The sequence below is a fragment of the Diadema antillarum genome, unplaced genomic scaffold, assembly GCF_040938485.1.
Source record: "Diadema antillarum isolate AM-2024a unplaced genomic scaffold, OU_Dant_1.0 seq00000637_RagTag, whole genome shotgun sequence".
In the NCBI taxonomy this organism is placed as follows: domain Eukaryota; kingdom Metazoa; phylum Echinodermata; class Echinoidea; order Diadematoida; family Diadematidae; genus Diadema; species Diadema antillarum.
The window spans coordinates 1691813-1817775 of NW_027271554.1; the positions used below are offsets into that span (position 1 = coordinate 1691813).

Consider the following 125963-nt stretch of genomic DNA (forward strand, 5'->3'; position numbering starts at 1 on the left):
GACTGAACTGAGGGTAGAAATCCTCAATCTACTTGTAAGGGATGCTACCAAGTATGGGTCCCAGTATGAAGATGCCTCAAAGTGTTGATGTCTGGCTCTTACAGCACTTTGCCATGTTGGTAGGGTAGCAGAGCATCGGCAAGTGATGTGCGGAGAGGATGCAACTGGCAAAAGGTCTCAAGTGGCCTTGGCTGAAACGTGGAGTGCGAGGAAGAGCAAAAAGGGGGCACGTCATTATGAGGTCCAAGAATTCATCAAGGCTATCATTAAATGCTTTGGTCTGTTCCCACGATAAATGAAGTCTCCATGGACGCATACGAGGAGTGAAAGAGAGACCACTGCAAAACTATCGTCGCGTGGCAGAATTGACTTCATAGACACCAGGCTTAGCTGCTGCTTTGTACCTGAATATCGAGTTCCTTTCTTGGGGAATTTGCAAAATAAAAGAGTGCCATGTGATATTTAGGAGATTATTCACGAAGGGCAGCAGCTTGGCACGGAATGTTGCGCAAACATTTCCTCTATCGTATTTGAGGTTGTTTGGAATCAATGGCAAATGAAGTGTTATAATGCTGCTAGGCGCAACAAAGAGATTTAGTTTGATGAGTGGAACTCAATTTGAAACACAACAATATTCCTGATTGAAACCACTTGTAAGAACATACATACGCATACTGGGAATGGTTATGCTCTCGTACGGAACTTGGGAGGGTCATGTGACCCCCAAACATAGGCATGCTGGGAGGTATAACACAAGTTTGTTTGGCGTGAGTTTTTTTTCTGATTATCACAATGTGTGTGTTAATCAGTGAAGGGCTTCAGTCTGATGTGGGCTGTAAATTTTGTTGCAGAAAAGTGCTGCATGGCCCTTTGGGTGGCCAGCTAGCTGTGGAGTGAAGGGTTATAGCATGAGTGGTGGTAGGAGTAGGTGGGAGATTGCTTACAAAGTTATTGTATACCTGCGCAGCCTAAGGTGTCTCCGAAAAGCTAAAACTCTATATCCCAGCTATGGGATTGCAGCACAAAGCATGATGTGGCATGCTGTGGTCACCGGAGTTAATCTAGCAAAAAAACCTATTAAATCTACTTGTATGGCAAGTTTGTGATGCTATCGTAATCACATATTTACAATGTACTCCTAAGGATATACAAGGCATGGGAAAACCTACAACATATTTTGAACCTGGGTAGTTGAAAGCTTAAGGGTGATCTGTTTGACAATTCACTCTTCTTTTTTTTTTCCTCCTGTCAAATGTTAGTACCCGTCTCATGTAGAGCTCAGTTCCAATGAGAATGAAATGAGAATGAAATGAGAACGAGCAGATTGCATATGTTTGTCAGGAGCCCCCATGTTTTGTTTTGTTTTGTTTTGTTGGGTTTTTTTTTTTTTTTTTGGGGGGGGGGGAGTTTTAGGGTGAGGGAAGGAGGGGATGGAGGAGGGGAGGGGAAGGGGAAGGGAGGGATAGGGGTGGGCTGGAAGGAAGAGGGTACAAAGATATTTTTGCGGGGGGGGGGGGGGAGGATTGGGAGGAGGGGGGGGGATGGTTAGGGATGGGCTAAAAGGAAGAGGGTATGAAGAAATCCTCAGTGCTTTTGCTCGCAGTTCTGCTATATGATTAACCCCTTACCATGCTTTGATCACCGATTGGCACACAATTACTGGGGTGCTTCCTTCGCCCATGGGCACAGACGTCCAGAAACTAAATTGCCAGTGAGTAGAGATTAATTAATCCCCCTAATCCCTGTTGTGTCACCATGGCCTTCCTGTTGGACTGGGGTGCATTGCTACACCCCAGTGTGCTCTCTAACTTTACAACTAAGTTAAAGTTTGGGTGAGTTGCTGAATGCTGATGAAAAAAGCTTGCTATGTTAAGCTACGTGTGTGGGCACATAAAGGGATAAAAGAATACCCAAGAACAAATCAAGAACAATCAATGCTTTTTCTTTTCTTTTTGCCTTTGTGTTACTGTTTTACTGTTACTGTTTTGTTTTGTATTTAATTTAGGATGAAGACTTATAACTTGAGTTTGATTGAAAAATTTACTTTGGAGGCATTCTTTTCCGGCATACCGCAAAAGAAGATTACAATTTATGCGTTATTCCTGTGGATGTAGGATGTCATGTTGACAACACTGTTCCACCAAACTCTCAGTAACTCAAGTTTCGTTTAACTTTAGACCAATTTTTCTTCTCAAATTTGTGTGCTAAATTAATGATAGGTAAACCCTGTCAAAGAAAGATAGTAAAGAAAGATGTGTGTTTTACATTTGTAATAGCCACGTGATAAATAACCTGGCATCTAACTTCAGACTTTGCTAGCAATACCGGTACTGAACCAGAATTGCAACTGAAAAAAACCCAACAACAAACAAACAAACAATAAAAACAAAACAAGAAACCCTGTTTTGTCACTTTATGTGAATGAGAATGTAATTACTTGTGGTAGTCCATACATGATCATACATTTCTCATTGCAGTTGTGCTTCTTTTTATTCTAAATGCACGCATTACGGCAGATTTCATATATACAACTGTATCTTACTATCCTATTTCTTATGGTGTGAATTACTTCTTAATATCAAGATGACATCAAGTAAACATGTTGGTGATCTTTTGCATCTTAGGCACAGTCCCATTTTTATTGCCACAATTTGTCATTAAAAAAAAAGTTTTTATAATGCTTTACTGTATTATTTGCATGAAGGTCTTCCATTGAGTGGCAAAGGGGATTTCAGTGTAGATATGAGTCTTGTGAGGCTTTCCCAAATTTATACCTTCCTTCTAAAGGGATGGTATAGTTTTGTTTGAGAAGGGGATTCAGGCTTTAACTTTTTGTGAGATAAGTAGAAACCACTTTGATAAATGAAATATTTAAGAGCATACAATAAAAGAGGATTTAAAGTTAGTCTTGATGAAAATTAGTATTGAAATAGCCGAGATAATCTGAAAACAAAGTTGTCCTAACAAAAGGTGGGTCCCACATTTTAGACCCACTAGTTATTTGAACCACTTTGTTTTACTTTGTTTTTTGGATACTTTAACCATTTCAAAACCAATTTTCATCAAATAAACTTCTGATTCCTCCAAAGATTTTATGCTCTTTCATATTTCATAAGTGGTTTATTATTATCTTGCAAAAAGTTTAAATCTGAATCTCCATCTCAACCAGAACTATACCATCCCTTTAAAGGAATTAATATGCCTGGACTCCAAATCAAAACTGGAAACCATGCTTATTGGTCATTTTAAAAAGCATACAATCAAATAAAGCATACAAGCCTAAAAAAGGTGTTTAGATACCAATGTCATATATTTTTTAAAATTTTCTTCTTGCCACATTTTTTTTTTAAATCAAAGTTGTTCACACATTTCAAATTTGTCAGTTTCCAAGTTCCTGTTCAGAAGCAGTAGGGGAAAACTATTGGTTACAGAACAGAACAAAACAAAACAAAACAAAACAAAAATGATGAAGGTCGATTTCTGTAAGTGCCTAAGTACCCCAGTACTGTTCAAAGTAATGATGTCACAGTCTGTTGTTAGAGCTTCGGTTAGAACCAGCTGCGAGCATAAACACTTGGGCCAGGTGAGGTTGTTTAGAACCAGTATCCGTGTCAATGATTGACTGACGTCACACTTTGGTACTCTGTTATGAGCAGTACTACATTTTTGCCACAACTTTGTAGAGTGAATTGTTGTTGAGAAGAAACCAAGAAGAAAAAAAGAGTCTTAGGAGGGATTCTAGAGCCACATTTGTCAACATTGTGATTATGAATATCTGCAATTTATCTTTCCATAGTACATTCTGCATTGTTATTTAAATGGTACAGCTTTACCGAGTGTACTGCACTGCTTAAACCTCTGTTATTTGACATGAACATAGTAGCACTTGCAACCTCGTCATTGTTGATTATTGTGCAAGCATGACATGATAAAGCTCATATCATTCTGTTGTATCATATGAAACCCATTATACCAAATGGGGATATTAGAAGATTTCATTGGACAGAGAGGATATATGTGACAAAGCTGTCATTATTTCCTCTAGGGCCTGTTTGCTTAGTCCATTTTGACGAGATTTTGCTATGCAATGAGAAAATCCTAACTGTCTCGACTAAAGCGCGCTTGAAATGGGGTTCGCCTGTATTAAGCCAATACTTTCTTCATGCATGTCAAATACACTGTATCGAGTTTGATGTAGGGACCATTTGAAGGTAAAAAAAAAAGGGGGGTTAACTGAAGAAATTCGGGTTATACTACCACACATGTATTACTGTATAAGTTGTTATTTTCGCGTACCGATATTTTCTTGAATGAGGAGGTGACAAACATTTCCGCAAGATGTTGTTTTCGCGAACTGACATCAAGGCTATGGTAAATGCACTATTACCCTACCGCATGGCGACATTTTCGCGTGTTGTTAAACTAAACCCTCACGAAAGTAACAGCTTATACAGTAAATGCCATTGAGAAATGCAAGATGATAGTATCATGTCTGCCTGTGAGCTTTACATTTGTGTAAAGTCACTGGTAGTCACTGGTAGCAGATATTCCTAACCAGACTGGACTGGCTGCATATAAAGTCATACATCTCCTTGGTGTAGTACCACAAACAGAAACAAAGGCCCGAATTCACAAAGGTGGTACAATTGAAACCATGGTTTAAACCGTGGACAAAGACCATAGTTTTGTATGGGGCGCCAAATGTCGCATAGCCTATTTCATTACGAAATCGGTCATATCGTCGATTTTGTTGACGAAATGTTTGCACTACGTCGATGAAATGATCATTTCGTCAACGAAATGACTGATTTCGTAACGAAATAGGCCATGCGACACTTGGCGCCTCATACAAGACTACGGTCTTTGTCTGTGGTTTAAACCATGGTTTCAATTGTACCACCTTCGTGAATTTGGGCCAAAATGTTTAGGCTATATAGTGGTAATATACAAACATAGCTTTATGTGGTGCAAAGCAGTAAATTGCACTGTACATCACACTCCCAGAAAAGACTGCGGATGGCAGGCATCCTATTTTCCTAACATCGACATTTCTCCTACATGTATCAGCAAAAACTGTACATTTATTTGGTAGCAATCTGACACGAATAATCTTGTGAAATACTGTCAACCTCACCTGAAATTGAATACAAAGGGACAAAAGAAAAATCCATCCCATTGCGTGAATTTTTTTGACTTACACAATTGAATTAGCACAAGTTTCTTACCTATTTGGAGTAGAATATTTCGATTTGGCAATGTTTTGACTCCTGTAAGGTACCATAGTGCATAAACTAGATAATGCAGGGTGACTTACATTGTACTTGGTATGACAGGACTTGGTAAGAGGTTCCTCTGTTGCTTACTCCATCATTATCTTTGCCATGTATTCTTTAATAAAACGAAAAAGAGACCATGCATACTCACATCCCATGTTCCCTGTATCAATTTGTGTGTACCATCGTGGAATGCCACGATTTCAACCTTCCGTAATATTAACCCGTTGAGGACGAGTCCCGAGCATACTCGGGCAAGTGTCTATGGGAAATGTGTGTTGTAGCAAAATAAGCCCGTCCTCGACGGGTTAATTTTTTTGTCATAGAACTGCAGTTTTACAGAAATGCAGTGTTTCAGTCTACGGATGTTTATAAAATCTAGAAATTTAACAGTCAATAAAAGAGGGATTATGTACAGGGTTATGTAATGAGATAGGGAGAGGGCGGGTGCAATGTATTCTTAAGTCTCGTAGCAGGCAAACTTCCTGTTTAATTGATTTGCATTATGCAAGGAAAATGTTGCGTCATTTGCCCGTGGGTACATAATGCAGAACATTCACTATGAAAGACTGGTTTGCAAAAAAAAAATTTTAAAAAATGCATTTTTTCGAACATCTCTAGCTCCATAGAGCAGAGCCGACCCATTTGACCGAAGGCAGAAGAGGGAATATCTTCCCCATCTCATTTTCATTGGCTTTGCTTTTAAAAGGATCATGGTATAATTTTGCTCGAGATGAGGGATTCAGATTTTAACTTTTTGCGGGATTCCGGTAATTAGAAACCACTTATGAAATATTAAAGAGCATACAATTCTTAGGGGAATTCAAAGTTTATTTGACGAAAATCGCTTTCGAAATGGCCGAGATATCAAAACACACAAAGTAAAATGAAGCGACCCTAATGATAAAAGGTGGGTCCCACCTCTTACGAGGATCGCCTTGTTTTGGATATCTCGGCCATTTCAAAACCAATTTTCAACGAACAAACTTTGAATTCCTCTTAGAATTGTATGCTGTGTCATATATATATTTCATAAGAGATTACTTGTTATCTCACAAAAAAAGTTGGGAACCTGAAGCCCCATCTCAACCAAAACTATACCACCCCATTACAGATTATTTCCTTTTAAAATGCCAAAAGGTCCTGTCCACAACTGGTTTGCCCCATTTCAAGGGAATCCCCATGTACATTACTTTTGAAGGACATATTTTTGTGGTGTGGGAATATTTGCATATTTTGCGCAGTTAGAAACTGGCATGAAATATTCCATACAAATTTGTTTGTGTGTTGTACAATATGTGTATTTATGTTTTGATTCTGTGGGATTAAAAACATGCAAAATCTATTTTACCCAGCCAAGCACACAAAATTACTCATATGAAAGTATCCGCTTTCACAGTATGTACTCCTATCCACTAAGCCAATTGGAGTCTCGTAGAATTTAAATGCACGCAAAGAGTTCTGGTTTTACAGTACACTTGTATCTCCCTATATCCGAATTCATTATAACGAGGTTCCACTGTACAATCAAATTACATGTACAGTGGACTCCCATTGTAATGAAGTCCTCAGGACTGGCAATTTTCTTTCGTTATATCAACATTTCGTTATAACCGAACAAATGAACAATAAAGAGCAAAGAGCGGATAATTTTACAGCCTGAATTTATACTTCATTGCAACCATTAGTTTGTTATAACCGTGTTCGTTATAACGGGAGTGCACTGTATATTGTTGGTAGCATTCTCCTCTCTCTCCTAGCTCTCTCACATATGCTTTCTCCCCCTTTCTCCGAAACAAAGACATCAAGGAATTTTACAAAAAGCCATCTCTTCTTTGTCATCTTTCAATATCTTCACATTTATTAAATATATATAGATATGTATATAATGCATAATAACCATAATTCTTTTACGTTGGGACATTATATATGCACCTACAAATGCCAACCTGGATTGCTCTGCTACGTGCTGACAATTTGCCTACTTGTAGTTCTTCTTTCCTTAACCCCATAATATCTGCTCCGAGGGGAAAGGGGTGTCTAAAATAATGAAGAAGAAAACTGCTGCGTTGTTGAGATCTGTTGCAGTGTGTGCCCACAAAGCCATTATTTGGGCATTTTTCGTGTCGGCGCAGGAAAAATGGTTGCACTGTGATTTTTTGCTAGCAGCACACAAAATTTTGGTAACCAATGACGCCCGACACTCTGTGAGTGAATCCCGTAGATCCGATACAATCATAGCAATGGCGGCAGCTTCCTATCTTAACTGTGCTAACCAAAATATTACCGACGATGAAAAAAAAATGATAGTGACATGTTTATTCTATTACTCACACATATATCACAATATCTTGAATATCTTACATATTTACATGAATCAAATACAAAAATCATAGTACAAATCATTTTTTATAATTTTTTTTTAGCATACTCTATGAGTAGGCTTCCATTATATAAAGTAAATAATGAGAAATAAAACCATCATCAGTAATATCACAATGAATATTGCAAAATGTTCCCTCATGTAAGTATACAAAACAAAATCTCAATCCTGCTAGCTAGCAATGCAAATTTTGCAAGACTGTTATGCAAAAATTGACCAACAGTAATTCCTATGCATAATTTTTTCTTTTTTACTTTTTTTTTTCTGGAAAGAGATGGGAAGGGGGAAAATGGAAAAGAATGTTAGTACGGATTAAAGAGGTGGATCAATTTACAAACGGCCACATAAAACTGACTTAATAATAGGCTGAGCTGCAAATGCGATCCTGTTTTCATCATATTATGGTGTTATTTGATGAGAACACAATCTAGAGAAGATAAGGCCAAGTGTATACACGGTGCAGTGTAGACTTTCGCTATATCAAAACTCTGTTACGACAAAGAAACTTGGCTGATATATCACTATTTTCTTTGACATCAGGGCGGCAAAAACAAAATGAATGCAATTAAATTTCAAACTTTGGGACAAACACAGCTTCTTTGTTATGACAAGATGTTCCTAGAATGGGATTTTTATGATGCAACTATATGGATATGATAAAATGAGAAGTACAATGTATGCTACAGACATAAAACCTGTAAAGTTGCTATCAATTCTTTTTCGCATCAGTTTTTCCTTTTTACTTTTTTGCTTCTCAATGACAGACAGGATCGGTTTATTCAAGCTAAGCTATCATGTAACCAGGATATCTCACATGTACCATATTTCTTTTGCTGGTGTTTGTATCTATTCATGAGCTTCAAGTGGGTGGCTGAAAGGCTAACGCCTGGTCGCTATAAACTGTTATGGGAAGGAAATAGTTTGTGTAAGCTACTCGGAACACGCAGAAGTACCACAGGTTTGCTGCCCGGGATCGGTTGGTTTATAAAGACGATCACACACGACGTGGTGGTAACGAAAATCCCAAAGTTCCCCACATGATATCATCACCGACCATAGCTGTAAGATAACCTGTAACCTCTAACAGATACGCATACAAAGTATAATGTACGTCTGAGTGTAAATTGAGCAAAATAAAATGCAAATATTGTGTAACATAACATGTACTTTATATGCAAAGCCACAGTTTGAGAAAGAAAATATATATACCAGCTAGTTTGCTGGTCTAATATAACAATGTCAGATAGATGGATGGGCATGCGTTAATGAATAACCAGTAATTATTTCTTAATCTATTACAATCCAGCATTTAATCAACACATGAGAACATTGCAACGAGGGCAAACACAGGAGTAATAAGAGCTGCTCTTGGCGTGATAATGTTTGCCGAGTGCTGTCAAAGAGTAGAAATCAATGCATGCAGAGTTTAGAGATTGACAGACTTAAAAACAAATGACTCGCTTGGTGGAGGGATATGATAACAAGGATGACACAAAGAGTGAAAGAGAACTATCAATAGAGCAGAACTGAAAAAACAAAAAAACAAAATCAGAATCAAAAACCAAAAACCAAAAAAAGACAATTGTCATTCCTAACATCAAAGATATTCAATCCAATCCAAGACCAGCTGGGCAGGACTGGTGCAAAATTATGTTTCGTAAATTCCACTTTGGATACAATTTATCAACTGGCCAGTATACATACATATCAACGACTTTCACCTATAAATCTACAACCGATAACAGAACGAAAGACAGACAAATAGTCCAACAGATAGACAGATTAAGAGAAAGAGAGAGAGAGAGAGAGACAGATGGAGTATGTACGAGTGCTCAAAACCGAACTGAAGCAAACTGAACCAAAGCGAACTGTACCATGATTTGCAACATTTGGAGCGTTCAAGTGCTCCGTGGAAAAAGCGTACCTTGTTATTTTAAGAGGGGGTCACGCATTTTGTAGCAACTGGGTCATTCACCTGGTGCGCTTACGCTAATTCGAGATGTCCCAAACAAAGGGAATGAACTCTTTGCATTATGACGTATGCGTGTGTACACGCATTCTTCACACGCAGACTTTTGGAACGGTTGTGGTACGCTTTTGGAGCACATCGGGAAGTGGTGAACTTTTGGCTCTGTACAGTTTGGTTGGCACGCTTTCGGAAAGCGCTCGAATGCACCCATGGGGAGCTAATGAAGGAAGAGGAAAATTTGGAAGGGTATGAGCTATCCTTTCATACAATATTATACCGGTATGCACTGCTGTCGCGGGATAGGCTCACAGGCGAAATGATGAGAACATTCCATTTTTTCACTGATTATACAAGTGCAATGTAGGTATGGTACTCTGAGGTCACTTCCTTTGCGGTAATTTCAATGACAAGAGTGGCTCTTACAAAACCTCTTTACAGAAGGCCCCTATTTCGCAGAGTGAGGTATGTGGAAGGAAAACGACAGGAGAAAAAGATTTCAGGATCGGACAAATGGTGGAAGATATCGAATTCTTGCTTGTACACTGTCCTGTGTTTTCCTGAGTTTATATCAATATCCGCAAATTACTTCTGTGCCTCTTTTTAAAAAACATCTACACAGGGGAACCTTGTTATAGTGTGTGTGGACCTCGAAATCATAGGAATTACCTTGCTATAAGGATTTTTTTTGTAACAAGGTTCAACTGTATATACACTGTGTTCATACAAACTGTGTACTTCATGTTTAAGGACGGTCATGGATTTCCAAGTTTTCACAATTTTGCCACCTTGCATGCGTACTCGCTATCGTTGATTCTGTATCCTATATGCATTCACAGGCCACACAAAATGTGCTGCCACCCAATTCCAAAAGAAGCAACAATTTGCAACGCAAACATCAGTATTTCCATGCGTCAGGTTCTGAAATTCTCACGCATGTTGTCTCATCCGCGATGACAAAGTCCCAGCACAACACATAGCTAATCGCGGGTAAAGCTGTAAATTCCCGAAGTAATGAGGCGTATGCTATGAAAATTTCAGCAACTTGGATGTGGAATTATTTCAATCTCAGATTGCATATACAAATAAAAAGGGGGCCAAATACACACAGACGGAAAACAATTTGTTCGTACACTGTAATCTTTGATTATGGTCCATGAGATCCAAACCATCTACGCAGTGAGAAACCATCCAAACGTACCCTCTTCTACAGGCCCAACTGCAACTACAGCCGTAAACTAACAGACACCTTTTCAACCACCTTACATCCATGGGTTGTTTTTTGATGATTAAACCTGTAAGGACCTCACTAGGGAGAGATATACCTTTTATTACACAAAAAAAGTTCATGCTGATCTAGTCCACGTAGGGTCCCCATGTAAAATCTTGTTTGATCTTGTTTGACACCCCCTTCCACTACAAAGGTGACAGTTTTGTTGAAAAAAAAAAAGAAAAAAAGCAATCAATAACTAGAGTATCAAGAGATAAAACAAATAACTCTGGAGAATTTCCCATTCTAGAACTTCTTTGAACACATAAATATTTCTCAAAGCCAACTATGAAAGCAGTCAAGTCTAGAATTTGAATGAGACACTTTCACATAAATTGTCATTTATGGGAGAGAACTACCATTGTATGCCAAGAAATTTTCTAGAAGGGATGGGGAGAGGGGCTCTAAAGAGGAGTAAATGATTTGTCAAAAGTTCAAATACCCCCATACTACTGCTCCAGCTTGGATTTTATTTTTGATGGGTTAAGCGCAAACTTTAAACAATGTCCAGCGTATCACTTTTGCCAGCAAAGGGTAATGAGATAACAATGAAACATTTCTCTCCATAAATTGTTTCTTCTTCTTTTTTCTTTTCTTTTTTTGCCCTCTTTTGCTCTCTGCATTGTAACACTAACATTTTTTTTTAAATCTCTTTCTCTTTCACAGCATTTGCTGACAGTACACGTCAAAACTTGTGGACAGCTGGCCATCCAGTGGCAAACTTTAACTAGAAATATGAGGTAGAGTTGATGAAAGAGAGTTATTGGTGACATACACATTACAACACTTAGTCATGACAGTGATCGATATTTCCTACAAAAATGCTTCCATTACAATAGATCAATGTCGCAAATCTACTAATTTCTCCATATTCCTCTTGTAAAATGTTTGATTTGCTTTCATGTAGTCAATAATTTTTTTCCCCTGGTATTACAATGTATTTTTGCCCATGTGATCATGAAGGGCTTATTCTTGCATGCTCTGCAAATCTGAGAACAGCACGAGACCCATGGCAGGGGAAAAGCTACAATGATGAAACCAATGAAACAGCTGTCCGACAAGACTGGTTGTCTGGCACATGATTACTTACATGCGACTATTTCATGCATATTCCATCATTAAAAAAGAGTTCTCCTTAGCTCTTTAAGAAGTCTATGAATGTTGCAGGCTACTTCATAAACCTTTCACCTGTGACAATATATATCACTAGGATACGATATCATTGCGGCTGCATTCCAGGAAACCGATTTTCTACATTGTTTCTGTACAGAATTAGTTCAGAGTTGAAGACAACCTCACATCTGTTTCAAATTTCAAATTTTCAAATGTCTCACTACTAAAGTCTTGTTTTGAATGCAATCAATATACTCTCATATAAAACATTCAATTCCTCTACACTACAAGGGGGACCCCCCAAAAAAGTGTATCACATTTCTTCTCCATCCAAAATGCCCTGAATCTTTTCACAAGTAGAAAATACATGTAGCTACGTCAGGACTAGCTAAAACGTGAAGTAATATCACTTGTCTCCTCTCTGTCCTACATAAGACTTCAATTTAAAATGACAATACAATGTGATACAACAGTAGCACAACTCACAGAATGACCCAATTAACCACTAATGCTTAAGTTATTTCTTCCTTCATTTCTTTTCTGTTGCATTATACTAAAATCTTCTAACACCTAATACCAAAAATCTCTCATTCCAGCAGCTACCTCCCTCTAAACCTCTCCTTTGATTCTGCTGCATCAACAATCACTGATAACATTCCCGTGATCTACCAGTAATCACACTTCAAGTTGGAAAAATAAAAAGCCCCCTAAAACATTAAATGCCTCATGTATGTATTCATGAATGAACACTACTGCTCATTCATTACCTGGCAGGATCAACTGCCACACACATTTTTTGGGAGTTACGACTTTGGCACTTTTCTTTACTGGGCTTTTAAATCTACTACAAGAAATTCAGAGCTCGCTATTCTACACACCAAAACACTCTATGCCCGGGTATTTAATACATTCAGTTGGTGAAAATACAAAAGTATACATCTAATGACAGAAATCTATGTAAAAGTCTATGAATATTTTGACACTAAGTAGGCACTAACGAACCCAGTGACATGGTATTAAATGTGTGTACATGTAGGCACTATAAAATTTCGATCCACACGCCTTGTGCTACTGGAATGCATGTAAGCACAAGATAAAATAAAAGAAGGATCATTCAGTCAGCAGCCCCAGCTCAAAATTTCATCATAAGTACGAACATCTAAACTATGCTAGCAGCCACAACAATGTGTACGCTGTGCGAAATGATAATAGAAAATTACGCAGGGCTTTCTTGGATCTTGATCACGTACGTTAGACAAAAAAAAAAAAGAAGTTAATATTGCCATAAACTAACAATTAGTATTACATGCTAATATATATACACACATAAAGATTTTTTTTTTTCCTCTGCCTAGTTTAGAAAGGGCCTGATGACACAATTTTTCACTATTAAAGATAATAAAGACATTTATTTTGTGGAGAGTAAGCATCCCTTTGGACTGGTCAGGGAATAGTTTGAACTGTGCCCCCCAAAATTCCAAGCTTCACCATAACTTTGGAATGATTTTGAAGTGTAATGAAGCCATTAGCATTTTCTTTTTCCACAGAAGAAAAAAACACAGTTACATGAAAAACAGGGAAAAAAGAATGAGTTTACAATTATTATCAGACGTTGTACTTCTAGATAATCTACTATGAAATAGAGAAATATTACCTTCAAATAAGAGATTGGGAGAGGAAAGAAAAAAACTATCAATAATCACGAAATTATTTTTTAGGGCTTAAGTGATATTACACTCCAGTAAGAAATAAAGCAGGGTGCAATCTTATTCTCTACTAAAATGTAGAATACAGACTGACGAAATTGCTGGAATTCTTAATTTTTATCAACTTAAGAAAAAAATATTACACAGAAATTACAAAAATAAACAAACTGCATAAAACACTTGATTACAATTGTGACCTTGGGCACATGTATACTTTGTTTTTAATACTTTTGTATTCATTAAGTCGCTAGCTTTTTTCACAATATGGGTGAAGTATGATTTGAGTATATCATTGCCCTTGAAATGACATCCTTGTCAATTTTCTACACTTCACCCGTTCCCCTCAAATATTTACGCAAAAAAAAGAAAAGAAAAAAAGACATAACAGTGCTGTCCACATACAACTAGGTGTCTTGATGTAAATATATCTCCATGTTTTTGTTGTGACGTCTTTGTTAAAGTTCTCCTCCAATGAACACCACTTTTACCACGGTACATTTACATCTAGCTGGAAGCATGCTGCCCGTACATCACTGCGGTGCATTTTTTTATCTCATGCCGACTCAGCGCCTCTAATGTACGCAGCTGTTCGGTTGCAAAAGAAAGTTGAAACATGTCCCCTTCCCCCTCAAAAAATGATTATAGTAAAAATAACAGACGTGTACTCCCAAGATTGACATCAACACACACTGAGATGCAGCCAGACAACAGGCTAACTTAAGTTGTGAACCGGATCACGACTTCAGTCGTGAATGTAAATGTGGAAATTTCTGCGCATTTCGCGGGACGTAAAACCAGCGCAACATTAAAGTGCACATATATTTTTCTTTGATGTATGTAATTATATTTCATCTCTTTCATCCCATGGAAATAAATGTACGCGACATTCATTTTAGCCAACTGAGCGCGAAAAATTACGTGAAAATTTCCACTTTCACAGTTAATGCTGACAGCTGGCATGTGGGCAAATTAACTGGGCCTATAAAAGAGACAAATAGACATTTACTTGCACCACTTAATCTTTTTGGTTTTTTTAAGCTTTTTTTGATGACAAAAAATGAGCAATAATTAACCAGAAGATAGAGTATTCCACACAATCCTATAATGAAGCACAATGGAAGAAAAATTAATATAGCATGATTAAATGGCTACCGTCAATTGATTACGCCTGCACATGAATGTGGGGAATAGGAAATCTATATAACTTTGAATTCTCTTTTCTAGTATTTGCTATCACCAAAAGCGAAAGCAAGCAAAGAAAGAGAGTACAATCTAGAATGAGTACAAGACCAGATAATCTATGCTGTCTCGTTCGCTCACAAAAAAGGGGAAGCGACGTGCGCCTTTATTTCTGTCTTCCTGTATGCTCTCACAATAAAACAAGTGTGGATGACCGGACAGAGGTGAATGAGTTATTTGTGAGTCTGGTCTCGCATCACGTTTATCCAAGACATGCAGCACTTTTGCCAGGGATTACAACGTAACATCATCACAGTCATGTTCTCGTTGGTTCACTCTTTGAATTTTCTCCACCGCTCATGGTGCAGCACACGAAATGCACGACGTCGGCAGCTTACGGGTCAAGTCTTCCGCATAGAAATGAGACATACGGCGAAAAATGGAGGCCGCACACGGGGAGATTTTCAACGTCTCACACCAAGGTCTCTTAACAAACTAATTTTTAGTTTACAAGAATACATCCACACAGTCTGCGGCCAATCCGGCTGTGTTCCTGCCTCCGCGATTGCACAATCTCTGTCGTCTCTCAAGATTTGATTTTGTCCAATTGATGCCCTCTTGGTGCTCTCTCTCTCTCTCCTCCTCTTGAGTTGATTAAAAAAAAAAAAAAATAAAAAGATCATACGTCAGTGCGCACTTCAAAAATGTAAATCTGGATACTCTTTATCATTCCCAACGCTCGCAGAGGCTAACCTGCCAGGCGACAGAGCAGACATGCCACGTGTTGCCATAGTGACGTGGCAACAGCTCGCAGACGAAGAAGAGAAGCGAAGAGTGTTTGGCGTATGGCACATGTTAAGATTTGGTTTTACTCTCACACGATCACACGGAGCTAATTTCCTGATTTATGCCTGTTGACTCTTCTGTAGGAGATGACCTAAATTGGTACCATCCACCCACCCTCCCCTTCCCCTTTTACCCAAACAACAGGGCGTGGAAACCCTTCATCAAAATATTTCGGGACACATGGAGTAGTTCTGGTCCCAGTAGTTGCCGCGGTAGACCCAGTCGCTCTCCCCCGTCAGGCTGTTGACGTCGGCGCGGAACCAAAGCGGCATCCACGTCTCCTTGTTCTTGTTGCGCAGCTTTCGGCGGGCGCGCTGGTTTTCCTCCAGTCGATGCTTTTCAGAGGATGCACCGTCTGCCCGGAGGAGATTCAAACAAGAAGAAGTAGAAGAAATCATTAGAGATGAAAGAAAACATGCGAAAACATTTGAAGAGTATGAATGCAGAAACAAATAAATGCCATTTTCAAAGTTTCTTAAGTCATCATCAAAACAGAGAAAAAGTGAAACTGCACTTGTCACATAATGAGAAATAATTTTTAAAGATGTTTGTTTTTGGATATCTTTACATATTATGTCAACTGATTCTGCCCATTTCAAAATGACTACATTAATTCAACAACACGAAGGAAAAAAACAACAATAAAAGAAGGTAAATTAAGTTCTCTGCTGCACCAGAGATAGACCCTGAAAGACAAAGAATCCATATCTTCAATTCAGTGTTTGATCAAGTCACATATCCAAACACTAACTTCAAAAGCATTCGGTAAACACTAGAGCGCACACACAGCATGCTGATCAAACATTTATTTTCCTCATTTATTCCTCTCTTCTTTTTTTTTTTTCTTTTTTTTTGGGGGGGGGGGGGGAGGGGAAGGAGGGCCTGGCACGCTTATCATGACTGCTAACAAAAGTCATGACTTCTGTGTATCTACCATACACAGAAGAGTTCACCTATTGAGAAAAGATGTCTGAAAAACTTGGCACTGGAGTCAGTACTTTGTACCTAAATCTAAAACAACAATAGCAATGATAATAATGATACTGCCAAATGGATGGTAATCAACAGTTACCCAGTGTGCAATGCTACCGCTTATATTTTCAATTGGTCTTACTATCATGAATTTTACTTAGTTTACTGAAATTTGCTAGATCTATGGCATGCCAAGGTATTGCCTCCTGTATTTCAGATAGAATGTGGTAAAATTTGTATTCTTTTCTTCTTGAAAAAGAATAATACCAGTTTCGCATGCCACCGCTGTGGTTCCCTCTAGCAAATTCCACCTCTCGCAAAATTGTCTGAGCAGTCCCGATTTGCAAAATCATTATGCTTGCAATATCATTGCTTATTACAGAATGCTGCAAACAGTCATCGTACCCACAGGGCACGCATGGCAGCTCGCTCACATGTGCACAATGAATCTGCGCTATTTGCAACCAAGGGTCACTTGTAATCGCCACTGCAAGAATGCAAAAACGATGCTGTACAAGCCGGTGTCTAGCTGCTGCCGTGGTAACAGCAAATTGATGTAGATGGCTTATATGGACTCTGGCCGGATAAACAGAGTAATCTTGTGACCTCGTGACCTCACAATGTACCAGTCTGATCCCATTCCATCACAGCTCAGGCCATTTCGGACCAGTCCAAAGTCCTCCAATTCCTTTAGTCTCCCTTATCTAATCTCACAAAGCACAACACAGCATGAATCTGTCTATTCACTCAAGGTCTCGGATTAAAAAGTAAGACAAAAAACAACCCACTTGATACTGTTACTGTTGCTCTTTGTATTGCCAAATATTCTGCCAAACTGTCTATACATCTTGCATTTCTTTAGCAAAAGAGGAACAATGCTTAATCTTTTTTTTTTTACATTTCAGTGTGGCAACAAAAAGAGATAAGCACATTCGATTCCACGTCAAGGTTCTATTTTTGCTCGCAGAGAGTCCCTGATAGTTGCTAGCATATCAAAGCTACAAACGACGAAGGCAGCTGGCCATTGCGACAGCTAAAACAAGCGATTGAGGTGAAATGTTATGGATGTTATAACTGGAACTGGCTGCCCACTGACATACAGGGGTTGCTTCCGTGGACCCTTGTTATTTTACGGATATCTGCCCTCCAGTTTCCGTGGCCAATGGTCACTGGGCTACACCTAGATTTCACAACATGCAAAGCCCAGAGTACATGAGGCTCCTTTTCAGTCATGTGAGATATCACTCCCTTCTTCTCCCCTCCCTTCCCCTCTTATCACGCGTTCTCCATTTTCTCTCCAATTTTTTATCTACCGCTGCCTATCACCACCTCAGTACACAGTCTGACCAATTCTAGAACTGACGTAAATGTCAGGGCAGTTCTTGCGGGGAAAGGCAGTGGTCCGATTTTTCAGAGATTTATGTCCTGCAAAACAGCATTTCTTCCCCAAACAAATTTGCTAAGACAATCACTACATCACATGTCAAATTTAACCCGCTGAGGACAAGCTGATTTTGCTATAACATGTTTCCAATAGGCATCTGCCAGAGTATACTAGGGACTACTCTTTAATGGGTTAAGATTCATTTGTCTTTTAGTATGATAGTATGGCAATAAAAGTAAACAATACCTGACTAGCTTTACTGTTCTTTTTTTTTTTAGCAAGGGGGGGGGGAGCAAACTTTTGTCAAACCTATGCTTTAAGATTGAAAAGGTCAATCTAGCCCACAGGACATAATGATGACAAGAGAGGGGAAAATAAAATGAAAGTTGTCGGTAGAGAGACGGAATGGTATGACTATTACATTAAGACTTTACATAAAATATAACTCACTTTACAGTATCTCAAAAGCCGGTATTCATCACTTCAAGCTATGAGGAATCAACTGATGTTTGAGACAGACAAATTACATTGCCTGACAAATGATGGTTGGTCCCTACACTAACCAGCAGGTACCATGGATTCATGTTCGCTACCCTAGTGGCCACACTGGATACAAACATGACACCTTGTGCGCATTTAATACCCCAAGCAATTGGTAAATCACTCAACTTTTATTTTACACCTGTTTTTTATCGGGGATACTACGGATACGTAATAGAAACTTGCAGTAACCGATGCTAAATTCATTTTGACGGGTGCCTCTAGTGACCACTGGGGGTACACTGAACTCACCGATATCCCCATTTTCCAGTAGCCTGATGTCCGGCCTCAGTCTGCTGTCTGTGCAGGGCAGTTTGGTCTTTGTACTCTCGTCCAGTTCATTCAGTTTCATGGCGAAGGATGTGAAGGAGTAGTACTGGACGGTCAATGGTTGATTTGAGGCGTGAGAAAAAGAGAATGAAATATGGTAATAGTGTGTGAGACCTCATGATCTTTTATTCTGATTTTTTGTGTGTGTGTGTGTTTGGTTTGCTTGCTCTTGAAATATATTTTTTTGCATAGAAATTTCTTGCCTATTTCGCTACAGTCATGCTTCATTTAGACGGGAATGAGAAAAAAGTAGGCCTATTGTTACAAATCAGCTAAGCAAGAATGCCTTAATATTATAACACGACAAAGATTCACAGCATGGAGTTTTCACGAATTGGCGCCTCCGGCCTTTTTCACGGCATGAGACTTCCACAAATCGCCACTGGCATTCAATGTATTGTGTAGACAGAAGACTTTCATGTGAATTTTACTTTCGTGCATTTTGACTCAAAAGTTTGAAACACAAGTTTCAAGCACAAAGAAATTTCTGGTTTTGCGGTACTTCCTTTTCAGGAAAGCACATTTCACCAAGTATTACACATGGAATAATTAAACAAGGTGTCTCATCTCATTTTTAATTTTCCATAGAAGAAACAGCAAGTGTGCATAAATCTGACTAAAAAAAGAAAAAAAAGGAAAAAAAAAAAAACTCACTTGCGATGAGTCTGCAGGTCGTGGCAGGTTCTGCCATAGAATCTGAGCATCATTGTCCGGATCGTCATGCGGGAGGCTGTCGGCACCGGGTGAAGTCGGTGGACTTTGCTGTGGGGAAGAACGTCGGAGGAAATTACGGGTGAATCCTCGTGACTGCAAAGGTACATATCAAGAGGGCTCCTACTGTGTCAGGAACCAAGGAAGTTGGGTCTTCAAACATTACACAAATGATGTCTAAACACTCACATGTTCAATTAAATCAGTATATTTAATGATGCGCTTTAGAAAGAGAAGTCAGAAACGTATCTCAACTTATAATATTTGTAGGAGGGATACATATGGCATGATAACAGGGTAGTAAGAATGTTTGAAGAACAGAAGGTGAGACTTATCATACAGTCTGGATTTGTTGCAAGAATCCCTTTGTAAATTTAATGGGCAGATGGATATTTCAACCAATATACACACAATTCATTTCACTTTAAATCAATGCTAGTCCATTCAAGTAGAAATGCCTCATATTCAACACACTCACCCCAATTTCCTCAGTTTTGAATTCGGCATTTGGTTTGACCGTTCACACACCAACGTCCAATATTTAGTGCTTATGGCACGCCACAAATGCAAGTGATGTGCACCATAAATACAAAATCATAAAAGGATATTCCACCAAAACTAAAAGAGCAACAGAAATCAAACACAGCTAGTCGGGTGCATAATTTTTGCTCTCTGCGTGCATGCTGCAACATACTATATTCGTACCTGCTCTTCTCTCTATCCTTGCACCCCTTGCACCCCCCCCCCCCCCATCCTGCCCCATCATGGTGAGAAATACTCACCCTCTCTGATGCATGGACTTTCCCTCTTCTCCTCTTCTCCTCCTTCTTCCCTTCCCGGAAGCCGGTCTCCACTGCACAGATGTACTCCGTCCACTTTCCATACAGGTAGCACAGCTTGTTACCCCTGTGACAGGGAGAACGTTAGAGGCCAATGGAATTGCCATTCACAGGGAAACATTACAGTTTAAATGCTCAATTACTTGGAGTTTGAGAAAAGTGTGGATTTCGTGAACATGCATTGCACACTGCTGAAAAACTGTAAACCCCTATTGTAAAGAGCTGTTCAGCAAACCTGATTTGCATTTATTAGAGAGAACTGGCAATTGTAAATGTGATGTGCATTTATGCTTCCCAAGTATACCAAATTTGTGATTTGAAAAAAAAAAAAGAGTACACTTTCGCGCTTTTCAAATTGACATTTTGAAATGGCGCTTATAATCGAAAGTGAGTCGAGACTTGACCGTTTTTTGCCCTAATCACATTTCAAAATGCTCATTAAGGCCCAAAAATTTAGGCACAAAGGCATCCTTTAAGTAAGCAATGCGTCATTGTAGGTTACATGTTCACTGAACGTCGCATGGAATGACGGGTCCATTTTCATTACGTCGAATCTAATAGATTTACAACAAGGTAATAAATGTAGCTGTTTAACCAAAATTTTCGTCCCTGTCTTTATTTGGCACTCACCTCTTGTCTGTGATGTGACCCTCGATTTTGTGCAGGTCGCGGCCGAACCAGCCCGCCGGCTTGAAGTTGAGCGTGCTCTTGTGTCCCGTTTGTGATTGATGATCTCCAGCGTGCCGTACTGCTCTATCCAGAGCCGCCCCACGATGAGATTATGAACACACATTAGGACGTTGTGGAAGGTGTATGATTCCCCGTGCCTGTATAGTGCAAAACAAAATAATAATGAAAACTAGAGATAAGAGCACAGACCTCCACCAAGCATGCAGCTCATTTCCATCACTGATCTTGTTCTTCCTAGAGATATCAGTGATTTCCACTCATACGTATACTTATAGCATGCTGAAAGTGTTCATAGTGTGCTGAAAGTCGCCCAATTTCCCAATATCGAAGCCTTTGTTACGTCATAAACCCTCAGCTGCACGGCACGCCTCACCCCAGCAGAAACTAGAGCACGCACTTTAGTGCGCGCATGCAAACCTCAAATACATGCAGCCTGAACTCCCAAGTTCATTGACCCTACCTGCCAAAATATAAAAAATCCTTCATAAATTCCCCCAAAATTCTCAGATCACCACCAAAAGTTAATCGTTTGTTACTTGTGTCATTCTCAACCTTTCCTGCAAGTTTCATCCCAATCCGTTAACTACGTTTTGAGTTATTTCGCACACGGACAAACTAACTAACTTACTAACGAACACACAAACCAATGGTAACGAAAACATAACCTCCCCCCTTGGCGGAGGTAACAACTGAATAACTTATAAAAAAAAACAATACAGATACATTGAAAGAGACATGGAGACACCAAGAGACAGAGAGAGAGAGAGATAGAGACAGACAAACACATAGAAAAACAACAAGAGATAGATGGGACTGAGAGAGACACACCTATAGAAAAATAAACATTTATATAGAGAGAGCTAGAGATTACATTGTACACTCGGGGTGTCACTGGGCATGCCTAGCAAGCCTTAGCTTCCTCTGTGCTACTTTTGGAGCCGACTTTTGGTTTCAACAAATTCCTGTAATGCTCAGTTTCTAGTTTCATTGTGGAAACCACAAGGCACCTACAGCCTTGACAGATACAGTATATACATATTTCAATTACACTTCAGACACTGGACTCCAAGATATGCAGGATATAGTGGGTATAATGGAATACAGAGAGTGCTGAGGGGACATCATCCATGCATCTCGGGAATACTTACTTCCCAACTATATTAAGCCAAGATAGAGATAGAAAAAAAGACAGAGAGAGAGAGAGAGAGAGAGTACATACAAAAAGAAACGAGGACTTCTCTTTCTTTTTCTTCCTTCTCTCTTCTTGTTATACACATATAAGGGCAATGTTGCCTATGAAAATGACTAACTAGGTGTGTTTTTATTCAATTGGTGATATATGTGTTATGATGTACTTGGTGGGTAAATATAGGTGGGTAGCTGAGCAAATTCTGCTGAAATTTACCCAAGCAACTTGAGAGTTCATCATAGAGATATTCTAGTGGATTTAAATTCCACGAGGGGCATGTATGAGCAGAACAGTGCAGATAGACGATGACATAGCTTTTCCAATGACTAATTGACTGATGGGAGACAGCCACATACATTGTACTTTTACTTTCTGCATATTTCCATGAAAGGTGTAGGACCAACTACTGATTGTTGTGAGATCAAAACAGAAATGCTGAATACTATTCTTTCTCTTTGGCTAAAGCTTACACAGCTTTACAGTATCATTACCCAACTGAATAATCTGTTCAGTAAAGTGAGGTCTTAGTAGGACTGACCATTGGCATGAGATAACTTTTACACGCCACAAGGTCCACTATTGAAATTCTTCCTGAGCAAAAAATTCATTCAATTGCTGATGAGCAAAGGATTGCAAAGATCGCAGCAACAATGTGTGCTAAATTCTTAATCCTAGATAGCTACATGTATTGCTATGGGATTCCAACTGCCATTAAAGCTGCTATTCAAGGAGGCATTCATAGACTACATAAAGAGATCTTTAATAGAAGGTTTAAAGTGATACACGGCAAAACCGGAGTCTGCGCACAAAATATATCAACCACAGGAAATGCATTCATACTGCACAAACATATGAAGACACAGAAACTCGCTGAGGCCATTTTAACCCGTTGAGGACGGGATGATTTTGCTACAGCATGCATTTCCCATACACACTCTCCCGAGTATACTTGGGACTTGCCCTCAACGAGTTAAAATGGACATCAAGCAGATGAAAGGGGGGGGGGGAGAAAACTCACAGTGATTCTTTCACCAACTATTCTACCCCCCCCCCCCCCCCCCCCCCCGCTTTGCACATTAAATACTGCATAAATGTGACATGCCTTTACAAATCATATTATTCCTAGATGTGAATGAATACAGATTAAATCTTAAATCTTTGTTGGTGATAAGCACTTGATAGGGATCAGCCTGTGGGCAGAGCTCAAAGAAGGTTATGATTGAGGGAGAAAGTCATGTTGGGCACAGACATATTTGCACAAAGTCTCAATGGGTGCACCACTAGGACGGCCCACGGTTACTCATTAACCCAGTAATCCAGCACTAATCTGCTGACTAATTTACTCCACAAATAATGTCCATTCTACCCGACAGAAACATTCCAAATGGCAGAAATGATTTCTGGCATTCTCATGTCGGAGCACCCACAAGTCAAGTGTGCATAAAGTTTGGTATGATTATGACAAAGACATTACCCATGAGAATTCAGAGGGTTAAATGGTCCCACATTCAAATTTATAGTTTTGAAGGAACCAAATATGTGATGAAGATTTGGTGACAGACTAATGTGTATCACTGATTTCTCTTCATACCTGACTTCAATTTCCATTTTAAAAAAAAGAAGAAAAGCTGATGTATCCTTCAACGAAAGAAGGGTATCCCTCAACGTAAGAAGGAAAAAAAAACAAACAAATAAACAAACAAACAAACAGATGCCATGAAGGCAGACTAACTTTAGAAGCTCTTTGTCATATGAAGGACTTGTCCTTTATAGGGTACCACCAGGCCAGGACTTTGCTTTGCTACAATGTATATAAATGACAGATATATCACCCATACTTAGATGTATCACAAATATTGCCATTTAATAAAAAATCGTGCCACCTGCACAGAAGGACATTTGTGCAATCTTATCCAAATTGACACTCTTCAAAGATTCATCATTCGATGCAATCGATGTACCAAAGGAAACATAAAACGATACGTAGCAAAATGTATTGCTGTGTGCCTAAAAAGTGCCTAAAAATAATAAAATAAAATTTTGTGAATTTTGGCTCTCGCAAAATTCACAAAATTCAAGTGCATTACCAAATTTCTAGTTTTACAGTATTTTAGTGGCATTTGTGTTTAAAGCAAAAATAGATGAACAAAAATCTTCCTTAACCTGGCTGTCCCTTTAAATTCAACAAATCTAGTCCTTACTGAAACGCATTTTCCATATCGAAGTAAAAAGGCCTAAACTACTGTTTGCATGGAATCAACATGGAACCATGTTTACATGTTTTCCCTTCTTTCAATATTATATTCTTTAATACAGTAGTTAGTTATGTTTCTTCATTGCCACTGGACAATTGTAATTAATTTCTTCAAGAAGGCATTCCTTGTACTAGCTTAATTTTACACATCTTTCATAACCAGCCAGATGGACATGGAAGCTCATACTGTTTAATAGATTTTGTCAAGATTCCTCATGAGCTTACTTCCAAACAACAAAAATGCTGTGCAATAATAAACAGAGCATGTCCAACTGTAGCCTTCTAAAAAACAGAGAATATTCATTATGCATAGATTCTATAAAATCACCACTGGGAAATGGCCATTATTATTACTCTCTTTTTTTCTTTTGTAACAACACGCATCAGTAGTGGTAAACAATTCCAGCCGCCAATAATGATCAAACCACCAGATAAACAAGAATCCAGACATTTAAAGATGATTTAGATGACAAAATTCAAACAGATGGGAGCCCTCCAGAAATTTGTTTACGACTGTGCATTTCTATAATTGTAGCTATTAAAGCATACCAGAGCGAGCATCGAATAGGACAGAGTTAAAACACACACACATACACACTGTTGACAAAAAACCCACCCCTCTAAATCCACCACTAATATTGATTTACTGCCTGGCTGATATGCTAGGGCTGGGATGGGATACATACTGTAGCACCCCTCACAAGCCAAAATCTGTGTATATGTTGATTTATGACTGGAGAACCAGCATACACGCATAGTTTATTATGAGGACACCTAAAAGAGTCTTTCAGCCCTGGTTTGCCCCCTCATGCTCTTTAACCCTTCGGTGAGGGTGTTTACTTATAGCACACAAATCCTCTATGCACTTTGTCTCGCTTGCTACGTTTCATAGCACTCAAACTCCAAACAACACCAATGTTGTATTCCCACACGCCAAAAGTCAACATTCATAGATTCCACATTCTTGGGGGGAACATTTTTATGCCATTTGTTTGCTTTATTTTGTGCATTTTCCCGTTCGACCCCACCCCCTTCCCCCCCCCAAAAAAAAAAAAAAAAAAAAAAAAAAATTCCATCTTCTGTCAATGATGACGAAGCATATTCACAAGTCCATGTAGAAATTTTGTATAAGGGGATCTCTAGATGTAAACTCCAAGACCAAGTTTAGGGAAGGGCAACCTCACTACTGCCATGTAATACCATAAAAACAAGGAAAAGTAGAAATTACGCGGTGCGTAAAATACGTCCCCGCCGGAAGTAGCATTTAGTAGCAAAATGTACAATATAGGTAAAAAGATCAAGGTCAAAGGTGAAAGAAGTCAAGGGTCAAAATTCTATGTAGAAGTTTTGAAGCCCTCACCTAGTGCCATCACATAAAGCAAACGGAATCGAAATCGGGTTAGAAATGGCGAAGGAGTAGCATTTTGTAGCCAATGTACAATATAGGTAAAAAAAATCAAGGTCAAAGGTCAAAGAAGTCAAAGGTCAAAATTCTGTGTAGAAGTTTTGAAGCCCTCACCTAGTGCCATCACATAAAGCAAACGGAATTGAAATCGGGTTAGAAATGGCGAAGGAGTAGCATTTGGTAGCAAAATGTACAATACAGGTCAAAAATCAAGGTCAAAGGTCAAAGAAGTCAAAGGTCAAAATTCTGTGTGAAATTTTGAAGCCCTCACTTAGTGCCATCACTTAAAGCAAACGGAATTGAAATTGGGTAACAAATGGCAAAGGAGTAGCATTTTGTAGCAAAATGTAAAATATAGGTCAAAAATCAAGGTCAAAGGTCAAAGAAGTCAAAGGTCAAAATTCTGTGTAGAAGTTTTGAAGCCCTCACCTAGTGCCATCACATAAAGCAAACGGAATCGAAATTGGTTTAGAAATGGCGAAGGAGTAGCATTTTGTAGGCAATGTACAATATAGGTCAAAAATCAAGGTCAAAGGTCAAAGAAGTCAAAGGTCAAAATTCTGTGTAGAAGTTTTGAAGCCCTCACCTAGTGCCATCATATAAAGCAAACGGAATTAAAATCGGGTTAGAAATGGCGAAGGAGTAGCATTTTGAAGCAAAATGTACAATATAGGTCAAAGGTCAAGGTCAAAGGTCACAACTGAAATTCTGTATAGAAGTTTCAAAGCTCCCATGTAGTGCTATCATATAAAGCAAACAGAATCAAAATCGGGTTAGAAATGGCGAAGGAGTAGCATTTTGAACATTTTGATCACACACGGACGCACGGACAGACGGACACACGGACACACGGACACACAGACACACACACGTACGGAGCCCGTTTCATAGTCCCCTGCTCGAACTCGTTCGGCGGGGACAATTATATAATTTCTGTATCTTCACAGGTCATACCAAGGAGGTAATAGGCTTGCCTGCAATGTATGGCAGTACCTCCTTGATCATTACGGATCAATATGGTTGGTAGATAGGCTCTGCACACAAACACAAACCAATGCCAATTTTTCCTTCCATTTCATGGTCCTGAGGAACACTGGAATAGTCTATTATAATTGGTGGCTTCATAACTTTGACAAGCAGCATAGCACTCTGAGACCAGGACTGCCAACACACACACAAACAAACAAACAAACAAACGAGGGTGAGCAATTCCAAAAATTGGTTAGGGAGATACTCGAGTATTACACTGTGTTCATACATTTCAATCTATGGGCAAAACATGATACCTAAATCAGGGAGGAATTCATGGATTATATTCGATTGTAAGGATATAAAGAGGAATTTCAGTTTTCAGAGACACTCCCGCAAAATTGGGTGACTTTGTAGCACTGGAGACCCTCCATTAAAGGACTAGTTCACCTTCATAAACATAAGGATTGAGAGAATGCAACAATGTTAGTAGAACACATCAGTGAAAGTTTGAGGAAAATTGGACAATCGATGCAAAAGTTATGAATTTTTAAAATTTTTGTGTTGGAACCGCTGGATGAGGAGACTACTACAGCTTGTGAGTCATATGCGTACAACAGTATAAAGAAAATATAAAGAAAATTCAACATATTTTCACTTTTTTCACATAATAAAAGAGCACTTGACTTGGCTCTTTCTAGAGGCAGGGGGAATAATATTACCCATAACATTTGTCGGTAACGAGTCGGGGGAATGTGAACTTTTTTCATAAGATGAAATTTTGTGAAATTCTCTTTATATTTTCCTTATATTGTTGTACGCATGTGACATCTAAGTTATTCACACACTGCAGTAGTCTTCTCATCCAGCGGTTACTGCACAAAAACTTCAAAAATTCATAACTTTTGAATGGATTGTCCGATTTTCCTCAAACTTTCAATGATGTGTTCTACTAATATTGCTACATTCTCTCAATCCTTATGTATATGAAGGTGAACTTGTCCTTTAATCAATCTTTTACAGGAAGGTAGGAATATATGGATAATTCTAGCGTCGCATTGTTTTTGATATCGCAACTAATTGACTAATTGCCTGCCTGTCTGGCGATCGGGAGGTCGTAGGTTTGAATCCTGCCCGAGTATGTATGCCCATGATTTCTTTTATCAAGATGGCTTCTACTTAACACTGATTAATTTGGAGCGTATTTACGTTGATGTTTAAGGCAATTTGTCTATCAGTTTCAATAAGAATATGATTGCTGACAAATCTCTATCTTTTTCCTTCTTCCTTCATAAAATTAAACGAAGCTAAATTCAGACATAACAATGTCATGACAGCAAAAATTTAGGACAGCTCTCACGTCTAAAGCCTGTGAAGCTACCAGCAAGTTGCAACCCAGTATAAGCAATGCGCGTCAAAAAGAAGGTCCGGATTTTAATGGGGGAGATCTATATCTCAGGCAGCACAGACAGATGTGACAAAGCCAGACGGAACGACTATTAAAGAACGGTACCAGCATATTCTACTCAGCAGCCAATAGCACAGCAGCGAGCTGTGCCAACAGAAAGCACTGCGTCGAGACAAGATAGCGGATGGTGTGTGACATAAAAACAGAAGAGGGAAAGAACTCTAAAGGGTAGTCAACCTCATAGGTATGCCAGTCAACCTGGTTTGAGGGGTAGACAGCCTATTTGCAACCTTAAAGGCGAACGCCGGATGATATTCAGATTTTTGTGTTTGCACAACTACAAATTGGTTATATTGGGTACAGAGTTTCAGAATTTATGGCGATTTGGATGAGGAATAAGAATGTTTTCAAAATTTGTAACAGATCACAATGATATGGCAGCTTCACCATGAGAATGCATGAGAAGGGGGCTCAAGGAAGCAGAATAAAAGACGAAAGCATGCATGAATTCTACACAGGTGAAGTTGATAGGCAAGTGGTACCGGTATTGCAATAGAATTACACTTGTATAACATTGGAATATATGTGAGTCTCCTACATCATCATACTTGTTCACTGTATTAAAAAAAGAATTGTTTGAGGTTTTTAAGAGTATTGGTTTATCGGCTCAAGGACCACAATGAATTCCACACATCTATACATGGCACTATCAGTTTATGTAAGGCTACTACATGATGTGAAATTATGAAAATCATTTGGAGTTCCCCTTTAAAGTGTAGTCGGCCTCACAAGCATGCCAGTCAACGTTATTTGCACCCTCTATGATATAGAGTTCAATGTGGGAGGAAGAAAGGCTGGAGACTTTTTGATTCAAACAACAACAAATGGGCACAGAATAGGATTTACACCTGTACACATCATTGGACCATCCTGGACTCCGCCTACAGTACACATACATTCTGGAGACAGTTTGAATGGTGTGAGGAATGGATATTTGTGCTGCCATCTATTAAGCTGCAGTGTATTCATGTAAATCATCATTAGAAAAGATATGATAAATAAAACATATATGGTGATATATGAATAGATAAAAACAATAAAAAGTTGAGCTTCACAGAAAAAAATTAAATAATCCCACATTTGATGAAATTGGACAGGAACCTTTAAAAAAAGCCCCACTTGAAATGAATTGGAAAAAATGACATGACAATTACACTTTTTTAATGCTTCGGTTATGACTAGTTCTGAAACTGTTGTCACACTCAATAAAAGCCCAATAAGAAGTCTAAATACTGCACAAGACTTGCTCAAAGATACTGGTAGGAGGTTTTCTGTTTTTGCAGGGCATGTTAAGGACATCTTGGAGGAAACCACGTGTCTGGAGATCTCTTCATACACCTGAGTGAAGTGAACACCGCGCTTAAGTTTTACTTCATTTAGTTTTGTCTTGATTCACATGACCCTCTCTGTGCCAGGGACTTTGGACAGCTTGTACAATGCTATGGAGTTTTCTGTGCCAATCGGCAATCACAGCACATAAAGGATTATGCAGCAGGCAATCCCTTCAACAAAATGAAGACGACTTTACAAGATAGATAATCTTCTTTCCAGACCATTTGCCGATTTCTTACACCTGTCAAAATTATTTCACATCCCTTCTCCAACTTAGCACAAGTTTCCTGCTACACACAGGAAATGGACTTCATAGCTCTTGGTCACTCCACACAGTCCAAAATAAGAATACAGCCTTATACTGTAATGTTGCCATCATTCCTTTCCCATGAAGTTTGTTGCACTTTCTATCTCAATCCTCATGGAATCACAACATGGATATGGTGCTGCTGGCTTCAGATACAACTGGTTACAAAAATCTATGAAATCATGGCCCAATATTACGAGGAGTCAGCTTGTACAAGTTTGGTAGAGGAATGCATTTTCCCATAAGCCCCAGGCTTCAGTGAACATTGGACACTCTGATCATTGTGATCTGGTAAGGGCCTGAAAAATTTGAATCAACATAATAAAGGCAGGGGCAACTATCTATGATGGCAAACCTGCAGTTGTGGGAGGAATTTGTAGAGTAGACATGGGAGGAGTTTGCAGAGTAGTTGTGGGAGGAGTTTGCAAAGTGGATGATAAAGTGGGAGAGAGTTTGCATGAGTAGATGTGGGAGGAGTTTAAAGTTGTGGGAGGAGTTTGCAGAGTAGTAGTGGGAAGAGTTTACAGAGTAGTTGTGGGAGGAGTTTACAGAGTAGTTGTGGGAGGTTTGCAAAGGAGATACTAAAGTGGGAGAGGAGTTTGTCAAGTAGATGTGGGAGGAGTTTAAAGTTGTGCGAAGAGTTTGCAGAGTAGTAGTGGGAGGAGTTTGCAAAGTAGTTGTGCGAGGAGTTTGCAGAAGAGTTGTGGGAGGAATTTTACAGAGCAGTTGCGGGAGGAGTTTGCAGAGCAGTTGCTTGAGGAGTTTACAGGGTACATGCAGGAGTTCTAGGAGGAGTTTGCAAAGAAGCTACACGTGGAGTTTTGTACAGAGTTAAAGGTAGACCTTGCAAAGTAGTCGTGGGTGGAGTTTACAAAATAGATGTAGGTGCCCCACATAGTTATGGGACGAGCGTGGCTAAGTATATGGTACATGGGTGAGGGGGAGGGGGGAATCAGGCGGCCAACACCGGTGGCTGCCCAACTTACTTTGGAAGTTTGATTGTGACCACGCCTTTCGGCTGCACCTCCATGCTCTTGCCCCAGAACTTCAGCTTGGGGTGGACGGCCCCGTGGAACTCAAAGTGGGGCGAGGTGGCGTGGAAGGCACTGACCGGTGGGTGGTGCGAGACCTGCTCAAGCAGTATCCTCGTGTCAATGTCATCCCTGTAGACCACATTAGAATCGCACGAAATTAAAATGAGCAACGGGTGAATGGGTAAAAAGAATTGACTCTGATGTATCATCAGAGAGCAAGTATACCACACAGATCAATCACAAGATGATCCAACAATTAATGCATAGATAGACTAGAAAAGCACTCTGAGAGCGCAGACCTCCGCCAAGCATGCAGCTCATTTCCACCACTGATCTTGTTCTTCCATAGAGATATCAGTGATTTCCACCCTAATGTACTTATAGCATTGTGTGCTGAAAGTCGCCCGATTTCCTGATATAGAAGCCTTTGTTACGTCATAAACCCTCAGCTGCACGGCGCGCCTCGCCCTAGCAGAAACTAGAGCACGCAAACCTCGAATACGCGCAGCCTGAACTCCCAAGTTCATTGACCCTACCTGCCAAAATATAAAAAATCCTTCATAAATTCCCCCCAAATTCTCGGATCACTACCAAAAGTTAATCGTTTGTTACTTGTGTCATTCTCAACCTTTCCTGCAAGTTTCATCCCAATCCGTTAACTACTTTTTGAGTTATTTTGCACACGGACAAACTAACTAACTAACGAACAAACAAACGGTAATGAAAACATAACCTCCCCCCTCGGCGGAGGTAATAAATGGAAATTGCACAGCACAAGTAGAGGGGGGTTCCTACAAGTAAAGAGAGCAATGGCCAAGCCATAATACACACACTGCGTCCAATATAATGCATATCATGTCATACCAGTGGTATGGCAACAGAAGTCTTATGCACATAGAGATATCTAGAGGAACATACCTACTGTGTAGATCAATATATCAACATGCTTGGACAGAATTTGCAATGATGAATACACATTATAGACGCAATAGATACAGACATTGACAATATAATAAACATGTTTTAATAGGAAGCAATCTACAACAGAAAACTAGTAGACTGTGCTACATAAACAGGGGTCGCACTTAACTTTTTTTTTAACTAGCCAGGCGGACTACTTAGAATCAATTTTGACACTGAAGCAATATTTTGGCTAGCCAGACGGACTAGTAACTTCAGAATTTTATGATTTTTAGCTAGTCCGACGTGATTTTGGGTGGCCAATGGCCAGCGGACCATTGCCAATTTCGAACCCTGATAAACCATAGGTATGCTCTGCTACAATTTATAAAAGGGTTCTCTTTAATAGCAAATAAGCCACATCTGAACTCATCTATCATAACTGCCATTCTAATTTCTTCCTTTTCTTTTAAAACAAAAACTTCTCAAGAGACTACAAGAAGGGCATACAGTGAGTTATTACCTTTAAAATTCTGAATATCTGACACAAAATTTGAGCTCGAGTTCATTGCATGCATAGATTGAAAAGGGTCAATCACGTCCCATAATTAGTGACATCAGAACAAGTGGAGGTGACTTCTGCATTTTATGTGAAAAGCAATGAGAGAAAAAAAAAATTGACATAGAGCAGTATCTCACCTTTGTAATTCATATGTTTCTCCTAGCAGTGGGTTGAAGGGCTTGCCGAATCTATCTACATTTGACGCTGATGCTGACACAACAAACGCCGTAACCAACTGCAAGTGAAAGATCAAAATCACAAGAAAGCCTGATATTAAAAACATGAAGAAAACAATATTATTATGCTCCTACAAAAAAAAAAAATCCTCTTTTTTTTCCTTTTGATTTAATAGTCTCATGAAAGGCTTCAAACAAATCATGACGACATAGCTTTCAAATCCACAGATTTCTGAGGAAATCTTTTCAGCCTTAATTCCTCCAAAGAAGATGGAGACACATATCACATTATTGCTACAGCTTGTATCTATATCATGTAATAATTTTACAGTTCTGACTTGGGAGGAATGCCTCATGCTATGCTAAAATAACATTATATGCGTCAGTGATCATGCGCAAAATTTGAAGGGATACACTTGTACATCGTGGGAGATACTGGATATAAAGGAACTAAAACATGATTCCACAGCAATATCATCTGGTTCAGTTCAGTTCATGCTTAAAGGGATAGTACAGTATTGGTAGAGATGAAAATTTGGCTTTTAGATTTTTGCAAGATACCAAGAATAGTGCAGAGCATACCATTTTAAGAGGAATTCAAAGTTTATTTGATGAAAATCGGGTTTGGAATGACTGAAACATCCAAAAACAAAGTAAAACAAAGCGATAGTGATAAAGTGTGGGTCCCACACTTTGGTAGAATTACTCTATTTTGGATATCTCAGCCATTTCAAAACCAATTTTCATCAAATTAACGCTGAATTCCTCATAGAATTACATGCTCTTTCATATTTTATAAGAGGTTTCTCATTATCTCACCAAAAAATGTTAGAAACCTGAAATTAGGTCTCAACCAAAACTATACAATCCCTTTAAAAAGTGCTCACGTTTTGTCAGCATCTCTGAGACATGATGTCAGATTTGACAATGAGAAAACTCCGGCTACAATGTGTGTTGTAAAATCATTATGCCTAGGTGTCCACTTTCATTCGACATCATGGGTAATCTGAAGCGCTTCATGGCATAAATGCACACACGCACACACATGTACACTCACACACCCCACACACATATACACATCTTTTTATGAATTCCTTTATTCACCAATAAGGAAGCAACACATTTTGCTATGCCATTGAGGTTCAGGTAGAATTTCAAGATACAGTTTTAGGATTAATTTTCAAAAGAAAGAAACAGAGAGAGATAAGTAAAAAGAGAAGAAAAGAGAGCATTAGGAAAAATAAAACTAAAACATTTTCATTCATAATGACATGAGGATCTGGAAATCTATCAGTTGATTATCAGCCATGACCATACATTGTACTGGCTCAATGCAGTGCTTGGCCACATATACTTGTACACAGGTCTGTAAGATCAAAATAAATACTTGACATTCTTCTTTCAGTTTTCAACTTTGATATTCATATTCACATATCGCAGTGATGTAACTGCAGTTTTCAACTTTGATATCACAATATTTGCCCTCTATCAAACCAGATAAATGCACTATCTGTACTTGAACAAGCTTGGGAGATCGCAGAGAAGCAGGATAGAGTACTGTAGTGTAAACCATTCTACGCTAAGTCACATGACACAGTCAATCATATATATTCAGGACATGTATCTCAATGGTACTTGAACTAATTGACTTTGGACAGCGACTATCCTTTTGCCCTTCAGATATCAGCTTTTGCACTTTTGACACACTCAGAAGTCCAATAAATTGTGTTATTAAGATTATTTACATGAGAAAGTCTTAGAAGGGACTGACCTAGGTATTACAAAAGTGAAAAATTCACTGTAGGCTCAAGGTCACTCGATTATTTGTTTGTTTTTTTCTTCTTCTTTTCAGTGTAATCATACCAAGAGGCATAAACACACACACAAACACTGATAAGAAAAAACAACAACAAAAACACTACAGATGACTAATAGCCCTGAAATATGTCTTGTGTAACCGAAATACATGTTGATGCATTGCTTTAAATAATCTCTATAGGGACAGTTTCACCTGTAACTATGCAGTGCTGTATTTCAGTAACAAGGTACAATATGATTTACCCTAGTGTATATCCTCCACCCCAAAAAAAGAAAAGAAAAGATAAATATGTAAAAGCCTACTTATGTTCCATCTGTGTGGATGCAGAGAGGTTTAATATCAAAAGGTGTTTATATACAGTAGGTATAACTTTACTGCTGGAAAAAAATTTACCTTCATCTGTTAATTTCTGCTGCTGTCTCTTGTTATTTCTATAATTTACTATCATTGTGTCTTTATGTGTATGTGTACGTGCATGGGGGGGGGGGGGGGGTAAGGGATTTACCCAATTTTTTTAATTTATGCAAATCGGGTGACTTTACCGAGAACAGATCTTACATGCTTCATGCACTACGGTACCACTATGTGCGGGGGCCCTGTCTGGCAAGGTCCTGAATGTAAACCCTACAGCCCAGTGCACGTGTTGTGTAGGCCCCACCATTGTGTCGGCCCCACCATTGTGTCCTCAGGTCGTGATGTAACACTGGGCTTGTCCACCGCTAAAACCGCTATTCATGCACCCACTTTATTGGAGCGGTACACACCCACGGACAGGGATATGGGGGGGGGGGCAGAAATGCAGTCAAGGAAACTATGGGGACAAAAGACAGATGGGCCAACTCATTGTTTGACTTGGAAACTTGTTGGTGCTCTACAGGTCAAGGATTAGTCTCGTTTCAAGACAATGTTCCCCAGACACACACACACACCGAAAGGAGTTGTCTGCTGGTACAACATCAGTGTAGTTCTGAAGGGGTAAATGACGTGGGAGTTTTTACTGGAGGCTTGTTCCTACACAGAGGTCATGGATTAGCCTCGCTCTGCGGCAATGTCGCGAGTACCAGACTCATTCATGTATTGTACACCAAGTATTCTTAATGACAGTGTGGGAGTTTTGTTGGAATGCACGGGGGAAAGGGATTTATTATTCACGGCAAACATCTTTTCCATGATCCGTTCTGTGCTGGAATCGCAAGACGAGGTGTGGGTAGATGGTAAAGAAAAAAAAGATTGCAGGGCAATGAGAATACAAAGCTCAAATGCTGCCTTAGGAGGGTTATATAGTTTTGCAGCACAAGATCCTGTCAAGATTACCTCTCCCGCAATGGCAAAACTTTGCTAGTTATATCAAAATAAGGACAAAGATCAAGCCATTCATTTAGAGAGAACCTCCATAAATGCTATGCTTAATGTTTTAGACAGATGTAACGCAGAACAAAATTATGAAAGGATAAACCATCAATTAATGTGATTCATAGCTAGGCAAGTACAATTGTATATCATGATCAGAATAGTGGGGGGGGGGGCACCTTCCATGAATGCCATTAACCCTTTAACAACTAAAGATTCTGTACATAATGGCTTATTGCTCCCCAGAAGGTTGTATAGCAATATCAATTTCAGTAATTTTCCAATATATGTAAAATACACTGTAGCTCACTGCATGTTTATTTTTCAGTTATGTATATCAGAAAGCCTATTAAGACTTTACTAAGAGAATTGTGTGTCAAAGAAGTAATTCTGACATACTTTTGTTGACCTTTAACCCCTTATGAATTACATAATTATTTATTCTATAAGAAAACAATAGAAATGGTAAAGCATGACACTATAAAAAAAAAAAAAAATGGGGCAGTTTGGGGCGTTTTAGGGAGTAATAAGACGGGCGGTTTCTGGTGGTTCAGTTACTAACGGGTTAATCAAAATGTTTAATAGCAAACATCCTCCAGGTGGGAGGAAGTCTACTTCCTCAAGAACAAACCATTTTCTAGCATTTATATTTGTTTTCTGTGCACAAATGCGAAATTCAAGCCGCACGACATTCAAGCCACATGACCAAGACAGGATCTACATTTCATGCCCCAACAGAATGACCTACTCACATTGATTTGAATCAATCTACATAATACAGTAGTCTCTGCTTAAACAGGTACTGCTTTTAAAATCAGGTACTCCGCTTAATTGAAATAAAAAGTGAACACGCACTTCCAATGCGAGTTACTGTATATTTACCAGAAGATTGAGTAGGCATTTTGGTTAAATGAGTACATGGTAAAAAAAATTTCCAAACTTAGCCCCATGTCTTTCCGTTCCTTCCTTGCTGAAAATCTTTGAAATGTGTGTAGAAGAACATAAATTCTGAAGAAATTGTGAGGTGCCAAGAAGTGATAGAATGCTACGGTTTATGTTTTAACTTTGAATGTGCAGTGAACGATCAATTCGCCGTATCGATTCAAAGACAAGGTGTTGTGTGGATGTGCATCTACAAGCTTAGGCAAAAAAAAAATTGTTGTATTGGCGTAACCCGCCCGACCCTAAAAATTCCGCCGACCCCATGTTTTTTATTATTTTTTTTTGCTATCAATATCAAATATCTTGTTGATTGCGATCGCAATCGCACAAACCCGGAAGTGGAAACGGCTCTGGGGATATCGGATGTACGAGGGAGAGATCTAGCGCCTCGCATAAGCCTCGCTTGATCAGTACGTCATCTGTTTCCTACACGGACGCGTACTCTAACAAGATTTATTCAGTGTATACTCAGCATTCAGACTGCGATGTATTGTGCACAGTTTTGCCATAGGTTTCTTGTGTGGAGAACTTACACGAATCTGTATATGTAGGACTGTAATAGAGATCGCCGTGTGCGATGAAAAGATCGTACATATGGGTCAATTTGCATCTACCTTATCTAAGTCAAAATAGTAAAATATGAAGTGAAAACATTCAGGATAGGGATTTCAAGATCTTTAAATTCTGTGAAGGGGTATAATTCCAGTAATATTGGCCTCATAAATGATTTGTAGAATAGATGAACACAGCACATTTGGTGCAGCAGTTGTAACTGTTTACTGAGCTGAGCACGAGTTTTACACGTAAAATGCAGGTAGTAAAAAAATAAAAAATATAAAAATATAAAAATCTGCCCGACCGACCCTGTTTGAAAATCTCATGTTATGCCGATACAACCTTTTTTTTTGGGGGGGGGGGGGGGCCTTATCTTCAATGTTAAAAAATTCACAGTTTCTAAAAATTGTGTGAAGGTAACTCGGGTTGTACTTGTGTGTTCATGCGTGCAGCTCGATGGGCACATGTAATTCCCAAATTGGGAAGATTTCTCCATTATCTTGTCAAGATATCAAGAGATATCAGAGTTTTCACGGAGCCTCCAGTAGAATCAGGGAAGCCTACAGCTCTACACTGCACTAATAAATCATTGCAGTTTATGCCTCTTTACAGAAAGGATGTTAAATTCTCTCAGCTTTGTCACTGTGCAAAAGTAAGACTTAGGCTGCATTTATCATCTTTCCCATGTTTGAAACATCTTTTAATACCCACTATCAAAAAGAGTTTGCAAATGCCTATTAAAAGTTCAGGTCGCGTTTCTCAAGTTGTTGCGTTATCACCTCTAGAGTGAGTCAAGTGGGAGGTCTTGCCACTGCGCAACTCCATTGCATACTTTGACCTGAGGAGCGGAGATGTGAAGTTGGCAGTGGTTGGCAATGGCAGATCCAAGCTTTAAACACGTTTAAAACTGACTTTGCATTGATCATCTCCACAGAAACGTGTTTCTGTTTCAAACATGTTTGCAATCACACTTCCTTTGGCGTTTCAGAAACATGTTTTCTAACCCCATATAAATCGAAAAAGCTTTGCACTTTAAATACCATCTGCCAAAATCTCCCTGAAAGTTGTTTGGAAACCTTAATTCTGTGCCAGAAGTGAGTTGATAAAGCACCCATCATCACACATGATAGCCTCTCATTGCTCTCATGTATATACTTCACTGCAACAAAAAATATTCATACATCACTGACTGCCACTTGCAAAACATGGCACCACTGCCAGCAAATCTTTTGTCGTTCTTGATGTTGTTTTGTCGCCGACTATGACAATGGATTTTCTATTTGTTCGTTTTTTTGGTTGTTGTTTTTATGTTCAATACTTGATGAGACTGTACTTGCTAGAAAAAGGAAAACTTGTACATTAGAAGATAATGAAGTACTACTTCGCTAGCACATCACTTTCAAAGCTCCTACCTATAGAAAAAGCAGTCAAGGCTAATTTGCTGTTTGTTTGTGTTTTTTCTATCAAAACTTGAAATCAGATTGCTCCCTTTTCAAGAAAAATGAACCCCAAATATCTATGCACATTGAATCTACATGCAGAAATGTTATCAGAACATATCAGTGAAGTTTGAGCAAAATCAGGAAAATACAGAAAATTCAACAGATTTGAAGCTTTCTCGCACAATGACAGAGCATTTGACTTTTATACCTCTTTCAGAAAGCAGGGGGAATATAACCCTTAACATCCGTAACAAGTTGATGGAATGTGTACTTTTCATGAAAAATGAAGTTTTGTGGAATTATACTCATATCTTCTTTATACTGTTGTCCAAAATGACATTATGAACTGTAGGAGGCTTCTTTAATATCTAGCAATGATGGCACCAAAACTTTAAAAATTCATCATTTTTTAAGGGAAGGGATATTTATTCTCACTAGCGTTCTACCGCAGGAGGACGCATGGAACGCTCGAGGACGATTTTACGCGTATATAGGCGCATCTGACATGATGTGCGCGCTGGTGATTTTTTTCTGTAAGAGAGAAATCGTCCTACCGCGGTAGGACGACTGGCGTCCCTCCGCGTTCTACCGCCACATACAAACTCTGTACTAGTATTGGTCACGTCTCATGCTTTGTGCATGTGTGCGGGAGGCGCCCGGTTTGGTCGTACGCCGTGTGATCCCAATCAACAGAAGAGAGAATTCGAGCAGCAACGCAACCAACGAGAGCCAGAAGCTGGGTGTACTACGATGCGTATGGCGATTTTTATAACGTAAAGACTAGAATTACACGGCTCGAAATCGTTTGTGGGCCGTATAGATGCCAGTTTAATCACAAATGAGGTGGAAAATTATCGTCGAGCAACCTTCAAGCTGAGACACTATTCTATCGGGATCACTCAAAAAATAAAGTGTAGGCCTAGGCCCTAATTTACATTCAAGGATGAAGTGATTATGATTATATAAAGTAGGTCTACTACACTACTAGACCTAGTAGTACCTGAATCCTGATTTAACGACAGTGAAATGAGCTATATAATGTGACATGACAATTCGCGAGTCTTGTGTTGATATAAATGAACGAAATCACTGAAAAAAAATCTACACTGACTCCTAGGGACCTAGTATCCTTTGTCAGGCAATTGAATAGCGAGAGTGCAACGTTTGACATGTTAAAATGCCAATGGGAAAAGTGATCTTCAAATATCGAAGCTACTTTGTTAAGAAGAAAAAAAAAAACCCGACAAAACAAAACACAAGTCACAAAAAGGACATCGTGAAGCTGCATTTTGACAACTGTTATGATTATTTACATACGGCATTAGACAGAAAGATCCGTCTGTCCGGAGGACTCTTTTGTATTTTGCCATTAACGCCGTCCTCCGTAGACAGAGGGGATCGGTGAAGCCAGACGCAGTCTCCGCGGAACATTCCCCGACGGACAGATACAGACCGATCTTTCGGTCAAATACGGCATGTGCCACGGTCACACACCTTGCTTAGACTCGCCTTTAGACGTAAATTTTGGTGGATGAATTTCACTTCTGTTCTGATGAACGAATGTAATATGTCTTTCTTTTTATAGTTGGTAGATTGTATTTTGTACATTGTTATTACAGCTTGATCGTCACATTGACATTATTTTACCGACACGGCAGTTCTTTTCACTGTCGGGATACTGTTTTACGGAAATTAGTTCTTAATCTGGTATATAATGGTACATACACCTACAGAATATTTACCACGCCTCGACGGGCAACTCATTCCGTGTGTAAGTATAAAGGACGCCCAAGGTTGTATTAAACGATGTGCAATTTCGTTCCTGATCTCCCTATCATTACAGTACAGGAGTATCGGCTGGTGCTAAAATACCGTTGCAATCCCAAGAAAACCGCTGGATTTTACGTTTAATTGGTTAGGCTTTTAGGGGAGATTGCCTGTACATACCACTTTGGAAGACAGGAAAGCAAATTCTTCTCAAATCAGTAGTAACCTGTGATATATTCCCAACAATTCCATTTCAAACACGCTGTTGTTTTCCCTGCAGGCTATTAACAGCATATATTATAACAATATGAAGAGAAACGCGTACACTAACACACTAGTTGATGAGAACAACTGTAATCAAGTCAGTCTGCAAGAATCTGTGAACAGTCTATTGCAGAAGAAGTCTACTCAGTATGTGTCCAATGCGAGGTGCGCAATAACCACGTGCTGTCATTCAACATGTGCGTGCCTGGGAAGAACGCAACTTTCATGTTCAGCTCTCACGGCACGGTGTCATGTAAGATGTTCTTTGAGTGGTGGGAGACCGACGTGCAATCAACAGGTTACGACGCGAAATGTTCAGTTGTTTTCTTCTCTATTTTTTATTATTTTTTTTTTTGAGAAGCACAGCGGGTGTTTTCAAACACACTATGTTAGGTTGGTTTTCGAGGGGTGGGGGTGGTGGAGGGGAGGCGTAGTACAAGACTTTGAGCAAGGAGATGCTACATCTTTCAGTTTTTTTCTCGGGATCCGCAGATTGCTGTAATTATAATTATGGGATATTACACGATGAGAGTTGAATTAAAACACGCAAGTAAACATATGCCCACATACACGCACTGACATAAACACGATATAGTTTTGACGAAATGAAATATACTGGTGATCTGTAATTTTCTTAAAATTCAATGATAAAAAAAATCCTTCCATCTGCCACGTTTCCCTCTCTTCTACATCGCCATTAGGATCAAATTTCAGGATCAAATTTGATCATTTCTTTTTCTGTTGTAATTGTCAAATACTAGTACATGTACATGTATTGCTCTTTATGATAAACTAACTTACAACTTGGATGGAATTGCCGAATAACCAACCGTTTGACCTTTTTTATTTTCGGTTAAATTACGAATGCTATTACCAGCAAAGAATAAGGGGAAAAAAACATTGACGACAGTAAAATAAAAGCGAAGAGCTGATTGTGCATATGCAGTCTCTTCGGATAGAAGAAACTTGACCCCCCCCCCCCCCCACACACACACACACACACACACACACACACACACACACACACACACACTTGTGGGCATTTCCACAAAAACAGTTGCCAGACTCCAGGAGCTAGACGAAAGAATGCGCGCACTTCTGGTAATAAACAGCGTATTACATAGCCTGGAAATATCGATCGAACAACGATCAGCTTGTAATTGGCAAAGATCATGATTCTAAGCAACACATCATGATTGTGTATAGCCTTTCTTTTGGCCCATACTAGACAACATCGAACAGTCGATTATATATACTTGACTACCAGTATTTTTAATGCTCACTGAACTATAAAAGGGATTGATTAATCACTCAATCAAAAATGGAATTACAGAAATATTACTAGTATGAAGGGTCTCGTATGCCGAGACAAATTCTCTACGAGAATGTTATGCAGCCGCATGCTTATTGAGAGCTACATGTACCCGATTAGACAGCAAAATCATGACAATTTCATGCCCCTCAAAACTGCGTATCCTTATTCAAAGTTCGAAGGAACTTCACCTGTGAAAAAAAAAAAAAATATATATATATAATTATATATATATATATATATATACTGTAAATTTCCACTAAATTTTACTTAGATATTTTGGCTAGCAACTTTCGTTCGGGGTTTTTCTTTTCTTCATTCTCATTTTTATTTCTTTGCTCGTAAAAGACTTCTTGATTTCTTCAACTAAGTCATGAGGGGCATTCGATCCATCGAACTTGCAATAACCTCATTCCTTTGAATTGAGTGAAACCACGTGTTTCGTACGGGTACTGTTCGTTATTCCGAAGGTTCGTTATTCCGAAGGTTCGTTAATCCGAAACACGCAAATTCCCTATACCTAGAGGCTCGTTAATCCGAAAATGAAAAAGGGTTCGTTAATCCGAAAATGAAATTCGGAGCAACGAACCTTCGGAATAACGAATCATCGGACTAAAGAGCCTTCGGAATAACGAACCTTCGGAATAACGAGCTGTAAATGTTTCGTACTTCGGCACATCCACGCAAAGCGTGGCGTTTAGCGATCATGCATGCATGTGGCAGACTTTCAGATTATAGTTAGGGGAAAAGAAACTGGAATAATATACTTCGGAAATGGTGATGTTTAAAGTTAAAGCTTGACACGCATGTCTATGTTTTATAGTAAACGATAATTAAAAATACCCAACAAAGTTTTGCATTCGCTCTCACAAAAGCTCGCTTGAGAAGTTCAAAGTATCCCCCTCCCCTGAAAGGCAGTTGGAGTTTCCGCACCCCCCCCCCCCTTCCGAAGCTTTTGGAAATCAGATATTGCGTCCTTGGTATAACATAAAGCAATCAATGAACGCTGAACATGGGAATCTTTATTCTTTAGGGCAAAATACGAATTTTGGAGCTGCTGAGTACGTCCCTACTAATTTCTGCTTACGAGCACATAATTCTGTGAGGAATTCAAAGTTGTATTTGATGAAAATTTGTTTTGAATTACGAACCTTCGGAATAACGAACATCATCCCATTTTGACTGGAAGGGACTGGCATTTGTTTTTACCGTTTGGAACTGCAGATCGGTCTGTAAAGAAAGAGTAAAATATGGCCACCACGTACTAGTATTTTGCGGAATTCTATCCGGACTCTTTGTAGAGTTTTCAGACAGTTCATTATTCCACGGGGAAAGGTTCGATAAAGGGATGGTACAGTTTTGTTTGAGATGGGACTAGATGTTTTTTTTTTCTTTTAGACGAGACATCTCTAATGAAATAATAGAGAACACATAATTCTATGAGGAATTCAAAGTTTATTGATGAAAATTGTTTTTTAAATGGCTGAGATATCAGGGAGGTGGAATAAAGCAGTTCAATAAAAGTTAGACCCACTTTGACGATCGTTTGTTTTACACTGTTTTTATATCAGCCATTTCAAAACAGATTTTCCTAAAATGAATGTTCAATTCCTCTTAGAATTGTATGTTCTTCAACATTTCATAAAGGTTGTTTGTGAGTATATTGCTATGAAAAAAAAATGATGATGAGAAGGGGCTGATATGACAAGGGGAACACGCAGCCCATTATTTCAAAGAGGATGATCAGGATCAGCAGGCCTGTAGCGGGGGTGGAAGTAGGGTGCGTATACATTATACGCCACCCCCCAAAAATAAATACATTGTAAATAAATAAATAAATAGATATGAAATAAAAGTCTGGAAGGTCCACTTTTTCAAAAAAATACCGTAAGACATATTTATAAGCCTCATCTGTATGCACTACTCCAATGTCCAATGTCTCGTTGGATGACCCCGACACTTGACCACTCGGTACCCCTCACCTTACCTTCGCACACAAGTGTGGAATAATGAAGTAACCTATATACAAGAAGCAGAAATTATTTTTTTCTTCATCATCACAGTTTCGTAAGAAGGGAGAGGAAGAGGAAAAAAATGAAAATAATAATGATGAAATCAATTCCACATATTCAGATTACGATTATATTCCAGTTCGTCTCTTGGTGTATATTGTGTATTCGTGTGTGAATTTACGCCTGCCGACTGTATAGTTCGTTATTCCGAAGGTCCGTTATTCAGAAGGTAATTCTTTAGTCCGAAGGTTCGTTATTCCGAAGGTTCGATAATCCGAAAAAGTGATAAGATTTGTTATTCCGAAGGTTCATTAATCCGAAAATGAAATAAGGTTCGTTAATCAGAAAATAAAACAAAGCTCGTTATCCCGAAGGAATTTCGTTTTCGGATAAACGGACATTCAGAACAACGAACCCTATTTCATTTTCGGATTAACGAGCCTTCGGAATAACAAACCTTCGTAATACCGCCACAAATGTTCGGATTAACGAACCCTTTTTCATTTTCATCAATTCCACAAATAGAGATTACGATTGTATTCCAGTTTGTGAATCGTGTGTTCTTGTGTTTGTAATTATGTGTTTACATGCGCCTCAACATAACACCATTTTTTTCAACATATACATATGGTTACAATTCGTTTTCCGAAGGTTCTTTAGTCCGAAGATTCGTTGTTCCGAAGATTCGTTGTTCCGAAGATTAGTTATTCCAAAGGTTCGTTCTTCCGAAGGTTCATTAATCCGAAAATGAAATAAGGTTCGTTAATCCGAAAATGAAATAAAAGCTCGTTATTCCGAAGGTTCGTTACGGACCCTATTTCATTTTCGGATCAACGGACCTTCGGAATAACGAACCCTATTTCATTTTTGGAATACCGAACCTTCGAAATAACGCCACAAATGTTCGGATTAACGAACCTTCGAAATAACGAACAGTACTCTTATATATATATATATATATATATTATTATTATTATTATTATGAACTACCAAACGAACCATCAGAAAATCGAACCTTCATTTCGGATTGGCAAACCTTCGGAGAATTTAATAGGCCATATCATTCATCATTTTCGGATTCACGAACCTTTGGAATAAAGCACTTTCAGAGCAACACGCTCTAAAACCACTCTTTTTATTCGGGCATTGGGAGAAAGTTCAGAAAAGAAAAATCTTTGAAGTATAAGAAATCAGTTTCATTCTTATTCGACACTATCGATGATTTCTAGGCGTGGTGTTCATTTTCCGACAAAAAAAAAAAGAAGAAGAAGAAGGAGGTTCGTTATGCCGATGGTTCGTTATTGCAAATCCGATACACGCAGATTCCCACTGCCGACTATAGAAGTTTGTCAATCCGAAAATAATCAGCAAGGTTCGTTTATCCGACTAGTGGCATTATTCCGAAGTTTCGTTTCTCTGGAAATGAAATAAGATTCGTTGATCAGAGAATGAAAACAAAACTTTTTCTGATAAACGAACTTGCAGTGTACCGAATCAATTTTCGTTATCAAATGAACGAACCTTCGATCCATTCTTCCTCTCATTTTTTTATATATTTATTTCTTTTTTTATTATCGAACCTTCTGGTTATTAGGGATAATCAAGAAAAGACAAAATCAAAGGCAAGATAAGTTAACTACATGGTTCGACATAGTTTACTTTTTATCGAGGAGTATTCATATAGCAGTGAGTGATACCTATAATACAAGGAGGTGTAGAAAACGTGGAGGTATAATAGTAACAAATAAGTACACATATCTTTTGGTTTAGAATGGTTGATTTCTTTCAGGCACGGTATGCATTATTCCGTTGAAAGGAAATTCTGATGTTTCGTTATTTCGGGTGCATGTACGTCACGATACCGACACCCACGAGTCATATTTACATAATATACAGTCCAGGAGTCATATAACCTCACGAGTCATACAGCCCTGAGTTCGACATAGATGATGTCCACTGGCGGGGGAGGGAAAATACCGAATGTTCCATCCAAAGGGTTTGAAATGCTATTGAGGGAGGTTATAAGTGCCGAGACGAAGTCGAGGAACTTACAGCAAAAAAGGCCTACGAGACCGACACATTTATTTAAATCCCGTGTTGTATATCCATCGAACTCGTGGGCTGTTTTTATTTATGTCGAATTCGTGAGCCGTTTTTACCGAGTGTCGAACTCATGAACTTCATTTGCCTAGCGTCGAACTCGTGGGCTCTATGACTCGTGACCTGTATGACTCATGGACCTGTTTTCAATGTCGAACTCGTGGGCTGTATGAGTCGTGGGTGTCGGTCTCGTAGGATGACCCCGTTATTTCGAATCTGAAACACGCAAAATCTCCAGATGTTTGTTAAAGAAAATGTAAGGATTCGTTAATACGAATATCAATGTGGCATTATCCCCAGGGTTTGTAAATCTGAGAAAAAGTTTGTTAATCTTAGAACGAACTCTCATGTATAGGTCTGCGTGGTACGAAACTTATGGCCTATTAGTTTCGGGATTGCGGAATCTTCAGAATTACACATTGTGTTTCGCTTTCGAATCAACAAACCTTCAAAATTACTTAACTTTTCTTCTTCTTTTTTCATATTTGGTAAAGCGAACCTTCGGATACCGAAACTTTTTTTTCTCTCTTTCATTTCTTTTTCTTTATAAAAAAACAAACAAAAACAAAACTAAAAACTTCGGATTGTGAACTGTGAGAAACGAACAGTTACTGTTGTTTTTCCCCGATCAGTGGTGATAATTCAGGTAAGATATAATTTAGTAGAAAAGAAAATAAGGCACACAAAAAAAAAACCAAGTTATTTGAATCCTGACATCAATTACTGTTTTTCTTTTTACCGATAAATGAAAGATCATACAGATAAGAAATGAGAGGAAAAAGAAAAAATAGCCTGTGATAACGAATCGTATTAAATGTTTGACATCCTTGGTCTTCGCCCTCGGTCTTCAACTTGCTTTCCTTACCTGTCCATCCCGGGTCCCCCCAGGCTCCAGACTGTTTATAACCTCCAGGAATGCAACAGTGCGCGCGGTTTCCTTTGTTGAATGCTCTCTATTCTACCGCCCCACCCTTCCCCAAGTCTGGCACCTTGCCATCGTGGGATTTTTCATGTTTTCCTTCTTGGTCAAGTTGGTGTTCACAACTTTGTCTACGTGACTGCGTTCTGTTTTGTTTCTCCGAATTCGCTGCGTGCTCTACAGACACGTGGTGCACAAACAGTGACTGTAGATGGCTGTTTACGAGGGGGGTCACCTATACTCACCTGCAAACAGCTTACGGCGAGCAGAAAACGCCAGTCCTCTGCTGGTGGTTACTTTTACTGCCAAAATATTGGGCTTTGTCACTACGGAATATTATTCACACACAAATTGCAGTGGAATATTCAAGTACATTGTATAACTACTCGTACTTCCGATCATAGCGGTCTCTCGAGTGTTCGTGTTTCATCGAAAAGTAAGTGTTAGAAAGTTGTTGAAACTGCGTAGCAGCGCCTAGACAGTCGTTAGTTTAGGGCTTCCGTATGCTCGATTTTTATGGGTTTATTGATATTGGAGCTCAGGGAAAATGTGGGGGAAAAGGATGACTTCAAAATAATTTGCTTGCCCGATTCGGTCAAGCATATTTTTTTCCTCGTTCCAAAACGCTTGCCCAACTTTACTACTAGTATGAGAAAGTGTGTGATAGATTGCTTCACATGTCATGATCGTACTGTACAAACTCAAAGAAAAAAAAAATACTCGCAATTTTTCTGAAAGTGAGATCGAACAAAAACTTTAAAAAGATAAAATTAGATAAAAAATGTCATGATCGTGCTGGAGAGAGCCCAAAGAATTTGCTAGATTGTATATTTGTAGACAAATCACACGCAGTTTTGCTGAGCATGATTTCGAAAGAATTTGACAAAACTTTGTCATGATCGTGCTGTGACAGAGCTCAAAGAATTCGTAAAGTGCAAACAAGTCAAACGCAGTTTTGCTGACGTTGAGATCGAAAGAAAGTGCATAATGTTTATTAATACGATCGTGAGAACTCAAAAATTGAAACGCACTGTTACTATTAAACCCCGCGTGAAACACACGAGCCGCCCAAATACACTACAACTTGATACATGTAACGAGTGTATCGTGCATGCATCAAACGTTAGAAAGGTTGTGCCACAGAGATATGATCCGATCGACGGGGAAAGGATGTGCGTGCACGTACCACTTCAGTATCTGCTCGTAGTTGCGTGCACACGAAGAATGAATCATGCCCGTCCTACCGCGGCAGGACGATCAGCGTCCTACCGCGTTCCTCCGCACGATTTTTTTCCCCTGCCGCTGCGCGTAGAAAAAAACGTTCAGCGCGTATTACGCGTTCGGCAAATCGTCCTACCGCAAATTTGCGGGATCCCGCGGTAGAACGCTAGTGAGAATAAATATCCCTTCCCTAATCCATTGTCCAATTTTCCTCAATTTTTCACGGATGTTTGCTACTAATGTTGCTGCTTTCACTCAATCCACATTGATATTTTGGCTTTGGTGCCCACCAAGGCAATTTTAAATGAGATGGCCATTTGATCGAATGGTGTATGTATGAGATAATGAACCTGCATTCTTGCTACTGTATCAACGACTGGGAGATATCAATCCTCACATTCGCATTACTCAATAACAATCAAGTTGCGAAATCAATCCTTGTTGCCAGCTGTATGACATTACGAGCTGCCTATAATAAAAGGAATGTCTCGGGGTTCTTTCCTATCAGGTAAATGCACCGCACTGACGCACGCAGTGGGCCGTATACATTTTAATGACACAGTATGCCTCCAAAGTCATCCTCATTTTTTCTTTCTTTTCCTTCTCAAGTCTCCCCTCTTCTCCTATCCCTGTCTACTCTCTTTTCTTTCTCTCTCCTCTCAACTCTTCTTCCTTCTTCTTTCCCTCTCATCTTTTATTCTCTTTTTCTCTCTCTCTTGTTCTACTTTCTTTATTCCCTCTCCCCTCTTTTCATTTTCTCACTTTTCTCTCTTCCCTCTATCCGTCTCTTCTCTTTTATTTTCTTCTTCCTTTCCTCTCCTTTGTTCTTTCTTATTCATCCCTCTCACTCATTTTTCTACCTTATTCTTCTTTTCCCCTTTTCTACTTTTTTCTTCTTTCCAATTCTTTCCCTCTCTTTCCCTCACTCATTTTTCTACTCTCGTTAATATCTTCTCTTCTTTTCTACTTTCTTCTTCTTTTCAATCCTTTCTCTCCATTTCTTCTTCTTTTCCCCTTTTCTTCATTTTTACTTTCATATTTTCCTCTCCTCTCCCCCTTTCCTCATCTCCTCAACTCTGCTCTACTTTTCCTCTTCGCCTCTTCTCCTCCACTCACTCTTCCGCTCCTCAGCCTCACTTTGTCACCTATATCCTCTTCCTCCCTTCCCTCGTTCTCTCTCTCTCACCGTCGTCACCACAGCTGATCCTCTTTCAATATGCATAGAAAAGTCATCCATCATGTCTGCGTCTCATAGTCACTCCAGGCAGAGAGGGGGGCGACGGGGGAAGGCTGAGGAGATTGTTTACGCTCGCATTAAGAAGGCATCCCCCAAGACCCGTGCCTAAACAATCAACAGAGCTAAGACGAGCGCTTCTCTCTGTGGTTGCGCTCCCAGCGGCTAAGGCTAATGGGCTCTCCCATGCAAAAATGAGGCAACAATAGTCAATATTCCCTGAGGAAATTCATCAAAATCATGGAGGACTGTGAGAAATCATGCTGATGTATAATGAATACTATGAGTCTTCAATTTTGAACAATATGGCTTGCATGCAGTTGGATAGAAACGGAAAAACTTTTAAATCACTAAGAACTACTAGAAATATGAGTGCATAATTAGACATGTACACTTCATAGCCTTGAAAAGGATATTGCCTTCTGTAGCCAAATGACTACCTTTTCAGACTCTTGAATGGGCATTTAAAGAATAGGCAGCTATGAAGTGCCAACCTTGGATGAACAATGAGCTTTTGCTATTTGAGTGGATTTCATGGATATATCAATTATAAATGCACGATATGTGCAAGTAGGAAAGATGAATGTTCAATCCTACACACTGTACAGTCATTGTGCCATTCATTCCTCCTGTACCTTTCCATACTCTGTGAACTGAAAGCAACAGGTTACTGTACTACAAACAGCTTGACAGGGCAAAAATGTGATTGAATGTCATGCATTCCAAAAAAAAACAGCATTGGTCATTGGAATGGCATGGCCCACACAAACACAAACACAAACATAAACACACCAAAGAAACGCACAAATACACTCTAAAAGACACACTCACACAGGCACTGACAGACACCCATAGACGCCTTTAAGGCAAGCCTGTACATAATCTCCTCTTCCTGTAATGAGTCCTCAACAGCAGTTTTGAAAAGGTTTTTAAATTAATTATTTATTCAGAACTGCTTTGTCACCCCATCACCATTTCTATGATAGCAATGCACTCAGCAGAGTGGAATATCTTAGTACTCTTTGACTGAACCATGTTCCGTAACAGTTTAACTCACAAGAGACCATTACTCTGCCATACCACTTACTTCTTGTGCAGTATGGTCGGGTTCTGAGTGATAGTCAGAGGATTTAAGTGATGATTTTGCAAAGAATCTGTTGAAGATCCTGTGCACTAAATCCTACCAACTGAAATATGAGCATGCAGAACAAAATATTGTGGGGCTGCCTATTTTTTTTTTCTCACAATGCTTTCATGGGAATAAACAAACAAACAGACAGTAAAAAAAACAAAAAACAGAATATAGAGACAAAGTCAGTAAGCTCCTAAGCAAAAATAATAGTGTTTCAGCGATATTTTCGTCATACATTGCCTCTTCTGGACTAGTGTCTCTTCCATACACTTGAGATGATCATCTTTAAAGGTTTGATTTTAATAGCTAATTGTTTATGGGAGCCAAATTTGCCATGTACAAACTCCAAGAGGAATTATGACATCTCAAAAACAAAGGGCCAAATTCACAAACATACCGGTAGTTCAAACTTAGCCCACTGATTATGCAAATTTTGTTTGCATGTATGACAGATCACGTACAGCAACAGACATCCAATAAAAACCATGTACTGATACGTGTGCATGTGAAAGGCAGACAAATTTGGGGATGGCTTCAGTCCACGGACGAAATTCAAACCATGGATTTGATTTAAATTGTCTTACAGAAATTGCACCAAAGTGTTTATCAACAGGGACGCATACCTTCATCCGGTCAACGGCATCATCCGACATGTTGGCCTTGACGAGGAGGTGCGCGTGCTCGATGTACTCGCAGCACCGCTGCAGAAAGCTGAGGGGCTCGTTGAAGACGACCGGCATCGTGATCTTGGACAGCTCTTTACCGATGCACTGCTTCAGCACTGTCCACAGCGTCACGTGATCTCGTCTGTACATTGGTGCTGGTAGTCGCGCCCTGTTCACGGACAGAGAGAGACACACAAGCGACATACGTTCATGAGAGGGTCTTCGCGCCATCATCCGGTCAACAAATGCCTCCCAACATAGTTAACGCTCAGCATTTCAACAGAGGTACAATGTTATGCAGAAACTATGAACGAGCTTACAATAGAAACGAGATGTTTCTGTGTGGAGTCGCCATCGAGAAAAATTTGCACCTTAACCAGTGTCAGATGCTAAAAAGTGAAAACTAGAAAACAAAATGTCTCTGACAGCTTTCATAGTGGAAACTGAGGATAACTTGGACCGATAACACCGAGGTCACTTTTGAAATGGGACTAGCCTTTAGGTCCCTGTTACATCTTCCATGGTTCATACAATGTTCTTGAACATTTTCAACAGACATACGAGAAAAACATGCTGTAAAAAAACAAACAACAAGCAAGATCCATTTCACTGCCGCATGCAGTTGACTGAAAATGGAAAAACTGGGTACTTACTGGTCCGACAGAGAGGTTGGACCAGTAGAAATGAGTTTAATGTGAAGCCCTGGTTATGCATGCCTTTTCTATGTTATATATTTCCACACCATGTTTTCATAATAGGATTTTTCTGTCACCCTTTACTCTTGAATTTTTTTGATAGTCTGATGAAATTCCCTGAAACTGTTCTGGAGTGTTTAAAGTTTTGTCACAATGAAATCCTGAAATTTACTAGAGTGTGACCTCTGGGCACAAAGACCTTTATAGGCACATAGAGGTCACATGTGTCTTAATCTATTTTAGCCTAGGCATTTTGTTGGCAGCAACAGGGTGTTTCTTACCTTCCAAACTTTTGTACGAGGTTGTAGGGCAACTACCGTGAATTGTTTTGTTAAATCTCTTTTGGTCTCGTCACGCGATACTGAAAGTGCTGCTTATAAAAGTATGCAAATTTGATGATGTAACTCACAATCCAAAATCTTGTCACTTACAGGCAATTGTAACATACTAAATAATTCTATCACAGTGCCATCAATTACAGTATAAAGCTCATTGTGTTGCTTTCAACATGAACTAACCATGGAGGAAGATTTGGCTCTACTAGACAACTATACAGCTCCAGGCATCATGCTGTGAGGGGGCTTCACATCCAAGTTTAATATCAGTTGAGGGTAGGCCCTATGTACATGTACTTGCATCAAGTCATATAAACTGTAGGTTTCCACAAATATGTCATTCATTTCAGCAAGTTTTTAATAGTGTGCAGCCAAGGCAGTTATGACATTAAACAGCATCACACACTTGTAGCGCAATACTGCAAAATCTTGATTCCTATTTCAGTATCAAACCCATGACACAATGACTTCGATCATTTGTCAGATAAGTGTACTGCTGAAGTATACTGCTGATATGTACATTACAGCACTTAGAAGATCCCAAAATAGGCATTGCACTATAAAGTACATTTAATGAAGTAAGGATTGCGGACTTTTGTTTGGCCCAATTTGTACAAGTCGTCTCCTGGTCACTCTGAATCACACACTTAAAGGGAAGATAAACCCCAAGAGCAATGTGGATTGAGTGAAAGCAGCAGCATTAGTAGAACACATCAGTGAAAGTTTGAACAAAATCGGACAATCGATGCAAAAGTTATGAATTTTTAAAGTTTTGGTGTTGGAACCGCTGGATGAGGAGACTACTAGAGGTTATGACGTATGAGTGGACAACAATACCAAGAAAATATAAAGAAAATACTACAAAAATCCATTTTTCATGAAAATTACAAATTCCATCAATTTGATATATGGGCAAGTCCAAGATAAGGTCCCCTCAGAAGGCAAAATTTCATCTTTGCTCAATATTGACATGTTTGGTATCATTTTGAAGCTTATGAGTTGAAGTTTTGATTTCCGTGGAGGAAAAAATGATATTATGTAAATTTATGCAAATTTCAAGGGCTTCATTTGCATAAATGTGAAACACAGCGTTACGTATGGGACATTTATAAAAATTCATATTAATTCAAAGGAAAGCAAATAATATTTGATTAATATGTGGACATAAGAAGTTCATCACATAGTTTAACTTGGTATGAAAATTTCGGGATTATGCAAATGATTATGCAAATTAGCTCGTGTCCTATCATGAGATGTCCCATACGTAACAAAATGAGGTCATTTTTTTAGGTTTTTTCTGAAATTGCTAAGGTTGTTTTAATGCCCTTTTGGAAAGTTCTAATTTATTGTTTAGAGAAATTAAATACCTGAGAAAAAAGAAAAAAAAGTGAAAGAAATATTTTTTATTAGGCATTGAAATAATGTTACGTATGGGACAAATGCGTTACGTATGGGACATCCTCATACATATTGTATGTGAATGCATGTAGCTAGCTGGGAAGGTCTCTCAGTACACAAATGGTCAATCATCCTGAAGAAAGCATCCCAACATTGTAGCTACTTTTTGAGTTATAGACACTTGAAACAATACATTAACTTGACTGAACAATTTTCAGAAAGGGGGAGGGGAAAATGGCAAAATACACAATGAAAAACCAGCATTAAAGGGATGGTATAGTTTTTTGTAGAAATGGGGATTCAGTTTTCAACATTTAAAGAAATGATTGGAAACCAATTATATGAATTACTTAAGAGCATAAAATCCGAAGACTAGAGGAATTCAAAGTTTATGTGATGGAGATCCAATTTGAAATGGTTGTGAAATATATAGAAAAAAAATAAAAAGTAAAATGATTTTTTTTTAAACTGCAAGTGATACACAAATTGTTCTTATTCAGTTTTCAGTATTAGCCACAACAAAATTCATGGGTATACATACTGAGTTGTGACTCGAATCAATGACCTGACTGCTAGACAGACATCATTGTATATCTACTCGATCACTGGGGTTCCACGAAGCAGGTATTGCTTATTTATTAAACTTAATATTTCTTGTGTCAAGTTGTTTTTTATTGAAACTAAATGGCAAACTGCCCTTCATCAATGGAAGTAAACACTTTAAACTATTCAATTTTTCAGTAGTAACTATCCTGATAAAAATAGGGCATACATACTCAGGTTGGTCATAAAGAATATAGAATATGATTGAATGTGATTATGATGGTAAATATCTAGGGAATATTGTTCCCTTGTCAATCTGGATCAGTATTTGAGTAATTTCAACTGATTCCACCTCAATAATTATGCAAAAATCTGTTTAAATGGGTATTTTGCAAAATTATTTTGCAAAATACCCATAAACATGGTTCTCCACACACTAAACGAATGGGGGACAAAGGGCATGCATACCCAGGTTGGTCATAAAAATATAAAAATATGATTGAATATGATTATGATGGTGAATATTTGGGGAATATTGTTTCCTTGACAATCTGGATCAGTATTTGAGTAGTTTCAAGTGATTTTACTTCAATAATTATGCAAAATACCCATAAACATGGTTCTTCACACACTAAATGAATGGGGGACAAACTGTCCCATACGTAACTGTCCCATACGTAACACGTCATGTCTGTCTTTAATTAGAACCTGTAATTAGAGCTTTTTGCCTAATGACATGAAACTTACCTGTGATAATCTTGAGTGTTGTGACTTTCATCACAGTGAGTTACAAGTTGTAGAATGATATACTTTCAGAGAGTTTTGAGGTTGAAAAAAATGTTCAAAAACACAAAAATTTTCTGGTCCCATACGTAACGGCACATATTTTCTCTTCTAGAATATAATTGTCAAGGTCATTTTTCTCAATTTTTTACATGATTATACTTCTTCTAGATATCAATCACCATGATGAAGTTCAATATGATCAAAGGCCATTAACACTATTTTTCAGGTCATAAAAGTCTCTGAATGTCCCATACGTAACGTGCGTGTTATCTTGGACTTGCCCATTTACATATGTTAAGGGTAGCAATTATTCCCCCTGCTTTCTGAAAGCGGTTGGTCCATTGCTCTTTCATAATTCTAGAAAAGTGAATTTTTGTTGAATTTCCTTTATATTTTCTTTGTATTGTTGTCCACTCATACGTCATATCCTCTAGTAGTCTCCTCATCCAGCGGTTCCAACACCAAAACTTTAAAAATTCATAACTTTTGCATCGGTTGTCCGATTTTCCTCAAACTTTCACGGATGTGTTCTACTAATTTTGCTGCTTTCACTAAATCCACATTGCTTTTTGGGTTTACCTTCCCTTTAATACGATGAGCTTCTCCTGCTTTTTTACAAGCACGATGCACAAGGAGTTATTTTCTATAAATACCTGCAACGCTAATCACTGAATGTTTACATCTGTTATCATGATTTACGAGTCTGCAATTATTCAGACTTCGCAAAGACTGATGCACAAATTTAAGAACCACGAGTGTTTGCTGCAAACTCTGGACAGTGTCTTTATGGTGGAAACACGCTATTGCATCCATTAAAAATGCTTAAGTTTTGCCAGATGCCAGGGAAATGAATTCTTCACAAGCGTTGTTAAACCTTCCGAAGGAAATGGACTCATCATCTGGCCCACGAGGGGGACCATCTGACTTTCAGCAACGCCATAGTCTGATTTACAGATGAACCACTATTTTCAAAGTTTATTCATAATCCTTTGCACAGCAATGGCAAATTATGTACAATTATTACGATGGCTAAACTTTGAATCAAGGTAGTCCATAGAAGATCTAAATTTATCTCTCAAAAGTTAGTTGTAATCACCCAATGATCTCTGGTGTACTTTGCAAAATTGTACAGCAGTATACCAGAGTAGTAAAAATATTTTTGACAACAACAACAAAAGAGAGAGAGGAAATTCGAACTTTAAAGCTTCACACTTGTATCATCTTGCAATTGTCACAATTCTTTTTTTTTCAAAATCAAGAGTATGATAATGCAATCTAAGATTTTGTACTTAAACCAACTACTCAGTAGGTTTTGAATGGAGAACTTTATTCTTCACCAGTCAGTTATTTACACTGTGTGCCCTTTAAGCACACAATCCTCAGGTGCGTTCAGCGGTGGTGCTCATGACACTGCAGTTTACAGTACAAATTGTCTGCATAGCCATTTGTTTGTCCATGGCTCTATGTCAAGAAGGCAAAAATGTCAAAAGGCAGTGGGCTAAGATGTGAAAGGCTTGGGTTACAAATCTTGCTTTCTTTCTAGTTCTTTTCTTTTCTTTTTTTAGTACAGACAGTACTGTCTTAGCCTGTTGAAGACTAGTCCAAAGTATACTTGGGCAAGTGCCTATGGGAAACGTGCGTTATAGCAAAATCAGCTCGTCCTTGGGGATTACAAGTGTATATGTTGCATTCCTACTCAACAGATCATCATCCAACTGGTCAAAGACCAAAGACATACAGGCAATTTCTATTTACCATCCATGGGATGTGTGCATTTTGATGACTGCCTGGAAGTGTCGTGTCACCACTCTCAACACCAGTACATGCATGTGCGTGTGCATGAGTGTCGAAAGAGTATGTTTGTTTGTCCGTGTGTGTTCCTCACAAGTACATGCATACAAAATAAATGCTGATTTTGTTTGAATAGCCAAACCACTTCAAGGCTTTTAGTTTTATGCAATTACTACTTATTTACGATTCACAAAGTTTACTGACCATCAGTATTAAGGGAAGGGATATTTATTCTCACTAGCGTTCTACCGCAGGAGGACGCATGGAACGCTCGAGGACGATTTTACGCGTATATAGGCGCATCTGACATGATGTGCGCGCTGGTGATTTTTTTCTGTAAGAGAGACATCGTCCTACCGCGGTAGGACGACTGGCGTCCCTCCGCGTTCTACCGCCACATTTTTGGTCACGTCTCATGCTTTGTGCGTGTGTGTGGGAGCCCGGTTTGGTTGTACGCCGTGTGATCCCAATCAACAGAAGTGAGAATTCGAGCAGCAACGCAACCAACGAGAGCCAGAAGCTGGGTGTACTACGATGCGTATGGCGATTTTTATAACGTAAAGACTAGAATTACACGGCTTGAAATCGTTTGTGGGCACCGTTTGTGGCCGTATGGATGCCAGTTTAATCACAAACGAGGTGGAAAAATATCGTCGAGCAACCTTCAAGCTGAGACACTATTCTATCGGGATCACTCAAAAAATAAAGTGTAGGCCCTAATTTACATCCAAGGATGAAGTAATTATGATAAAGTAGGTCTACTAGTAGTACCTGAATCCTGATTTAACGACAGTGAAATGAGCTATATAATGTGACATGACAATTCGCGAGTCTTGTGTTGATATAAATGAACGAAATCACTGAAAAAAAAATATCTACACGTGACTCATAGTATTCTTTGTCAGGCAATTGAATAGCGAGAGTGCAACGTTTGACATGTTAAAATGTCAATGGGAAAAGTGAGCTTCAAATATGGAAGCTCCTTTGTTAAGAAAAAAAAAACCGACAAAACAAAACACAAGTCACAAAAAGGACATCGTGAAGCTACATTTTGACAACTGTTATGATTATTTACATACGGCATGTGCCACGGTCACACACCTTGCTTAGACGTAAATTTTGGTGGATGAATTTCACTTCTGATGAACGAATGTAATATCATGTCTTTCTTTTAGTTTGTAGATTGTATTTTGTACATTGTTATTACAGCTTGATCGTCACATTGACATTATTTTACCGACACGGCAGTTCTTTTCACTGTCGGGATACTGTTTTACGGAAATTAGTTCTTAATCTGGTACATTAATGGTACATTCACCTACAGAATATTTACCACGCCTCGACGGGCGACTCATTCCGTGTGTAAGGACGCCCAAGGTTGTATTAAACGATGTGCAATTTCGTTCCTGATCTCCCTAACAGTACAGGAGTATCGGCTGGTGCTAAAATACCGTTGCAATCCCAAGAAAACCGCTGGATTTTACGTTAAATTGGTTAGGCTTTTAGGGGAGATTTTGCCTGTACATACCACTTTGGAAGACAGGAAAGCTAATTCTTCTCAAATCAGTAGTAACCTGTGATATATTCCCAACAATTCCATTTCAAACACGCTGTTGTTTTCCCTGCAGGCTATTAACAGCATGCATAACATTAACAATATGAAGAGAAACGCGTACACTAGTTGAAAGATTGAGAACAACTGTAATCAAGTCAGTCTGCAAGAATCTCATAGTGAACAGTCTATTGCGGAAGAAAGTCTACTCAGTATGTGTCCAATGCGAGGTGCGCAATAACCACGTGCTGTCATTCAACATGTGCGTGCCTGGGAAGAACGCAACTTTCATGTTCAGCTCCCACGGTGTCATGTAAGATGTTCTTTGTGTGGTGGGAGACCGGCGTGCAATCAACACGTTACGACGCGAAATGTACAGTTGTTTTCTTCTCTATTTTTTATTTTTTTTTTTTTTTGAGAAGCACAGCGGTGTTTTCAAACACGTTAGGTTGGTTTTCGAGGGGTGGGGGTGGTGGAGGGGGAGGCGTAGTACAAAGACTTTGAGCAAGGAGATGCTACATCTTTCAGTTTTTTCTCGGGATGCGCAGATTGCTGTAATTATAATTAGGTGATCCGAGTATCCTCTCGGATCACCTTCTGTATCTGTACTGATTCTTTGTTCTTCTTTTTCTTCTTCTTCTTTATTTCTCCTCAAAAGTTGTGCAGAGGTTAGCTCAGAAAGTGCATTGCCTCTCAATGTCAGACTTATACCATATATGTATCATGTCGCAAAGACGACAGCGCAAGTAAAATCATAGTGATCAGTCGACCGTGACGTCACTATGACGTCATTATATGAAAACACATTTTCATGCATATCTCATTAATGGAATGGAATATTTCAATGAAATTTACGTCACATATATTTCAAGTCAAGCGCATTCTACTCATATTCTCAAAATTCATTTTTATCTCAAAACGCGCGCGTACGCGCGCGTTGAAATATTTGTATGCTCAAATCCAGCTCAAATTTTTTTTGCACACGTTTCAGACCATTTGGAGCATTTTTTGAAAAATTGAAAAAATTGGACGGACGCGTACGCGCGCGCACATATACGCACGCACAGCTAATATGAAATAGAAATTTTCAATTTTTTCACACGGATCGGATGTCCGAAATTTCAAGGAATATTTCTACCAAGTTTCAAGTCGATCCGATTCAATATGACGTCATACGGGCCCGTCAAATTCAAAATTCCGCGCGTGCGTCAATGGGGATACACAGTGCAACTATGCCAAAAAACCGCCAATTTTAAATCGGATTTTACTCGTCAGGATGGACGGTGACCCCCCATTTTCTTTACATATTCTGAAAGGTGATGAGTTGTACATGTCATTTCATGGGCTGGCTATGCTGATAAAATGATTAAAAGATATCAAATTTCTTAATAAAGTAAAAAAAGTAGATTTTCAAAATGACGTCATCAAATTTCAAGTTTACTCGAGCGTATCTCACTAATCCTTTGCCAATTTTCACCCAAATTTCAATATGTTGTAGCTTATGAAATGTTCTTTCATAAATGTAATTAAACAATTTTGATTTGATGACGACATCACCTCGAAAAAATGGATTGAAGGTAACCTTGTCAAATTTGACCAGTTTACGTGTAATCTCTATGGGAGTGCAATTTTTATGGAAATGAAAATTGACATGACTATCTTTATCGAGCACTAGCTCACTTATGCTTCGTGAATTTCTCTAAGATTTTAATATGTTGTAGCTGAGATGTAGGGCTATCGTAAGTGTGGCCTTCGTTTTTTCATACGTTGTCGGGATCACATGAAAAAACTTGGTTGAAATTAAAATTTATCTTCGATGTATTGAAATATTTCTTTCTTTTTGCAACTTTCTTTGCAATAACTCAAGAAAAACAGCCCCTATCACCTTCATATTTTGCACATGTTTAGTTCATGTCACGAAAATTATTTCATAAAATTACAACTACTTGATCAGACGCCATCTTGGGTATGTAAATTAGGGTCAAAGGTCATAGATGTTTCATCCTGTATCTTGGTGAATACATGTCCTATCTTTCCCATATTTTGCACACGTAAAGACCATGTTACAGGGATCATTTCATAAAATAACCACTTTTTGCTCAGATGCCATCTTGTCTGTGCAAAGTGGGGTCAAAGGTCATATGTACTTCTTTTTCTATCTTTGCTATGACGTGTTATCTCTATGGGAGGGAATTTTTTAGATGTGAAAATTGACATGACTCTCTTTATCGAGCACTATCTTACTTATGCTTCGGTGAATTTCTCTCAGATTTTAATATGTTGTAGCTGAGACTTTGCAGTATCAGGACTCGAATCATTGATTAAAAAAAAGATCGGATCACCTTAATTTGTCAGTGATGACAAATTACAATCTCTAGTTCTTCTTCTTCTTTATTTCTCCTCAAAAGTTGTGCAGAGGTTAGCTCAGAAAGTGCATTGCCTCTCAATGTCAGACTTATACCATATATGTATCATGTCGCAAAGACGACAGCGCAAGTAAAATCATAGTGATCAGTCAACCGTGACGTCACTATGACGTCATTATATGAAAACACATTTTCATGCATATCTCATTAATGGAATGGAATATTTCAATGAAATTTACGTCACATATATTTCAAGTCAAGCGCATTTTACTCATATTCTCAAAATTCATTTTTATCTCAAAACGCGCGCGTACGCGCGCGTTGAAATATTTGTATGCTCAAATCCAGCTCAAATTTTTTTTGCACACGTTTCAGACCATTTGGAGCATTTTTTGAAAAATTGAAAAAATTGGACGGACGCGTACGCGCGCGCACATATACGCACGCACAGCTAATATGAAATAGAAATTTTCAATTTTTTCACACGGATCGGATGTCCGAAATTTCAAGGAATATTTCTACCAAGTTTCAAGTCGATCCGATTCAATATGACGTCATACGGGCCCGTCAAATTCAAAATTCCGCGCGTGCGTCAATGGGGATACACAGTGCAACTATGCCAAAAAACCGCCAATTTTAAATCGGATTTTACTCGTCAGGATGGACGGTGACCCCCCATTTTCTTTACATATTCTGAAAGGTGATGAGTTGTACATGTCATTTCATGGGCTGGCTATGCTGATAAAATGATTAAAAGATATCAAATTTCTTAATAAAGTAAAAAAAGCAGATTTTCAAAATGACGTCATCAAATTTCAAGTTTACTCGAGCGTATCTCACTAATCCTTTGCCAATTTTCACCCAAATTTCAATATTTGTAGCTTATGAAATGTTCTTTCATAAATGTGATTAAACAATTTTGATTTGATGACGACATCACCTCGAAAAAATGGATTGAAGGTAACCTTGTCAAATTTGACCAGTTTACGTGTAATCTCTATGGGAGTGCAATTTTTATGGAAATGAAAATTGACATGACTATCTTTATCGAGCACTAGCTCACTTATGCTTCGGTGAATTTCTCTAAGATTTTAATATGTTGTAGCTGAGATGTAGGGCTATCGTAAGTGTGCCCTTCGTTTTTTCATACGTTGTCGGGATCACGTGAAAAAACTTGGTTGAAATTAAAATTTATCTTCGATGTATTGAAATATTTCTTTCTTTTTGCAACTTTCTTTGCAATAACTCAAGAAAAACAGCCCCTATCACCTTCATATTTTGCACATGTTTAGTTCATGTCACGAAAATTATTTCATAAAATTACAACTACTTGATCAGACGCCATCTTGGGTATGTAAATTAGGGTCAAAGGTCATAGATGTTTCATCCTGTATCTTGGTGAATACATGTCCTATCTTTCCCATATTTTGCACACGTAAAGACCATGTTACAGGGATCATTTCATAAAATAACCACTTTTTGCTCAGATGCCATCTTGTCTGTGCAAAGTGGGGTCAAAGGTCATATGTACTTCTTTTTCTATCTTTGCTATGACGTGTTATCTCTATGGGAGGGAATTTTTTAGATGTGAAAATTGACATGACTCTCTTTATCGAGCACTATCTTACTTATGCTTCGGTGAATTTCTCTCAGATTTTAATATGTTGTAGCTGAGACTTTGCAGTATCAGGACTCGAATCATTGATTAAAAAAAAGATCGGATCACCTTAATTTGTCAGTAATGACAAATTACAATCTCTAAGTAGGTGATCCGAGTATCCTCTCGGATCACCTTCTGTATCTGTACTGATTCTTTGTTAGGTGATCCGAGTATCCTCTCGGATCACCTATTGTATCTGTACGGATTCTTTCTTCTTCTTCTTCTTCTTCTTCTTTCTTTATTTCTCCCCAAAAGTTGTGCAGAGGTTAGCTCAGAAAGTACTATGCCTATCAAGTTCAAACTTATACCATGTATGTATCGTGTCCCAAAAACGGCAATCGAACTAAAATCAAAGTGATCAGTCGACCGTGACGTCACTATGACGTCATTATATGAAAACACATTCTCAATCATATCTCATTAATGGAATGGATTTTTTCAATGAAATTTACGTCACATATATTTCAAGTCAAGCGCATTCTACTCATATTCTCAAAATTCACATTTTCTCTTGGTACGTGCGCGTACGCGCGCGTTGAAATATTTGTATGCTCAAATCGAGCTCAAATTTTTTTGCACACGTTTCAGACCATTTAGAGCATTTTTTGAAAAATTGAAAAAATCGGACGGACGCGTACGCGCGCGCGCATATACGCACGCACAGCTCATATGCAATAGAAATTTTCAATTTTTTCACACGGATCGGATGTCCGAAATTTCAAGGAATATTTCTACCAAGTTTCAAGTCGATCCGACTCAATATGACGTCATACGGGCCCGTCAAATTCAAAATTCCGCGCGTGCGTCAATGGGGATACACAGTGCAACTATGCCAAAAAACCGCCAATTTTAAATTGGATTTTACTCGTCAGGATGGACGGTGACCCCCCATTTTCTTTACATATTCTGAAAGGTGATGAGTTGTACATGTCATTTCATGGGCTGGCTATGCTGATAAAATGATTAAAAGATATCAAATTTCTTAATAAAGTAAAAAAAGTAAATTTTCAAAATGTCGTCATCAAATTTCAAGTTCACTCGAGCGTATCTCACTAATCCTTTGCCAATTTTCACCCAAATTTCAATATGTTGTAGCTTATGAAATGTTCTTTCATTAATGTAATTAAACAATTTTGATTTGATGACGACATCACCTCGAAAAAATGGATTGAAGGTAACCTTGTCAAATTTGACCAGTTTACGTGTAATCTCTATGGGAGTGCAATTTTTATGGAAATGAAAATTGACATGACTATCTTTATCGAGCACTAGCTCACTTATGCTTCGGTGAATTTCTCTAAGATTTTAATATGTTGTAGCTGAGATGTAGGGCTATCGTAAGTGTGCCCTTCGTTTTTTCATACGTTGTCGGGATTACGTGAAAAAACTTGGTTGAAATTAAAGTTTATCTTCGATGTATTGAAATATTTCTTTCTTTTTGCAACTTTCTTTGCAATAACTCAAGAAAAACAGCCCCTATCAACTTCATATTTTGCACATGTTTAGTTCATGTCACGAAAATTATTTCATAAAATTACAACTACTTGATCAGACGCCATCTTGGGTATGTAAATTAGGGTCAAAGGTCATAGATGTTTCATCCTGTATCTTGGTGAATACATGTCCTATCTTTCCCATATTTTGCACACGTAAAGAGCATGTTACAGGGATCATTTCATAAAATAACCACTTTTTGCTCAGATGCCATCTTGTCTGTGCAAAATGGGGTCAAAGGTCATAACTATGTACTTCTTTTTCTATCTTTGCTATGACGTGTTATCTCTATGGGAGGGAATTTTTTAGATGTGAAAATTGACATGACTCTCTTTATCGAGCACTATCTTACTTATGCTTCGGTGAATTTCTGTCAGATTTTAATATGTTGTAGCTGAGACTTTGCAGTATCAGGACTCGAATCATTGATTAAAAAAAAGATCGGATCACCTTAATTTGTCAGTGATGACAAATTACAATCTCTAGTTATTTATGGGATATTACACGATGAGAGTTGAATTAAAACACGCAAGTAAACATATGCCCACATACACGCACTGACATAAACACAAAAACACGATATAGTTTTGACGAAATGAAATATACTGGTGATCTGTCATTTTCTTAAAATTCAATGATAAAAAAAATCCTTCCATCTGCCACGTTTCCCTCTCTTCTCCATCTCCATTAGGATCAAATTTCAGGATCAAATTTGATCATTTCTTTCACTGTTGTAATTGTCAAATACTAGTACATGTACATATATTGCTCTTTATGATAAACTAACTTACAACTTGGATGGAATTGCCGAATAACCAACCGTTTGACCTTTTTTATTTTCGGTTAAATTACGAATGCTATTACCAGCAAAGAATAAGGGGAAAAACATTGACGACAGTAAAATAAAAGCGAAGAGCTGATTGTGCGTATGCAGTCTCTTCGGATAGAAGAAACTTGACCCCCCCCCCCCCCAACACACACACACACACACACACACTTGTGGGCATTTCCACAAAAACAGTTGCCAGACTCCAGGTGCTAGACGAAAGAATGCGCGCACTCCTGGTAATAAACAGCGTATTACATAGCCTGGAAATATCGATCGAACAACGATCAGCTTGTAATTGGCAAAGATCATGATTCTAAGCAACACATCATGATTGTGTTTAGCCTTTCTTTTGGCCCATACTAGACAACATCCAACAGTCGATTATATATACTTGAATACCAGTATTTTTAATGCTTACTGAACTATAAAAGGGATTGATTAATCACTCAATCAAAAATGGAATTACAGAAATATTATTAGTATGAAGGGTCTCGTATGCCGAGACAAATTTACTACGAGAATGTTATGCAGCCGCATGCTTATTGAGAGCTACATGTACCCGATTAGACAGCAAAATCATGACAATTTCATGCCCCTCAAAACTGCGTATCCCTATTCAAAGTTCGAAGGAACTTCACCTGTGAAAAAAAAAAAAATATATATATATATATATATAATTATATATATGTATACTGTAAATTTCCACTAAATTTTACTTAGATATTTTGGCTAGCAACTTTCGTTCGGGGTTTTTCTTTTCTTCATTCTCATTTTTATTTCTTTGCTCGTAAAAGACTTCTTGATTTCTTCAACTAAGTCATGAGGGGCATTCGATCCATCGAACTTGCAATAACCTCATTCCTTTGAATTGAGTAAAACCACGTGTTTCGTACGGGTGCTGTTCGTTATTCCGAAGGTTCGTTATTCCGAAGGTTCATTAATCCGAAACACGCAAATTCCCTATACCTAGAGGCTCGTTAATCCGAAAATGAAAAAGGGTTCGTTAATCCGAACATTAATTGTGGCGTTATTTCGAAGATTCGTTAATCCGAAAATGAAATTCGGAGCAACGAACCTTCGGAATAACGAATCTTCGGACTAAAGAGCCTTCGGAATAACGAACCTTCGAAATAACGAGCTGTAACCGTTTCGTACTTCGGCACATCCACGCAAAGCGTGGCGTTTAGCGATCATGCATGTGGCAGACTTTCAGATTATAGTTAGGGGAAAAGAAACTGGAATATACTTTGGAAATGGTGATGTTTAAAGTTAAAACTTGACACGCATGTCTGTGCTTTATAGTAAACGATAATTAAACTTACCCAACAAAGTTTTGCATTCGTTCTCACAAAAGCTCGCTTGAGAAGATCAAAGTATCCCCCTCCCCTGAAAGGCAGTTAGAGTTTCCGCACCCCCCCCCCCCCCCTTCCGAAGCTATTGGAGATCAGATATTGCGTCCTTGGTATAACATAAAGCAATCAATGAACGCTGAACATAGGAATCTTTATTCTTAGGGCAAAATACGAATTTTGGAGCTGCTGAGTACGTCCCTACTAATTTCTGCTTACGAGCACATAGTCATATGTAATTCTGTGAGGAATTCAAAGTTGTATCTGATGAAAATTTGTTTTGAATTACGAACCTTCGGAATAACGAACATCATCCCATTTTGACTGGAAGGGACTGGCATTTTTTTTTTTTTTTTTTTTGGAATTGCAGATCGGTCTGTAAAAGATATCAGGGAGGTGGAATAAAGCAGTTCAATAAAAGTTAGACCCACTTTGACGATCGTTTCTTTTACACTGTTTTTATATCAGCCATTTCAAAACAGATTTTCCTCAAATGAATGTTCAATTCCTCTTAGAATTGTATGTTCTTCAACATTTCATAAAGGTTGTTTGTGAGTATCTTGCTATGAAAAAAAATCACCCAATATATTATACCACTCCTTTAATCGAATTAAAATAAACTTATACAGCAGTGAATAACCTGCGGCGAAGACGGGGGGGGGGGGGGGGGGGGGGGGGGGTCATCGTTATATATTATGATGATGAGAAGGGGCTGATTATGACAAGGGGAACACGCAGCCCATTATTTCAAAGAGGATGATCAGGATCAGCAGGCCCGTAGCGGGGTGGAAGTAGGGTGCGTATATACGCCACCCCCAAAAAATAAATACATTGTAAATAAATAAATAAATATAAAATAAAAGTCTGGAAGGTCCACTTTTTCAAAAAATACCGTAAGACATATTTATAAGCCTCATCTGTATGCACTACTCCAATGTCCAATGTCTCGCTGGATGACCCCGACACTTGACCACTCGGTACCCCTCACCTTACCTTCGCACACAAGTGTGGAATAATAAAGTAACCTATATACAAGAAGCAGAAATTGTTTTTTTTTTCTTCATCATCACAGTTTCGTAAGAAGGGAGAGGAAGAGGAAAAAATGAAAATAATGATGATAAAATCAATTCCACATATTCAGATTACGATTATATTCCAGTTCGTCTCTTGGTGTATATCGTGTATTCGTGTGTGAATTTACGCCTGCCGATTGTAGTTCGTTATTCCGAAGGTCCGTTATTTCGAAGGTTCTTTAGTCCGAAGGTTCGTTATTCCGAAGGTTCGATAATCCGAAAAAGTGATAAGGTTTGTTATTCCGAAGGTTCATTAATCCGAAAATGAAATAAGGTTCGTTAATCAGAAAATAAAACAAAGCTCGTTATCCCGAAGGAATTTCATTTTCGGATTAACGAACCTTCGGAATAACGAACCTTCGTAATACCGCCACAAAAAATGTTCGGATTAACGAACCCTTTTCATTTTCGGATTCTCTAGGTATTATAGGGAATTTGTGTGTTTCGGATTAACGAACCTTCTGTCAGCTTTAAACGGGTATGTGCTTGATTCTGTGTAGGTGCGTGTTTTCATTTAATTTTCATTTCTTGATATCTCCATTTTTTTAAAACTGTTTGTAATGGAGTATACGCTGATGAAAACATTATCAAGTCGCGACTCGACCACTCACCTATCATCTTAACCCATCTCCGCACTCACGTACTCTCTAAAAAAAAATCGAGTGAAAATATTCACTCTTAAAGGAGTGAATACAAAAAAAGAGTGAATTTAGTGTGAAATTGGATTGAATTTTGAGTGAAAATGTTCATTTTCACTCATTTTGGAGTGACCTCAGGGATCACTCGAAGAATTTGGAGTGATCCCTGCTGAGGTCACTCTAAAACGAGTGAAAATGAACATTTTTACTCAAAATTCACTCTTTTTTGTATTCACTCCTTTAAGTGTGAATATTTTCACTCGATTTTTTTTTAGAGAGATTCAAAGAAGCAGATATTTTTTCTTTCATCACAATGTCAGGAGTAGATATAAAATTCATCAATTCCACAATAGAGGTTATAATCGTATACGATTATTCCAGTTTGTGAATCGTGTGTTCTTGTGTTTGTAATTATGTGTTTACATGCGCCTCAACATAACACCATTTTTTTCAACTTATACATTATATTGGTTACAATTCGTTGTTCCGAAGGTTCTTTAGTCCGAAGATTCGTTGTTCCGAAGATTCGTTATTCCAAAGGTTCATTAATCCGAAAATGAAATAAGGTTCGTTATTCCGAAGGTTCGTTAATCCGAAAATGAAATAAAAGCTCGTTATTCCGAAGATTCGTTGAGGACCCTATTTCATTTTCGGATCAATGGACCTTCGGAATAACGAACCCTACTTCATTTTTGGACTACCGAACCTTCGAAATGACGCCACAAATGTTCGGATTAACGAACCTTCAGAATAAAGAACAGTACCCTTTATATATATATATATATATATATATATATATATATATATATATATATAATATATTATGAACTAACGAACCATCAGAAAATCAAACCTTCATTTCGGATGGGCAAACCTTCGGAGAATTTAAGAGGCCATATCATTCATCATTTTCGGATTCACGAACCTTTGGAATGAAGCACTTTCAGAGCAACACGCTCTAAAACCACTCTTTTTATTCGGGCATTGTGAGAAAGTTCAGAAAAGAATAATCTTTGAAGTATAAGAAATCAGTTTCATTCAGTCTTATTCGACACTATCGATGATTTCTAGGCGTGGTGTTCATTTTCCTACAAAAAAAAAAGGAAGAAGAAGAAGGAGGTTCGTTATGCCGATGGTTCGTTATTGCAAATCCGATACACGCAGATTCCCACTGCCGACTATAGAAGTTTGTCAATCCGAAAATAATCAACAAGGTTCGTTTATCCGACTTGTGGCATTATTCCGAAGTTTCGTTTCTCTGGAAATGAAACAAGATTCGTTGATCAGAGAATGAATCACGTCGTACGAAACTTTTTCTGATAAACGAACTTGCAGTATACCGAATCAATTTTCGTTATCAAATGAACGAACCTTCGATCCTTTCTCCCTCTCATTTTTTTATATATTTATTTCTTTTTTATTATCGAACATTCTGGTTATTAGGGATAATCAAGAAAAGACAAATTAATCTTTAAGGCAAGATAAGTTAACTACATGGTTCGACATAGTTTACTTTTTATCGAGGAGTATTCATATAGCAGTGAGTGATACCTTACAAGGAGGTATAGAAAACGTGGAGATATAATCGTAACAAATAAGTACACATATCTTTTGGTTTAGAATGGTTGATTTCTTTCAGGCACGGTGTGCATTATTCCGTTGAAAGGAAATTCTGATGTTTCGTTATTTCGGGTGCATTTACGTCACGATACCGACACCCACGAGTCATATTTACATAATATACAGTCCAGGAGTCATACACCTCACGAGTCATACAGCCCTGAGTTCGACATAGTGATGATGTCCACTGCATGGCACGGGAGGGAACATACCGAATGTTCCATCCAAAGAGTTTGAAATGCTATTGAGGGAGGTTATAAGTCCCGAGACGAAGTCGAGGAACTTACAGCCTCCCGAAATAGTGTTTCAAACCCTGATGGTGGAATGTTTGGTACATGTTCCCGACGACAAAAGTCATCATCTTTTAGATTAGGCCTATATGGGTTAGTCAAATTATCACACTTTCGTACGCATTACGATTATCGGTCATGATCATCTGCTTTAATTTTAACATTGTACGGAATACTCAGTAGGCAAATTTATCCTATCGATTGCGTGAAAAATATGATCGTTCAATCGTTTGGAATCGTTTGTCATTTCTTACGTGAAAATGTTTTCCCATGGGAGAGCATTACAAAAATGTTCCGCCCATGGGCGAACATACCCAATGTGCCTCCATCACGTGACTGTGTTTAGCCAATCAATAACCGGTATTTGAATAACCCATTTAACGTGAGCAAAAAAGGCCTACGAGACCGACACATTAAATCCCGTGTTGTATATCCATCGAACTCGTGGGCTGTTTTTATTTATGTCGAACTCGTGAGCCGTTTTTACCGAGTGTCGAACTCATGAACTTCATTTGCCTAGCGTCGAACTCGTGGGCTCTATGACTCGTGACCTGTATGACTCATGGACCTGTTTTCAATGTCGAACTCGTGGGCTGTATGAGTCGTGGGTGTCGGTCTCGTAGGATGACCCCGTTATTTCGAATCTGAAACACGCAAAATCTCCAGATGTTTGTTAAAGAAAATGTAAGGATTCGTTAATACGAATATTAATGTGGCATTATCCCCAGGGTTTGTAAATCTGAGAAAAAGTTTGTTTATCTTAGAACGAACTCTCATGTATAGGTCTGCGTGGTACGAAACTTATGGCGATTAGTTTCGGGATTGCGGAATCTTCAGAATTACACATTGTGTTGCGCTTTCGAATCAACAAACCTTCAAAATTACTTAACTTTTCTTCTTCTTTTTTCATATTTGGTAAAACGAACCTTCGGAAAACCGAAACTTTTTTTTTCTCTCTTTCATTTTTTTTTTGTTTATAAAAAAAAACAAAAAACAAAATAAAAAACTTCGGATTGTGAACTGTGAGAAACGAACAGTTACTGTTGTTTTTTCCCCGATCAGTGGTGATAATTCAGGTAAGATATAATTTAGTAGAAAAGAAAATAAGGCACACAAAAAAAACAAGTTATTTGAATCCTGACATCAATTACTGTTTTTTCTTTTTACCGATAAATGAAAGATCATATAGATAAGAAATTAGAGGAAAAAGAAAAAATAGCCTGTGATAACGAATCGTATTAAATGTTTGACATCCTGGTCTTCGCCCTCGGTCTTCGACTTGCTTTCCTTACCTGTCCATCCCGGGTCCCCCAGGCTCCAGACTGTTTATAACCTCCAGGAATGCACCAGTGCGCGCGGTTTCCTTTGTTGAATGCTCTCTATTCTACCGCCCCACCCTTCCCAAAGTCTGGCACCTTGCCATCGTGGGATTTTTCATGTTTTGCTTCTTGGTCAAGTTGGTGTTCACAACTTTGTCTACGTGACTGCGTTCTGTTTTGTTTCTCCGAATTCGCTGCGTGCTCTACAGACACGTGGTGCACAAACAGTTCCTGTATGGCTGTTTACGAGGGGGGTCACCTATACTCACCTGCAAACAGCTTACGGCGAGCAGAAAACGGCAGTTTCCTCTGCTGGTGGCTACTTTTACTGCCAAAATATTGGGCTTTGTCACTACGGAATACTATTCACACACAAATTGCAATGGAATATTCAAGTACATTGTATAACTACTCGTACTTCCGATCATAGCGATCTCTCGAGTGTTCGTGTTTCATCGAAAAGTAAGTGTTGGAAAGTTGTTAGAAACTGCGTAGCAGCGCTAGACAGTCGTTATATAGCTAAGGGCTTCCGTATGCTCGATTTTTATGGGTTTATTGATATTGGAGCTCTGGGAAAAATGTGGGGGAAAAGGATGACTTCAAAATAATTTGCTTGCCCGATTCGGTCAAGCATTTTTTTTTTCCTTGTTCCAAAACGCTTGCCCATCTTTACTACTACATGTAGTATGAGAAAGTGTGTGATAGATTGAAGTTTACTTCACATGTCATGATCGTACTGTACAAACTCAAAGAAAAAAAAAATTACTCGCAATTTTCCTGAAAGTGAGATCGAACAAAAACAATTAAAAAGATAAAATTAGATTAAAAATGTCATGATCGTGCTGGAGAGAGCCCAAAGAATTGTAGACAAATCACACGCAGTTTTGCTGAGCATGATTTCGAAAGAATTTGACAAAACTTTGTCATGATCGTGCTGTGACAGAGCTCAAAGAATTCGTAAAGTGCAAACAAGTCAAACGCAGTTTTGCTGATGTTGAGATCGAAAGATAGTGTATAATGTTTATTAATACGATCGTGAGAACTCAAAAATTGAAACGCACCGTTACTAACCCCGCGTGAAACACACGAGCCGCCCAAATACACTACAACATGATACATGTAACTAGATTTTCAGCGCCAGTGTACGAGTGTATCGTGCATGCATCAAACGTTTAGGAAGGTTGTGCCACAGTGATCCGATCGACGGGGAAAGGATGTGCGTACACCACTTCAGTATCTCCCCGTAGTTGCGTGCACACGAAGAATGAATCATGCCCGTCATACCGCGGCAGGACGATCAGCGTCCTACCGCGTTCCTCCGCACGATTTTTTTCCCCTGCCGCTGCGCGAGGAAAAAAACGTTCAGCGCGTATTACGCGTTCGGCAAATCGTCCTACCGCAAATTTGCGGGATCCCGCGGTAGAACGCTAGTGAGAATAAATATCCCTTCCCTAAGACACAGAGTATGGTGTGCTTTTTGCATAGTGTGTCAGAAACAAAAAAGAGAAGTTGGCAAGCACACAGTACTATCTGCGAGGTGTGCATTCCAATAGCAATTCTATGACAATATTAAAGGCCTCCAGCAACAGTCAGCTCTGGAAATATTTTAAATGAAAACTATATAAATGCTGGGCATTTGATAGTGGTCTACATGCCATACTAAAGCTGTCTTTAACAAGCAAGGCAAATCAAAGTTTGATGACATGTCCACATCACACTTCCGTCGTCCAAATTCTACCTAATTCAGTTAAACATGGGAATTCTCCTCAACTTTCAAGACGACCAAATATTACATACACTAGTTTGACAATGTGTGAACTTACCTCGTACTCCCTGGAATAATGATTTCAGGCACGTCACCAAACGTGAAGGCATCTCTCCCCAGCCCTTCCCTCTTTGTCCTGCCATTGTGTCCTCCGTTCTGAGAGGAGCATGGCACCACACTTTCCTCTTCGCTCTGCTTATTGTTCGAGTGGTTCTCTGAGTCCGATATCCTCAACTGGCCGACTCCCTCGGCCACCATCCTGTCCTGCCCAGTGTCCATCCTGACGCTGTAGAAGCTCTCGACGTCGCTCAGGCGATCGTCGTCGTCGTCGACATCAAAGAAGCTCCCGGCGGGGCTGCCTCCGCCACTCCCGCTGTCCGAGTCGCCCCTCACACTGAGGAACTCATGGTCGTCGAAGTGGTAGTCGAACTCCTGGGCGATGCCTGTGTAGTGGTTGCGAGGGCTGGTCGAGAGGCTCGCGGACAGCAGCTCGAGGCGGTCGTGCTGTCGGGCGAGGGCGTGGAGGGCGTCCTGAAGGTTGCGAGTTCGTTCTTGCTCCTGTTTCAGCTGAAGGTTACGAAGCTGCAACACAAAAAAAATATAAAACCAAACACAATGACTGAAACAGTATACACACAAAATTGCAATACATTTATCTACTGTGGTATGAAGTATTAGTACCCAACTGTAAAAGTAAACAATTTTGCCGTGAGGAAATTTTCATGCATTTCGCATTTAAACTAACATGATCACCAAAAACTAAAGTAACCATATTTGTTGTTCTGAATCAAAAACATTTAAAATTCATCTTACCCACCTGAGCACAAAAAAAGAGAAAGGCAACATGAAAATGTCTATTTTTACAGTATGCTTTGTTGATGGGTAGCTTCGAGAATGCTATCCATTCCATATTTTTTGTCAGCCCAATCGAACTCTTTTGTAATTCAGAAAAATCATAACAAAACAAAACAATGCAGTCTAACTGTGCAGCAAAAACAAAGGCATTCATACCAGAATCCCAAATCTCAAATGTGTTGTTTCCTTTTGGTTCTGAGAGCGGCTGACAGAAAGGCAGCTATCACAAACATGTTTGATTAATGTGAAAAAGACAGAATTGATACACACTAGCCACAGCAGTAGTGTACCAGGAAATTTGACTGCCATATTGATCACACAACTCTACGGTACACTGCCATCTTACATTACAGGATGCCACTGCCCCCACACATACAATCCAGTGGACACTTTGCTCGTCAAAGTACACTATTTGGACCTCGACTTACAAGAGATTTCTCTTTAAAAATAAGAAATACACCTGCGCTCATTCACTGATATCGCTCAAAAGTATAACTGATGGAACAAAATCTCATTCCTGCACTGCTGAAAAATAAACAGGAAGACCCTCCCCCTAACAAAAAAAAATAAACAAAAAAAATTAAATGAACAAATATATATACAAAAAAACTATATAATATCAACTTGTTTAGTCCCATTGGCCACATGCTCATACTACAAAGTCAGTAGGATTTTGGGCCAGTGATCTGGAGACGGTTTACAGAACTGATAGTAACAATAAAATATGTCATTGTGTCTGGCATGTAAAGACTAGGACCACTACCGGGGTGCCAGGAGCAATACAGGAAGCTGGCGGCAGAGCTGCGGGAAGCAATTCAATAGTTTTAATACACTGTAGTTGGTCACAGCTCTTGACTTTCAACAAAGTTTAAGGACAACCAGATGCTACTCTGGGTGTCATCTGTGCCTTTAAAAAAAATTATTAAAGATGTATACTTGTACATGTATTCACAAGAATGCATGTAGATGTTCACAAAGTTGGAATGTTCATATCATTGTACAATGTGTAGGTCTACAAATTTTTGTACAGGAAACGAGAATAGCATGAAAGTACAATGTAAGCTGTCATGACAAAAGATTCACTTTTTAACTTTGGGGGGAAAAAAGGAAAAAGAGGGGGGTTTTATACTGCTTACACCAGTTTGCTGATATACTGTTAACTCAACAAAACTCTGCATCTTGACTGCTTCTGTATTTAGAAAAAAAAAAAGAACTCTAAACTGAAATGTTCAAACTGACTTGGCCATGGAGGAGATAAGAACAATACACAAAAGTGGAAATTTTCGCAGTGCTGAACATTTCACGCATTTTGTGCAACTAGAAACTAGCGCGAAAATAAATACACACAAATATTTTTGCATGCCATATGCTTCTGTAGTTGATGTCATGATTCCGCGGAATTAAAAAATGCAATTTAACTCTTCTCACCCAGCTGAGTGCGAAAAATTATTCACTCGAAAATATCCACTTTTACAGTACATGTAAGTGCATTTAAATAGGTAATTGAAGTATGAGAATTACTCGACCACAATTCATACTAGTAAACAAGGAAAACATGTTAATCAGTTGCAGTATAAGGAAATCATAGACTTCCCATATTTTTGCATAACTTCACAAAAACAAGAGAGAGGGTGGATGCAATCCACAGTAGGCGTTTTCACATCAGCCGGATAAAAATCCAAGCTCGAGATATTTTTCGCGATTGCGAATTAGAGCGCTATTCATTTCTTATTCACATCAGCCCGAAGAGAACTAGCCCGCATTGTTTTTCGAGCTAATTTGATAGCTGATTATGTGCAAACAGCATCAGTAATGTGTGTGCCCTCTCAAAAATTCCTCATGATTTGTGTGCAGTTTGCCTCGATCGATCGGGTCACACACGCTAGGCATGATGGGATGCATCGCGCTAATTTCGCGAGTCGTTTTCACATTATCAAATAGCGCGCTACAATCCTGCTATTTCAGAAATTTCCCGAGTTGGAGTCGAGAAATTTTCTCGATCAGAGAGATACAATTTGCACGCTAATTTGTGTTCACATTATCAAATAGCGCGCTATTTCGGGATTGGGTTAATTTTCCAAGTCAGAAAATAGCGCACTATTTTGAAACATCAGGCTGATGTGAAAACGCCTACTACATGTATGTACATAAAACAAGTCACCCTTCATTTTTTAGGTCATTAGTGATGTCACAATACCTCCTGTTACAGCTATTAAATCATTCACGCACGAACGCGCATTCAAACGTGCATTCAAACCTGTATTCAACAGTCCTATTTCTCATTTTGGAGCCCCCGCCCTCCTTTCTTTTCCAAACATCAGATTTCGTGTGGTACTTCGATGGTACGTACACTTTTGTAAAGGTTGCGAGTTGGGAGTATAAAGTGTGTATGCATAACTCAAATGACATGTTATGCTTATTTCACAAAGGGCTATGTCACTTCAGGTCGGGCATGGGTGTGGGTTCTACTGCCAAACATGCACATTACAAGTCAAAACAAGCAACTTTCGTAATTGCAAATATCTAAAAAGATCGGGTAAGGGGGAAAAAGAGCGAGCAAGAGAATGGAAAAAAGGGAGAGAGAAAAAGCAAGTTACTACAACGTGTACATCATAAAATGTTTATGCACTTGTGGATCATGCAAATACCAATACCGAGGTAAAACTATTTGTAGTTATCAAACAGACTTTGTAGGCTTATTGAATTCGCCATGCAGTAAATGCTATATATAGTCTTGGGCTTATGCCAGCTGCCCCCAGCCCCACCCTTGAGGGCCAGTCAGCCAGACCCTCTAGTAGACTGCTTTATGTTCAATACAGCACTGCCACTGGCAAATGCCATTTAAAAGATATTGATCACACTGAAGTTGTCCTAATTAAGTCATTACACTGTAAAAAATGTCACATTTTAATGGCGTGTATAATTTTTCACAAATCGGGACTTCCTAACAATTTTGTGAGTGGTTAAATTCGCGATTGCGGACAAACAAATGTATCAAGCGTGTTCAGATCAGAGTTAATATTTCACATGTTTTTACATTCAGGAATAGCACCCGACTTGCAAAATTTGTGAAAATTATAAAAACCTCGCAAACTGTTTGGTGCATAACAGTATGTTGTTGATATCACTGTCATCATCCGACTGCCATTTTTGGTAGTTCTATAGGCCTACATTGTACATTGTGGATTCAGGATCTTTATCATATCACTCTCATTAGACTTGGTAATAGATGTACACATGTAGTAGTATCAGTATATCAGCAAAATTATGAACCTATAAAATTTACCTTTTACATCACTTACTGTAAATGGACTCGTAGTCTGTACACTTTCAGATCTTGCTTAGTAAACACTAAAAGCCTATCGAAGATACACAGAGACTGACTGGCATTCAAGACTACTTGACTTTACACTGGAGATGTACAGATACATTTATATTCCTGTCACCACAATACACAATGAAGCATGTGTTTGCCGACCACTGGCTTGTAAAGGAAGGCCAGCAAAATCATACAGCATTTCACGTTCCGTAGAGCAGCACAACAGAGACCATCTAAATAAACCCTCCACGCAGAGTTGGCCATACTTTTGGTTCACTTCTCTTGTATCTGTTCTAGCTTGGTTTCTGCCATGAAAAAAAAAAAAACAGAAGCAAAGTTTGGTGACCCCGAAGTCTGAGCAAACATGCCACCCATTTCACAAACTGGGAGGATAATCCTTCGACTTTATTCTCTAACCTCATCCCTGGGTGTCTGTGCACAAACACAAAAGAATTCCCCTAAAAAAGATGACAACCAGAATGGCAAGGCAAACGCAGCTATTCAGAGCCATTGTGACGTCACACTGTTTCTGCAAGGTTGGCATCCAAAACTGTAAATTCCTTTGTTTGTTTTCTTATTTTTCCATTTTGAGTCACTCAACCTTTTCATACTACAAGTAGTTACTACCGACCCTTAAATGTGCAGTGTCAAACTATCACACTACATTTCACCATCCACAGTATGCAGAGATTATTGAGAATTGGGCATTCCAACAAACCGGGTTAACCCCATGACGAGATTTTATGTAAACTTTTAATGGGCATCACTTCACAATCATAAGTCACATTTTATTCCCATAGCCAGTGGATAGGGCCTACACGTATGTATGGGGTTCTATTTTACTGGGGAAATTCAGTACTGTGTAAGGCTGTACATGCAGATTCAAAGTTTAGAGGTTATAACAAGCATGCCATGCAGGCTATTATGGATATCATACAGAACCACCTTCAATTTACGATCTGAAGCCACAGCTAAGTGTTTACTATTGAAATGTCATTCACGCATTTTTCCTTTTTAAGTTCTATTTTAGCACTTTCGTATCTGCTGGAGACAAAACATTAGACAGAATATTGCTGCATTCTGTGTTGAAGAAGGCACTATTTTGGCGTGTCATTACTTTACAGAACATAAGTCAACTGGCGTTAGATTAGAACCTCTGCTACATGTATAAAGAACATGTACAATTTTGTACCACACAGTGGCATCATCTGTACAGCATACATATCATGCACTCAGCCCCAGTATCCAAAGGTAAATCGCTTTTATGACCTACACTGCTGGAATCGCACAGCACGAAAGAGGCCTCAAGAGTTCATTAATCAGGTTTAATGTAATGTTGTAGGCCTACTCATCGTGGCTGTGGGGTGTCATAGACATTACACACAAGGCCTCTTGCATTAGACTGCATTGCAGCCAAGGATAATACAATGTACAGTTAAACACAACATAATGAGATTTAACCATCATTACTTCAGTTAGTCCTTGGGTAGGCAACATAGATTAAATAGCAAATGATTACTATTCCAATTGTGCATCAAAACATGACCCTGTTTTACCCCAAACTTGACCTAAAAAGATCAGAAAGATCCAGGTAGGCAATCACTAATCTCAACTACTGTACACATGTAGAAAGAGATCAGTGGTACATTTGTATGCATGTGATCGGCGCGGGGCATGTCAATCATTCTCTGTCTGCAATGTTGAGCATGCGTGTTGAGTGTATGAGGAATGTTACCGCTGTTGCGTTCTAACAGAAGGGCTGTCAGGGTAATGTCGCTGTACACGCCCTACAATAATAGCTGGCTGTGGTAGAATTTGGCAAAAGTTACCACAACAACGTCCGTGCAACAATTTGCAGGGACCATTTAAACAGGCAGGGGGGAAAAAAAAGATTACTAGGATGCTACCCGGATGTTGTCGTGGTAATTCTAGTTTGAAACAGCTTGAGATGAATTTGTTATTAATGGAAAAACACTCAAAGAGGAATGATTTCACCTTAGAAGATTGGTAGATTAAATTCACACAAAAATGATATCAATGGGTAGGATACATGTTCACTGAAAATGTAGATTACCAACACCAATATCTTGCATACCACACATAATACAAAAATAGATCATTTTGTATGATTGATTTTTATACAACCTATCACCAAATAGTTTATAAATACTAGCTCTGAGGAAAAATGGGGGGGGGGGGGAGCACTTTCACTACATTATACGCAAAGTACATTTCCTTAACAACTGTCACACTGACTTTCAGTCTTGATAATATTTTGTACTCTCCTGACCGAGAAATTTTCTATCAATATCCACCTGTACTCACAAACACTTGAAGGAAATAGACATGCTTGTTCCCATTTTTACATTGTAACAGCAAAAACATTTGATGAAGATTAAACCTTTTGTTTTCATACTAAAACCTGCTTCTAAAAACCATGAACTAGAACAAACATTGTATAGAATTTTTATTATGAAGTTGTGAATTGTGCAAAAATTCAACCAAATGCAGTATACCCTGTTGCGCTGACTCTGTCATTATATGTATGTACTCCTGTATCTGAAAAGAAAGATGTGCCTGATTATATTGTAATGTATGTTACAAAGCTCCTGGTGTACAAAGGCTAAGGATCCAACGTACCAAACATGTACATGGACATCAGCAGCAAACACAAGAGGAGCTCGTTTAAGCTCAATATCTCTGGCCGATTATTTTGCGGGTTCGCTTTTTTTTTTTCCACCACCTTCTGAGTGATGGATCAATACAGTCCACCTGCCGTAATGAACAACGTGCTGATATGATGGAGCTATTTGAATGCTCTCACATCAACTGCCACCACTATATACAATCTACGTCACGGGTAAATACTTCAGATCCATTTATAATCACTTTGGAGGCGTCGGCGTCATTCCCATCTAAAAAGGAAATACATACATGTATACGTACATCCACATGAAAAACTACATTAATGGATTGAACAGCTGATTGGGTAGCTTACAAAATATTTTTTGCTTATGAGAAATTGCCAATGATTCCTTAAAAACCAGCAGAACACTTGTTATTTTACAAGATAAGAGGGTGTGGATAAAGGTTGCTCTCCACTGCAGTGGAGAGAGATGATCCTTGTGATGCACTGTCATCTTGCTTGCAAAGTGGTACACTGCATTCACTTTAAATTTTGATTGAACCTTGGAATTGCTATCTTTTTTAAAGAGCTCTTTATGCCAAAACTGAGAAGAAACAATCTTGAAAAAAAAAGTTGTTTTCTTTCGCCATTACACTTTATACCTCTTGATGGAATAGCAAATATTTAAATGGCACAGCCTGGAGCAGTATACAAATGCTAAAAACAACAAAAACAACCCAGACCAACACTCTGAACCTTGATGACAGATCTGACGGAGGTAGAGAGGGAGAAAGAGAGTAGAATGAAAAAGAAACAACCAAAGCACTATGTACATGCATGCACTCAATTCGATACAAATCTACCATCACTATAATTTTCTCTCATTTCGGTTGGAAGAATGAGGTATATAAAGTACAAAGATCGCCCCCTCTGGATGATCACTTGAATATTAACTGATTGTCAATAAACCAATCGCATACGAAAGGTGAGTGTGCATGGTTTCAACCCGTTCTCTGGCCAGCTCCACCACAATGATACTGCTGTGTCACAGCTAGGCACCATCCCAATGTGAATAGTACAATGTATGGTGCAGTGCAATGCACCTGACATTTCAGCACAGAGCGTGTGATTACACCGGCTTTACATTTGTTATTCGCAGATTACCACACATACATTTGTAACTGGTGACGCACTCCTACAAACAGGGGGCATTGATCCATAGTGAAAGCTACTGTTGTAGAGCAGGAAAGAATACACAGAGATAGGATGCGCACATGTCAGAAGTTCAGTCTGATAAAAAGGCTAGATATGTATAATGTGCTCTTTACAAAAATAAGTGCAGTCACGACAGGTAAAAAGCCATCACTCGCCATAAAAAACATCTTATGGTTGTCTCGAGACAATGGCTCTAATCTGGCCTATTGCTAACACAAGCCTGCCTGTGAACACTGATCATGCATCAATACTATTGTTTTGGTGGGCCACATACACAATGTACCAACATACATGTACCCTTTTTATCGATCTGCTTCAGCAATGACTGAAAATATGGTCCAATATGATTCATCAAAAATGCCAACATTTTAGGACATTGTATGTTTTCACATAGCCTGGTAGTGTAACATTAAAAAGGGGAGTGAACTCCCCATTTCATTCATTATGCTACTTTCTCAAGTTCCTCCAACTCGGGCTGCCACTGCACAAAAGCACACACTGTATGTGGTGAATCTTCAAAAAAAAAAAAAAAAAAGGAAACAAAGAAAAAGAAAATTTTATCTTTCTATGTATGCCCAGTACACTGACTGTACATGTGGTATGGAATATGGTTCCATGCATTGCCATAATAAACATGTATCATTGCTTCATTGGCAGGAGGATTAGTCTTCAATGGCGTTGATGTGAGACGTGACTACAGTACCCCGCCTAAAATTAAGATGGTGTGAAAATGTTCACATTGACTATAGTATGGTACTGCACAAGTCGTGGATTTAAGTTGAGCCTCAGTTGTGGAGTCGCATGGCCACTGTGAACGCATTATCAGATGGCTGTTATGATACGGTTTAATACCAACTTTGACATTGTCTGAACTAGGAATGAAAAATGAAGATGAAAGGGGGGGGGGGTGAAATGAGAGGAGGGAGTAGGAATAAGACAGGTTCCCTAACAACAGCATAGCAACCACCTACATTGTATGGGAGCACTCACCCTGCTCTTCCAGTGAGAGCCCCACCTAAATTTTGCTCCATGAAGCATCAGAGGGAGTTTGCTTCACATGCTGGAGATGCACTACCAAACACCTACAATATGTAGCAGTAGCACTGCTGGGTGATGAGTGGCTCTTCCACCATACTTGTACATATGTACGTGCACATCTCACCATAGGGAGTTCGCACAGTTTGCAGTTTGGGAGTGAGATTTAAGATCACAATCCAAACAGTGATGTTTCGCTCACAATCGAAATCTCACTAATTTGTTGCGTGAACACCCACCTGGCAGGTCAAAAAATTGTGATTCGGATTGCGATCCTGATCTTCTCACTCCTTCTGTCATCGGAACATGCATATTGTGATGTAAACCTGAAGTAGAAGCCGTGGTACAATTATGGTACAATTTTGTACTACTAGTACTACTCCACCCCATTTATAGTGTGTCTTTTCTTGTTTTCATATACATTGTACCCTCATGTAGCAGCAATGTTTAAGCCAATGCTAAATTGGAGAGCTTTGCTTAGAACTACAGTGTATGCTTGCATCCAGCAGTGGAGGTAGCGTTTGATGCACGACTGGGTATCACTGAGTCACCCCCTAAAAGCGATTGGACCTTGGTAGTACTAGTCTTAGTACCAGGCCATTCATTTCTTTTGAGGGAGCCGAGAATGCCTGCGTGAGAATTTTGCTCTGTCACTGAACCCATTCAGAAACCAAAAACCCACACAAAAATTCTGATTGTTGACCAAGTACAATGTACATCTACATTGTACATGTATGTAAGTAACTTCCAGCTACTTGTAAACTGATATAAAATTGGGACAGAAGAAAATTGCAACTGTAGTTTATTTTCCTTAAATTACATTTGTAGGTTATCTGAGGCAGAGTATTAAAACTTTCAACAATTGATTAATTAGCTTCAACAGTCTGTGTATTGAGACTACATGCACACACCTGAATGCACAACTGGAAACTGCAGGGGAACGAGGGATAAAAGGAGGTTGATTATTTTTGACTCATCATGAAGGAGGTACTCAGCAAGAATTCAAGAGGGATATGACAGCCAAATAACAATGAATAAAGGACTTGGGTAGAGAAGGGCAGCATACTATGTACAATATTAAATGGTCTATAGATACTAGTGGCTGATTAGTCTTAGCTATGCAATCGCATGACTAATGCAGAGAGGATCGAAGAAATTATGACATGTCAAGTCAGGTATGTAATGCCAGAATTAGACCAGCAGCCGATTGGCTAGAGTATGTATTGCAGCGTCAAAAGCGCGCAATGGTGAAAAACTACAAATTGACTATGGGCCTAATTTGCGAGTAAATGTATTGTAAATGGCAATGACAGCCATGCAATATCCTACCAAAATTGCTCGACAAAAATTGCATGTTTCACAGCAACAGTGTGCAATGGTACAATGTATTTTTAACTGTATGTCATGTGATGAGCAATCAACCTATCAGATAGCTAGAATATCTTTAAGGTGTTGTATAATATGGGACAGTTCTACAATTGTAACATGAAAACAAAAAGTGCTGCATGATAATACAGCCATATGGTAAAGTACAAACATACAAAGTATGTTTGTACTTTATGATATAAAAGTCAATACTCATTCAAGTAATTCAAGTGAAAGTGATAGGAAACTGATATCATATGGCATCACATTACAAATTGTATCAAAGGGTACAGAATACACTCTACACAGCATACAGTGGATCAACACTGAATCGCAGGATACAACTGTCTCTCGTCAAGTGTTTTTGAGGGATAAATTTCAATATTGTTGCACAACTGGGCACTTGTAATACAGTATCGGAGACATGCCAGAGGAGAGTATCTTTTTGTAGTGATGTCATCTCATCTGCACCTTCAGTTTCTCTGTACACAGATCGTGCAAACAGCTGGATAGACACCACCAGTTGCTACGTACATTGTAGTCTTTCCGGCCTCAGACCTCACGGCACTACTTTATCATTTTGCCCCCACTCTTATTTCTGCTGTCACCTCATCCAGCCACAGGCTTTGGTATGCTTTGTTATTTGTTTCTCTGGTTTCCATGCATGGGTACACAGGTTTCTGCATGTATACTCTGATAGTATCAATGCTATTGAGGAATTTTCACAATGGGCAAAGTACTCATGCATAGAATATACAGTATTACTGTAAAAGTGGAAATTTTCGCGCATTTCGCGCAACCAGAAACTAGCGCGAAAATAAAAGCACGCGAATATTTTTTGCTTGCCATATGTTCCTGTGCGTGATGTCTTGATTCCGCGGAATTAAAAACACGCGAAACTCTTCTTACCCGGCCAAGCGCGAAAAATTAGTCGCGCGAAAATATCCACTTTTACAGTATCTGACTTCTTCATGTACATATTCACGATGTACATACCACTCTATTCCAGTTGTCTTGTTTGCACAGGGAAAGACATTTATAACTCTCTAACACACTCAACTGTGTGTCTGTATCCATACTGGGAATCCTGCTGGGCAGTATTGGTCACTCTCTGACCACTGGGGCATAGGGCAAGATGATGCACTGTCAACAATACAGCATTATTTCAAGCATTCATTCATTTCTGCCCGGTTAAACAGTAACCCAGCCTGTGTAATGATTGATTGAGTCTTGATTACATAACTGGGGTGAGCACTCACCAAATAGACATTGGAAATTTCTTGAATGCTTTGCAGAAACCCCTCGTCTGAAATGGTAAGTTTCTCTTCCCAGTATTCATATTATACAATCGTAGCTAGAGAAAGAATGTTATAGAGATCTAGAATGGTTTACAGTATCATTGTCATCTGAACAATATGAAAGGTTTGTACTTTAAAAGCATAATTTACCATTTGCAGATGAAACAAAAACCCAGCATTAGTGCTTCAAACTAGTTCTAAAATGTAAGTTAGGGATAGAAACAACCAATGTAAAAATTTGAACCAGTATAATTGATGTTTTGTTGTTAAATTCATATATACAAAATGTGAACAATAGTTACAATAAAGATGTTTCCAGACTAAACCGTCTACACTTATGGTTTAATGAGAAAAATACTGATATCTCCTTATAAAAATGTTAGGCTTTATTGCAAAAATTTCATATGGTAGGATGATTTGTGATACAACTGACCTGACATATGCATCAAATGTGATATCTTGAACATTGTTTAAATCACTGCTCCTAAAGGTAAACTGGACCTTTAATTTTCACTGTGCAACTGAATGAAAAATTGGCAGTCAACAACTTGCTCTTGAAAACAAGAAGTCCAATCACACTCACCGTAGACTGTTAAATGATAGGCAATACCTTGAGAAATCTATGAACTGTCTGTGAAATATGTCGCATGTGTGTGGGTGTGAGGGAGGGGGAGGGGGCAATGTACCACAACATGTACATTTGTACATATACACACTGTGTATTGTAGCTTGTATCAAGGAGCTTCTTGTATGGATCTTGCAGCTGGACTTGTGTAAATGTGACCCCTTAAATGAACATGGGGGAAAGGGCTTTGATAAAAAGGAAATAGTGGGCGCATGTCCGGGACATATATCAAAAGTCTGACTCATGCAAATAATAAACAAACTAAATAATCCCTCATCCTGCAGAAAGTTACTTGCCTGGATTGGGGGGGGGGGGGGGGGGGAGACTCTGTGGAGATTCAGGGTGTCCACCAGGATATTGCTGTGACTAGCAGAGGATGTTCTTTGTCATTCAAGAAGCATAGTCTCACATTAACATCCTCTTACGTTCTCTAAACCTTAGCAAAATTGGTGCTGAATTTGTTTATTATTCATTGCACTACAAGTGCAGTATTTCCTGAAATGTTGTACAGTGTACTGCACTACTGAAGATTTTATGCCAATTTTCAACAGTTCAACCATTTCTACCTATTGCATTCATCTCCAATAGACAAGGTTCCATGACGTCAATATGATACACTTGTATGCATTGCCTGAGGGGCAAAAAAACAAACAAAACAAAACAAAACAAAACAAAACAAAAACATGTGTATTAAATGCATTATGTACATATGGATCTCCAGCACACATACAAAAATGTACCACATACATCTGTACGATAAACCCGCCTGCCAGGGTGGCCTAATAACATTGCACATGCTGATGGGATGTGGGATGTACTGTAAGTATGCGCTTGCCTTGGCATATGGGGACCCCCATTGCACAGTTTTTGCCCTCTAGCCAGTAGAGCCACGGCTTGATGACATCATTGGAACCTTGTCCATTATGTTATTATGATAAGCAGTAAAATTTAGAGTTGCCAATTTAATAGAGAAAAGACAATTTCTGAAGTGAAATAGTAAAAAAAACAACAACAACAACTTGAATTCAAGTTCAATATAAACAGCAAACATATTGCCTAAAATATATATTTTAACATTCAGTTGTACATCCCTACTGGGTTCAATGACTAGCACTGAGAAAGTGCTGGAAACCTCCAGACTGCAGGAATTGGTTTGTTGACAATACATCGAATAAAAATCTAATTTAAAAATCTTTGACCCTTTTAGAGCAATTGTTATAAATAATTGTATTATAAAGTTTACCCAACAGTTGTGATGCATTGTGTACTCAAATCATATTCCTAAGAATTGAAATGATCGTTGGCTCAATGTCAAAGTGCCCATGTTACAGATGTTCATTTTAACAAGATTTGATAAGGACATTCAAAATGTATTTTCTTTCTTTTTTTTCAAACTTTTCAATCAAATTTCCAAAATTTGATACACACCTTGACTAACAAAATCAAAATGAAAAAAAAAGAAGAAGTTATTTAGTAACTTTACTTTAATACTGGGGTAAACTATCCTTTTAATAGAGTCAACAGTCTGTGTGAAAGATTGAAAATTTAATCACTGCTTTTAATTCATACTCTGTAACAGTGAAAAAAAAAACCAGATTATCAATACTAGTGCTATGAACACCACATACAATGTAGCTTTTGAGTCTACATGTAGTCCTTCATAAAATATCACATACATTGTATGACCAATATAACACAATACAGAGTAAAAATGTCTGCTCGTTCCATAGATTAGGAGTGAGGTTTCAGTCTTTACACTGTCTTCATTTTCATTTGATGGGTACAGAAGTTTCTCCAAACATGACTCAGAACAATCAGGCCACTGGAATATTGCAAAATTCCTGTCTTTTTTCAGTTTATTGTGGAACTATTTTCATCATTAAAACATAAATTCAATGGCCACATGTGAAGTCACTCTAGTGGTGTACTGTAAAAGTGGATATTTTCACGCTTGGCCGGGTAAAAAGAGTTTCGCGTGTTTTTAAATCCGCGGAATCAAGACATCACGCACAGGAACATATGGCAAGCAAAAAATATCCGCGTGCTTTTATTTTCGCGCTAGTTTCTGGTTGCGCGAAATGCGCAAAAATTTCAACACCGCGAAAATTTCCACTTTTACAGTATATGGAGATTCACACACTAACTCCTTGAAATGTGTATAGATCTGCCAGTAATTGATGTATAAAAATAATTGTAAAAACAAAACAAAACAAACAAAAACCGCTCCTGGCACATTCTGATGATTGCGTATCTTCTTTCATACACCAAGGCATGAAAGAAAAGATCAGGACTTGTATTGCTTCATTGTATTTTGATATTGTTTTCAACATGGCTTCCTAGAACTACCATCAACATTTTATGCATGATGGATATGCTCCACTTTATACTGTACTTGGCACAGAGTCAAAACACATTGACAAATTGGTACAGTTTCTGATTATTCCCCTAAGAGATTCTGTTCCCGGGTTATTCCATGAATACAACAGGAATGTTATTAAAGCCCTTAAAGGGATAGTACAGTATTGGTGGAGATAAGAAATAGGCTTTTAACTTTTTGCGAGATACCAAGAAAATACTTATGAAATAGTACAGAGCATACCATTTTCAGAGGGATTCAAAGTTTATTTGATGAAAATCGGGTTTGGAGTGACTGAAACATCCAAAAACAAAGTAAAACAAAGCGATCGTAATAAAGTGTGGGTCCCACACTTATTAGAATCACTCTGTTTTGGATATCTCAGCCATTTCGAAACCAATTTTCATCAAATAAACATTGAATTCCTCATAGAATTACATGCTCTTTCATATTTCATAGGATGCTTCTCATTATCTTACCAAAAAATGTTAGAAATCTGAAATTAGGTCTCAACCAAAACTATACGATCCCTTGAACTGGAAAGGATGTTATCTTCCATCAAAATGCAGGTTGTCAAAACAAATAAAAATTATTGTATGTCAATTTAAATCTTTTAATTTATCTGTATTTCTATGTAATTTTGTATCATATGGGCATGGCGGGGGGGGGGGCATTTTTGTGCACCATACAAAGGAATACATTAAGCTGTCATCACTTTGGGCCCCCCCCCCCCCCACTGTTTTTAACCCAGAAGTACGTAAGTGGCACTGAAAAGAAATAGACAGAGATCTTAAAGTGTGAGCGCAGTGAGGTTATGTTTTTCCTCTGAAAACCCCCCTTTTTTTTGTTGTTTGTCAGCCGAAGAAACCCGGGAATCGAAGGGGAGAGATGAGATGAGCCAAGGACGTTCGTTTTTTTTTTTTCTTGTCAGCTGAAGAAACCCGAAAGTGGAAGGGAGAAATGAGCTGAGGACCTTTTTTTTTTTGCTTGTTACAGCCGTAGCTCATGAAACCCGAATGGCCCCCCCCCCCCCCAACTTCTGAAAACGCTCCACGGCCCTGATGGGTACAGGTGTGTGTAAGAATCAGAGCACGGGTTATGGATAAGATATAAAGGTAAAAGGATTTTCAACAGCAATAGAACCTTTCCTCATTGTAGAAGGTTGATAGAAGTGAAGGGTACAATGTGTAGGAAACCCTATCCAAATTTGTTTCAAAATTCACCTCGAAAACAAAGTGACAGTGCAGTTTTAGTCACAGAGTCAGAGGACTTTTGTATGAATCCTTGAATGACAATCACACGACAATCTCATTTTGAGAAAACATCGAAGCAACAAGCACCCGTATTCATCAGTACCCTTCAGTCAGTCCTTCCCAGAAATTTGCAACAGCCTGCCACGCTTGCAAATCTTTCCTACATGACAAAAGTTTGCAAATCCAAATTGTCGTCTCCAACTTGCACTGTAACTACTGGTCACTGGTCAGTCCCTAGTGTACCTTTTGGAAGGAATCACCACAAGGCACTATGTAAAAAACGAACATGATAAAGATCTAAAACTTGAACCTGTTACATGTGTAAGTCTTTCTTTTGTTCTTAAAGAAATAAAAGGAAGAAGTTGTTTTGATGAGTAAGGTTTATTCATTGTGCAATGTTTCAAGTCTTGGAAGATTTATCATGACAACCTACAGTACGTACAACGGTTGTATAATATGGTTGTTTTGGGTGGGTGGTGGAAAAATGTTAGTATCGTTACTACTGCTGTATGACAGGGCACCCAATAAACACGTCATTTGACTCCGATAGTAAAAATAATGCAATAACAGCACAAGGCATGACAGCATGATCTCATCATCATCAGACCATGTAAAGTAGACCTACTAAAGGCCTTTCTTTGAAGTATTCCTCTTGCTTGATTGCATTAAAGTTAATCAAATCTCCATGGACTTGACTAGATTTTACATTCATGTATGATGTAGGTTTAAGTTAGCATTTCAAATTTTACATTCTATCATTCAAACTGTCTAAAGTGAGACAGTGCTCCTTCTCTCAAGAGTAATCAATGAGTGGAATGTTAAGTTACCATCATTTACAGTTGACAGCTTATCAGTGAACAGTTTTAAGTCTAATTTAGAGAGATTCTGGTGTCAGAACAAGAATACAACCACCAAGAGATATTTTTCTGTCCTCGCAATTACATAATTTTCTGCACAGTGCCTACCAAAGAGCTATTAGGAATATTAATTTCATGCCTAATCATGGTCATGCCGACACCGAGGGGCAAATATGTATAATGTGGAGTGCAAGTTTGGATTTGGCTTAACTGCGACCAGCAGCCCCAAACGCATAGATTTCTAGCGTAATGGGGCTACGCATTTGGGGCTGCTGGTGCTGGTCGCAGTTAGATTTGGCTCAACTTTACACCCACTTCCAAGGTAGAACTGTGTCTATGTTATTCATTTCAAGGTATGTTTGAATGTTATCCAGGCCGACAAGGCCTGGCAGATCTGCCACATCTGCCACATCTGCCACATGTTCGTAACAATAACACCCGCCACTGTAAATGCCGAGAAAAGAGCAAGGCTACAAAAGTTGCTAGCGTTAGACCCCAATCCCATCGGTTGGTGTGAAACCATTCAGCTACTTGGGTACGCCTGGTCACATAACAAGGACGGACGGAGCACATTGAGCACACTTGCACAGCACAACATTCAAGTTTAAAACCGGCTCAGTTGTCGAGTACACAGACCCCGGTTATAAAAAGTGCTTTGAATGCCAAACACACAACATTCAATTGACTTGAGTCACATGTGAAAGCACATACCATAATAGGTTTAACGTTAGGCATTAATAAAATTGCTTTTCCTGTAAGAACGATCTCGATTCCACATTCACACCTTGCCTCGTTCGCACCTTGTTCAGTGAGTTAGCCACATCCACATCTGCCACTTGCCAGTGCAGTGCCACCTATCAGTTTATCGGACTACACAAGTGACCAGTGAACGGGCAGTGCCGGTGCCAGTGCAGTGCCAGTGGTCATCCATCAAAATAATTACGCAAAATCACACTACAAACATGAATGGATCTCTCTTGATCAACAAGTCTCACATAAAATACTCACTGCTGAATATGATGATATACAATCTTGAAGACAATACCAACGCGTAATCAACAATATTATTCCGAGAGAATTACGATTTTCAACCCGTATACGTTGGTAGGTTCTTCGCCGTCGCGTAGCTCCTCTTCGTTTCTATCACACACCGTTAAATTTCCGTACGTGCGCGTGTCTTACGATAGCCCTACAGTCGCCACACACACACACAGCGCATCACCGCTGACTGGTAAAGCCGTGCGAGGCGATCTAGGCACCATTCACACACGTTCACAACCGAACCCGGCTGCTATCCATGGCCATCCACACAACACAACCACAGAACTCGAGTTCTGTGAACACAACATACGATACGCAACACGCATCGTGCCATACATACCGTAGGTCAATCGAGGTGCGTTGCGAGCTGGGTTCATCATGAGATAGGGTGCGACGGACGATAGAGGGCTCTGTGCCATTTTAGACTTTGGTACACAGTGCGCAAGACAAATTAGTAAAAAAAAAAAAAAAAAAAAAAAAAATCATCAACGACTTGAAAGAAGTGGCAAAATGATCAGGGCCCTTTTGCATTAAAAAAAAAACAACAACAATTAAATCATACGTATACCATCAGGCATCATCTAATCAGTAGGGAGTGGTCAGAAGCTTGTGTTTTATTCTCTGACTGAAATGTGTTTGTTTCAGGGCCCAGTGTCTTTTGTATTGCTCAAGGCAATTCCATTAGTTTACAACCGGAAAAAAACGTTCCATCTTATAGAAAATATTGATGACAATACTGTAGGCCTATAAGCTGTGATTTTCATATACAGATATTTTTGCAAATGAGGAGGCCACAAACAGTTGCATGAGATGTTGTTTGCGCAAATCGATAACGAGGCTATTGTAGTGTAAGTATACTTGTGCCTGTCCATTAGTGATATTTTCATGTGCTGTTAAATTCCTGGCGCAATGGTGATTTGCGAAATTCACAAAAATCAAACCCTCGCAAAAATAACAGCTTTTACAATAATACCATCTAATACTTGAGAACAGTTATCAACTATTTGACCACATCTGGTCATTCGAAATCTGTATATCAAGGCCTTAAAATTTAATGTTTTTGAAAGATCATGACTTCAGTATCATGGCGATCGCTATAATATCCTTCACACAAAAGATGCTTACAATGACTGCCTGTAATCTCCTAGTAATTAGTGAGAAGATAAATGTGTAAATGATTAGAGATACTTTATTAGAGATATCCTCATTTGCAAAGTTAATGTTTAGGCCTGCTTGGCAGTGAAACCTGAAAGGAAGCAGTGAAGGACCTGAGCTGTAAATCATTTACAAGAATGTTTCAAAACATCGGTTCTTGTTTGTGATTGACAGACGTCTCTTCACTCCTTTTTCACTCCTTCTATCACTCTCTCTCTCAACCACACACATACACATACACACACACACACACACACACACACACCCCTCTCTCTCTCTCTCTCTCTATGGTATACATGTATATACCTTTCTAACTATCTATTCCTCCTCTCCCTCTCTCTCTCTCTCTCTCTCTCTACACACATACCATACCAGAAAACAAGAATTGGAGCTAATGGCATTTTTTCATGGCATGAAATTTTCGCAAATTGCCACTGATATCCAATGCATTACAGTGTATACAAGAACTTTTGCATGCATTTTAATTTCATGAATTTCTCTGCTCTTGCAAAATTCATGAAATTAAAATGAATGCAATAATTTCTGATTTTACAGCATTATATATCTCTTCTCCCTCTCTCATTTTCTATCTTTTTCTCTTCCTCTGTGTGTCTATCTCTCTACAGTATGTCCCAAAAAAAATTACAATCAGATTTTCGCATTGATAACACCCAATATGATTAAACTGTCTAAATGCTACTTCAAGGTCTTAAAATACAACATCTTAGCTCTATTTTGCAGAAAACCCCATTCAATTTGGTTAAGCGGTCACAGAGAAATGTGGATTGTTGTAAAGCATGTCATGAGTCTGATTCTTCCAAGTTTAGCACTTCAATGCACTTGTGTGTGAATACAATAGGCAAAACTTGGAGGGAAGGGATTCCCGACATCCTCTACAAAATTCCTCATTTCTCTTTGACCACTGAAGCAAATCGAATGGGGTTTTCTGTAAGCTTTGGGTAATGAGTTATAGTTTCATACCCTGAATTTGTATTTAGATTGACTCACTATTTTTAAAGATATCATTGTGGAGGGTCCCGTTGTAATTTTTTTTTGGACATACGGTATATCTATCTTTCCTTTCTTTTTCTCTCTCCCTCCTTCTCTCTCTTCTCTTTGATGGGCACCAACCTCGTGTTAACATGATCCACACAATGTGAGAGCAAACAATATTTTTTACCCATTACCTATTGCCACTGTGTTATGACCATGTTTCATTCATACTGTTTAGTTGTTGGTCTTTCATGGGAGTGCGAAGGGGTACTGTATATGGTGTTTATTTGGCGACGTTTTTATTTTCGCAAATTTCGCGAGTCAGGCGCTATTTGGGACTTTAAAAGCACACCAAAATATTAGCTCTAATCCTGACATGAATGTGACGCGTACGCAAACATTTCTCCAGTCTATGCTGTACTCCACAATTGCGAAGTTAACCACTCATAAAATTGCTGGGAAGTCCTAATTCATATAAAATTAGATTCGTTAAATATATGGTACATACAGTACCTAAGTTACGCCTTTGAAAAAAAAAAATCTCTCAACAGCACTTCAGAGTGGTAGCTCTATATTGCCAAGAAAATAAGGTGTTCCATGAATGCCCTTTTATTCACTTTGAACTCTTGTCAATGTCTTAGAGTTGCTCTTTTATTCACTTTGAATTCTGTCAATGTCTTGGAGTTGCCCTTTTGTTCACTTCTAATTCGGTCGTTGTCTTGGAGTTGCCCTTTTATTCATTTTGAATTCTGTCATTGTGGAGTTGACCTTTTATTCACTTTGAATTCTGACAATGACTTGGAGTTGCCCCTTTATTCACTTTGAATTCTGCTGATGTCTTGGAGTTGCTCTTCTATTCATTTTGAATTCTGACAATGACTTGGAGTTGCCCTTTTATTCACTTTAAATTCTGCTGATGTCTTGCCAAGTTTTCTATCTGGGATGTGCATTGAAGAGTTCTATGCTTCAATTTGCCTGTTGCAAGATTTCAGGCCACAATGAAAATACAACTACTTTTGCATATTACGTTACTTCAAGGATAATAACAAAATCTGTATGATATCTCTGAACAAGCATTAAAAGGCACAAATTTCACTTCCTGTTGTTCAGTCTGTTTTCATTTTTATTTTGTTGTTTTGTTTGCTTGTTTTTTGTTTTTGTTTTTTGTTTTTTTGCTGTTGTTACTTATGAAGACCCCCCTTTCAAAATAGTTCATGTCCATCAATCATATCATAAAGATTCCATTTTCTCTTTTTTTTTTTCTATTTCGGTATCTCTCTGGGTATTCACAGTAAAATTATAGCGATACATTTAGCACAGCAGAATTCAATATAGAAGAGTTTGTTCGCAAAAACCGATAAGTCCATTTTTGAAGATTTTGAAGTACGGTCTCTGTCATAAAGTATAAAATAATACCTTTCAAATGATATATTGGTCACTACATATAAAGGTACATTTTTGAAGTAATGGTCAAAAGAAGCAAAAATTTTCTTATTACTCTCATATTTTTCTTGACCTTTAATCGCAAATATCTCTATTTGGCAAATATGGACTTGTCGGTTTTTGCGAACAACGTCTTCATATATACAACAAATATTTCATACTGCACATCATGCATTATTCACAAAATATTGACTGGCTCCAAAGTTCATGGGCAAACTACTACAAAAAATGGAAACATGCCCATAGTCAATGTTTTGGAGCAGTGATTGTTAAAAACTTTATAAATGTATCTTTGTACAATTTCAAATATCTCCCAACAATTTCTGCATAGATTCACAGTGGAACACCAAATCCTGAAAAATTTCCACAAAGTGTAATATTCCACGATTACTGCAGACATTCCTATGTTACCATTATGATGTCTCACACAAATGGAACTGTTTAATGTCGCTGGAACCTCGGCATATCCGTATTTGTTGTTTTGATTTAAACAATCCTTTTTTAAAGAAATTTGTCTTGAACAGCTCATCTTGCCCAGTAAAAGTAAGAATATGAGCAGGAAGAAATACTCTAAAGCCAGAAACATTTGCGGCATGAAATTTTGCAAATTGGAGCCGACGGCCTTTTTTTTTTCGCAGCATGGTATTTGCATGTATTGGTGACTGGCATTCAATGCATTGAGTAGACAAAACTTTAACATGCATTCTACTTTTGCGAATCTTGGCTCCTCGCAAAATTCATGAAAGTTTCATGCACACAAACATTTCTGATTTTACACTACGATGAGCAAGCAAATGGCAGTATACCAGAAAATAGAAGACAATTTAAATCATGACAAAGTCCATTAAATCTTCAATAGCTTGGAGAACACGACAAGTGAGGCATGTATGACATGCTAATATCATCTATAATTACCATACCAATGTAAACATGACAGCTACAGGAAAGGGAAGATGAAGGTACCCTTGCACCAATGATGGAATGCTGCTATAATGAGGTTCTCCTGTACCACTGATGGAACCTTGTTTTAATAAGGTCTCCTTGTATCAAAGAATCTTGCTGTAATGAGGTTCTCCTTTACCACTGAAGGTACTTCACTATAATGAGGTTCTCCTGTACCAATGATGAAACCTTCTTGTCATGAGGTTCCCCTGTACCACTGATGGACCCTAGTTGTAATGAGGTTCTTCTGTACCACTGATGGAATTATGCTGTCATGAGGTTCTCCTGTATGCCTTATCACCATTGATGGAACCTTGTTGTTATGAGGATCTCCTATACCACTGATGGAGCCTTGCTATGAGGTTCTCCTGTACCACTAATGGAACCTTGTTGTAATGAAGTTCTCCTGTACCAAAGATAGAACCTTGCCGCAATGAGGCTCTCCTGCATGACTAATGAGACCTTGTTGAATGAGGTTCCCCTGTACCAATGATGGAACCTTGCTATGATGAGGTTGTCCCGTACCAGTGATGGAGCCTTGTTGTAATGAGGTTCTCCTGTACCACTGATGAGATTATGCTGTCACGAGGTTCTCCTGTATGCCTTACCACCATTGATGGAACCTTGATTTTGTGAGGTTCTCCTATACCACTGATTATGGAACCGTGCTATGAGGTTCTCCTGTACCACTGATAGAACCTTGTTTTAATGAGGTTCCCCTGCACCAATGATGGAACCTTGTTGTCATGAAGCAATCCTGTACCAATGATAAAACCTTATTGCAAAGAGGTTCTCATGTATGACTAATGAGACCTTGTTGTAATGAGGTTCTCCGGTACCACTGGTGGATCTATGCTGTCATGAGGTTCTCCTGTAGGCCCTGCCATTGATGGAACCTTGATTTTGTGAGGTTCTCCTGTACCACTGATTATGGAACCGTGCAATGAGGTTCTCCTATACCACTGATAGAACCTTGTTTTAATGTGGTTCCCCTGTACCAATGATGGAACCTTGTTGTAATGAAGTTCTCCTGTACCAATGATAAAACCTTATTGCAAAGAGGTTCTCCTGTATGACTAATGAGACCTTGTTGTAATGAGGTTCCCCTGTACCAATGATGGAGCCTTGTTGCAATGAGGTTCTCCTGTTCCACTGATGGAAATACGCTGTCATGAGCTTCTCCTGTACGCCCTACCATTGATGGAACCTTGTTTTTGTAAGGTTCTCCTATACCACTGATGATGGAACCTTGCTATGAGGTTCTTCTGTACCACTGATAGAACCTTGTTTTAATGAGGTTCCCCTGCACCAATGATGGAACCTTGTAAAGAGGTTTTCCTGTACCACTGATAGACTTTTGTTTTAATGTGGTTCCCACGTACCACTAATGGAACCTTGTTGTAATGAAGTCCTCCTGTACCAATGATGGAACCTTGTAATGAGGTTCCCCTGTACCAATGATGGAACCTTGTAATGAGGTTCCCCTGTACCAATGATGGAACCTTGTTGTAATGAGGTTTCCCGTCTCACTGATGGAACCTTGTTATGATAAGATTCCCCTGTACTAATGATGAAACCTTGTTATGATAAGGTTCTCCTGTACCAATGATGAAACCTTGTTATGATAAGGTTCTCCTGTACCAATGATGGAACGAGCTGAGCTTACCTCTTCTTGACCCGACATGACCGTCACGCAACTAGAGAGGGCGTCACAGGCAGCGTGGGATCGGTCCAACACATCCTGGAGTTTTTGCTGCAGCTCTACGAAAGTGAATGCAAGACTTCATGGAAAATTAACCCTTTATGGGCCAAGGACTTTGGATAGTGTGTTAAATACTACAGGATTTTCTGTTCTACTTGGCACTGAAAAAGGACTAAGGGTTGCATGATTGCTATTGGTGTCTACTCTATTCTGAACGGTGCTGATGATAATACATATCTTTAGCTGCAAGTGTTATTAGGCTCTTCGCCTACTTTTGCTCACAAAATATTGGACATGTTTATAATACACAAACACTCATGATATAACTTTACATGTATACATAATATACATTCAAGACAAACAAGGTGTCTATGACAGTATTATGTAAGTTTCTGTTTGAAAAAAAAAAAAATATATATATATATATATGGCACTATGACTGACTCATACCGTCAATGTAATCATAAAAATGGCTTAAGATCATTACTTTTTTTAACTGTCATGGAAGTGAATTTTATATTCTGTGTTTATCATGTAATCACATGTCCACATTGTGGAGTGGCATTTCACTTCAGAAAATGGTGGCCTTACCAGGAATACATTACCTGTAGGATTTATGCCGTTTGCGCTGGTGTGTCCCTTTAAGCCATCCGTCCACTGGGTCAGACATCGGATGCTCTCTTCCAGGAGTTGTTGCCGAGTTTGGGCATTCTGGAAAGTCCACAACAAAAGATACAAGTCTGAATGGAAGCAATGAACAAGTAACAGCGACTGGCTCAAGTATATGAGTGGTGTCTACATTTGGGCTCCACTTTGATGTCCAGTGTTTAAAAGCAAAAGACAGCCAGAGTGCCATGGTGAGGTGGACTTCCCTACGGAGCCTCAAACATGAGTTCCTGAATTCAAATCTCTTGTGACACCTGTCTCACTGGACAAGCTCTTTCACCCATTATATTGCTCTCGACCCACATATTATGGATAATGATTATAGGGTACCAACTTCAGGAGAACCCTGAGAGAAAAACAGTGCTATCACCAAGGAGTGCACTGTAAAACAAGATACTTATGCAGGATAAATTCATGGCCTTTATCGCGGCATGAAATTTTCGTGAGTTGCCTCTAACATTTAATACATATCATGTAGACAAGAATGTTCACATCCATTTTAATTTCACGAATCTTGACCCTTGCGAAATTCATGAAAGTAAAATGTGTGCATACATTCCTCGTTTTACAGTACTCTTTTGGTAAATTCACAACATTAGCATAGACGTCATCATCATGATCACGATCATCACTATCATTGTTATTATTGTGATCATTACTATTATAGCTATTATCTCATTTTCATAATGATTCTCATGGATTTTTTTCATGATTTTTTGGGGCATCAGTCTACTGTATAATCTCTATAGATTTGTTTATGTTGAGGTACCGGTACAGATATATGTATTTTGCACTGTCAATGTACTGTATTCTGTTTGTTGTATGTTAGCTTTTGTTGGTTTGTTTTTTTCCATAGAATGGTATAAATGAAATGAAAGAATAGGAATTATAATACAAACAATAATGATATAAATCATCATCACAATTGTCATTGTCATTAGCACTATTACTGGCATCATTAATATCACTGCTGTTATGATTATCAATATACTACTGGCAGTCACCTTCTCATATTTCATTACTGTTCCTATTATTAACCTGTTGAGAATGGACTGATTTTGCTATAACATGCATTTCCCATAGACACCAGCCTGAGTATTCTCGGGACTCATCCTCAACGGGTTAATGCGACTGTAGTCATCACAATCATAATTTTCAGCAAGTATATAAGTATAATAATATATAGTAATAATAAGGTTATTAGAAGTATATACCTTCATGATGTCATGGATGCTGTTCAGCGGAAGAAGTTTCTTGCTACGGGTGGGCCCTTCGTCCTCGTCCTCTGAGTCGGACGAGTCAGCGATGACCTTGCTGCTGGCGAGGCGCTCGCAATACGACCGGTGCTCGCGTAGGGCGCTGATCCACTTCTGCAAATACGAACACGTAAACAAAACAAATGCAAACAACTGGCATAATGAAGTGTACCTTTCCCTCGCTTTCCAAAAAGAGTAAAAAATTAACATAAATCAACACAGAAAAAACAAACATTTTAAAGGGGAAAAAACAAATCAAATACATATCAACATAAAGTATTTTGCACTGGGAGATCTATAATATATTTTTTGTTTGTTTGTTTGCTTTTATTTCTGCATTCAATCAGATGCAATTTGAAAACAAACTTCAAAAAGTACAAAGACAAAGAATAACAAGTGCAGTGAAATAAATCGATAACAGTACATAAATAGATACACATAGGTGATTGCATTGAGCAATGTAGATACACAGAAACATAAAATAAGATATACAGTATTTTTCAGCAAACAACAGAGATCATTGAATGCAGGAGACCACCATCATAAGCGATTAAGCTTGAAATGGATGGAGGCCTCATAAAATGACTATCCAACGACATAACTCTCTTGGAGGAAGGTGATGAGGTGAGTGCAGTGCAGTTGCGGGTGAGAGTGCAAGATGCAGTTGAAGGAAGAAAATAGAGATTGACAATAAGATAACAATCATTTACTATAAATATTCGTCAGCTCAATTGGTTGTCACTATAATGATTACTTTCTGAACAAAATCATGTCCAGACGGTGATCCCTAAACTCAAGGATAGGCTCACTGCCCCCTTAATTATGCTTACAAGTTCTGTCTACACAATGCCTACTGTATACGCTGTTATTTTTGCGTACAGATATTTTCGCGATTGATGAGATCGCAGACATTTTCGCTAGATGTTGTTTTCGCGAATCAACGAACCCGAACCTGAAAAGACACCAATTGACTATATATTCAGAACTTCCTCTTATACAATGCAGATTCCTACACAACACTTGAGCAATAATATGGATGGTGCTGAAAGGCTTGCATATTACAAGAAATTAAAAAAGGAAAAAAGAGCAGCTCAAAACAAGGCCAATTATGAAAAGAACAAAGAAGAAATATTAAGACGGCAATGAGCGAGATATGCAGAGGAAAGGAACGCAGAGAAAGAGGATGCCGAGAAAAGGAGTGGTAGGCCGTCTCAGGAAGACATCAGGAATGAAGCCAAGAAAGCGAAGAAAAGGGAGTAAAATGCTCGATATCAAGCAAAGTGCAAGGAACAAGAAGCTTCTTACGAGAAGGAGATGATGATGAACAGGCAGAGAGGGGCTCGGCATAGACCAAACAGGAAGGAAGCAATGCAGTCACATCAGGAAAGAGGCGGCCAAGTTATAAAAAACTTATCACCAGCACAGAGAAAGGCTACAGCAAGAGACGGAAAGGAGATCGACAATTCCACTCCACTGAGGACCTTCATGATCGCCTGTCCACCGATTTTTCTTCTCCAACAAGCGACACAAGTTCATACGCCGGAAGGATCTTAATCTTTATTTCCTAGAGGAGGATCAGTGCATGGAAATAGACCTGGCTGCAGCATCACTGATAAACACTGGGAGGAGGGATACAGTGCGAGATCCACCAATGTAACAGGTGTGATACCGGTATCAGTCAGGAAACGTTCATGTTACTGTGACGCGTGCCTGTTGTATGATGACTATGGAAAAAGTGAAAACAAGGAGTATGTGGGAATGTGGGAAGAGAAACAAATGTTACACAAATCACCAACCTCACACTCAACTCATCATAAGATGAAAGATAATCAGTGTGTGGCAGATCTACAAATTGATTTGGTTCACACAGGGAGTGACATCATGATTGCCAGTGATGAGACAGGCCGTACGCAATGATCTTTTTTTTTTTGCCTCTTTCACGTCAGTGGGGATGTGGCAGTAGGTCATAAGACACATGAAACTGTGGATGTGTACACTGTACGTGTCAAGGTACATGTGTATTAGTTATTTTATGGCTATTTCTATGAGCTGATTGATGCTACTGACATGATTTATTCACTCAAGAAAGAAAAGAAAGCCACAGTGAGTGCACACACTACTCACTGGACTGCATAGCACCAGAACTTACTGGAAAATATTTCCATGGGAAGTGCCAGTGTATACTCACTCAAGTGTATCTTATGGACATTTTGTCAGCACTAGGCTTATACTAAACCTGAACATTACATTTAGCAGAAATCTGCAGACTTTACCAAAGTAATTTTCTAGCAATTCACTGCTTCTTCATGTTGACATTCAAACAATCTGGCTTGTAGATAATTTGTTAAGATATCAAGATATCCCTTTATGATGTAAATAGTGCTCTTATTTCAGTGATTATGCATTTTTTTTTATATACATATCTTCTGCAAAAATATGATATTTTGGCTATCAAATATGTATCAGAGTCATACCTGGGATATCAACTTATGTTAACAAATATCTCAAAATTCACTGTACTGTATCTATGATGGTAGGCATATGAGAATGGAACCACAGTTGTTTTATGTACAGATATGAATACATGAGGCCAAGCCATTGACAGAAATTTTGATGAAAAATTTCATTAGTAACTTTAAACATAACTGCCCTAATTTCATGAGACTTCTTGATAATGACACATAGTACATAATATTCCTAAAACTCTAAAATCTCAACTCTTTTACAAAAGCAAAATATTACACACTGTATGAAAGTGGTTTAATGTCAATTCAAAATAATGCCTTAACACTTGAGCATCTATTTGGAGTTTTACTTGATTATGGCTCATTTTCACAATTCTTTTGATAAGACTTTTGATAAGGCTTTTGAAAAGATTACGATGAATGTCTGTTATTACAGTAGTAGTCAGGCAGCAACCAGTCATTATTTTTTGTCTGTTTGTTTGGTTGTTTAGGTGGTGGTGGTAGTAGTTGATATGGCAATAGCATTTATTGTAACTTGCAATAATCGCCTTCTCTCTATGACACTGGGATATATGGATTCTGCTTTTGTGCCTGTCTTACCGCTCTGTCGAGATCGCCTGAGAATTTCTCGTCCAGCATCCACAGGTGGGTGGGGCCTTGGTGGTATTTGAGGGAGAAGAGCTTTGGATCATCAACGTTGACCTAGGCAGTAGATAAAACCGGCATACATTGTATTTCAAATCTAGCAGTAGCAGGTACAATGGTTCAGTGCACTCCCATTATAACGAACACGGTTATAACAAAAATTCTGGTTACAACAAGGTAAAAACTTCACGCTGCAACATTTTCTGCTCTATTTTTTTTTTCCTTGGGGGGGGGGGGGGCATTTGTTCAATTATGACATAATTTCAATACAAAAAAAGAAAACTGCCGGTTCCGAGGACTTTGTTATAACGGGAGTGCACTGGAATCAACATTGACATATGATAGGTTATCAGTGATAGAAGTTCAGTTCTTTCCCAAGTTAGAAGACATTCGGATGATTGACGATGACCAATACTACAGAAGAAGAGAAGCAGAATTTGCTCTTGAGGTAGGAGGTCCAAGAACTCACGAACTAACCCCCACCTTTTTTTTTTTCTTTTTGATTCAAGCGAACCCAGGTTCTCACAGTTAGGGAGGGGAACCACCACACCCAGTGTCAGTCCATTTACAAACTTTGCAACCCCAGGAAAAGGAGGCAAAATCATCATCGTAACCATTGGGAAGCCCTATGTATTCAGTAGAACCACATGCATTGTGTAAAAGTGTACGATCCACGTACAACTGTATTGAAAGTGTATAATTGTAATGTTTTTAGGCCAACTGCATGAGGCGAGTACTTGGAATGGCCACTCTGCAACTTCAACTGCCCAGAAGTCAGGCCCTTAGGTAAGGCCAGTAAATTACAGTGTGATTTTAAAACAAATCCAATCGCACCTGTTTTCTATTGCAGATTGTACGTTAAATTGTGTCCTATTTTGACTGAACTAATTGATTATATATTGGATGTGTTTTCAGTGGCATGTCCTCTAGCTCCAGGTTGGGTAGACAGTGAGCTAAAAAAAAAAAAACCCTCTGAAAATTAACCCTGTCTACTAGAACCAACCTGTCGATCCGACATCGAGCCCCTTCTGTGAGAGCGGAGGTGGGGGTGGGCTAGATAAGTTTATTAGCTTTTCAGTAGGCTTCTTCCACTAAGATTAGTAAGATTTAGTTAATGACACAGACACTAAATTACCTGTTTCATTCCCTCAAATTATGCCACATATACAACACCATCTATTAAGATTTATTTGCTTACTTCAAAACTAGTGATTTTTCCTTCTGTCTTTCTGAAAACAGTATTAAAAGTAAATCATTATCAGTGCTATTTTGAACTTCAATGTGTTCATTTTGTAGCATTTTAATATTAGAGTTAGAGTGAAAATAAACATCAATTCAATTCATTGCAATTTTATCATTCACAATTTGTTATCCAGCTTCACAAAAAAAAAAAAAAAATCCAACAAACTGACCTACTGAGTATTCAAAGGAAACAGGTCGATTTACTGTTTTTTACTGGACAGTTTTTGGGCAACTAAAGTCTTTAAATCTGAAATTTTAGTGGCCCAAGAGAGATATGTAGTGGCCCAAGATAAAAGGAAAAGTAATAATCCACTTTGAATATTAATTGGCCGATTGGGCCACCAAGATATATAATCTGTCAGCCCATTTTGAATCTCAGTTGCCCGATCGGGCCACCAAGAGATAATTTGTGGGCCAAACACAAATTTTTAGTGGCTTCGGGCCACTGGGCACCTCTAATGTTGAGTCCTGGTGTATTCACACTCATCATGTATTATAGTGATGCTCTACAACAATGTCATGACTTGACCTCAAACATAGCTCAAAATGAAAGGCACACTGAACATGCCATATATTTCACAATGGTTTAATTTCTCTTCTTTCTTTTTTCAAATTGCCCATGCTTGAAAGGTATTCACCAAAATTTCAACATTCCAACATATTTATTCAAGACAAATGTATGTTGTCTTCACAATGGAAAATTCCTAGGTTGCTGGAAGATACTCATCCCTCTTTCTCTCATTGTGATTTTCAATCGCAATCTAACCATTTGCAAAATTTGTTAGAAAAATCTAAAGCTGTGTAGCATTTCTATGATTTTGTTGACAGCATTTTGTCTACTCAACTGAATGGCAACTGTTTCCGACTGATCTTGCAAGAAAGTCAATGAATCAAAATGTTTTTAAATTGTACTTCAGGGTCCAATTTCATAAGGCTGGTTATGAAGATTGCAGCTACAACAAAGCACATGCATGCAATGCACTTGTTGCCACGGTGACAAAAACAGCTGCAAATTTACAGTGATTAGGATTACAAATCAAAGTGTAATGATGCCCAGAGCACCTTCACCTTACCCTTATTTCTGCTCCTTCTAAGCTCTTGTAGCCTTGTCGCTTCACACCAGCATACGCATCAGCCCTGTAAGTAAAAAATGAAAGGCATTTATGTCTTGATCTTCATGGCAACTATGTCTTAGCCAGTTTATTGAAGATTTAAAGAAAAAAAAAGTCTTCTAATCTTGTTTTATGAAATGTAATTTTTCATTTTATTGTTAGTCATCATTTCACTTACACTAAATAGTAATATATCTCATTCCCCTCAAAAAGATATATTCCTTTTTTTTTAATGGGGGGGGGGGGGGGGGGGAGTCAGCAAGCATATACAGTCAACCTTGCTTAAAGCCAAAACATAGTTCTGGTAAGCCTGCAAAATTGTCCAATTTCGCCCCCAAATGTACACGTATGCCTAAGAAATGTGTGGAATAACGCTGTAATGGCAAGATATTCGTTGGATAACGACGAAAATGCGAAATATTAACCAAAAATGTTCGCATCTCAGAACTTCCCCGATCAGGGTCAGGCCAACTCGGACTCGGGGACAACTCGGCCTCATTTTGACGGCGGGGCCGAGTTGTCCCTCTGGATTATACAGTGTTGTACTATGGAAGCGCTTCTTGTTCTGGCTGGTCGCAGTTATTGGCCGAGTTGAAACAATGCGCGCATCAAAGAACCTTAACCTTGGCGCGCATGCAAAATTAATGTGCGCCTATAAAGCGCCTATGTATAGAATATGGCGATCACGAACTGCGTATAAATTGTCACAAATAGGGCCGAGTTGTCCCTGAGACCAAGTTAACCTGGATCCTTCTGGAATAAAAGTCGGTTTACCAACTTTTACTTTTGATCTCAAAATACTCAGAAACAACTCATCATCCCGGCAAATCGCGTCAGCCAGGTAAGTTTCTTGGTAGACTCTTTCAATATATTACAAGCAAATATGAAATGGTGCCAGACGGGTTCTCAAACCCTCACCAAAACTATGTTTTCACTTTAAGTCAACCTCACGTAAGTCGAATAATCGCCTATAAAAGCTGAAGGTCTTTCAAAGTCCTCTTCTCTTTATATTCTATTGATTTTAATCCCTCGTAAGTCTAATTTTCTCGGAAGTCGAAACTATTTCTTCAGTCCAAATAGATTCGACTTAGGCAAGGTTGACTGTAGGTAAATGAATCTTCTATTAGCCTCGGAGTGCCGTTTACTAATTCTATGGGGATTCACATTATTTCAGGAACCTAACGAAAACAATCAATCACATTGCTAAAAGGCATCAGTGTACAAAAAAAAAACAAAAAAACAAATATATATATATATATATATATATATATATATATATATATATTATAGAGAGAAACTCCTCCTCATGTTCAATATTGTTGTGATCTCCAGACAAAGAAGACAAAACCAATACCTGTTCCTATAATAGGTCAGCATCCCTTGATCTAGGACCACCCAGAGGTGTCTCCTCCTCACAAGACCAGCCTGAGGAAAAAAAAAAACCCAACAACAACAAAGAAATGAAAAGAGCATCAGAAAAGAAAACAAAGTGACCATAAATGATAAGTAAAAAGAAAATGTTGATGGTAGTGATGATGGTGGTGTAGGTGATGATGACGGTGATGGTGGTGGTGATGATGGCACCGTGATGACGGCAGTGGTGGTGATGATAGTTGGTGGTGATGATGATGGGGGTGCTGGTGATGGTAGTGAGTATTGTGGTGGTGGTGGTAGTAAAGTTGGTGGTGATGATGTTGGTTGTGGTGGTGATGATGGTGGTGGTGGTGGTGGTGATGATGATGATGATTGTGGTGGTGGTGGTAGTGATGATGATGATGATGATGATGATGGTGGTGATGGTAGTGATGATGAAGATGGTGATGATGATGGTGTTGGTGGTGATGAAGGTGGTGATGGTAGTGATAGTGGTGATGATGATGGTGGTGTTTATGGCAATGATGATGACAGAATCAGATTCACTGGAAATTGTGATGATAGATTGGTATGGCATTGATGATGATCATGTGATACTGGCAACAATGATGATAATAACACTGACAATGGTGATGATGAGGAAGAGGAGGAAGAGGAGGTGGAAAGAAAGTGACATAAAGTGGAGGAAGAAGATAAAGTGAAGGAAAAAGAGGAATAGTGGACAAGGAGGAGGAAGAAAATGAAGCCAGTGATGATAACGAATATTTAACTTCATATTTTCATTTTCAACAAAAATGTATATATTTTACATAATCGTGTCAAAATATAATAAAATCACACCTTGTATGGTAATAGTTTGTAAAGAACAGATGCATGATATTTATTAAGCAATGTTCAAAATAGTGAGGAATCATAAAATACATTTATTTGTCCGGCGTATGGTAACAAAAACAAAACAAAACAAAACAATGAGGTAAAAAAGATCAAATGTTTGCTACTTTAAAAGCAAATATGCCATTTAAAATGAATACCAGGAGGGAATTTGAATGCATCTGCAAATGAACAACCTAAACGACCACTTGGAAATCACCTTGACAGTCTATAAAAAGCAATTAACATTGTTGCTTCTCATATCTGAAACACTATCAATGCAACATTGAAACACAGGGCTTCACAAGGCATGTAACGACATACGGTACTTATTTTTATCATGATGGACAACAACACTCGGTGCTTTGACATCTGAGCGAAAAGCATCAACGAATGCTCTGCCTTTATGGTTATATGAGGTTATTGCCCTAATACTACATGGCAACACACCCCATTTTCCTTGCAAACAACATCTGGAATTTTAAGCCGAGTATCCCACACATTCTGACACTGCTAAAAGTTTGCTCACCCTGTAGAGAGGCCCTTCAAACTTGTTGACGTAGCTGTGTATGACCTGGATGTACAGATAAAAGGGAGATAAGAAAAAAGAGGTCCTCGATAAAATCAGTCACTTTGCACATTAAGTACGCAGAAATAAAACAATGTGAGGATTTTTTTTTCCATATGCACCTGCAATCTACAGAACAGTACTGCAAAATTTGAAACTAGCTTTACTACCCATACCAAGAAATTGCAGAGACATTCTCACATAGAAAACATAAATCTGAAGGCAAGTTAAGAAAGAGAAAAAAGGCAAAATAATAGGTCTGGAGACATTCTTGGCATTTTTTTATAGTAAAAGCCAAATCAGAGCGCAATATGAAAATCACAAATTTTCTGTCAGTAAATCATCTGACTTGGTTTTCTTCAGGAACTTCAAAATGGCAACCTCATATCAAGTTTGACTGTTCTCCTGTTTTGATCAACCGATATGTTTTCTGCATAAAGATTTTCACAACAGGCGTTTTCTCAAATAGGACTGATGTATTGTGAAGTTTTCTTTTGTCTCCTGAGATATGTCAAAATACATCCCTGTACTTGAGCACACTGATTACGAAAATGGTTTATTGCCACCTGGTCTAATATCAGATGGTCTACTTTGTCTAACACCACTATGGCTAAGCTCATTTGGTCTACTATAAATTTCGTCTAATGCCCGTTTGGTCTAAACCTCACTTGGTCTAATGTCCAGTTTGGCTAATTATTGTTTCATCTAATGACCAGATGGTCTAATTGCAATTCTTTCTCCTTGGATTTTCCCCCATTTTGTCTAATAAACTGTGGGTATTGGACAAAATGGGCATAGCCCATATGGAAGTAGATCAACTGGTAATGAGGCTAAGTGGCAATTGGATTAAATGGTCAATAGATGAACTGGTTGAAGATGGAATGGGAGTAGCCTAATTGATAAATCACCTATGAAAATGTTCTTCTTTTGAGAAAAATCTCATGTCAATGGCATACTGCACTAAATCAATCCTGTCCAAGAATGCATGCGTCTTTGAACCAAGCGAGATTTGAAACCAAGGTCTTCTGTTACAGCGTCAAGAGCCTCCTCCTCATCCACTACTGTAAACGTGGAAATTTTCGTGGTGTTTAAATTTTTGCGCATTTCACGCAACCAGAAGCTAGTGCAGAAATAAGAGCTTGCGAATATTTTTTCTTGCCATATGTTCCACTAGTTGATGTCTTGATTTTGCGGAATTAAAAACATGCGAAACTCTCTTACCCGACCGAGTGCAAAAATATCCACTTTTACAGAATACCACAGTGACCACACCTACCTTCCTATCAACCCCTTCGGTGCCAGGGACTTTTGGACAGTGTGTACAATGCTTTTTCGGGGTTTTCTGTGAGAACTGGCACTTGAGGCACACTAAGGGTTCATCCAAAGACCTATTAAAGCACATGTAAGGATTTGGATCTAGGACCTCCTCGTACACAGAAGTCCAGTGCCTTTTTTACTGTACCGAAGTGCCCTGCCTACCTTCATTGGTCTGACGCTCAGCAGCTGCCGCAAGTGGAACGACTGGGCCAGGTCCAGGGGGGTCTGGTCCATGCTGTTCTTGATGCCGGTCTTGGCCCCGCCCTGCAGCAGCAAGATGGCCGCCTCCCTCTTGTCGCTACAGCTGGCCCGGTGGAGGGGCGTGTTGCCCCGGTCGTCATGGCAGTTTATGTCCGGCGGCCTGGCAGCATTAAGCTGAGGGGATAAACAAAACAAAAAAAACAATTTTTTTCTATGCAAATGCCAAAAAGTTACACTGATCAAATAATCTATACTGTAAAACGAGGAATGTTCCCGTGCATTTTAATTTCGTGAATTTCGCGAGAGCCAAGATTCGCGAAATTAAAATGCATGCGAAAGTTCTTGCTATGTCTACACTAAATGTTAGAGGCAACTCATGAAAATTTCATGCCGCAAAAAAAGACTGTTGGCTCCAATTCGTGAAAATTTCATGCCACGAAAATATCATGCTTTACAGTATACCAGTACTCACTCTTGTTCGAGTACACTCCAAAGAGATTCTGCACAGTACTTTGTTCCGTCAATTGTGCCATTAATATTTCTTACTGATTTCTATCAATCGTGCTAAAATTGTTTTATCAATTGGTGATGCCTTGCAGCTTGTTTCCATAGAAATTCCCTTCTATGAAAAATATGACAAACTGTCCTACCCATGGGCCAACATAAACAAATATTGGACTGGCATGCGACTAGCCACTGTAATATTCTGCAGTGTCTATATTATCCGTTGATAAATTTACTTATCTGTGTCAAACTGCACTGAAATTACATCAAAATACCAACCCATGATGCACAGGGCAAGATGAAATGCTAAAACAAGGTGACATTGATCACAACCTGAATTTTCTTTACTGTATGTTTACTATATCTTTCTTATACATATTTTCACCCAATATATCTTTCAGACTGTGCAAAAAGAAAGTTGTGCACTCCATCCATTCATTCATTCATTCTGCATGCACTTAGAATTACATTAGTATTGTATTCAAAGTGAAAGAACTTTCACCTCAAGAAGAGCTAGTTGTAGTTTTAAAAACAAAGCTCAATATTTCCATTTCAAAACACCACACAGTTCAAGACTTTGGACTTTACCTCAACCCGGGGGAAGTGATTTGCCTTTCATTTTGGTAATGTGTAAGGGCAATATCTGGATGGTTTATGATGTCTTTAGGGTATTCACACCATGCCTGATTTTTTTTTCTTTTTTAGTTTATAAGTGCCTCTCCATGATCAGAGTGCTAAAGTCAATGAAGTGTACACAACATATGACTGCACTTCTAGAGATATTTATGATCATACGTGACTAGGATGACGATTATATAGCATGCATGAGAAGTGTAACTTGAGAGAGTTTAAAGATAATAAAAAGTTTTGGTACCTCAAAAGTGTCCTTGAATTTCCTTGTCTTAGCTTGTGTTTCAGGTTAAAGTACCTTTCATATAACTAACACTGTGAGACTTACTCGCCCCAAAGTGCTCTCATGTCTTAGTAATCATGCAATTAACTGCGACCAGCAGCCCCATACGCATAGCGACCAGCAGTCCCATACGCATAGCGTAATCGGGCTTCGCATTGTAGCATTCAGGATCATGACAGATTTAGTATCGCAGGGTAAATGTCAACTTAAAATCCCATAAATTCTTCAATTTGAAGACTTACCAATTAAGTTGAAGTATTGAAAACAGGCTTCGGGCAACGTTTGGTTCTGCCTATAGTCCCTTTCTGTTCGAATTGATGACTGAATGTGACTCGGTCGACAGGACCTTAGGAGAGCTACATACAGTACACTGAATACTACAGCCACACGCACACAAATTTCAAATCCATGAATGGATAAGATGTTTGTGTGCGCATGCGCTGGCCATGGTATCCAGTGTATGTAGCTCTCCCAAGGTCCTCTCGACCGAGTCACATTCAGTCATCAATTCGAACGGAAAGGGACTATTGGCAGAACCAAACGTTGTTCGAAGCCTGTTTTCAATACTTCAACTTAATTGGTAAGTCTTCAAATCGAAGAATTTTTGGATTTTAAGTTGACATTTACCCGCGATACTAATTCTGTCATGATCCTGAATGCTACAATGCGAAGCCCCATTACGCTATGCATATGGGGCTGCTGGTCGCAGTTAGCTTTGCGTACAATGGGCTGCACGCTGCTGGTCGCAGTCAGTGGTTTCGTACAATATTTATCGACGCTGTACAGCGTCGGCTCTGGTACGAAACCATTATTGCATGATTACTAAGACATGAGAGCACTTTGGGGCGAGTAATTCTCACAGACAACGTACTTTAACCTGAAACACAAACCAAGACAAGGAAATTCAGGGAAGCTTTTGAGGTACCAAAACTTTTTATTATCTTTAATTATGTATCGTCGTTCTTCCGGTAACTTGACAGTATCTCACAGTACTATGGAACATGGTGTTCCTCTAAATTATACACAAGATATTATGAAAAGTTTAAGACACATATATCTCATCAACTCTGCTGTGACTAAAATCTTCCTGAATGTTTTTTTTCACAACTAAAAAGAAGCTAATCATGCTCTGTAGAGATTCCTACGAAAAGATTCTAGGTTTTAACGTAACAGCAAGAATTGGTAAAAACAAAATTGAACTGAACATATCCTCTTCAAATTATAGGTGTCTGTAGGGATATGTACTGTAGCAAGCATCTTGTAAAATTTGAAGTACTTTTGTACAGACACTGGATAGGGGACAATTTATCAAATGAGAGGAAATTTTTAGCGATCCCGAAAAGTAGGAGTGAAAATGGTGGATAGACGAATGAGTCTTATTCTGGTAAATAAATTGTCGTAGCATGTGCCAGGATACAAATTTGAATGCTCCACACTGCCACTCTGAAGAAGATAAATGGCTTCGTCAAGCACTCCCCGTTGAGACACAAGTGGTAGGCACAACGTCATGCCGCACCATTTCAATATGCCAGTCAAACTACTCACGTGATCACACACACATTGTGCAGCTACACATACATAGTAGCTCGATGGAGACATGGAATCACGTACCTGGTAACTCTGCACTTACAAAACCATCTTGGAAACTTAATTACCAAGTAGTTTTTGACAGCAAGTATTTTTCTGATTTCTACTACTACTAACCACAGCACTACTACTACAAGACATAATAATACTACTTACAATGATGATGATGATGACTATTATTAATATGATGATAATATTAATAATAATTGCATCATTATTTATGTCCTTATTATTATTTTTTAGCATTATTATCATTATCATTATTATTACCATTATTATTATTATTATTATTATCATTATTATTATTATTATTATTATTATTATTATTATTATTATTATTATTATTATTATCATCATCATCATCATTGCCATCATCATCATCATTATTATCATTGTAGCGAGAAATTCCCAAAAAGGGGACTCTCAAAAGGGGGATTAAGAATCTATTAGAGACCACACAACCGGAGTTGGATAGTTATTATTTTATCATCATTATTATTAATGGTAACAATAAAAACAATTACAAAATTGGCAAAAATAAAAATACTTTACAATTATACAGTGCCCCGAGATTACCATGAATCCCCATATGTTTCTAAATGTCAGATCACTGGCAGTGTAAGTGAGGTGATAAAGGATTCATTTCACACCTATTGCCAATTTATTTTTACACTGACCAGTTTTGTCAACATTTCCACATCACCCTCAGAGGCTGCCTCTAGGAGGGACCGTTGAGACTTCAAATCCTGAGACTGTTCAGCTCCTGAAATAAGGAAAAAATAAATGGAAAAATATAAATATTTACATATGTATACACACATACTGTTTAATAGAGTTGGTGCCAATGCTCAGCAGTAAAAAAAAATAAACAAACAAACAAAAACAAAAACAAACTCAAAAACAAACTTCTCCTTCAAAATGGTCCATTTGTTGGTCGGTCGACGGAGGTGCACACTGATTTTGATTTTCAGTACTTATTGCATTTATACACTGTATCTATTTTGCGTGTGTGTGTGTGTTTTTGTATTATTTTGGACTAAATATTAATTTTCCGGTAAACTGTGCGCTTAGAAACATCTGTATTAAGTGCCTTATAAATGTATTATATATCATTATTATTATTCTAAAAAGAGCAACATATAACATAATACAATGCCATCAATGTGTAACACACGCACTTTGCATAGTGTCCATAGTATTAACAAATTACAGAAATGGAACATACATAAACATAATGCAGATCAACCAATGGAAACATTTTGACCAAGCATCAATTCATCATTTGGACATCTCACAATAGGTTTATACATTAATGGTGTGTGAGTCAAAGAAAAGCCATGGTATCATATGATCTAATTTGTAATTATTTATGACCAAAATCACTACTTCGTGAAAACACATCAAGCACTATATATTCCAAAACTTTGTAATTTCTTTGGCTGCCGACATTGGAAAACTGAAACCTTGACTGTTTTGTTTTTTTAATCTTCATCTATTTATTAACATTGATAAGCTTCAGCATGGGGAAGAGTTTCACATTGAAATGGTCTGCTGTATGCAACATGCAATCATTGAAGATCATATGGCAATGTAACGCTGTGAAAATCACTCAAATGTTCTGATACTCTACATGAAAGGTGCTACAATTGTACATTAAGCACTTGCCCCATTGCCTGGGGCAAGTGAAAATCAAAGTTGTGGAAGTGTTTTGGAGCAATGAGAAAAAAAATGTTTGCCCACAGTTTTGAAGCCACTTTTTTTTTTTTCACTGCTGCCTCCTACCTCCTACAAACCATAAAAAGTCATAAGACAATTACTGTTTACTGATGCGACACACTTTTAATTTCATATCAACAACTTTCCAACACTTACATGTAGAAGCTCCAGAGCAATGCAACAAAAATACTTGATCAAACCAAGTTTGTTACTTCAATATGTTCAGAAGAGGATCTAGAGGGGGGTGGGGGTGAGGGGGTGGGGGGGTTGCAACCCCCCCCCCCCAAAAAAAAAAAAAAAAAAAAAAAAGTGTGTTGTCAACTGGCCTTACATTGCAGGAAAATGCAACTAAATTTTACAAATTTTCATGGGGGGGTTAATTTGGCAATGACCTCTATACCATAAATAGTGGTGTTTTAGATGCAAGAAAACGCCATTTTCACACACAGATTTTCAAAAATTCTCCCTACTGTGGGAGGAGGGACACCCCCCTCCCACACCCTCCCCCCCCCCCCCCCTTTATAAAAAGCTAGATCCGCCCCTGATGTTTTAGCATGCAAATCAACATGTGCTGTCTATACAAATGATTGTCTGCAAGTTAGTAAACTCTTGACTTTCAAGGGATTTTCAATAAAATTTCTTATAAACATTTCTAGACCATTTTTTGGTCAAGAGTTCTGTAACAATTTGAAAATCTGCTTGCCTCAAAAGGCGAGTGACTAAAAGGAATGTTATACAGCAATCTGTGTATGTACATCATAAGACTTTATGAGTCACTCTAAAGTAAAACATACATGCACATATTTCTGCTTGAGGCCCCCTCAATGTTTGTTTTTGCTTCTCTTCACTAATGTACATGTATGTGTGTGTGTGTGTTGTGTGTATACCACTCATAGAGTTGAGATTAGTGGTGTACATCCAAGTTTCCTTTGGCATCCTGAATCATGTGGAAAATCATACTACCAAGAGGCCCACTCATGAAATGATTTACAATGATTGCAGTACCACATGACAAAAGTGATTAATATGGTAGTGCTTAAAGGGAAACTCCGTCCTGCTATATATTGCAAATTGTCGTTTTGCATGATAACAGAAAATCAGAGAAGTCCAGGTGTAAATCAGATTTTTTTTTTTTTTTTTTTTTTGGGGGGGGGGGGGGGAAGGAGTTCTCAAATATTTGGGCACAGACAGAACTTACCTACTACTGAAGGCATGCAAACATGTATTACTCTGATCATACAGCAAGAACATCGTATGAAGAAAATTTTTCCCAGAAGAAAAATGAAAATTTGGTGAATATTTTTTAACAATCAGAATGCTCAGAGAGCTGCTCAATATTGAAATCACATAGAGATGCAAATTTGTCTTATTATCTGAACTTTGAAATTCATACATTTTTTTTTCATAGTGTCTGATTTTCACAAAATTTTCACTGATCTACTATTCTTTGATTGTTCTGTGTTTGTGCAATTAGGAGGAAATTTCCCTTTAAATGCTCACAGTTGAATACTGGTACTGTAAAACGAGAAATGTTCGCGTGCATTTTAATTTCGCGAATTTCGCGAGCGCAAAAATTCGCGAAATTAAAATGCACGCGAAATGTCTTATCTACACTATATGCATTGAACGCCAGAGGCAATTCACAAAAATTTCTTGCCGCGAAAAAGGCCGTCGGCTCCAATTCGCGAAAATTTCGTGCCGCAAATATATCATGTTTTACAGTACTGTAGTTCTTGCCCTATCAGCACTATTGCAACTCCAGTTACTGTAAGTGGCAACTTTACAAGAATCATAGTGTATGAAATAGGCCCCATTTCTATTTGTGTACACCATCAAGGTCATTGCTGCAAACATTTAGTGAAGATGTGTTCACTTTTGTGAAGTATGCTAAGGAGTTCACCTTTCAAGGCAGACCTATTTTTATTTCACATGCCACCTGTAGCAGTAGATATAGAGGCTACCATGTCACTGGGCTCATTAATCACCCTTTTCCTCTTTTCACACTAGCGCTGTCATGTCATCAGGAACTTCTAATGTGCAGTCACCTTAGAAATTCAAGAGCTCATTCAGATTTTATTCAATTTTTCTTTGTCATCTTCTTTTTTCCTCTTCTCCTCCTCATTTTTCTTCTACTTCTTCTCCTGCTCCTCCTATTATTATTATCATCATCATGATCATCATTATTATTATTATTACTATTATTATCATTATTATTATTATTATTATCATTATTATTATTATCATTATCATTACTATTACCATTATTTTCTTCATCTTCTTCTACTTCATCTCTCTGTTCTACTGGAAGGGAATACAATTTTCACAGCAAAATAATAATTTTACTCTTTAGCCCCTGAAATGCAATGGCTACTGTTTTTGTTGTTGTTGTTGTTGTTGGGTTTTGGTTTGTTTTTGTGTGTGTGTGTGTGTGTGTGTGTGTGTGTGTGTGTGTGTGTGTGTGTGTGTGTGTGTGCAGGGAATGTAGATGAGTGAAAATTTGTGTGGTTTACTGTCTGGCTCATACCATCCATGTACCAAGGAGTTGCCAATTTGTGCTTGATTGATCACAACTTACAAATGGAATCTACAAACTATCAGCGACTGACCGGTGACTCTACTTTGCAAACGAGTAATGAGAAGGAAGGTGAGGTCCTTCAAAAAGATTGGCCTTTGTTTAGTGCTCAGCTCTGTGTCACATGGCCTTCTGTTTCCGCCAATTTATATACATTCAAGGCAAATTCTCTTCTATCACTCGACAATGTACCACATGTTTGTTTCTGCAGAGAGGCTATTTAAACCCCAGTTATCCAGTACTTTTGTACTGTACTATAACAGAACTATCAACTGCTGGATAAAATCAACCTGACTTAAAGGAGAATAAAACCCCATAAGTGTATACTGTAGCCTACAACTGAACACTATAGTAGCCTTCTCATCCAGCAATGGCTGCACCAAAACTTTAAAAATTCACAACTTTGGCATGGATTATCTTATTTTCCTTAAACTTTCTATGCTGATTTGTGTTACCCAATTTGCTGCATTCATTCAATTCACACATTTTTATATTTGGGTAGTATTCCCCTTTAACTCATTCCCCTTTAAAGGGTGTGTACAGTTCTGGTCCACGTGAGGATTTAGCTTTTAACGTTTTGCGAGATAATCAGAAACCACTCTGTGAGATGTCAAAGAGCATGCAATTCTAAGGGGTATCAAAAGTTTATTTGATGAAAATCGGTTGTGAAATGGCTGAGATATCCAAAAACAAGGTGAAACAAAGAGATCCTAATAAAAGGCGTGGCCTGTCGCCTTTTATTGTTATCATTTTTTGGACATCTCAGCCATTTGAAAGCCCATTTTCATCAAAGAAACATTGAATCTTTCTTAAAATTACATGCTCTTTCATATTTCATAAGAGGTTTGTCATTATCTCACTTAGGAATGTTCAAAACACGAATCCCAACCTCAACCAGTACTGTACAGTCCCTTTGACTCCCCTTTAACTCATTCCCCTTTAACTCACTGAGTCAGAGGAATCACATTCCTGAGGTGTCATGCTGTATCCTTTCATATCACAATTCGTATAATTCGTTGTTTGTGGTTCAGAAATCTTCTCTTTCACAAGAGTTCTATTTTGGTCACACCATTCTTTATCCATTGGTTGCTGAATAACCAAAGGTCTCTAAATTTCGACCTTAATTCTCTGTACAAAGGAAATAAGCCCTACTTCCCAGATAATCATAACAAAACTGCAAGTTTTCTGCACCACTTGCCCAGTTTATTTCTTTCCATTCACCCAGTGAAATTATAATCTGACTTTCCAATTCACAGAAGGCATCTAGGTTTACATTCTTAATAGACTTTGGGTAAACTTCACCTTTAAAACCCTTTGACTCCAAAATTTAAGGCATACATGTACATGATCCATTGTTATCCTTCTTACCAAATATTATTACCAATGGAAATTCTCAGCTGAAGTACACAAAATTGGCAAGGAAATTACATTTTAATGAAAGTAACATAGTACAGTGGCATTAATCTAATCAACATTATTATACATGTATTTGTGGAAAAACTGTCCATTCATTTCTTACCTGTCTACCAAAACCACAATATCATTGGACATTCCCAGTTGAGGTATTGGCAGGAAATTACACTTTTTGGTAAAAGCATCATTATCATTGTCCTTGACCTTTGACCTTTTACAGTATTATTAGACTAACCATGAATCAGCCTCTGAACTTCATCACCGTATGCCACATCACGGGGTGACCTCCCCTCAGAGTTGAGAGCGAACACGTCAGCTCCATGCTCAATCAAAATCTGGACTAAGTCCTTCAAAATATAAAACCATCAGAAATTCAATGGAAAATGAACTTACATATTCAATCAAGAACTGGACTAAGTCCTTTCAAATATAAAACCATCAGAAATTCAATGGACATTGAACTTCCAACTCAAATAATTGAAGGAACAATGATGTAGCTCACAGCTCAAAATGTAACTTCATAAAAAGTGTCCTCTTGTCTTTGAATACGAATTGCAGTTTTCCTTTCTTTTTTGCTATGGCTCACCACAAATGATTTATGAGATATGAGCAATAACAGTGTCAATTTTGTGTTATCGATGAAAAACTATATTGATTTGATTTGATTTTATTTGATTTATTTCTGCTGAATTCCGTTACATCAGATATGATTTTGTACAAGTCATTTATAACAAACAGTATATCAACACATATTTTTAGTACAAAATAAAACAAATACGAACAGCTTAGGCAGGGAACTTAAACGGAAGGGTCTCCAAAATAAGCCGGGGCTTGACGGTATGGAGACCCTATACTTAGCTACTCTGGATAGAATAAGGGATAGAGAGAGGAGGAAGGGTAGGGGGGAAAGGGAAAATTACAGAGTGTATATGTACCACTCCAACTACTTTATAACTACTTTACAGTATGTTGTACGTCTGCTATTAAATTTAACATGTTCAGTTGCCTTTGCCGTAGTAATTACCCGAATATGCACTATGAAAATGGTAATAAGTGGATACAAAACAATCTTACATGTGGTTATCTGATATGAAATAACAAATGTATCGCGGTTAAATGTGCACAGTATTGGTAAGACACATGATATACATACATACAAATATATAATACAAATACATACAATATATAAAACAAATAAGTCAGAAAAGAAAAAATCAGTAAATTCCCAGACAATTTAATGTTGATTTTTTTTTTTTGATGGGAATGAAGAAAAATGTCAGTGCTAGTAGATAATGATATCAAGTAAGTTACAAGATACCTTTTCTTCTGAGCTCATGAAGACCCCAGGATTTTGCTTTCATTTTGTCATCATTAAAATCCACACCTCTGAATTTTAGTGCATTGTACACATCTTTATACTACAGGAAATATTGGATGGATCTGGTTGAATTCATTATAATCTGCACAATATTGAAAAAAAAAAAACTTTTAAAAACTTCCCAACTTGTGAAAGAAATACAAAGTTTCATCTTCTGAAATACATTGCCAACTTCTGAATCAGTTACATATCTTGCAATTTAGAGGAGTTTGTTTGTTTTTTTGTTTGTTTTTTGGCAAATATGGCTACAAAGACAAACAGTCATAAAGGGCTCAAAAAGGGAAGAGAATCCTTTCTTTGAAACATTACAAATATTTATAGTAAAATTATGATTCACAAGACTTGACAGGTTAAAGGGATGGTATAGTTTTGGTTGAGATGGGGATTCAGGTTTTAACTCTTTGTGAAATATAATTATGAACCATTTACATAAAACATTAATGAATAAAAAAAAAATTAAGAGGAATTAAAAGTTTACTTGATGAAAATTGGTTTGGAAATGGCTAAGATATCTAAAAACAAAGCAAAACAGAGTGGACCTAATAATGAGGACCTCTTATATTGGGGTATCTCAGCCATTTCAAAAGTGGTTTTTGTCAAATAAACTTTCATTCCTATCAGAATTACATGTACGGCGGTATGCTCCTTACTATTTCATATGGATGATTTCCATTTAATATTTTTCAAAAAGTTAAAACCTAGGTCCCCATCTCCACCAAAACTATACCATCCCTTTATGTGAAAGCTGGTATTTTGTGAAAATCTTTACCTCTCTGCCGATGTAAGCTGCCTTGTGAAGTGGTGTGTCCCCAATGGGATTGACAGCGTTAACGTCTCCACCATGGGTAAGGAGAATGAGCACCACTTTCTCGTGGCCGAAATAGGAAGCGAGGTGGAGGGGTGTCCAACCCCGGTTTGATTTTTGCTGCCCTGAAAGCATAGAAAAGGTCACAAAATGTCTTCATAACCTATAATGATACTGATGATAGGTAATTTCCTGTAAAGCATACATCACTGTAAGGCTGCGTTCACATAGAAGTATTCGGTATTCGGTATTCGGTATTCGGTATTCGCTTTTCGCTATTCGGGCACCGAATACACCATCACCCGCACCGTCAACTCACCATCCCATGCAGTGAGGATTTCTTCCTCCTACATCCCAGCAAATCTTATTAACAATTTCTAAACTGCATCAAAATGTCAGTCTACATGCTTATTTTTGCTAAAGGGCAAATCCAGACAAAAATAGTCATTATTTCATAAACGAGAGACGGTATACGCTGCAAGAAAATCGAACAAGCTCGATTCCCACTTTGCTATACTTTTCGCAGCTATTCGGTACTTTCGAATAGTGCCCTCCTATGTGAACCGGTGTGAGGAAATCCTATCGTTCGATTCAAGCTATTCGCGTGCCCTCCAAAAACAAGCCCGAATACCCGAATAGTATACTTCTATGTGAACGCAGCCTAATGTGTAAGGGTCTCCATGTGTTCTGAGACCACAAAAGAAATGAGAAGAGATGTCAAGAAAGATGCAGACATCTAGTGAGAACACTACAGAGTGAACAAATTAAATGAGTTTTAAGGGGATGTTTTCAGTATTAAACTATGTTGACATACTTGATACTTAATCTGGGGCAGATTATTCCACAAGGAAGATAAAGCTGACTATAAAAAGAATAATGACCATAGAATGAAGGTTCATTAGGTACGAGCAGACATACTTCATTGTGGGAGAATTTGCCAATGGTAATTCATTTTTTGGTGATTTCCTGAATTCCCATGCATTAACCTTAACCTTAATTGGGACTATCATCTCAATCATTGCTCATGAAATTGACCAACTGACCTTTGCAATTCACGCTAAATCCAGCTCTATCAAGCACACCCTCGTACTTGCGGATGAGTGAGTAAACAGCCGGTCCGTCGCCATGGCGAGCCGCTAGGAGGAGCATCTCCTGGTCTTCCTGAACATCTCTTTTTCTCCCTCCTCCTACTCCTCCTCCTCCTCCTCCTCCATCCTTCAAATACCTGGATGCGGTCTGAACAGCATCATCTACGCTCATCATCTCAACCTTTCCCTGGTCCTCCACAGACTCATCCCTGACCTCCACCTCCTCATTTTCGGTATCTTTGAATGACTCATGACCATCGAGTCCATTCCTGTTCCCCTCATGAACAAGGGTCTGCTCCTGCTCAGTGCCTTCATTCAACTCTCCATCACTATGGTTACAGTCAAAGAAACTGTCATCTTGCTTTGCTCCTCCTCCTCCTCCTCCTCCTCCTCCTCCCCCTCCTCCTGTTCCTCCATTCTCATCTATTTCTCCGTGGGTGAATTTTTCCAGATCAGATCTCCTAACTGCTGGCTTCATGTGTCGACAGATTTCATCAGAAGTTTGTGGACTAGCATCAGGTGGAGTTTCTGGACTACCTCTGTAGTCTGTTGTCTCTGGCAGCACATCATCAGCATCACTGTCGTCATGACAATCCTTGAATTCTTTAATACTACTGTCGTCTGCCATGACAAAACTCTGCTTGCAGGCTTCTCACTAACCTATGAAGCAAAAACAAATAGTCATAGAAATGCGAAAGTCACTCAATCTGTAATACTTACAGTGTATTGTACAGATATGATATTTTGTGTGCTTCACATTGTAAATTCAAGCAGTTCCACAAAGTTAGAGAAAATATATATTTTTTTCTATTGAGAAATATAACTGAAATTCTTGGAAATAAACAGCTCAATTCAAGAAGGCACTTGGCCAATTGGACTTGAGAATTTGACAAAATTCAACATCTCCTTCGAGTATTCTTTACCTGACGTAATTGCAATTTGTGAATTCATTGGGATAGATCATTAGTCACTTTGTTTCTTTTTTCTTCTTTTTTGCCTGGCAAATCATATGAAATGTTAAATAAAGCTCTGCAGACATAAGATACATCAAATTGTGCGTTACTGTCATTAGGACTCCACCACGTGAACAGCCACTAAAAACTAAGCACTACGTAAAATTTCAACATTGATATCATGCATCTTCACTTCACAACCTATTACATTGTGATATACTACATTTTGACATATGCTTAGAATATTTTTATTGTTTGTTTGTTTTTCTTCAGCATATGTTTTGGACATTCATATTTTTTGTTGAAAATACAAAATTAATAAATGAAATGAAATGAGAAGTATGGGTCAAATCTCAGTTCTTACTTCTGGCATGAATACAAACCTATGACTTTTGACTTGAGCTTAGTCCTTGCAAAATTGGAAACATTCATATCTAGCCATAATGAAAGATTAACAATGACTGCTCTTGATACTCATCAGTTGAAGAAAGGGTTAGACACTTGTAAAATGAAGCTGGTTAGTACATTAATATTCAATTATAAGGCAATACTTTGATCTATAAAACAGTATCACACTAACTACTAAACTATTAGCACTTTCTACAATTGTCTACACTGTCACTGTTTCATATTACAGTAACTGCGACCAGCCCCAATGCTACATAACTGTGTGCAAGGAGGGTTAATATTACAGCAACTGGAAGAATGGCTTGAAGAATCAACCTGTGTTTTCATTCTTTCAAAAGAGCACTGCGCCACTGCTGCAGGGCAGGGTGGTGTCTCTTTTTTTTAAATAATGCCATGCCAATGGCTCCTTGCCCTTGTTTCAATGAAAATTCAAGGAAAAAGGAAGAGAGAGCTTTTGATAGATAGCCAACAGACAAGATAAACATAGGCTCTAATCTAACATCCGCAGTGCAAATGGCTTACGTATCGTATCGGGTAAAGGACCATAAATGTAAGTTTTTAAAGCATGCAAATACAACTGTACGCACCTAAGCCCGGCCCTCTCGAGCTCTCTGCACACAACACAATAAACTTTCGTTTCAACGCCGAGCAGCAGTGTGTGTCGGGCCAGTTGTTACCGGAACGTGCTCGCCACAGCTCCGGGGGGCAGACAAAACGCAGCCCCGTTGAAAGCGCTGGCTGTGTGTATGTACACGGTAGCGAATGGTAAAGAGCTATAACTGATAAGAACATTCGAACCATCAAATTTCACGTCCAAATATGATAAGATGAATGTACCCCTGTATCACTTTGAGGAAACTGGCTGATCCGTATGTAAAGCTCGTCTAAATAGCCACTCCAAATACCTCGCGATCTCGTTGACTTCGTCCGGATGCACTCCTTTATGTGATTAGTGTGGTACGTACGTGCTGTGTGTGTGTAAAGTGTAAGGCCTGCCTAGCCTGCGGTTATGTGGTCATTGGAAATCGGTACACAGCTGACTGCTGAATCACGTGACCAGAAGGAAGGTTAGCCCCGACAGTTCAAGTGACTTATTTGTACAACGTAAACTTTCAAGGCCATTTTTATTGAACATTTTTACTTTGGACATTGTCATTTTAGCGGTATATAACAGGGCCTGCGGAACCGGGGGCCCCACATTTTTGGCGTCATACAAAGGAATTCATAAAGTGTCACAACTACAGAGACTCCAACCCGGTCCAGAGCTACCAAGTCTCACGCATTCTGCGTGAGACTCAAGCATTTAGGGGCCATCTCACGATCTCACGCATGGCACCCATTTTTCTCACGCATCGGGCGAAGTCTGCAACTTGGGCCTATAATAATGAGCATAGCTCAAAAGATTAAAGTGATAGTTGCAAATGAAGGTATATTTCCCTTTTGTCTTTCAAAATAAGTAAAAAATAGTCACGTACCTGATCGCAAAATTGAAAAAGCTCCCTACCGTGGGAGGCCACCGGGGGGGGGGGGGGGGGGGAACCCCTCCCACACCCTCGCTCGCGCGCACATTAGCATGCCGAGATGCCGAGTCATGAAAATCTCATTCATAAATTTTTTTTTGAACTTGGCATCCCTGCAACCCCAACCACCTTCTGATCTGGAGATTCTCCCGCCTAAAACCCCTAGCAAACGGGAGACTCCAACTTGATGTGCGCAAAGCGCACATCACGAGCGGGAAGCGCGAAGTTCCTTACGGCCCGGGGTCCAGGGCCCGCTTAAGGGTCCTGGAAGCTCTAGGGTTCTAGATGCTCTCTCGTACTGCTATCTAAGGCTTATTTTTCAACATACGATGACACTTTATTAGTAAGAAATCATTTCAAGCGGGAGACACAGAGCCGGGGGGGGGAGAAAATTTTAATCTCAAGCGGGAGAACGGGAGATTTTGCAAAAATGGGCTTTCGGCAGGAGATCTCCTGTCGAAAGCGGGAGAGTTGGAGTCTCTGCAACTATGCCCCCCCCCCCTCGCTTGTTAGCTGATGACCACCCCCCCCCCCCACACACACACACACACACACACCGAACACACACAAACACTTTTGAAAACGTGGCGTCGGTCATGTCACTTTGGAAGTTGGGCTTAGTCAAAGGTGAATGTCGAACGTATCGGGGTCATCGCTTTGCATCGCTTTTCCTTGTAAAATTATGGGAAAAAAAAAGACAAATCTAACAGAATAAAACACATGAATTAAGTAGGAAAAATAAATTTACGACCTCTATGATATCTTTGAAGCCCAAAAGATTAATAAAGGCTAAATTATAATGGAGGAAGATGAAGAATCTTCTGTCAAATCCAAATTCAAAAGAAATGTGAGAATCGGTAGGAATTTAAATTGATTTTCTCAAATTAGAAAAAGTGATATTTGATTCTTGAATTTGTCTCATGAATATTCTTAAACTAAATTAAAAGAATGAAGTAAAGATATTCTATTCATTTAATCATCTTTATGTCCTTACTCCTGATGTCATTTGAAGTATGAGTTGACAGAAAATTCTTATTTTCCCCCTTTAATTTCCAACTTTGATTTTGTTTGACGTTATAAAGAGATAAAGAGAACGAAAATTCATTTTGCTATTTCATTAATGTTTTTCATTCTGTTAAACTAGTCTTTTGTTATCATTGTTATTTTGAAGGGCATTTCCAAATGAAAGACAACATGTCAATTTCTGCAATTTTTTTCTTTCTGTGTCTTGGAAGACAAAAACAAATGTGTTCACTCATGCACAGAGTTTTCTTTATATATTGACCTACTAGTTTGATAGCGAATGAAATTACCTTTAATATGGAGTATAATACATCTGTTTTCATCAAAATCTTCTATGAAAAAATATGAACTCGAAAAAGTGTTTCTTTTCTTTTTTCTTCTCTTTTTTTTGCGGAGTGTACTAGTATATGAAATTCTAACTTAAGGGAAAAAATATTTCTAGCTAATGTGTACTGGTAAAAGCATATTTCCATACCAAAATATCTCAGAGGTAACATTTTGTTCGTTTTCATTTTGGGTGGCAAATTTTACATTCATGCAGCTGAAATATTAGATTTTTGTCATTTCTGTATACAAAAAAAAAAAAAAAAATCAAATGAATAAGAAACTATGAAAGAATGACATTATCAACTTGCTGCTTTGAATATTCATAACGACTGGTCAAATTTTGAAATGTCAGAATGTCATAACTTCCATCTGTTTTTGCAGGGATTTTTTTTTTCTTTCTTATGAAACTGATAAAATTTTGGAGCGGTAGGCCCTACAGGCGGGACGCGCCAAGGCGGAACCTAATTTAATCATGTATGCATCATACTTGTAGTAACTCACCGACCTCTACTGAGAGGTTAGTGGCATATGCATTCAAACGCTATTTCACATCGTTCGGACAACAGAATGAAGGAAAATACCCCTCATGCATGGGCGTCACCAGGGGGGGTGCGTTGGGTGCGAACGCACCCCCCTTCAGATCTATAAAAAAAAAAAAAAAAAAAAAAAAAAAAAAAAAAAAAAAAAAAAGCTTCAGTCTGCAAGCGACCTCAACGCCGGACGCTAAATGATTATTCTTTTCTATTTTGTTTTTAATTTTGCACCAGGGACATTAAAAAAAATCGTGGGCAAAAACAATTCGCACCCCTAGTTCTGGCAGCACTGATTTCATACATATCTACTAGTATTCTATACAGTGTTTACTATGTATCGACCGTACTGTACATCCGTACGGTACGGAACACGTACACGTTGCATGTACGTG

General features: G+C 38.6%; 1 protein-coding gene across 1 annotated transcript; it reads right to left on the reverse strand.

Annotated features, from left to right (window-relative positions):
* Positions 1-15878: 15878 nt before the first annotated feature.
* LOC139736353 (oxysterol-binding protein-related protein 1-like) lies at positions 15879-121516 on the reverse strand. The gene is given in 23 exon segments (XM_071647109.1): positions 15879-16091; positions 18885-19008; positions 19617-19724; positions 20456-20579; positions 21143-21233; positions 21236-21339; positions 31113-31289; positions 32760-32857; positions 51491-51701; positions 73094-73617; positions 97080-97174; positions 97721-97826; positions 98996-99151; positions 102103-102204; positions 104463-104526; positions 105856-105926; positions 107275-107319; positions 108793-109005; positions 112513-112598; positions 117772-117883; positions 119684-119844; positions 120763-120908; positions 120945-121516. Coding segments are annotated over 23 exon segments (3603 nt in total). The 5' UTR covers positions 121436-121516; the 3' UTR covers positions 15879-15897.
* Positions 121517-125963: the final 4447 nt, after the last annotated feature.